The sequence below is a fragment of the Aplidium turbinatum genome, chromosome 4, assembly GCF_918807975.1.
Source record: "Aplidium turbinatum chromosome 4, kaAplTurb1.1, whole genome shotgun sequence".
NCBI lineage: Eukaryota > Metazoa > Chordata > Ascidiacea > Aplousobranchia > Polyclinidae > Aplidium > Aplidium turbinatum.
In genome coordinates, this window is record NC_137475.1 from 28,980,789 (window position 1) to 29,119,498 (window position 138,710).

The 138,710-nt window shown below is 38.9% G+C and overlaps 2 protein-coding genes and 2 pseudogenes across 2 annotated transcripts; 2 read left to right on the forward strand and 2 right to left on the reverse strand.

The window, feature by feature from the left end:
- The first annotated feature begins 11,719 nt into the window (after positions 1-11,719).
- LOC145769747 (U6 spliceosomal RNA) lies at positions 11,720-11,817 on the forward strand (annotated as a pseudogene).
- Positions 11,818-18,068: 6,251 nt separating this feature from the next.
- LOC145769040 (transmembrane emp24 domain-containing protein 7 pseudogene) lies at positions 18,069-22,154 on the reverse strand (annotated as a pseudogene).
- Positions 22,155-52,734: 30,580 nt separating this feature from the next.
- On the forward strand, positions 52,735-106,978 carry LOC145768616 (activin receptor type-2B-like). Its single transcript, XM_082580154.1, has 12 exons — positions 52,735-52,910; positions 82,670-82,818; positions 94,327-94,454; positions 96,075-96,232; positions 96,673-96,849; positions 98,695-98,841; positions 99,606-99,718; positions 99,821-99,974; positions 100,500-100,638; positions 101,395-101,528; positions 102,146-102,361; positions 102,543-106,978. The coding sequence occupies exons 1-12, from the start codon at positions 52,794-52,796 to the stop codon at positions 102,699-102,701; spliced, it is 1,791 nt and encodes a 596-aa protein (XP_082436280.1). The 5' UTR covers positions 52,735-52,793; the 3' UTR covers positions 102,702-106,978.
- Positions 106,979-120,195: 13,217 nt separating this feature from the next.
- On the reverse strand, positions 120,196-123,847 carry LOC145769041 (uncharacterized). The gene is made up of 3 exons (XM_082580639.1): positions 122,372-123,847; positions 121,219-121,443; positions 120,196-120,336 (listed from the first exon to the last, which is right to left on the reverse strand). The coding sequence occupies exons 1-3, from the start codon at positions 123,845-123,847 to the stop codon at positions 120,196-120,198; spliced, it is 1,842 nt and encodes a 613-aa protein (XP_082436765.1).
- Between the last annotated feature and the right edge of the window lie 14,863 nt (positions 123,848-138,710).

Sequence of the window (138,710 nt, forward strand, 5' to 3'; positions counted from 1 at the left end):
AGTTTGTCAGCTACCTAGGCTGTACAGTGTACACTCCACTGTTGGACTTCGTGCTGGCCAAGTCTGGCTTTGGCGAAATTACACTGGAGTAGCATATTAGGGGTTTTTCTTCAAAGCACCAGACTCATGTGCTTTTACTTTCTAAGCAGCAGAAGTGTATAGTCACTGGTTAATCCATGGCTATTTGCTAAAATAATTGCCATGGCTATTGGCTAAAATATATTGACAGAATTGTAAACAAAAATTAATTGTCAAAATAGTGAACATGTTCACTATCACTATTAGCAAAATAGTTTACAGTGAACATTTTCTTAAAATAGTGATTTGTTCACTAAAATAGTGAACATCTGGCAACCCTAGCGCCGCATTCGCGCCAAGATCGACGTCATGCTACCGTCACCAGCCCACTTCGCACAAAGTAAGCAAGTCAACAGGCAAGGAAATGCGGAAGCACTTCAGAGCGTGGAAAGACCTAAGTTCGAAGTGGGAACCCCCTGTTATGCGCTGTATTGCGGACCCCGACAGACACAAGACCCTAAGTGGGTCCCAGCTGTGGTAACGAAAGTGTTCGGTAGCCGCAGTGTAAACGTGCGGGTATTACCCCACGGTCCGATGTGGAAAAGGCACATCGAACAGCTACAACCACGTTTTGACCATCCAGCAGATGAAGCAGATGTGGAAACATCCAATCCGGTCCAACAACCACCAAGAACGTTTTCAAGAAGACGTAAGCCAAAAAGAATGTTTGAATGTTAACTCTTTCACGAGTTTTCAGAGTAGAAGGGAGGTGTTGTGTATCGCTACGCGTCATTGCTTTTAGTTTCGACACATGGTCTGCGGAAAGTTGCATGGATGCTTAAGTATTCAATGAGGCGTAAACTCTCGTGCTAAGACGTGTTTGTATCTTTATGCAGTGATTGAAGAGTAGTTCGTGAAGTACAGTGCGTTGTTATTGTGTTGTCTAACTTATAAGCGTTTCGTTCAATATACAAAAACCTATATCTTATCGAAGTACCTCCTGACTTAATAACGAGGCAGAAGTAAGAATACAATACTAATGATAGTAGTTGATCGCTTTTTTCGGAATAAATTTACATTTGGTTCCTGAATTTCATGTTGTCTAGTCCTAATAATGTAATGATGACATCATAAAAGATGCAATCATGACGAAACTACTTTTGGAAATTGTGAAATGGTTATAGTATCCGGTACTCCAACTAAAACTAAAAGCAAACGACCAAAATATTTTAAAAAATCCAAAAAAATTGCTGACGTCATAATGACGCCATCAATCAAATTATTTTGTGTTTGTTTTGTCTCACTTATTTGTGTGTGCTTTTTAAGTAAAAATATGCAAAAATCAAACATGTAATTGCATAAAAATGCCATAAAAAGAGCTGAAACGTGATTTCTGGGGAAATCCCCGATTTGGAGGTGATCACGTGACCCAAAAAGTTGCGGCACCCATTAAAATCAAAGTTGGGTTGACCAACTGCAAAAATATGCAAAAAAACAACGTGTAACACGTTTAGCCTAAAGATTCCCCTAAGGGCCTGAACTACTACAGTGGCTTCCAATTAGGCTAACTGTCTGGCGTATTACATAAACCGGTAAGCTCAATGTAGCTGAGCAATATGAGCGTAGGTAACGGTAAAGGTGTGGCCAACAGGAGGAGTTCCTTGAACTCGTTTAAAAATAAACAACTGCAGTATGGTAATTATCTACGCAACTTCCTTCACAAGGAGGCAGAACTAAAACGTCAAGACCAAGATGTGACGCAGCTTGACAGTGCGTGCTATGACTGAGGAGCTCGTTCAGATCATGTTATTAGAATTTGAAAGTCGTTTTACTGACTGCATCCATCGGGCCTGTAGTCAGCTATAGGCTATGTGTTAGCCTATCCATTTAGGCCAGTGACGTTCGGTAGCTTAAACCGTTGGGAAAGCAACTTGGAAATATGCTGCAGCAAGGTAGTAGGCACGAAGGGCGTAACCGTCGGGCGAAGCCCGAAGGCAACACTTCCAGAGGGGGGTCTGGGGGGCTTCCCCCAGAAATTTTTGAAAAACATTTCCAATTTGGTGCGCTCTGAGAGCATTTCCAAAACAAATCAAAAATAAAAATATGTCAAATTGTGCTTCGCCTATGTCGTGATCATACATCCCTTTAATGTTTAGAAGTCATGAACAATCTTAATTTTAACGTTGCAGGACCAAATTCCTGTGTTAGACATGGAATAATAGTTGTCTAAATGTTTAATTCGTCATGAATGTTCATTCTCAGATATTCAGTTAAGCCTACATTACAAAAACTAACACCTAGGCCAAAACATTACAACCGCAAGCAATTTGTACAAAAAGCTGAATAAGTTTGTCTCCTGCGTATAGAAGCTTAACAAACTAAATATTGCATCCGCACCTGAACGTTCATTGGCGAAGTAACGTTATATCAACGCTGTAAAAAGGGCAAAGGCATGACTATGAAAGCTAGTACAGTAGGCTAAAGTACATGGCGAGGAGACATCAAAAAACAGCAACAAGCTTTTTGGCATTATGATGCTGTGCGTGCACCGTGACGAGATACCATTCTGACGAGTTACGCTAGTCGCTCTAGCGAATGTACGCATTGACGTCACTGGGAAAGCACAACTAACCTACCATAACCATAACACATCTGATTGGCTAAGCAGCTGGTGACGTTTTGCAAAACGGGTGAGGATTGGTTAAAACGAAGGCGTTTTTTGACATTTTTGAATCTGGGAAAGCAAGTTTGATAGTTGCTTACCTGGAGCCTCAGTGATTGTTTCTGACAGAAGCGTTTGCGTCAATTGGCATTTATAGGCAAGCCATGCGGTTTGGTGAGGACTTAGACTACTCACAAGCGTTACGAGTAATTCTAGTCACGAATACAGTAATTTTCAAGTTAAAATAGACGTGATAAAAATAATAAGTTAAACCTAGAATTCAGTCATTATATTTTGCATAGTTTTTGCTAAGGTAAGCACTGCTTTCCTTGCTTCCCTCACCGATCGTCACTGATTTAGGCCTAGTAAGCTCCAAGTAGCATATTGGTTTAGGTCAGTGGTTCCCAACCTGGAGTTCGCGGACCCCTTGGGGGTCCGTGAGAAAGCATTTGGGGGTCCGTGATTACCTTGATGAATTTTGAAAAAAAAAAGAAAAGCGATCTTTTTACTTTAATTTTTCTGTTTAAATGCAAATGTGTCAAGTACACCGTACTTTTAAAGCGCTCTGTCAAGAAGTAGGGTCAGATTTCGAAGTAGGCTACTTTTGTATCATTTTGAGGTGCGTTTGTTATCTACAGAAGAAGTTTTAAAGCGACTGCAGCAGCTAAAAAATGAGGTATCAACTCTTTTGAAAGCGAATAGAAGTCCCCTCTCAAAATTATTTAAGAGTAAAAGTTTTCTATACGGCATGGCCTACTTAGCCGATTTTTGGGTCATATTAAAAATGTTAATCATGGCATTGCATGGCATAATCAAGGACCAGGTGTGACAATAATTGAGGCACCTGAAAAACTGAAGGCGTTTTTAGCCAAGTTGCCGGTTTGAAAACGCAGATTGGAAGCAGGTAATTACGCTAACTTTCCAATGTTAGAAGATCTTATTTTGATGGATGAAACTCAAAGAGAATGCCTACTCTTTTGATCTCTATGAGAAAAAAATTTTGCGCACACTTGGAAACCCCGCAAATCTCATTTCGACGTTATTTTAATTTAGAACACCTGCCGAACGAAGTGGAAACATGGATTCGAAATCCTTTTCTTTTTGACTTGAACAACATCAGCGATGACGATCTCAGTAAAGATGACCTAATTAATCTAAGATTAAAAGAGTTATTACGCATTGAATTTCATTCAAGAACTGTGGAAGAATTTTGATGCTCACAACTGCAAACCTACCATTCTTGGCAAAGCAAGCGATTATTGTTTTGTTACCATTCATAACCACTTAACCTTTGCGAGGGAGGATTCTCAGCTCCTGTTACAATAAAAACTAAACATCGAAATCGCCTGGACGTTGAAAATGACATGCGTGTTGCATTGTCAAAAACTCAAGCACAGTTCAGTCGTTTAGTTCAGGAAAGGCAACAACAGCCGTCTCATTAAATTTGCTTACGTTGAAAAAGTTTCGGCATGACACTTTGGGTCACCTTAATATTCAAATACTGCTAACATTTCTTGAACAATTCATTCATTTTCTTATTTGAGCAACTGTTTAACCTGATATTTGCCGCAGGAGTCATAGCGGCAATACAATATAACACAGTACAGTAGTTGAGGCAAAATTTAGGTAGGGGTCCGCAGAATTAATAATTTGTCTAAAGGGGTCCGTGACAACCAAAAGGTTGGGAACCACTGGTTTAGGTGATAATGATGCTAAAATCAAACCACGCTTCGACATGGAAAAAAAATTTCCCTCTTGAAGCTGAGCTTCTGATTTTGAAAAATTACATTGAGATGAAAGCCAGATCAGCATTCTATCAACTTAGAGAGCATGTGGTGATAGCCTATGATATTCTGAAAACTACTGGTGGCAGGGCCGGATTAAGGCGGGAGCTGACGGGGCTGCAGTCCCAGGCCCACCAAAAAAAATAGGCCCACTGTCACCGATAACCTTAACTAAAAGCAACTGACATGCTTAATTATTATCAGAATCGAAAGAATAAAGGACGAAAATTATAGAACTAATGCTAACTGTGTAAACCAGTGATTCTTAACCAGGGAGCACCGGAGACGTCAGCTATAATTTTTAAGGGGGGGGGGGGGAGGGCGAGACCTAGCGTGCTCTACAACTTTATCTCTGGTTTTAACTCACGCAGACATCTCACTTACAAAGTAATGCAGACTACTTATAGGCATATGCCAGGGTTGGAAGTCAAGTAACGACTATAGTTGTCACTATTCGATAGCGTTATTCGTTGCTTTCTGAATATCGAATGCTTATACCCACTGCTTTTAAAAGTAAGCTAAATATCGAATGCGCGTTATTCATTGCTTTTTTTATTCAAGCAACGGAATCATTATTCATTTTTCACTAATCGATATTTAGGAGAACTGCTGAATCATTTTTTGTTGTTCAATTACTTCGTCGTCAAAACGAATTTTCGAGATTTTCCCTTCAGGTTTTCAAACTTTAAAGGATTAAGAAAAATTTTGCGGCAACACAGTTCAGAAAAACCATGCCAGTGAGAGTCGTTAACAGTGTTGCCAACCTTGTGGTTTTCCCGCAAGTTTGGGCTTGTTTTTTTTAAGTTTGCGTATTTTTTTGAGTTTGCGGGTTGCTTGTTTTTGGGCTTGTTTTTTGGCCAGTCAAACTTTTTTTAACTTGTTTTTGACACTGAAATTGCGAGGTTTTTACTGTAGTCAACATTGTATCTCTTCTTTTCAAGATAATTATTGCTTGGAATGGCGTAAATAAATGTCATTCTTGAAATAAACGTGATGTATGGACTGCTAAGGTTGTATTGAAAATTTTGAACTCTGCGTGCTTTGTGCTAATTGGTATTGGTTGCAAATTATTGGGCTTGTTTTTTTTTGCTTTTGAGTTTGCTTATCTGTGCTGTTAGTAGTTATTTATTATTTTTAGTAATTGCTATAACGCATTGCTTTTTTTAAGTATCGATAGCGGAAAGTCATTGCTTTTTTGGGCACTATCGTATAGTGAAAGAGTCATGGCTTTTTGAGTAATGACTTCAACCTTGGCATATGCTAATGACAATGACGAACAATCACAGACTAAAGAAGCAGCCAAGGGATCTATCTTGCAAATCTTGCAAATGAAGCTTGAAATCGCTATTTTAATTGATATATGGTCGTGCAGCCATAGCCTAATAAATGGAACGGTTTCATAAAACTTGTCGGGCGCTGCAGGATAGCAAAATCACTTTGAATAAAACAACAAATTTTCTTCAGGGTTGACATGACTTTGTTCAAACATTAATTAAGATCCCAATTTCAAGAATTCGAAGAAAGGGTAGAGTATTAAGTGGCTGTCATCATTATATTAAAGAAATTTCAAGAAAGAAGAGAAAAAAAGTGTGCTTGGATAGCGAAGGTGGGTCTGAAGACACATCACTTGATCCATCGAGCAGATTCAGAGTAGATTCATATTTGCCAATCATTGACCAAGTTATTTTGTGTAGGAAATCACGAATTGCAGTAGCCTACACGATCGTCTTCAAATAAGATTTTCGTTTCTGGCGGAATTAAACACCATGTCTATTGTCTAACTTTAAAATTGAAGAGAGTGCTAAAACATTGCTTCACTATTATTCAGATGATCTAGAAGAATCACTGCCTGAAGAGATAATTCATTTTTCTGCACTGCTAAAACAACACCATTTTAACAGCGAATGCACCAAAGAAACTCAAATGTTCAGATTCATTAATGAAAATGAGTTGATGTAGGCTATGCATTTCCTAACGTATCTGTTGTACTAAGAATGTATCTTTGTCTGATGATTTCTAATTATTCAGGCGAGCGCTCATTTTCAATGCTTAAAAAGAGTAAAAAATCAACTGCATCCATGGGCCAGAAAAGGTTGCATTCTTTAGCTCTACTCTGCATTGAAAACAAAATTTTGGAAAAAATAGACACCGATGATGTTGTTGAACAGCTTTGCTTTGTCTATTCCAAATCCAGAAAACATGTCATTTGAATGTGTTCAATAAGTAAATAGCCTACCTACTGTAGGCTACTTCGGGTAGCCTAAGTAATTTTTTTTATTTCATTTTAATTGTGGTTGGTACACGAGGGAAATGAAATATAGGCCTCAGATTACCCTTAGCCGGTCGTTTGGTCGACAGACATTTGGTCGACAGGACGTTTGGTCGACAGACATTTGGTCGACAAGACATTTGGTCGACAGGATATTTGGTCGACAAGATATTTGGTCGGCAGGATAGTTGGGTTAGGGTTAGGGTTAGAGTTAGGTTTAGAGTTAGGGTTAGAGTTAAAGTTAGGGTTAGGTAACCCTGGATTAGGGTTAGAGTTAGGGTTAGTTAACCCTAACTCTAACCCTAAAATGAATCGTTCTGTCGACCAAATGTCCAGTCGACCAAATGTCCTGTCGACCTAACGTCCTGTCGACCAAATGTCTGTCGACCAAATGTCTTGTCGACCAAATGTCTGTCGACCAAATGTCCTGTCGACCAAACGTCCTGTCGACCAAATTTCTGTCGACCAAATGTCTTGTCGACCAAATGTCTGTCGACCTAATGACTGTCGACCAAACGTTTGTCGACCAAATGACCGGGTAGCCTACCCAGATTACCATATAGCCCCAGGTCCATCAAAACCTTAATCCGGCCCTGACTGGTGGAGCGTGGAGGGAAAGTAGCCTATTTCAATCTCAGAGATGTTGTTTTTGTTTTTACCAGTCGCTCCAACCAGTTATTTTGTGTTTATCAATATCTTGGACTGGATCGTCGTGCCATTGTTTGTCTAGTAGCCTACGGTACTTTTTTCAACATAACGTGCCGATTTAATTAATTTTTTCTTTTGGTCAAACGCGTAAAACATAATGCAACGTTACAATATCTTGGACTGGATCGTCGTGCCATTGTTTGTCTAGTAGCCTACTTTTTTCAACATAATGTGCCGATTTAATTACTTTTTTCTTTTGGTCTAACGCGTAAAATATAATGCAATGTTACTGTTAGGCTAATGCTGTATCAACCTACATCTTAAAATTATCGCTCTATCCACGTAACTTCACATCAAAGCACGCTTGATATTTGTAAGACATGACTTCCCTGGGTAAAACCGAATTTCCGTAAGATGATGTTGTTTTTGCTTGTTTGTTACCGTACCTTTCTGATACCATTAATATGGACAACCTTGTCTGATACAAATAAATAATAAATTGGTGTTGTTATTGCTTCGTATCCTCAAATTGTAACAATTTTGTGCGTCGTGCAAGGCCTGGTGCGTTGCAATTGAAATGGCTTCGCCCGTGGTAGAATTTTTTTGTAGGGTTTCTTTGCCTGCCTTGCCCTTCTTTGCTATGAGCTAAACGTATGTCCTGTCAGTGGATCAGTGGCGTGGATTGGTGGCTCAGATGGATCAGGTGGATCAGTGGCAGTGGCGGATTCAGAACGTAATTTATGGGTGGGCCTAGGAAATATCTTGGTGGGCCTTCACCAATAATGCCACGGTGGGCCAACATACAAAAACTTTGTGTTACCAAATATCTCTTACAAATGCTGTGAAATAGTGATGCCACAGACAATTCAGTGCCACTTGGTTGTTCTGGTGTTAAACATTAATATTTTTTTTTCAAGAATCTGATTTTGGGGGGGCCCACTGTCAATCTGGGTGGGCCTGTACCAATCAAGCCCACCCGGTAGATCCGACCCTGATCAAGATGTGTTCCCCTCACGATCATCGGCACTCTTGATCAGACTTAGACAACTAGATAATTCTAGTTGTCTAATTCGATGAATTAGAGCAAAAACGATCAAGATCAAAGTGCTATACTGTCATTCTATCGCTTAAGTAGGGAAGTCATTAAAAACTCGATTAACTCATCAATTCACTACATCACAATGTCTGTTATGAGTATGACGTAAATGGTTTTGGTCTAGAACTGCCCATGGTCTAGAATTGCCCATGAGTTGCCATATTAGCGTTTTTATCCAAATAGAAAAAGATAGCCTATGTGACGACTGCCTCAAACTAATTCTAATCTAATTTAAATTCTACTCTAGTTTGCGAAAACTAGGCTAGATCTAATTTTAAGTCTAGTCTAATTTGTAAAAACTCGAATAGCTGTTATATTAGTTCTAATTTAATTTCAAAAAGCTAAAAAAATTCTAGTTGTCCAAGTCTGCTCTTGATAACGCGCCATGGCCGAACTTCATAGAACGTAGATAGGCCTATTTATACACATCTTGAATAAGCTATAGCCTATCAGCTAAAAGCTGTATGGGCGGATAAAGCTACAGCCTGGATACGCCTTGTTTTTTTGTTTGTAGCCTAATTTCTTTTTACTTTACTTTTTTTGCAAATTTTTCTGAAGGTGTTGCAACCATGCCAATTTTCTTTTAACTTGATTAGCGTAGGCTACTTATTTCGGTTTCAAGCAAGATGTAACGTTCTCGTTTTGTCCCTTTAACTTTTTCTGGACCTTTGCTATGTTGACGTGTATCGTTTAGTGTTTTCGTTGTGATGGTTAGTAAGCTGATATTACACAATGGCATTTCAAAGAGCTTATATCCAATTTGTCACAGAAGGTGTTGCACTTTTGTCTGTGAAATCCCCTCCGTCGAAAATACTATTGCTGATGACCGGATTCCTGATTCTTCTGGCATCTGAAGATAGTTAAGTTAACACGACAGCAAATGATTACAAAATCGCTGACATCTTTTAAAAATAATAGCCGTTTTTCCAGAGTCCTAAAAAACTATTCCATTATGAGTGCTCGTAAAACCTGCGATTAATTTCAAACCAGGTTTTGAAAGCTGTCTGCTAGTTGGCTATTGTACGGTGTTGATTTGTGATGGCTATACGACACATTCACAAATATTTTTAACACTTTCCTTACATCCATGTAAAAAAATTAATAGTTAATCTATGTGCAATGTGCGTAACTCCAAACCTACCGTACTGCAAAAATAAATCGTTGCATGGATAGCCTAGTTACAGCTTGTGTAAATGCAAATAAAACGCATTTTATCCATGATGCAGCTACAATGGTGTATTGAAATAAATAGTGTTTTAGTTAGTGCAGCTACAATGGTGTATTGAAATAAATAGTGTTTTAGTTAGTGCAGCTACAATGGTGTATTGAAATAAATAGTAGCTTGTGTAAATGCAAATAAAGTGCATTTTATCCATGATGCAGCTACAATGGTGTATTGAAATAAATAGTATTTTAGTTAGTCCGTTTTTAGATCTTAATTAACGGTTATTGTGTTCTATTTCAATCTTATTTCTTTTAAATAACTTTATAATTTTGTAACCATTTGTTACTAAAAAAAAGTTACGGCATTATTTTTACCTAAAAGGGCTGCTTGATTTGCCACATTTAGCAAATTTTTGCAATTGTTAATGTCTGACTCAAATTTTCTAAACATCAGATTTGTTTCAATTTTTGTTAACTCCTAATAAGCTTAATAGCTTACCGGTACTATAAAAGCTTTTTGTTGCATTAAGGAAGTACTAAAAAATGATAAAAAGTACCGGTAAGTTAAGTAGCCTAACGTTCTGTCAGACTATTAGCAAGTGGCTAACAGTGTGACTGAAACTTTTTGGGTCAAATTGTCTTCGTTTTTACTAACTTAATCATTGTGATGTTGAAACTTATTGTGTTACCTGGGAAAGGGAATAAAAAAATATTATCATATGATTTTTGAAATTTTCATTGAGTGACTAAAAGTTGGAAAAATCTGAAAAAGCGTTGTAGAATGTAACAAATCAGTTTGTTAAGTGGCTATGGATAAAGAAACTGCATAATATTCATTGGTGAAATCGGACCGAATCGGACAAATAAATTGTCTGCTTTTGTCGTCTGTTTTTTTTTTACTGTAAATTTTGCTGCATAGACCAATATTTAAGCCTATCCAAAAAGATGTAAAAAAATTCTCAAATTTAAAATTCTACTTGTATTTTATTTTCTAACGAAACTTGTCCTCTTTTTAGGCGATGAAAATATGGTAGGCCTACGTAAACCACTAATAAATCATTTACTTTTACTGCAATGTGTAAAGTGTGCCTGCTCTTTCTCACAAATAGTTTTTTCGCAGGTTTACATTAAGTAGGCTAGGAATTGTCTGAATCGTCTGATGATCATTGATCAAGGGATTTACGCAGTTAGTTTCGGTCCGGTTTCGGTCCACTGTAACACGAAAGCGCATGCTCTCTTCTAAACTAAATTGACATTTGCAACTTTGTGCTGCGGCTACAACATTCAAATCACCAGACATTTGCGTGTGCCGCAGCACACAGTTTGGGAAACCATGCTCTACGGCAGGGGTCACCAACCTTTTTTGCATGCGGGCCACTTTGGCACTAAGGAGAGCTGTGGCGGGCCGCACTAATAAAATATTAGGTAAGTTGACTTTTATGCTAGAAAAGAACGCATTTCGTACCCAGTATCCAGCGTTACATGTTGTTCATATTTATGTTAGAATACCGCAGCAACAAACTTAACAACGCTATTGCCATTTTAACAATGCTAACAATTAATCGAACAATGCTGCTGCCAGGCTAAGCTCCTTTTACAACACTTTTGACTTTTTAACAATGCCTAATAAACGAGGCCACTTGTTTTGCGCACTTACAGCGAGGCGAGCGGCTTTATCCGAATATTCATCGCCAAGCAAGAGTGGTGTTGTCACTTCGCTTCACAAAAGATATCTTGCAATTAACAATTTCAGTAGCCTACAAGGAAATGTTTGACACATCGCAATAGAGGCAACAATAGTGACCTGCAAACATATCAGCGAAAAATAGGTTCCAATAACAGGGAAAAAAAACCAGGCACCATGAAACAAACGCTTGTGGAAATCATCGAAAAATCGTAATTCTATCGTAATTCATGAACAGTCTTCCCTCTAAAAAAGCAATGAGTTGGTTTTTCATCCTTTTTGTGAGAGTCTATAAAACCGTCTTTCTTTTATTATAGACAACTGTCACTTGCGGTGCTTATCAGCGTGGCAAGAATTTGTTGATTAACAACATTTTGTAGTACTTGCTTCGGCAGTAGGCCTACATATACTAAAATTGGAACGATACAGAGAAGATTAGCATGGCTCCTGCGCAAGGATGACACGCAAAATCGTGAAGCGTTCCATATTTCTTTAAAAAAAAACAAAAAACATTTTGCAGTACTAAGCTAAATATTTTCATAATACAATCAGAAAAAGTCTTTAAATTTATATATAATATTTTGCCAATTTATTATAAATGGAGTTGGCACACCGACCTATTTTGCCTACAAAAACTTGCATAAAGAGAACACTGCTTGTGAAACACAATAACGGTGAAACGCACACTAGTGTTTACATGACATTTGCAAACTTAAATTAAGCCACCCCATGCTCACAGACAATTTCGAAATTCGAAAACAGACGTTTTAATCAACCACTGGGACAGTGTGGTTAGACATCGCATTGGAATAACTTTAAGCAACCCCCACCTAGAACTGTAATCTGACTGGTCGGTGGTGAAATCATATGCAAAGCGAAAATATGCTTCCGGAAAGTATTGTTTGCCTTTGTGCTCTTTAACTCCTCAATAAAAGTATTTTTGGTTATACCTGTACGCTGATACCTTCCGCGGGCCGCAGCGATACAGCGTGGCGGGCCGCATGCGGCCCGCGGGCCGCCAGTTGGTGACCCCTGCTCTACGGTTTACTCCCAGTTAGTACGATCGATCAATGGATGTTTTTGCATCGATCTCGAGACGGCATCGATCATATTCAAAAGTTACTCTATTTGCTGTTCTCTGCGGAGAATATTTAGAGCCATAAATTTGTTATGGCAGTTTACGTCATCATGTTTAAAGATGAGCGAAAGCTGGATTTCCGGAATAACCGGAGCCGAAGTTCGGCTGTTTTCAACCGGAGCAGCAGTGGCGGCACGTGCCATGGGGCTGCAGCCAGGCCCGTAGCCAGACATTTCCAAGGGGGGGTTTCCAAATCCAAAAATATGGACCTTTTGAAAACACTTTCTTCTTGGCGTGTCCACAAGCAAGTAATCAAAAACATAACAAGCGGCAGTACATAATATACAGGGTGGGCCAAAAGTAGACTTTCAGTTATGAAAAGTAGGGTTTGGATCTAAACGTAAATTTTGTTTTCATGTGGGTACTTTTAAATTTCAAGAATGCTCGTTATATCTTACACAGAAACTGTTTAATCTCTTAAGTGCTCAAAATGTCCTCCACCAACATTGTAACATTCTTCACACCTGTCCAAAACACTCTGACACACAGTGCGGCACAAATTGCGATCTTCATCAATGTCTTTGAATGCGTCATTAATGTAATCTTTTAATTCATTTATTGTTTTTGGGTTCTTCTCATACACCTTGTTCTTTACAACACCTCTTCTCTACCTCTTCTTCCAAGCCAACGCTGTGGAAAGACTTCGTTAAGATAATCTCTTACTCTTAAGGCATAATGTGGAGGTACCCCATCTTGCTGAAAGAAGAGTTCAGAAAAGTTAGGTTTGGAGTGGAGTTGTGGCACTAGCCTACCACCTTACGAAGCATTTCCAAATAATTTTCTCCATTCACACTTCCATTAAAAAAAAAGGTCCTACAACACCTTCGCTAGATAATGCGCCCCAAACTGTAACACCAGGCTGGTTAAGTTGGGTCTTTATGGTTAAATTAGGCTTTTCATCAGCCCAGTACACACAGTTATGCCTGTTCACATGACCAGATAATTTGAAGCAAGCTTCATCTGACCAGATAATTTTGTCCAACATTTCAACTTGTTTTCCAACAAATTGGTTACGCATCATTTCACAAAACTGCAGTCAGCGATCTGGGTCGTCCTCCAAAAGACCGTGTAGCCTACCAGTCGTGGTCAGTAGGGCTTAAATTTCATGATATGCAATAAGCGTCGCAATGATTACAATGTTGCTGGAGGACATTTTGAGCACTTGAGAGATTAAACAGTTTATGTATAAGATATAGCGAGCAGTCTAGAAATTTAAAAGTACCCACATGAAAACAATAAATTTACTTTTGAACCCAAACCCTACTTTTTATAACCGTAAGCCTACTTTTGACCCACCAACAAACAAAACAAACTTCAAACTGTCAATTATAAAAAAATAAAATAAATACTGGTACAAACAATTTTCACATTAATAATAGCCCATCTACAGTGGAACCGACAGGGGTGCCGGAAGCGGGGGGCAGATGCCCTTTTAAGGTCATGTAAGCTTCTGCACAATTTGCAATATAACAATTTGCGCCACTGGTGGTCCACCTGGAATGTTTGGTGGTCCAAAGAGATTTTTATTGGTTCACTAGTGGACATCAATTGCAATGGTCTATGGAATCTTTTTCTTAAAGAAATGGTCAATGGGAGAAAATACATGTAAGCTTCAGCGAATTTCACTGTATTTAAGCTTAAAGTATCTCACACTATCCACCAAACCAATAGGCTACACGTCCACAATTCCGTTGCCTCTTCTCACGTCAACTATTCTTTATCACGAGAACTGTAGTCATATTTATAAGATTTTATCAATAGAATTATCCAGAAGGGAATGCAAGAATGATTAACTATTACGTAAACTCTGTAACCGAGAAAATACGAGTTAAACAACTTACGTCACATTCGGTAGCGCAACACAAGGCATTATGACGCAGCATTGCAGAAATGATCAAATTTTAAGACTTTACTATTGTACATCAATCATTTTCAATCCTTTTATTTTTCGCCATTAACGCGTCCAGGACGAAAATGTTTTCAATCTTCCATTTATCTTCCAGAAACCTCTTATTTAGAACTATCTGGAAGGTTTTAGCTGATCCTGTGATCGTATGTACGTACACTGCACCTTCTCCAAAATGTGGACCTTTTCTGCTCAAGGGGGGGTTCCCGGGAACCCTGAGAACCCCCCCTGGCTACGGGCCTGGCTGCAGCCCCACCTAAACGAAGGAGAAGAGGAGAAATATTTTTTCCAATGTGTTTGTATGACGGAATATTTAAAGTTTCGTTTGGCAACACGGAGTTTGGGAAAACTCCTTTGCAGCCGTTTGCAGCCCGAGATTCTGGATTTCAGGCGATCTGATTGGCTAAAAATTATCCTTGAAGCTCCACCTCTTTTGGTATTTCACAGCAATTTTTCAATCTGTTCAATTTTTCAATCCCACCGAACCGAATAACTTTACAGACTTTTTTAAGTTAGTTTTTATTTCGCTGAGTAGCGGTGAGCCATGAATGTAGAAGTGTTAGCTCTGGAGTTAGGGTATTTAACAAGTTATAGGAAATGCTAGTCCAGCCTAGGGCATCTCAAAATCACTTGAGCCTTGTATGCAACCCCTAGGATAGTCAAGACTAAGCTCAATACTAGTAAAGTTTGTCTCATAAGCAATACCGTGAGTTTTTTTAAAATGTAGCTTAGGCTAATAGTGTTAGGAATAAAGATTTTGCCTACCTAAAATAAAAGTGAACTAAACCTTGCATCAACTGCAGGTCCTGTTTTTTCATCATATTTTTAACTCCGCACTCTGGTTTTAAAAATGAGCAGACTACTGCCAGAGTTGACTCCAGATTTGTCATAGATCTATGCATCCCTGATGATGTACGGTACTGTTAGTTCGAGGTACTTGTTGCTAGCAGTGGTGGAGTTAACTACTGTGATGCACTCAGCGTTTGTAAGTTGGTGCCTTTTTTAGGGCTATGAAAAAGCCTTGTATACTTTTTTAAACTTTTAAGAATTCTAGAATCTATATGTACAATAGCAAATTTGTGTTGGAAAACAGTTGAAAACATTTTTTGCAGCTTAGCCTACTATCTCCAAATGTTGCTTTTCAAAATTGTACCTTGCAGTATTAGCCTACACAGCCAGAATTTTGATAATTTTTTTTACAAACTTGGAAGCTCCCTCTCCCTAGACAGTGCAGTAAATGCATGCTGCCTAAACTTCACATAAATAACTTGTTCACTGTGTATGATATATATAAAAAGTGATATCTGAATAAGTATTTTTCTCAGCTGCTTGATCATCTTACCAACTTTATGCTGTAATAATGCAACAGCCGTTTCTAGCACTAGTTGCTACGTTCATCTGATGAAATTGAAAGTAAAATTAACAACAAACAAGATGGTTTATTGCTTCACTGACGTTTCGCGCACCATCTTGTTTGTTGTTAATTTTACTTTCAATTTCATCAAATGAACGTAGCAACTAGTGCTAGAAACGATAATTGTCCTGATGAACACCCAAACTTTTCAGTATTCAATGCAACAGCCTGGTGCTGGTAGGCTGTAAAATTCAGCACATCTTGGTTACAAATTCAATGCGCTGCTGTTACACCATGCTGCTAACAATAATTGTACAATTGCATAAATGCATAGGCTAGCAATAATTGTAACTTTAAATTTACCATATTCATGACTGCACAAGTAGTTTTTCTTGTATAGAAATATATAATACTTAAGGTTTTAATGCAATATGTAAAATGGATAATTCAATCACAACACTGAAACAAATTAGATTCCAATGTCTTCTGTTGCAAGAAAAAATTGCCATCAAGTCGAAAGGACGACCCACTCCAAACCTGCACATTGCTCAAAAATGTGCCAGTCGACACAACCCATACACAAGGCGATTCATTTTTTTTTTTTTTTTGCAGAAAAGAAACTGTTTTATTCTGCAACAAAATGTGAGAACCAAACATAATACAAATTGCGAGAAGTCGATCAGCAGCGGAACACATCTTAAACAGTGTGCTTTCAGACAGACAAGTTTCAGGCTAAATAAGTAGTGCATGTTATTAAATAGAGAACAGTCCAACAATAATATTAAGAGCGCACTGTCGTATCCTGTGTCTAAGAAACTACGTAGCCTTAAAAAATAGAAATGTCTTTACAAGTAAACTGTAAGAAAATTAGCACTGCTGTTGAGACTGAAAATGCAGATTAGGTTGCAAAAAAAAACAACAAAAAACTGTAAAATGTATTTGGCTCAGAAGTTTTTCCACAAAGCCAAGCCAATGTTGTTAAACATTACCAAGATTTAAAAGGCCCAGAAAAGAAATGATTTTCCAGCACATATCCAAGTATTGCATCTAAAAATCAAAATGAAATGGGTGTGTAGGGGAAAGTGGTGTAAAATGGACCCTCGTGTAAAATGGACCCACGCTGATTTGAAACTAGTAGCGGTAGGTGATGTTACGAATATCACATGACATGGAAGAGGTTGGCAAGACAACGTGGTAGCACTTGCAGTTGTGTTTGATCTCGTTTCTTTTGTGGCCTAGTTACAGGTTCATGCGTTATTTCGATATAATCGGAGGCCTGAGGCAGGTAGGAAACTAATTTAAACGTTTCGAGACAACTACAACATACACAGATACTGTACCATGACAGTATTAGACTGTCAGTTTGAGATGTTAGTGACGACCCTGAAAGAAATTTTAGTTTAGGGTCGTGTAAAATGGACCCCAATAAAATTGTGTAATTTGGACCCAGGGGTCCAAATTACACGTGGAGGCAAAAAACACAAACTATTTTCTTGGGGAATTAAACTTTAGATACGTTAGCAAATGACCCTTTAGTAGAGTATAAACCTGACCTAGGGATTGAATTACATCTGTGTCACCTTGCTAAATGATAGAAAAGTCTTGAGAGGTATATTTTAGCCTCTACGTTTAGCGTTTTGTTGACATAGGCTATACTGATTGTAATATACGTTGCACTCTTAATTTTGTGTGGGAATTTGTTCTTACCAGTGTCTCGTATTTTGCTTTACGAGCTTTTTATGACGTCGTAATTGGTCGCCTTTAAATAGGCTTCCTTCCACAAAATAAATATTTTAACATATTAAGCTGATGTCGACAAACATGGCAGTAAAATGAGGATTTTGGCAGAAGTTAAAGCCAATGAAGATAGTAGTGATTTGGATGAAGCTTGCCTTCTGATGGCAAGAAGGGGTGACTGAAAGAGGCAACGATATTTAGTGCAATAATATAAAATACAAAGAAGCTCTTAGCCTTAGAGTATATAAAATATAGATGGGGCCATTTTTTAAATTTGATGCGGTTTGATTATTTGTTTCACCAAACTTAAAAAGATTTTATATAAGTCACTCTGTACAATAGATCAAAGCAACAGTGCAGAAAAAAAAAACGTCAGTACAAAAAAACTAATTTTGTTATAAACCACTTCACTAACACATAAAGCACCGTTTTAATTACTGAAACATAATTTTGACTTTACTAGTTACAAAGAGTTGCTTGGAACATCTAAGTTTTTTAGCCTTTACTTCTATACCTGGCACCACGACTACTGGAAGTGGTTACCAGGACAGGAAATGTCATCATTCAGTTAGTACTTCAACTTGAAAATAAATAATGATGCCTTGGTGTCATGAAAGCAAAGTAATGAAACTACGGCATCTAGATATCAGCTCGATGCAAGTGGTGATGCTTATTGGTGAAAAACTCCGTAGAACATAGACTTGACCAGCCATAACTGCCACCATGATTATAAGTTGTGCCATGGACCAGATCTGAACATTCAATCCAAGACCCTGAGCGAAACGCCTTCCTTGAGCTTCACAAAGTTTAAAGTGTTGTTGATGATCCAACACATCCTTGAGACGGTTATGAATAAAAACACAGGCCACTTCCATCAAAGACAATTCTGCATTATCATGATTCATTCTTTCCAACAGTGGTTCTTCATCACCAACGGTTAAATCAAAATATATAGCTTTATGGGATATTGTGGAAAACTCGTTGCTGAAACAGAACTTGATAGTGCCAGTTTTTTTAGCATCCCATTGAAATGCATCATATGATTTTCTTTTTCCTGCATATAATTCTGAACCATCGTTATCCTCAATAATACAATCGACGTCATATTTTCCACCAGTAACAACCTGATATTCCAAGGTCACTCGAACATGTTTCTTCAGTTCTTCATAAAAACATTGCTTAGTTTTATCTTCAAGTTCAAAAGTAAACTGTACACCCGATACGGGTATATTGCATAAGCAAAACAAAACCAATGTTTCTTTAAGTTGTGGATAAGCGTTAGCTCAGTGGATAAGCGCCCGGCTCAAAACCACTCGGCGCTGGTTCGACTCTCGGGGTGTGCGCTTGAGCAACGCATTTCAGGACTGCTCTCCATTCAGCGGCAACTAGTGAATGGAATAATTCCCAGGAAACAACACTTCAACAATCGAAAAACTTCACTCTGCCAATCTCGGTAACCGGCCCTGCGTCAAGGCGATTCAAAAGAGAAGTTTATGTGAAGTATGATTGGCTTTGTGGATGCAGTGAATTAAATGCATTGTTTTGTTTCCCATGTTTGCTGTTTGGAAAAAAAGATGATGAGTCGTGGACAAAAATTGGTATTACAGACTTGAGACATTTGCATGAGAAAGCTTTAAGACATGAAAAATCAGGCTCACATATGAGTAATGCCCTCAGTTTATCAATCCTAGGGAGAATAAACATTGCAGCTCAAATTGATAGTGGTTACCAGCTTACCATAGCAAAGCACAATGCTGAGGTATCAAGGAACCGTGCAGCAATGTCAAAAATCATAGACTGTGTGAAATTTTGTGGGAAGCACGAGTTGCCCTGAAGAGGTCATGATGAATCTTCAGATTCCAAAAATCCTGGTGTATTCCTTGGATTAATTGAATTTGCATGCAACCTTGACTCAAGTTTTAAGGCCCACTTCAATTCAAGTAAGGTGTTCAAAGGAATTTCAAAAACCGTTCAAAATGATGTCTTGGAGTGTATTTTAGAAATCTGCAAAAACAGAATTAAGGAAGAAATTTCAAAATCTGATTTTCTTGCAGTTATGTGCGATGAAACAACTGATGTGTCTGGTAAGATCCAAATGGTAATTGTGTTAGGCTATGAAGTAAAAAATAACCCAGTTGAAAGGTTCTGGGGATTTTATAATCCTGTAAATCAAACTGCAAGTGCTTTGTCATCTATTTTGTTGCAAGAACTAGGCTTTTTACTTGGTAATAAGGTTGATAAACTGGTGGCACAAACTTATGATGGTGCTGCAGCTCTAAGTGGTTCCAGAAATGGTGTGCAGGCATTAATAAGACAAGATTTCCCAAACGCTCATTTCATCCACTGTTATGCACATCAATCAAATTTGATATTACAGCAAGCTACAACACAAAACTCAAGTGTCAGAATATTTTTTAATAGTCTCTCTGGAATTCCAGCCTTCTTTTCAAATTCTCCCCAAAGATTGGCTGCATTAGAGCAGAAGCGTATTCAAGAAGTAAAAGCGTAACCAAGAAGCGTATTCCTCGGCCATCCATAACTCGTTGGAACTTCAAAAGCCGCACTGTAAATGCTGTTGCTGAAATGAAGGATGCTCTTTTGGAATGTTGTTCTAATTTGGAGCAAAGTCACTCATCAACAGTGTTGTACGTTGACGCCGTCAAATTGACGGCGTCAACTTTTTGTTGACGCTGAGGCTAGCGCCGTCAATTTATTTTTCAGTTGACGGAAGTGATAGCGCCGTCAACTATTTTGCCGATTTTAAGCGTCAAGCGCTAAGCGTCATTTTTTGTTTTCATGGAAAATCTCGTTTCACAGTAAGAGTTTCACAATGTATTCTGGCCAGCGCGACTCATCCGAATTACCAGTTTTTGCGTTGGTTGGAATGGCTCCCTGGAATACATGCGGAAGAAGTTCGCCAAATGGTGATCACCCATGTATTGAGAACGAGGGATCAGAGACAGAAAGCGAAAAATCCATGAATGGCATCGCGGACGTTGAATATACTTTATTTCAAGAGCTCTATGCCCCTGAAAAGAGCGATGTTGGTGCAGTGGACCTCGTTAAAAGATTTATACATGCTAAACTATCACAGCACACTTGGAACAGTGATAAATTTCCGACTAAACGTTTTCAACTTGTTTTTGAAATACGACACACCAATACCAACCAGCGCTGGTGTGGAACGCATGTTTTCACTTGGAAAGGACAATATGCGCAGGGGCGCCGGAACCGGGGGTGGAGCAAGAGGAGCGGATGCCCCCCTGCCCTCAAATTTGTGTGGATGGGGAGGGAAGAGGGGGCAATGGTGCCCTTTTAAGGTCATGTAAGCTACTGCACACTTTGCAATATAACAATTTATGCTATTCGCTTTTAGCCTAATTATAACGTTCTATTTTTGCCTCAAAATAATATGCACGACACAAAATTCTCCATCACAGTAAGTTATATTACATGATTATGAAATAGCATGATGCCTTTCCGTGCCATTGTTCTTTGTATAGCGAATACTTGTATCATTACTCGATAATGAGCTGATAGATGAGCATTATCGCTATATCTTATCTTAAAACTTAAAAAAAAGAATTGGCCTTTCAGCAACAAAAGTGCCTTTATTTCATACTCCTGCCCCTCCAGTCAAAAATCGTTTCGGCGCCCCTGAATATGCGTCCCAAACGCAGCAGATGGTCAGACAAACGTTTTGAAATGCTTGTTTTTTTCTGCAAGGAAATAACTAATAGGCTGAGCAGCTAATTACAATACAGTCTCAAAACATAATACCTGCTCTTTATTTATAGCTATTGTTAGCCTGAACTTGGTTGAAATATTTGCGTTTTATGAGACGTTGGCAAAAAATAGCGCTAGAAATTAGCGCTGACGCTGACGCCGTCAATTTCTTTAAGAGCTTACGCAGTCCTTTACGCCGTAAAGTTTTTAGGCAATTCACGCTGACGCTGACGCCGTCAAATTATTTCAATGACGCGTACAACACTGCTCATCATCTACTGGCAATGCAGCAGCTGGTATAAAAAAAATGCTGAATAATCCAGACTTCTCATTTTGGCTAAACATTTTTTCAAAAGTAGTGCCTCATGTCGACATTTTGTTTGCACAACTGCAATCTCGAACAATGGAGGCAATGACGTCAAGAAAGTCACTGAGTAGGTTTGTTCAAGCAATACAAAAAATTAGATCAGATATCGATAAAGATTTTACCATGCCAGCTGCAAGCAGAGGTAGACTTAAGGAAAACAGGTTATCAGAAGCTAAAGAAGTCTGTGAAATGTTATTTTATTTCAATGCCAGGAAAGATTTAAATGTGCAAACCACTTGGAAGCTAGTAAGTTACTTTGCTTAAACAACGCTTCAGAATATGTTAGCAATTTTCCAACTTCTGCATTAGACAGTTGTGTTGCTGCATACCCAATGTTGGAGAAAGAAAAGCTTAGAACTGAACTTACTGTGCTGTATTCCAGAGAGGACATGCATGCCGTGACTGGTTTGGTGCAGCTGTTGTCATTAGTAAATCTCGAAGGTCTGCAGTCAACGTTTTCTGAAGTTATTAAGCTTCTTAAAATACTGATTACTACCCCGATGACAACTGCCGAACCAGAGCGATGCTTTTCTACGCTGAAGAGAATCAAAAGCTTTCTCCGTAATACCATGGCAACAGAAAGGCTTTCTGCTCTAGCCATTTTGTCAATCGAAAACAACATGATTTGTGGAGATAGAGATTTCAACGAAAAGGTCATTGAGCGCTTTGCTAGAGGAAAGGAGAGAAGGATGGAATTTTTGTTCAAATGAGAGCAATTTGGTGTTACATTTTTAAGATGAAAAAGTTCGTACAGTGATTTTATTGTTGGTATTTGAAGTAGCCTAAATAGGCTACCCCTCTACCAATTGAAGGTATTGACTTTTTTACAAAAGGTAGTCAGAAGAATTGACTGCACAATCTGGATTGTTTGAATCAATGTTATTGAATATGTGTACTTTGTGTATTATTATCCTATTAACCTATGCTCAATTAGTAGCCTACGGTACCAGCTGTGCAGTACAGGTTGCGGGCAAAGTCCTTGGACAAAAATTAAGTTTTAATTTACTACGTCTGGCCACAGCGGTAAACCACAATCTCTTCGTGGGAAAATTTTAACATAAAGTTCCCGGATCCGTTCGTCTGTATATAATGACCGAAGAAACACACACTTGAACTTCTTTTCAAACAGTGTATTTCTGTAAAATTAGCCCGAGGCTATCGAAAACGAGGGGGTGCAACCCCGTACACCACTTAAACTTGTCACTACAAACCAGACTAATTGGATAAAAGACGGAAAATTTGTCCAGCTAGCAAGCACCAAATAAACCAGTTAAATGTGCGACCGACTTCCAACAAACAACTTCAAGAATGAATCAGAAAAATTTGTAATAACTCAAGGGCACGTCAGCAGTTAGTGTGACGCAATAATGAAAGACAATTATGAAGTCATTCAAACATTTGTTCCAGAGGCTGATGCAATATTTCCTGTTTAAACAGGTTTCAAACTGAAACAGGTTTAAACAGGTTTGACACAAGTCTATGAACGACGGTGCAATTTTAGCACATTTTCTAGCAACTTCCATGACGTAATATTCAGTAGACTTGAACGGTTTTTATATGACGTTTAATTAGGTGAACAATTGTCTGGAACATATCGGCCCCTATAGTTATGACAGTCTGACATGGCATAACTAAAAAAGAATTGACGACAATTGTGAGCCAATGAATAAAAACACATGATACACAAATTGTTTGAATCACTCACGTTTAAGTTAATACGTAACTACAAAGGGCATGCGAATGAACAACAATACGAATAATACACGACGATACAAGAATTGGTACCATAGGTACATGCTAAATGACGCTATATACAATAGTTGCGACAATAACCGACTATTCTGGGCTCAGACAAGTGTCGGCCACCGCAGACAAAACCAGGCTCAAACCCTAACACTTAGGTGTTCTTTACGGGGGCGAGGCACGAAGTATCTACCTTGTCCGCCCCGATAGCTCAGTGGTTACGCGCCGGGCTCAAGATCACACGGCGCTGGTTCGACTCTCGGGGTGTGCGTTTGAGCAACGCATTTCAGGACTGCTCTCCATTTAGCGGTACCTAGTGAATGGAATAATTTCTCGGCAACAAGACTTCAACAATCGGAAAAACTTCACTCTGCCAATCTCGGTAACCGGCCCTGCGTCAAGTGCCTCTACAAGTATGCGAACAAGTACCAGGAATAACCTACCAAGGCTTTGTCAGTCCGAGGATAAAGATTCAAAACCAAACCAAACCAAACCATCTCTCAACACGTAGTCTACTTTCACTTTCCCCGTACTCTCATCATAGTTGCAGACGGCAACTTTGGCTCTACGAACCACAGGCTTCCCTTTCCTAATTTGTGGAACTACCTCATGCACCCTCCCAAGTTGATACTTCCCACGTTTACCAATGTCTTGGAGAGAACCTACCACTACAAGTTGACCAGGCTCCAAATTCTCGGCCATTTTTAGCCATTTTTTCCGGCCCTGAAGACCTGGCAAGTAAAAATCGATCCATTTACTCCAAAACTGCTGAGAAAGTGACAAATTGAACCGATAATCCCTTCTTAGTTGGTCACGATCATGTGGTTGCCCAACAGCACAGTATGGGTCTAAGTATGGGGTCAAAAGTGAGGCAGGGGTGATGAAAGTAAAATCCCTAGGGTCGTCACTCAAAGGTACCAAAGGGCGTTCGTTCACGATCCGAACGGCACTACTGGTGTACGTAAGCAGTTCAATAAAATTGGGCTTACGTATTGAAGAGTCCAAAATGTAGAAAAAGTATTTGGTCACATCAGCCATGAAACCAAATCTTTCAAGCCGAAATCTAGCCAAGACATCTACCAGAGGGTTTAACAAGTCAGGACCCGAAAACATTACATCATTAACACAAGTTCCTCGAAATTCAGACTTGCCATCGTAAACAATGCGCTTTTTTAATTGTGACGTCACAAAGTATGGTAAATACCACTCAGAACCCTTCACATTTCCTGCTTCACCAGCACGCTCAATATAACCATTAGATTTAAGATCTTTCATGGTGTCAGTAAGGAAATCATGAAGTTCAGGTTGTTTTAAAGCCTTCTTTCTTAAAGCAGCAGCTCTATCTGACGCCAACACAAAATTGTTAGGTAGATCAATATCTTCCTTCAACGGAACAGGTATCTCAAATCGACCATCTTTCAACTCAATATTCGGTTCGACAAGTTCTCTAGCCAAAATATCATTGCGAGACAATTCACAGGTTTCATTTTGCAAAGTCAAATCCTGAATGACTTTATTCAGGTCTGCTATTTCCATATCACGAGACTCAATTTTACGCTGAAAGCCAGAGATGACATCCGACTCTGAAGACGTCTGCACTCTGCACACTTTAGCAACGCTTTCAACTAAGGGTGACTTACCACCACAAGCCAACCAACCGAGAGGAGTGAGTAAATCATGCGGTTCACTACGATTTTCACCAACACGTTCTTCTTTTGCCCACATCAAATAAGCGTTGTCATTGCCAATCAGTACATCTACAGTACTACAATCATTCAAATGAAACATATTAACGTCATGAAAATGACGGAAACTACTTAAATCTTGTTTATGGGGTAAAGTTTTAACATCGTCAGCCCAAGCTGGGTTAACCACCGAGGTTATATCACAAAACAGTTCATCAGTCTCTAACGACTGGATGTTGAGTTTAACAAGGTCAGCACAAGTAGGTTTCTGACCAGCCAGAGTATCCATTTTGAACGACGCTTTATCATACGGTTTAAGGCCAAGTTCGCACACCAAGTCACTCGAAACAAAAGTCAACTGCGAACCAGGATCATGCTGACAATACACCAACTTCGATTTGCCAGTCATTGGATTCAAAACACGAGCAGCAGTAACGCGGTTAAAGGCTGCTTTAACATTTCCAATCTTAACATTACGCACCGGAACTCTGGCACAAGCATCATCTTTGCCAACCGAATCCAGAGAATCACGTGACGTCACATAAAAATCATGCAGAAGAAAAAAGTGTTTCCTATCGTTGTTAGGTCCACATTGACGACAGTTGTTTGCATGATTACAGTCCCTAACCATATGCTGGCGCAAACAATTCAAGCATTTGCCAGCTTTCACAATGACATCTCTCCGATCTTTAGGTGTCAAGCGCAAAAATTCTTTACAATTAGACAAAAAATGATATTTAACTTGACCACGTGACGAACAACAAATGCATGCCGGTAGGTTTTTACGTCTGGCTTCACCACCGCGCGGTGCGCCAACAGCAGTCGAGTAGGCCTACTGCAAACTTCCTGACATGACATTATCATGGGGTTTTACAGACGTCTGCCTAACCGGACATGAAGGCAATTTTCCTTTGCCAAACTTATTAAAATGCTGCGACTCACCAGAATCGCCCATTAGCATAATGCTAAAATCAGTCGACTTGCGCGTTTCCTCCCGTACTACAAAATCAAACAAACTCTGAAAAGTAGGTTTCTCAGTGCTACCATACTGATCACCTAAAAAGTCAAGATAACGCTGCTTAGCGTCAAACGGGAGTCGCTTAGCCAAATCCAAAACAAAACGTCCTTCCAATTTGTCGCGCTGACCATAAGCTTGCGCGTAAAGTAAACACTGCGACAATTCATCTTTAAACTCTTTCAAATCACTGGAAGAGATTGAATTCAATTTGCTACCATAGCGATACTTTCTAATTTCTGGTTCGGCAAAAAGACCTCCACAAACCCCAAAACGCTGGGACAAGCGAGCTAACGACATTTCTATCCTGTCTTCCTCTGACAAGCCAGGGGTGTCCGAAACCAAATTAGCAATCGTTTGTGCAGCTGTTCTAACACAAGCTGCTTGCAACAAAGTCAAACAAGTTCCTTTAAAGGGCGAAGCTGCCATCAAGGCCGTAACACGATTTTTAAAGAAGATAAATGGCATATTATTACCATCGTAACCAATCAAGACCGCCTTATCGAAGAACGTCCTACTATTTTGGTATTCAAAAAAGCAATCCTGCTGTTGAGAACTCGATTTAGCGGGAGAAGACAAGCTATATCCCTTAATGGGCTGAGTGGGCTCAGTCACATGCATAGCCCGATCGCGATCCTCACACACGTTAAAATCAGGAGACACGATACGCCTCTCACAACCACCCAAATTACGTGTAGCTGGGCGATCAAAAACTAGCGGCGCAGAAAACTGTGAAGGGGGCAAAGCATTACTGCTATCAGCGGCCCCGTGACCTGTACGCTCTGGGGGAGGAGTTCGGTTGTAATTTGCAGATCTTGGCTCTACAGCCTTCGGAAGACCCTTAGCCGCGGCCCCGAGGCCTCCTGAAACAGCTGGAAAACATGTGGATTGTACAGGTCCACTTACGGATTGAACAGGCGTCTGGAAAAGGTTATGTAAATTAAACTGCGATTGATGTTCACTTCTGGAATGCCTAGAAGATCCCTTCCTAGAGCTACGCCGGGAGCCCAACTCAGAACGATATTCAGCTAAAACTACCTCTTTACGTTGTTCGGCCCTCAACTGAGCGTCTTTGAGTGCGAACTCAGCAGCTCTCGCTTCGGCCTCAGCTCTCGCGATAGCCTCAGCTCGTATGGCCTCAGCAGCTCTCGCGGCAGCCTCAGCTCGTATGGCCTCAGCTCTCGCGATGGCCTCAGCAGCTCTTGCTTCGGCCTCAGCTTGTATCTGGAGCTCCTCTCGTCTTAACTGTAGGTTAATTTGTGCAACTATCCGTGACGAGCTCTCAGACATCCTAGTGCTTACATTTGAGGCGCTATCCTCAGGATGTATGTCAGCATCCAACCTATCTGAGAACTCACTTTCTTTTTGTTCGAAGTTATTTTTTAACGAGTTAAATTCGGGATCTACCCTATCACGAAGTTCTGCCAAGATTGCAGAGTTAACAATTTTACTCAAAAGAGCATGGAAATGCCTTAATTCCTCTTCTAAAGTAGATAAGTTAGATCGAAAAATTAACAGTTCCTGCTTATCACTCAAAGAACCTAGGGCTACAGAAAGCTTCCCAATTTGAGTCAAAATATCCCGTCTAAGATGCCGGGCCTCTCGAACTGACTTAGCCTCATCGTTACTGGGTCCCTCCCCAGAATGGCCTGCCCGACCGCAAAGAACATCATCAGGCTTAAACTCAGTCGAGTCGACGGCGGTCGAGTCCCTGTCGCCACCGAGTGTAGACATATTAAAATGTTGGGGCTAAATTTAACAATTAAAAAGTTAAATTACACAAACACACAAATTTAAGTTATAAAAAACTTAACTGTAAAGACCGTAAAAAATACAAAAAAGAATTTAAATGCACGATACCGTAGCTGTACGGGTATGAAGTCCTAAAGTCCACAAAACTTGCTTGAATTCTTCCACTTGAATCTACAAGCACAGATGGATTGTCTTTAATCTTCTTTCTTGCCAATGATTGTCAAAGTTATTTTTCTTCAGTACCAAACTGAGAAGAAATGTCTTTAATTTTCTTTGCTTCTGTAAGAGTGTAGACTACCAACCAACAAAATCTTCTTTTATTATTTCTTGTGCTTCCAAGTAGTTCTTCTGCACTAGCTGACAACAAACACGTCTTTTATTATTTATGGTCACAGCGGTAAACCATACTCTCTTCGTGGGAAAATTTTAACATAAAGTTCTCGGATCCGTTCGTCTGTATATAATGACCGAAGAAACACACACTTGAACTTCTTTTCAAACAGTGTATTTCTGTAAAATTAGCCCGAGGCTATCGAAAACGAGGGGGTGCAACCCCGTACACCACTTAAACTTGTCACTACAAACCAGACTAATTGGATAAAAGACGGAAAATTTGTCCAGCTAGCAAGCACCAAATAAACCAGTTAAATGTGCGACCGACTTCCAACAAACAACTTCAAGAATGAATCAGAAAAATTTGTAATAACTCAAGGGCACGTCAGCAGTTAGTGTGACGCAATAATGAAAGACAATTATGAAGTCATTCAAACATTTGTTCCAGAGGCTGATGCAATATTTCCTGTTTAAACAGGTTTCAAACTGAAACAGGTTTAAACAGGTTTGACACAAGTCTATGAACGACGGTGCAATTTTAGCACATTTTCTTATGGTGGTGCAATTTACTATTAAAATCTTGCGACCCAAGCAAATTGTCGTAATATTTTAAAAGCCATACAAGATTGTGTTGCAAACAAACAGCACTACAAAAGCAGTAACTTTTTCCGAAAATAATATGTTTATCAAATCACTAATGAGATAGCTGTGCTGGCTTGCTATCATTGAGTTTTTGAAATCGAGGCGTTATTTTGCTTAGGTATAGCCGCATGTCGGCTTTAACTTCCAGCCGGTTTCGCTGTTCAGTTTTCAATACACACATGGCGCTAAATCCAATCTTACAAAGCCAAGTTGTTGCAAATGGAATCTGTTTTTGAATCCCTAATGGTGAAACTGTGGGATACACTTTGTACATGGAAGCCCAAAAGTGGATGTTTGCAGAATCTTTGGGGTATTTGTCTTTGAAGGACGCAAAAGAAACACGGTTTGCTACTTCTGTCGTTATGTCCATAAACTGTTCTGCAACATGGATGGAAAGTTGAGGCAGATCTTTTCAAACAAATGGATCAATTATCCAATCATTTTAGTTATTAAGTGTAAGAGATTCTCCAATCTCCATAGTAGTTTGGCAAACTGTTCCAGGTGTCTAATTATGGTTGGCTTAATATCAACTTCATTGCCACAGATATATTGCGTTAGCTGAGTAAATATATCGTACTCATCTCTGGTGACATAACTTTTCCAGAATATGAGTTTTTTGTGGTAAGCAGGAACTTTTGCGGCGCCATCAATCACCATAAAACCGTTGCCTTGCATATATAAATTTAGAGAATTCAGAGAGTCAAATATATCGGCAAGGTAAGCAACTTTTGCCTTGAAATTTTCTTGCAAAAACTCCTCGGCTAATCCTACACAGTTCTGTTGCCTCAGGAAGATAGCAATCTCCTCTCGCAAATTACAAACTCGCTTCAGGACACGACCTCGTGACAACTATCGCACTTCTGTGTGCAACAGCAATGCTTGATAATAATCAGAATCCACAAAGACGAAAGCAAATACCGATTTAGTGGACTTGTTTTGATGAAGTTTACACACTTCACATCATTCAACACTTCGTGCAGCTCTTAAGACAGCTTTTTTGCAGCAAAGGTCTCTCTGTAGAGAAAGCAATAAGTCCATACAGCACTTGGGGCTTTGTCTTTGATGCGTTTTACCACACCAGACTATGCGTGGTCCAACGTGTGGAAAACTTTATCATAGTTTGTCCGACATAGCGTTCGTGACATATAGTGCACGTTACAATATATATCCCGTAACTTTGTCAAGTTAATTTATGTTTGAGACTGAAATTTTTGTTGGGTTTACATTTAATAATAATAATAAGTTAATAACAATAATAAAAGCGAAAATTGTTAAAACTTCTTGCACTACGATCATGCTACAAAGCTTTCCGATGTCTCGATATGAACCGCTTCATGACTTGTGGTTATATTTTCCAGTTTTGTGATCGATCTCTTCACGTTTTAATTTTTTTTATTGTTATTTTTTTTCGCCCAAGATACAATATGCCTGAAAAACAAGCGACCCAACAAAATTATCAGGCGACCCAACTTTGGGTCGCGACCCATGAGTTGGGAACCACTGGCCTACTTGACCAGCACAAATTCAATACCGAAGCAGGTAGTGGGCTGGTAAGATTCTGTACTGGTAAGACTACTCATTGCAGTTTTAGGAATTGTAACTTGGCCAAATCCAAAATGATGTCAGTTGCTAATCAGCTCTCGGCATATAGCAGCAGTGAAAAATGTTGCACATGAGTCTTCCCATTATTGTGCTATGCTACGCCGTAACTGCGTAGGATAACATTGTAATTTTGAACTAATTTTGGAGATAGTTTGTAACTGTTTTGCCAAAAACGAACTCAAACGGCTCTACGCACCAAAACATGAAGCACCAGCAATGATGGCTAGAAAGCTTCGAAAAGTTACGAGTGCCAGCTCCAACAAAACTGCCGCTTAAACCTCTAGGTTTTCGTATTCGATTTGTTATTATGTGTTTTTAAATTTCTAAAAAGTGATTTTTCATCCTTATTTGACTTTTGAATTATTGTGTTTGTAATAGTTTGATCGTGTAAAAGAAAATTTAGTCAACCAATATTGCTTCCAGTCTATGTAATGCCAGTATTCGTGTTTCTAGAATGTTTTAAACAGAAACTGCAAAAAGTTCTGCATCAGATATACGCTTAAAAACAGCTGCATCGCTGTTTGGCGTTAGCCCTACTGTTGTTAAGCGGTCAAACGGAGTTAAGCGGTCAAACGGAGTTTCGCATCCCGGTTTGTTTAGGTATCCCTGGGTATACTTTCTGAGCATATTATATCCTCGACCTAATCATCTTATTTATATATATGTCCAGACTTTTCCAACGCTCATTCTATGTTGATTTGTAACAGTAGATATTTAGTGAGCTCTTAAACTGACGACATCCGAAGTGGCTCACTGTGACCTTTGTGCATTTGCAATTTGTGTATTATTTTGTTGTTTTGTTTTGGATATCGACAGCTTTATCTGACGCAAATAAATAATAATTCCTCCAAACGCATTGAAATACATCAACTTTTCAACAAAGTTTGAATGCATTTTTTCAAAATTTGGGGTAAGAGCATGCTCAGAACGCACCAAATTTAATGTGATTTTTCAAAATTTTCTGGGGGGTGACCCCCCCCAGACCCCCCCGCAAAGTCGTTCGCCTTCGGCGAACTCAGCAACGGGCTTCGCTCGTCGGCCTATTTATTGCAGCCCCACTGCTCACGAACACCACCAGCCAGGCCCGTAACTAGGGGGGGCGCAGGGGGGCGAAGCCCCCCCTGCAAAAACGTTGGCACCCCCTAGAAAAAATTATGTTAATTTGCTTTATCGCTGACTTTTCAGTTTTATACTCAATTTTTGGTGTTGTTTAATTGTAAAAATTGTGTGTTTTTGGTGTGGTAGAATCAGAGTAGAATGTTGTTTCTAAAACAAAGTTTTCATAATTTTAAACGAAACTGCATTAAAAGAGCGAGTTTTGCCAATACCAAACATTCAAATATCTCAGCCAGGAATTAGCAACAAGAAAACATAGAGACTTAGCTTTATTACTGAAAAATGGCCTAGAAAACATGATCTTATCCTTTTGCTATACCACCGGACAGCACCATTTTACAGGAATATTCATACCCACATTTTTGTTGAAATTGCTCTCAGAATGCACCAAATTTAAAGTAATTTTTTCAAAAATTTCTGGGGGTCGCCCCCCAGACCCCCCGCTGCTGGGGGTCGCCTTTGGGTATCGCCGTCGGGCTTCGGCCGCCGGCCGTCAAAAAAAAACCTTTCAAAATTCCTGGCTACGCCACTGACTGTTTGTCTGTTTCTATGATAAATTATTCTAATATAAACGTTGTATTAAGCCTACGATGAATGTTCTTGCGTAGATATACCCACATTGTGTACAAACGTCGTTTTCGTACATGATGCGGAAGGTAAAAGTTGGGCCCCCTCTAGAATACTTTTTGCCCCCCTTGCTGCTCCAAGCTAGTTACGGGCCTGCCACCAGCCGCCACTAGGAACAGGAGTCTGAATTTTCGTCCGAAATCTGGAGCCAGGGCGGATATACTGATTAATTCGCTTTAGGGCGGAATTCAGAAACCAGACTTAAGGCGGCTTAAGTCTGTCTGGACAAAAGTCTGCGTTAAGCGTCGATTTTGCGATTCAGAAAGCAGACTTACGTTTTAGCAAGGCTTATACTCGGCTTAAAAGCCGAAAGATATAAGCCACCTGCGGAGGTGGTTTAAGCCTCTGTTGAAGGAAAAAGTGTTTGACTAATATTGGAGGTATTGAAAGTAGTAGGTTTGTTACAGCATTTTTTTTTTTAAATAGACCGTCTGGTGCAAAAGCCACGAGACTTTTTTGATAGTTTTTAATCTGAAGCAGGTGTGCCTGTTATCTTAGCTTGGTTGTAGGCAGAGTTTCGGTCTGACAGTTGGCTTGATTGTTGAATAACTAGACTTCTTTCAGACGCTGACAATAGTAGGTTACTAGTGTTATTGCTGGTGGTGTAAATTTTAAAATTCCTATTTTGTGTTGTTGAATAACCAGACGCTGACAAGCAGTTTAGTAATACTGCTTGTAACATCACTTTTGCAAACATACAATTGTGATTGGTCATACTTTTTCCTTTGTCTGCAATGCCAGGAAAAAACAAAGCTATTAACTATCTTACATTTGACAGTTTTCAGACTAAAGGGAGTCTATGCGCCCGCCCTTTTAGTCATAAACTGGCAACAGTATTCCTACAATTGTACTATTTTTAACTTTCAAGGCATCAAAAATAACCTGAGTTATCTGATTCTTTTAAATTGATGAATTATTGCAAACGAAAACCATGTGCGTATTGGCATAACGTTGTCTTAACGTTGTTTCAGTGCTTAATAAGTATTACTTGCTTGTGAAGGGAATTTTTGTGCCAGATCTGTTGCGTCATGGATTACAACGGTGGAAAATTCTGTTGCGTCATGGATTACTACGTTAACGAACGACTTACTGATGCAACTACAACGTTTTTATTTCAACGTCACAAAAAACGACTTTTTTCTAGTTGTAGGTTTAAATAGCACAACATTGCATTATTTGTTGATTTAGCATGAATATAGCTCAGCTATACGCAAACACTTCTTCGCGTCAGTTAACTATCGCTAAGATATGAACTACTGCTTTAAATTCAGTGAGCAACTTGATGAGCGAGTTTACTCATGTTTACTGCGCTTTTAGATAAACATAGTTTATACGAATTCCCGTAACCCTTTAATGTAAATTGCATTGTCATTTCTTATTTCAATAAAAATACCAAGAGGATTTAATTACAACGATTCTGAACGCCAACTGCTTATTGACCTCATCAAAGACTTTCCACTGGTGAAAAATAAATAAAAAAATGATAAAAAAGCCTTTCCAAAATAATCAAGCGAAGATTGATTTAACTAAAGTTTTTAACGCGAACAGCTCTACTGAAAGGACCACCCAGAGAGCAAAATCCGTTGTATTTACATTGATTCAACGTCTGCAGGCGTTGAATCAATGTAAAAATGACGAATCTTGCTGTCTGGACACAGATCAGCTGAAAAAATTAGGGTTAGTTAGTCCATCTGAAACATGGCGTTATTGACACAGGTTTTAATTTGATACTTAGGTCACAGTATATTATTGCATATAATTGTATTTTCGTTTTCTCACAAATTTGCAAACCATTGCTTTTAGGCAACTCTTCGATGAAGAGTATGCAAATATTCACATTGAAAGGCCTGTTCGCGATCATGCAGATCCTTTTAATCAACTTAGCGACAAGCAGTTTTATCAACGTTTCCGTCTTAGCAAAACCGCAACTATGGAACTCTTTGAATTGTTTAAAAATGACGAAACGTTGACAGCCCGATCGCATGCAATACCGCCCATACTGCAGCTATTGATAAGCCTTCGATTTTTTGCAACTGGCCATTTCCAGAGAAGCGATGGCGACTTGGCCGGGGTTAGTCAAAGTTCTGTTTGCAGAATTGTAGCGCGTATTTTTCGGTGCATACCCATTGTCACCCAATAGGATTCCATCAATTTTCCCATTCTCAAATTTATCTCGAATGATGCTGTTGTCAAAAATCCACGCATCATGTGTCAATCCTGGCTATGATTGTGCAAGCAAAGTCAAAACTTTCCTATTTAGGCATCAAACATAACTTGCGTGACCTGATTCTTTCAAATTTATGAATTATTCTAAACGAAAGCCATGTGCATATTGGCATAACGTTGTTTTACGTTGTTTCATTGTTAAATGAGTATTCCTTGCTTGTGAATGAACTTTTTGTGCTAGATCTGTTGCGTCATGGATTACTTGGCATCTACGTTAGTTAACGAACGACTTACTGATGCAACTATAACGTATTTCAACATCATCAAAAAGTGCTTTTTTCTAGTTGTGAGTTTAAAGCACAACATTGCCTTATTTGGTGCTTCAACAGGAATGTAGCTCAGCTTTACAGCCTTCAGTTTCACGCTTCATTACCTCAACCAAAGAGTTGCTATAGCAATTTCTCTTTCGCGCGAAAACAAGGAGGCTTAATATGGTCTTATATAAGTCGCGCGTAAGTCGAGTTTCTGCATCGCAAATAAGCTTCTCGTATAAGCCTGGCCTATATAAGTCTGACTTACACATAACACTGACTTATTTTGAGACGCAAATCTAAATTCCGCCCTAAGTGTTGTCAACCGCACCGCGCGGGCACTGCGCAGCAAAATCTGAGGATATAAACAAAATTGTAAAAAAACTTGTTTTAAAAATCACATAGTATTCATCTGGCAACACTATTAAATTTTGTTGTCTCATCTGGCAACGCTGCTATTTTTGTCATTTCCAGTGCTCTCACTTTTAGGGATTTAGTTCTTGCTTCTTGGAAGTTGGAACTTTTAGCCTCTTTTAGGGACACATCTAGGGATTTTGATGATCTAGGGATTTTTGGGGATTTTTCGCAATTTCTTGCAGATCGTATTGTATAATTTGCTAATCAGTAAATTCTGTTTTGTTTCATTTTATGTGATATGAATGTGATTTTTGAAATCATGTCACCATCACTTGTTTCCTTGTGGTCAGTGGCCTGTTTGTTTCTTTTTTCGCCACTATACACCAGATACGGTAAGGTTTGCTTTTAGACTAGTGGCCCAGGGTTGACCAGCAGCACCATTATACCAGGCGTTTATTAAATTGCCTTATCGCGAGTGAACTTTAATGCCACAAAGTGCATCAATGTTGTGACGCAAGGAACTGATTTATTTTCGCCAAGAAACTGATATGTACGTTAATAAAGACAAAATTCAGCATCCTGCCGGATGAAACTACGGATGTTAAACATCCGCAAAACAACTGGGCATTGTTGTAGTCTTTTGTGATGTCGAAGGTACCCAGTACTGTATGTTGGTTTGGTTCGTTTTGAATCTTTATCCACGGACTGACAAAGCCTTGATTGGTTATTCCTGGTAGTTTCGCATACTGGTACTTGTAGAGGCTCTTGACACAGTTACCGAGATTAGCAGAGTGAAGTTTTCCGATTGTTGAAGTGTTGTTACCGGGGAATTATTCCATTCACTAGGTGCCGCTGAATGGAAAGCAGTCTTGAAATACATTGCTCAAGCGCACACCCCGAGAGTCGAATAAGCACCAGGTGATCTTGAGCCCTGCGCGTAACCACTGAGCTAACGGGGCGGACAATGTGTATTAAAACCCAGTTCCTTGACCTTGGAGAAGTTAATAACAGCACAGCAAAAGGCATATACAGTAGTGCAATCAAGCAGTCACTGAATGACAAAGGCATACCAATGTGCAACATTGTCGGATACACATCTGACACCGGTCCCACAAATTACCCATAAGCCCCATAAGTCGCGTCGAATTACCCATAAGCCCCATAAGTTGCGTTGAATTACCCATAAGCTCCATAAGTCGCGTCGAATTACCCATAAGCACCATAAGTCGCGTCGAATTACCCATAAGCCCCAAAAGTCGCGTCGAATTACAGTAGAATTTGCCTATAACGGCACCTCTAGGGGATTTGCAAAAACTGACGTTATAGCCGAATTGACGTTATAGACGAACTACCGCAAACTATTCCACAACTGTCTTTTGATTAAAGAAAGAGGTTTATAATCCAGTCAGGGTTACTGTGTACCACCAAACTGACAAAAGGCACGCAGAAAATACAGTAAACAAAGAAATTGTTTACAAAAAAAAAATCTACAGCGTATAAGGTACAGGAAATTTGCGCAATAGCCTACAGCTCGTTACATTGGCTACAGTAGTAGAGAAGTTCATTGTTTATAATAATAATAATAATAATGGTGTTGCAAGCACAGCAGTGCTTTTTCACCTTCATAACTTACGTAGCAATATTAAATAAATAAAAAATAAAAAAACGAAATAGAATACCAACAAGGAAGTCATAAACAAGAGACAAAACACCAAGAAAAACGAGTCAATACTACCTAGATGATACATATATATTAGGGTGGCTCTTATTTGGCAAAAAATGAAAAAAATTTGAATTTTGTGTGGGACACCCTTTTAAAAGGTGAGGTTGTCAGAAAAAATAACTCCTGCAAAAAATTTTTGAATTTGAAATTGATTTAGAGGTGGCCCTCCCCCCCTAAAGTTTTGCTCCCTCCTCCAAAATACCAAATCTGCATATCTCAAAAACTGCTTGAGCTAGAGATACGGTTTTTGTGTCAAAAGATGCAGAAAGCATGATTTCCTATATGCTATGTGAACAGTGATTGCGTCTATCTTGAGTAGAAAAGCAGTTATTTAGAAAAAACCTGTTTTCGGTATTCTAGCACAAAACAGTGCTAAACAAGTATTGTGGCCCAAGCTATTCAATAAACAAAGTTCATAAACTAACCGGTAAAACTGGTAAAGCAATAAACGAAATAAGTATTCCTAAACTTTTATGCATTCATGCATAGCTAAAATGCCCGTTTTGTATCATATTCCTTGGAGAAACTCCTGAGCGTGGAATCCGCTTTCAAGCTTCAGGTGCTATGCATCGCACTTGTTGGATGGCAAAGGCGATTTATGCAAAAAGCTTGGTGTGCATTTATGGTATCTGTCCGAAGAAATGGTTGGACTAGCCTTGTTTGACTCTCGATTGTCTGTGGAAAGTAAAAAGCTAATGGTGGCAACCATGTTAGATGAAACAGGAGAACGTCCACCAAGGAGACCAAGCATCAAAGTAGATGCGTTTCTTAGCAATAAGGGTCTAGAACAGTATTGCACCTCTAATTCAAAATGGCTTCTTCAGCTGTTGGGTGAAGATGAAGCAATAATTATACTTTCAAAGGATCCTGCTCATTGGACTGAAGATGGTGCATTTATTCAAGCTTTACACATGGCAAAGGGACTTTCAGTAGTCAATGACAGAGCAGAGAGAGGAGTTGCTCTAAGTCTAATCCAGGATTTTAACAAAATCTTAACTGAAGATGAGTACCAACTTCAGTTTCTTTTGCAAGTTGTTACTGAACACAGAAAACTGTTTCCAAATTCCAACAAGAACAATATTGTCTATTCTTCTTCGTTTAAACCTTCTTTGTTACTCCAGGGGTCAAGGGCTCTGTCTTTTACCACTCTTGGGCAGTGGCGATGCGGTTTAGATGCTTGAGCAGGTGTCGAGCAGCAATCCTTTAATTCGTCCATTGATTCGTCATCCAGTTCAAGCAGACCACGCACACCATTTGGCGCAGTTACAGATGGTGTGGTCTGTGGTTTGTTCCTCTTTGCCACACTCACAGATTGCGGATGGAGCCATCCCCAATTTGTGCATGTTGGTGCGAAATAGTCTGACTCCAGTAGGCTAGCCCAGTACGCAGGCGGTTGATCCGCACCCAGGCCTTCCTTGGCAAATTATGCATTCCGGTTGGATGGGGGCTGGTGTCGGAGATACAACTTTAGAGTCTTGAGGAGTTCTTCTTCCACTCTGAGCTCCATTTGTTGTTCTCCCAGGTAGCCGCGCTGATGGATTGGTCTTCAGCGGTTTTCATCAGAAGTTGTGCGTCACATACAAATGGGTGTCTCGATTTCAGTTGCCGAGGATGCTCGATTGCTCGCTCACAGACTCGTAGAGATTTGAGTGGAGCAAGTGGTTGGGGTTCGTAGTGCGGCGAGAAAGAGACAGGATGGCTTCTTCGCGACGAAACTCAGCTGGTTGGTTGCCTGCAAGGACAGGGAAATTGTCCAATGGTGTAGGTCGCAGACATCCTGTCACGATGCGCAAGGCAATATGTGAAATATTGTCGATAATATCGCTTCTTCCAGTATGATACTGACCAGAATTACATTTTGATATGAATATCGTTACCAGTGTTCCCCCTAAGGTGCAAAAATTAAGACAAAAAAACGAAATTTTGTAGACGGTTTCGTGGTCACAAAAAAGGTTGTAAAATCAAGATTTGGTCAAAGGCGTTTTTTCTAAATAACTGCTTTTCTACTCAAGATAGATGCATTCAATGTTCAGAAAGCAGATAGAAAACCATGTTTTCTGCATCTTTTAACACAAAAACTGTATCTCTAGCTCAATTGGTTTTCGAGATACGCAGATTTGGTATTTCGAGGGAGGGCACAGAACTTTAGGGGGGGAGGGCCACCTCTAAATCAACTTCAAATTAAAAAAAAATTTGCAAGAGTTATTTTTTCTGACAACCTCACCATTTGAAAGGGTGTCCCAAGCAAAATTCAAAAACTCAATTTTAAGAGCCACCCTAATATATATCTTATTTAAGGCACAGCATAACACTAAAATCAAACAAAAACACCTGGGGCTGGAGACACCATATAAGATAGAATATAACTGTCAGTAGAGATAGGTATACAATACATCATACAATAATGGGCTACATACGTTATATACTGTACAAGTTACAAGATGTACTGAATGTCAACATTAGTGGAGGCGGCCAGTACTTGCAAAATATGGCTACCCAATTGGGTCAAATTTAACTTCTCTATTTCGCCAGTGGTGATCCAGTCTTGCTTTGAAGCTGTTTAAACTAGGTGCTGTGACAATTTGCTCGGGTAACTTATTCCATTCATTTACGATCCGATTCGGAAAAAAATTTCTTCGCTTTGTTGTTTTGTACTGACTTTTAATTTACAGTAAATTTGTGACCTCGAGTGTTGTGGACACCTTCATGTAAGAAAAAAATTTCTTTTTCATTAACATCATAAAAATTTTGAAGGTACTTGAAAGTTTGAATCATGTCATTTCGGAGTCTTCTAAATGTTAGTGTTGGTAGGTCTAGTCTTTTTAGTCTTTCATCGTAAGGCAGGTCATGGAGACATGGGACAAGTTTTGTTGCTCGGCGCTGCACACTTTCTAAAGATACAATGTTGTATTTGAGGTATGGGTGCCAAATGGTGTTGTTGTATTCTAGTTTGGGTCGTATTAATGTTTTGAACAGGATAAGAAACATCTTTATATCGAGAAATGTAAATGATCTCTTGATTAATCCAACAAGCCTGTTTGCACCAGATACTACCGATTGAATGTGTGTGTTGAAGGTTAAATTGTTGTCAAAAATCACTCCAAGGTCTTTTTCATTCTCAATGCATTTGAGGACTGTAGATGTTCCACTGGTATTTTTAAATTTATAATCAAAGCTGGGTGTGTGCTTCCCAATAGACATTGTGGTGCACTTTTTTGGATGAAATTTCGATTTCCATTTCTTTCCCCATGCAACAAGTTTATCTAAATCGCATTGCAAGGACAGGCAGTCATTTAAGGACTTAACATTTTTATAGATTTTTGTGTCATCTGCAAACATCTTCACAGTGGTTTTCATGTCATTTGGCAGATCATTAATGTAGCACAGAAATAAAATGGGTCCGAGAATACTCCCTTGGGGAACACCACTCTTTACTGGAGTCCAAGTGGAGAATGCACCTTTAATTGTGACTCTTTGTTGTCTCTCTTCCAGGAAGTTTTCAATCCAATCCAGGAGTGATGCTTCTACACCATATGCTTTCAGTTTTGCTACTAAAAAAAACTATTTATTAGCAAAAAAACGCATTGATCTTAAGCTGTTTCGGATTTGACACAGCTGTAGAGCTGCTTTTTACACGTGATAGTTTTTCACGCGGGGAAAAAAAGTTAATTAAGTTAATTAGTTTATACAGTACTGCACGTACAACTGTTGCTTTGAGTTGTTTAGAGGTCAGCTGTAGAGCTGCTTTTTACATGTGATAGTTTTTCACGCGGAAAAAAAGTTAATTAAAGTCCCTGCTGCGAACGACGTAGCAAAATAAAGGGAAGACATTGTGCAAGCAGCAGCGCTAACTGGATTAAAAGACTGACCGTTCGTGGTGAAGGTGATGACTTAAAGTGACCTTATAAACGAACAAAAGACGTCTGGGGACCAATAAAGGGTGCTGTTACATGCGAATTGACGTTATAGGCGATGCTGTTGTAGCTGAACTACAATGTACGTAAAAGATAGGAATTCTGCCGGGACCGAGCGAAATGTGATGTAATAGGCGAATTGATGTTATAAACGAAGCCGTTATAGGCGAATTCTACTGTACCTAAAAGTATCGTCGAATTACCCATAAGCCTGTAGTGTAGAGTGTAGTCTATAGCCGTCTAGAAGCCTAGTAGTCGGCTGCATAGCCGAGTGGTGAGGAGCACTGGCTGGGCGTTCCAAAATATAGTTCGACACCGCTCAAGAGCAGGACACTTGAAGGCATGCCTAAAGGTGGACACGAAGATTGGCTTCCTTGCCTTCCCGTCCGCTTATGTGTAATCTGCAGGTTGCTGCAGCAGATGGAGTGTTTTGTCCGATAAAACACTTTAACATTGGACAATTTTCCCTATGAACCAGGTGACTGCAGCATAGCAATCGTTCTCGCACTCAGCTAGAGACTTAATTCTTGCTTTGAACTTGATAATTAAAGAAAAAAAGAATAATGGCAATGGTGGGAATCAAACCCTTGTCACCAAATTCAATAGCCCATTGGCTGAACCACTCCGCCACGCAAGCGCTCGTGAAATCTTCGCTTGATTTGGTTTATTTCGGTAATTTTTCAAGAACGCTCACAACATTATCAGTTTAGTTTGTTTTTATTTCTGACCATCACAACGAAAAAACAATATACGACAAACTTAGCAGAGATCTATAAAAGGTGGAAGCGACAAAACGCGGACGTTATAACGTGCATGATACCAAAGCAGGACAATCAGTTTAAAATGACACGGTCGCAACAGCAACCTGCAGATTACAATACGCTGACATGAAGGCGTAAGTAATTCGACGAGACTTATGGGGCTTATGGGTAATTCGACGCGACTTATGGGTAATTCGACTCGCGTCGAATTACCCATAAGCAACGTGGAATTACTTACGCCTTCATTAGGGTGCGGCTGATGCCCCGTAAAATTTAAAACTTGATTGTAGCAACCCTAACTTTTTTTTGGAAGTGAGGCTTGGTCTACAAAGCTTAAATATGAAGTTTCAGCAAAATTGAATAAGGTCTAGGGGGTCCAGATTGCAATCAAACTTTTATAGGATTATCGATTTTCCCAAATTTCAATTTTGACATTAAATTGAGTGATTTATGTTTAAAAAAAAATTTGAGTGATTTTTGTACGTTCATTGCTCATGAGATACCAGCTAATTTTTGTAAATTATTTCAAATTATAGTTTGTATGCTGTGAACAGCAGCTTAGGTTTTACTTAGAACCAGTGTGTCAATTTAGAGGTAATTTTGCATACTTCGCGCAATGGAATTTCTGAAATTTTGCAGATTTATGGCAAACGTTCTAAGTTTAGGCAAAATCTGTGAAGCATACTTTGCAAAAAAATTCAAAAATGGTGTCTTCGGATTGCAAATTCTTTGAATGAATACCCTGTTCAGAACATACCATATATAACTGACACTTCAAAATCAGTGTTTTATACTTTTAATGCCATTTACCACAGCGCTGTGTAGGCTTTAACCATAATAAATTTAATATAAGCACTCCTTTGTTGCTTTTGAGTTGAACTTTAGATATTACGAAGTGGCATTCTAACATTTGTGTTTCAGTACTCTTTGATACATAATTGCATATCATTTCACCACAGGTTTTCACCTTAAAAAGAATTACTTCACCCACAGGGTCTGCTACTATTCGATGAGTCCGATTCGGTGAGTCTGATTCGGTGAGTTCCTAACCTCTAACCCTTAACCCTAACCCCTAACCCTAAAATGGCAATGATAATTAGGCTTCAGTACCCGATAATTTTTAAAAAAAATTGAAAAAATCTCCCGGTAAGGGATTGGACTCACCGAAACGGGCCATTCCGTCACCCACATGGTGCCTACACGCAGCCTAAAGTAAGGAGCGAACTATATCTTCTTGAAGTTGTATACAAGCACCAGTTTTAATGGGTCTGCTACTATTCGGCGAGTCCGATTCGGCGAGTCCGATTCGACTAGTCCGATTCGGCGAGTTCCCTATTCGGCGAGAGCCTTTTTCGGCGAGTGCCCTATTCGGCGAGTTTTTGAAATTTGTGAAAGGAAATTATCGGATACCGTAGCCTAATTACAATTGCCGTTTTTACATCGTTTTAACGTCGCTAAACGTTGAAATCGTGCAGAAAGGAATAAAAATAAAATGTTTAAACTATTAAATTACAATTCGTCATGTCAGTTTAGTTGTTTTTATTTCTGACCATCATATGAAAAACAATACACGTCAACATAGCAAAGGGGTAGAAAAAGGTAGAAGCGACAAAACACGAACGTTGAAACGTGCTTGTGACCGAAGTAAGTTATTGAGTTGAAAGAAACATACGCACCGACTTCCGGGGGGCGGCGCCCCCCGTAAATTTATGGTTGAAGGGCAACAAAAATGGTGATGACAAGTGGTGTTTCAAAGATAAAACACTTCGTGAAAGAGATTTAGATAATTTAAACGGACTTAAAGAATGCGGAAAGCAAGAAAAGCCTACGTTGCTCTTGCCCGCAAAACAGCAGCTGATCGCATGGCTTTCTCATACGGTATGGAAGTTTCAAAGTAGATGGTAGAGTAACTTGCACTGCTGGAATAGTCACGTAACTATTCACTGCAATATTAAGTAAACCAGCTAAATTAGACGCGCTATTTTCAACGAGGTCTTCCCGCTGTGAGACAATTATGATTCAACAGAACGCATTGTTTTCTTCGCAATGTGTGAGAATTAAATCGAAAACCGATAAAAGAAAAGGTGTTTAATGGTCTTGGTCGCAGATATTGCCTGCATTAACGACGTCTCTTACCGCTATTATCACCTAGCTAACCTGACATCATTGTTTTATGCGACCGCTAAGGTTTGACATCGACTTCAACGATCATGGAATGTTACGTTATAATAAGAACGATTATATCCTACACGCAAAAATAAAAAAATTGATCTCCTCTTTCTGTTTTGTCTCGTGAGCTTTGCATATTGCTCAACAAGTGCATAAAGTTTAGAATTGACAAGAAATCATTGAATTTGAAAATTAAGTTTAAATCACTGCAAATAAACGTATTCAAAAGTTTTACTTAGGCCGACGCGATTTCACACTCCGTAATCTACGTCGACAATGATTTTTAGTGCGTTCATTTTGAAAATTGCCGAGCTGGAGACAACAGCTTGTCCCGTGTTAGTTGAACTTGTCTTTTTGAGGTGAAAATCACGTGGGAACATCTCGACCTTTACTCGAGTATAGCCTACTGTATTCAATAAAAGACTATAAAGACTTTCGATAAAAAACAGAAGAGAAAACACTTCGCCGTTGTCAACGCTTTGAAAGTAATTAGCGAAACGAGGTTAATAAAACTGATAGCGGGTTTTCACTCTGCTTGAGATCATGATTTTTGCGTTTTATTTCGATAACTTCACTGTCTTGATCGTTGTTATTCACTCGCACGAAAAGGAAATGAATCGGCTTGTTTTCCAACAGTTCCAATTATGAGCTAACAATTTCAAAAATTTTACGACTAGGCGTACTGCATGCGTAAAACTAATCCTTTCAAGCAGCGCTTCTAATAAATACGGTTTGGGACCTATTTGTTAATATAAACAAGACACTAAGCTTAATTAAAGACTATTTTAATTGAGTAAAATAGCGTTATGGTTATGACGTCATCACCTTTCTCGCCCCCCAAGGTTTTTTGAAAAGTCGGCGCCTATGGAAAGAAATTTGGCACGGTCGCAACACCTTCAGAAAAATTTAAGATATGAAGGGAAAATAAAATAAAGAAAATGTTACAAAAAAAAATAAAATAAATTTTGTTTATGTCTATAAGTTAGTACTTTTGAATAGTTAAAATGATTAGTTTGGATCAACAAATGTGTGGCCTACAGCTTGGATTGAAAGGAAATTATCGGGTACCGTAGCCTAGTTATCTCGACCAGCAAAAATTTGTTCCAAGAACACAGTTCATTTTTACATTGTAGTAACAGAATGAAAAGGCTAACCAAATGTGTGGCCTATCGTGTTAACGTCGCTAAACGTTGAAATCGTGTAGAAAAGGGAGCTTTTGCTGACTAGGATACTTTGAAACTGAGAAACATTCACAGAAGCCTTTCGATTTGTTCCAAGAACCCAGTTAGCCTAACAGTTCATTTTTACATTGTAGTAACAGAATAAAAAGGCTAACCAAATGTGTGGCTTACTGTAGGCCGCCTACAGCTTGGATTGAAAGGAAATTATCGGGTGCCGTAGCCCAGTTATCCCGACCAGCAAAAATTCACAGAAGCCTTTCGAATTGTTCCAAGAACCCATTTAGCATAACATTTCATTTGTACATTGATTCAACGTCTGAATACATTATCTTAAAAATGCAACGTATCGTAGGGCTTCTGTGAATGTTTTTCAGTTTCAACGTATCCTAGTCAGCAAAGTTCTCTTTTCTACACGATTTCAACGTTTAGCGACGTTAAAACGATAGGCCACACATTTGGTTAGCCTTTTTATTCTGTTACTACAATGTAAAAATGAACTGTTAGGCTAACTGGGTTCTAGGAACAAATTTTTGCTAGTCGGGATAACTAGGCTACGGTACCCGATAATTTCCTTTCAATCTAAGCTGTGGGTCACACATTTGTTGATCCAAACTAATCATTTTAACTATTCAAAAGTACTAACTTATAGACATAAACATGATGTTTTTTGTAACATTGTTTGGTTTATTTTCCCTTCATATCTTAAATTTTTCTGAAGGTGTTGCGACCGTGCCAAATTTCTTTCAACTCAATAACTTACTTCGGTCACAAGCACGTTTTAACTTCGCGTTTTGTCGCTTCTACCTTTTTCTCGACCTTTGCTATGTTGACGTGTATTGGTTTTGATATGATGGTCAAAAATAAAAACAACTGAACTGACATGACGAATTTTAATTTAATAGTTCAAACATTTTATTTTTATTCCTTTCTGCACGATTTCAACGTTTAGCGACGTCAAAACGATGTAAAAACGGCAATTGTAGTTAGGCTACGGTACCCGATAATTTCATTTTAAAAATTTCAAAAACTCGCCGAATAGGGCACTCGCCGAAAAAGGCTCTCGCCGAATAGGGAACTCGCCGAATCGGACTAGTCGAATCGGACTCGCCGAATCGGACTCGCCGAAACGGGCCATTCCGAGTTTTAATGCCCTGTATTACAGCTTGTTGTGTCAAAAACAAGAGATGTAACAAAATCTTTGCAATGCCAATCTTCAAGCAACTCCATAATAACTTTGGACACAAGTGCTCCAGCTGTTTCTGTTGAATGGATTGGAATTATTGGAACACCCAACAATTTAATGCCACCGATGCCAGATATCAAAACTCGGAGCCTTTCATCTTGCTTCTACTTGCTGGTTAGTCTCCAGAAGCTTTCCATCCCAATGTACAGCACCAACAGCAGGTGGTGACCATGCGGAGAGAATTTTTTATGAGATATGTTGCGCTGTTTCAACTCTGTATCTGTGTGACTAAGATGGATGGAGATTTAGCTTCAAAGCATCTCCAGAACAGGCTTGAACCATTGAATGGAGAGTAAGAGATAAGGCAGTTGGAGTAATGCTGTTTCTGATTGCTGCAGAGACTAATCCTGGAGATTTCATTATGTCATGAGGAATGAACATGGCTGTTCCTGTTTTTGATCTTCTTTCATGAGAGCGTTTTTCCTCCATCTTACAAATCATTGAATATGTACATGGCTTGTTGTCCACGTCATCCTCAGCTTCTAAATCAATAGCATTATTTATGTCATTAACTCGGGTCTCCTCCTTTGCTACTCGTCTATCTTGTTGTTGTGGCCTGGTACTGATCTTTTTAACTTTTGCTTCTGACACTTTATCTTTTCCAGCCATACTTGCTTCCCGGTTGCCTTATATACTGATAAGGAATAGCATGTCTTCTTCATTGCTATTTTTTTCATTACATTGCGTGGCCAGAAAGGAAAGGTTTTGCTAAGCTTTTTCTGAAATTCCTGTATATTTTTAGTGGTTTGCCTTTGTCTCTCTTAATCTTCATTTGAAATTCTTGCTTGTAAAAAGAAATTATTTTTTCTGACATTTTTTGCTTTGCAACTGTACAGTAGAAATGTTAGCTCACAAGTAAAACGTAAAAACTTGCTCAACTGCACTGTAATTACCTGCCTTCCTGATAAAATTGTTTGAATTAATTTGAAAATCATTTGCTTGTAGGTTGGTAACTTGCTACGTTTGATACCTTGATCTGCTTTTGTGGTAACCGTAGCGAGTAGAACATACCGAGGGTCATGTTGTGCATAAGAAGACATAGCCTAGCAAACTTTTTTTTCGATTAAATAGCCTACCAACTGAATACAAACTACACGTATTGATTCTGGACTGCATTCTGCAATTGATAAATACGATTCTATGCATGTTTCACCACATAGCATACTAAATGTCTAAGGTAATTCACCATTCCTAAGTTGTCACAATTAAAATGGTTAGGAGCCTTGTCTTGATATAAAAGTGCTCTGTAACGACTCCTCACATTTAACCTTATTCTGAACCTTGGAACAATGCCTTAGAAATGATCTGCACTTACTAGACTGAAACTGGAGGTATTTGACTGAGCTAAACAGTGGAAGTCATTTTGAAGGTATTATGACATCACATAGGCATGTTTTCACTGTTAGCGATTCTCAAGGTAAAGCTGACAATAGTGACCAGGAAGATTTCAGTCACTCACATTTAATAAAAGTTGTGTATTGTACTGGCTAATACACAGACTATGTTGTTCTACTGCTTAATACTTGCATTCTCCAGCAATTACATATCAAGTATATTTTGCAATAGGTTGTCACATTACTTATCAAAATAGTGTTTGGCTGTCTGCTTGCAAAACCTTACTTGTTAAAAAATAGTATGGAACATAATAATAGCCTACTGTGTGAAACATTGCAACTGTGGACTGTGGAGCCTAGATGACCTGAAATACAGAATTTACCATGATAAATAAAGGACTGTAGCACTGTAAAACTACACGATATTGGCAATTAAGTACCAAATTTCTCAATTTTCAATTCAAATCTGGACCCCCTAAACATTTATAGATTGGTCTTAAACTTCATAAATATTGTTTTTGTACCAAGTGTCACCTATAAAAAAAAGTTAGGGTGTTTTGCTTCAGGTCGGGGCATCAGCCGCACCCTAGCCTTCATGTCAGCTTATATGTAGCCTAATCTGCAAGTCGCTGTTGCGGCGATCGTGTCATTTTAAACTGATTGTCCTACAATTTTTTTGTAATAAACGTTCACAGCAATTGCCGAGGCAATTTCGACTTTTGCCGAAGTAAAAATATGCTAATTTCGAAGACTGCATATTTGAAAAGACATAAAAAATTGGGCTGTAGGCTACTGAAATTAAAAATTGACCACAAAAATGCAGCAGCCTAACGATTGAGTCACTTCGGGTCAAAATTTAGTTAAAACTTTAAAAAAAAAAGAACACTTCCGGGTAGTATCGAACTCATTCCCTCTGGAACACCAGCCCAAGGACTATCGTACGCGCCACTAACCGAGTTAAATATGATTGTTGAATTTAGAAGTTATATAGGGCCTTTTTTCTTTTCTCATCTTTTGCTTTGAAATAGAAAAAAGTGCATGTATAATGACGTCATGGCCAGTCAAATAGTGTTTCAGATTCAAAGACCGGAGCCGGTCAAATAACCACTGCCAATTAAAAATTGACTACAAAGATGCAGCAGACTAACTATTGAATCACTTAGGGTCAAAATTTAGTTTAAAAAAAAAACGCTTCTGGTAGTATCGAACTCATACCCTTGGGGATACCAGCCCGAGAAAGATCGCACGCGCCGCTGATTCGGTTGAATAAAACTATTGAATTTAGAAGTTATATAGGCACTTTTTTCTTCTCCTCTCGTCTTTTGCTTTCAAAGAGAAAAAGAAAAAAATATGTCATGACCGGTCAAATAGTGTTTCAGATTAAAAGACCGGAGCCGGTCAAATAGCTACTGCCTAAAAGTAAAAGAAACCCAACCTCAGGTAAAAGCCCGTTTCGATGTGGCCCAGGAGAGCAGGTGTTGAGCTCTTTCTATGGTCAGACTGCACATCATACAGTAGCCTACGACGATTGAGGTTTGAGATCCAGTTTAAGTTATTGATTCTTGTCCTGGTGGGTGATGGAATGGATGAGCTGGTAGATGATAATGCCCTGATGCTGATGGTGTTGATGAAGCTCTCATCCCCTTTTGCGACGTGTCGTGTTGATTATGTGTTGGGTGAAAGGTTCAGTTTTTGGTAATATTATTCCATTCAAAGGCAAAGCTTTCATTATTTTTTGCAGGTAATCACTAATCAGGTTGACTAAAGACTTTCTCAGGGATATCTAAAGAAGGGGATACGAAGGCTTTTATTACGTCTGACAATAGAAGGGCTTTTGTTTATCGTAAATAATTTGTGTTTGTCGTAAAATGACAATTGGTACCGATGGTAGTTTAATAAATCTTGTTATGATAACTTGCATTGCGCTATTAGAATCAGGCCGGGATATTCACAGCATGCTCATTGCTCATGGTTGCTTGTTAATTTAACTACCCATATACTTGCTTTACATCTGTCCTACTGCAAAGGCTTTGTTAAAAAAACAGCTTACTGGTAACTTTTCAACTGTCTTTGTAAACAAGTATTCCTATGATCTACGTAACATTTTCTAACTGTCTTCTGTAGCTCATGGTACTAGCTGCACTACAAAACTTTGTACGATTTTAAAAAGAACCACATGTTTAAAACACTACAAACTACCGCCCTGGTAGTGTCATGAGAATAAGGCAATTGCTGCAAGCCTTCATATCTCCTTCTCTAGATATCCCTGGACTTTCTAAGGGTACTAGGCTATTACAGGTTAGTGGTGCAAGAATATCCATGTGACTAATGAAAAAAGTGATTCTTAATCTTATGTGTAGTGTAGTGATGTTTCAGATGACAGCAATATTAGTGTGAAATGTGATAGGCTACCTGTATAAGGTGTTCAAAGATAAAAAGCATATCATGTGCAATTGTGCATTTATCAGAATAAAAGGAGTTACAGAGAAAAATTTCAGCAAGTCTTCTTAAAGTACAGGAAATGAGATGAGCTCTCAGGGGCAGATAATAAGGGATGCAACCTATTTCGTCCCCTGAATACTTCGTCCCCCAAAGCCGAGAGACGAAGTATTCTGGGGACAAAATAGGTTGAATCCTTAAAGGTTAAGGTTAGAAATAGAAACAGATCTAACCCTGACGTCATTGCATAGCACGAACAATTGTTATGAGAATATAATTTCCAGCGCATTCTAGCGCGCATCTAGAAAATGTTAATACTGATAGTGTATCCCTAAGCTTCCGTTTAAGCAGGAAAGCTTTCGATTTTTACGATGCTTCAACAATTGATGACATTGAATCAGCGTAACAAAGTTGAATTTTTCGCTAAGAATGGCTGGGAGTATCAGTACTTCTACACTAATTATGAGCGACTTATATAGTTCAAGTCTTAGTACTGATTTCGTACCCTGTACTGATTTCGTACCCTTAGTACTGATTTCTTAGTACTGATTTCGTACTCTGAAAAGATCAAGAGAAAAAAATAGAACAAAGTCGCTAATCGGAGTCAACTCAATGCTTCTGTATTTTTTCTCTCGATATTTTCAAAGAAATAAAATTTGAAATGTTTGCAGCAACTCCGAATAGCGACTTTGGCTCTGTTGTATTTTTTTCTTGATTTTTTTCACAGAAAATGTTTGAAATGTTAGCGACAACCCCGATCAGCGACTTCATTTCTGTTGTATTTTCTTGATCTTTTTAGAGGACAAAGTGTTCAGGGGACACATTAAGTTACTGCTAGATGTTTTCGAATCATAGTGAAGAGTAGATACTTGTATGGTGTGAAGTTGAAACTTTGTAAGATTTCAGTACGCTACCGCAGGAGAAAGTATACAAATGTAAAATCCCTCAGTGAAATTCACATACCAGTAGTGATTTTTTATGGGTGCAACCTATTTCGTACCCTGAAAAGATCGGAGAAAAAAGAGAACAAAGCCAAAGTTGCTGGTTGGAGTTGCAGGAAACATTTCACCTCAATACTGCAATTGTATTATTACCACTAAATCCAATTAAATTAATTATTGGAGTTGATTGCAGTGTGTGTAATTTGCTAATGTGAACTGATAGCCTATTCTTTGAGCTTTTTTTTGTTAACTATTAGCATTTAGCACTTACAAGTCGCTGTCTTGCTAATCGGAGTTTTCACAAAGATTTCAAAAAGCCGAAGTCACTGGTCAGAGTTGCCGCAAATATTTCAAAACTAACCAAACTTCACTTTCTTCTTCTCAATGCTAGACTGCAGTTTTATTATTGTTGTTTGGCTTATTATGTTTTCCTTCTTTCGCTATTCGAAAATGCGTTGTTTCAATAAAAACCTGAATCATGGGCCATATTGCGTGACAGCCCCTATGAATGACTTTTGCTCATTGTGAAGTAGTCTACCGTAATAGGAAAGAAGCAAGACAGTGGGGCGCAATTGTATTGGAATTTTCTAGCTGTAGTAGCATTGGTAACACAACATTGACAGTGTTTTATAGCTAAGCTATAGGCTACTTAACAGTTTACCGATTTTTCTTGCATATATAATATATATATTATTTTAAAACTCTTAGGATCATTTCATTAGCCTACCAGTCAATACCTAAATCGAATTAAAATTGTAGGAATGTAGCCCCTCCATTACAAATGATCATGAGCTGCTACATTGCAATGATCTATTCACTTTCAACTAACATTTCTAGACAAAATTACAAAGAAAAAAATCACACTTGTTTTGTGGTGGCCCATACAAATTCAATGATTAAATCAAGCGGAAAATTTTAAAATGTTTGCGGAAACTCCAATCAGCGACTTTGGCTTTGTTCTGTTTTTTCTTTCGATCTTTTCAGGGTACGAAGTGTTCAACAGGCCTTAAAACTCGTCTTTTTTTCCGGCAGCCATCGTGGCCTACCGGGAGCTCCTTCTCGGCGGCCAAATCTGCGCGCTTGGAGGCCAAAATACAAATAACGATAGCATAAGTAAATAGAATTAAACTTGCTACAATGCTAAAATGATCATTTAGTGTTGTTGAAATCTGGGCGACGTCCTGCAATAGAATCGTTGTACCACGTTATAACTGCTTTATCGGGATTGTAATCCGGTATTGCGGGACCATCTAACGACACTAAATTGTTTCAGCTGCTCAGTAAATTGTTTCAACTGCATTACCGAATACCGCCTTTCATAAAACCTGACCATTTATACCGTTATGATGTCACAATTGAGGGTGTGAAGTCACTAACCCATAGCGGGAACATTTCTCAACTATGAAGACACGTGTTTTCTCCTCGGATGTCAACTAGTCTAGTTCTCCTTGTTAACAAGGATTCAATGTCCGCCAACATTGCATCGACATAAAAACGACAATATTGCCAGCCGATGTAAATTAGCACTTTGGATTAACACTTTGTTAAAATAAAACGTGAGTACTGCTCTAGTATAATCATGCAAAAAAATCGCAAACCTGCGACTTGTGGTTTCACGTCACGGTAATTAACGCTATTACTCCCGCACAATGGATGTGAATGCGAGTCGCGCGTTGGCCTAATGCGCTCACTGCGTTACAACTGGTGATCGCAACTGGATATATTCCATATATACAATAGCAAATGTTCCCGCACAATACAACAGCGGTGATTATGACGCGCTGACCTAATTCTGCGTCACTCTTTGATACCACATATTTTTGTCAGTTAATCCACGCTCATTCTGTTGCGAAATTAAATAATTGGCTAGAAGAAACCGGCGGCCAAACTTGGCCGACTGAGAAGGTAGCACCGGTGGCCATTCAAGCACTACTTAGCGGCCATGGCCGCCGGCTGCTTTAAGGCTTGTTCAAGGTACAAAATAGGTTGCATCCATTTTTTATTACCTTGACCTGGAATACATTTAAACTGGCCACTATTGTTTCTAATCTGAAGATGTAACATGTGCATTAAATTTCTACTGATGTTTTTTCAGCATGTTTGTTTTAAAAGCAGTGAAGTAGTCTGTATTGCCATTGCTATAGAACATTGAAGAAAGCGTACTCATTTTATTACTGTGGACCAGTATGTTTTTGAAAGTACTTGTTGTTTTTGGATTACTTGTTCATAGCTGCATTGCTTTACGTTGTGAGCATTACTCTGAAACGTCGAGCCCAGGAGAGGAGACTCGTTGTAATTCAACAGTGAGTATTATATAAAGTTATAAGTATAACTCCCTAGTGTTCTAATAGTTATCTTCACAATGTGGTCATATATTCTAAGCATGTCATGTCTTTGCATTTTCAATATCACTTACTGTTATGTATAACTCTTTATGCAAGATACAATATTGCAGTTGCAGTTTTCCAGCTGTTGCTTCTAGCTGATCAAATTATTACTTATTTGTCTGCTGAAAACATAATGATTGAATGAATTCAAAACTAGCTTGAATTTTGAAAACATTCTATTTTACTGAAATTTATGACTCAGTGAGTCAGTGATTTATTTTCTTGCCATCGTCATGTACAATATATAGTATACCCACAACATAGTTTACACACTGTGGATGTGGCCGCATATGGAGGCTATTATTATAACTTGTAGTTTTGTGTTTGTCACATACATACTACAGACAAAACCAGTTAACTTCCATTAATATAAAGTTTTAATGGCATGGTTATTGAGATACCAGTTGCCAAAAAAGTTAGGTACCACGGCCTCAGACACTATGAAGCTCATGAGCACGATGTTTTTCAACAAAGTATGGCATAATGATGTACTTTTTGTCTGAGTTTGTTGCATGTCCTTCTGGATGAGTTGTTTATCTGCCTGTCTAAATTAAAACAGCTGTTGTATGCCGGAATTAACTGTTTCGGTGAGTCCGATTCGGTGAGTTCCCTATTCAGTGAGATCCTTTTTCGGTGAGAGCCCTATTCGGTGATTTTTTTTAAAATTATTGGGTACCGTAGCCTAATTATCGTAGCCGTTATAGGGTTAGGGGGGTTAAGGGTGAGGGGGGTTAAGGTTATGGGTACGGGTTAGGGTCTTATTTCAATGTTTAGCGACGTTAAAACGATGTAAAAGCGGCAATCATAATTAGGCTACGGTACCCAATAATTTTCAAAAAAAAAATTCAAAAAAATCACCGAATAGGGCTCTCACCGAAAAGGCTCTCACCGAATCGGACTCACCAAATAGTAGCAGACCCGTTGTATGCATGTTTGAGTTCTGGCAGTAGCCTGCAGTTTGATTTTGCATTCAGATCATTGTGGTGCACAGTCACGAGACCCGAGTTTAATATCAACTACAAATAATTTGCCAAACAGCCCCAGTTGGATCTAGATTTTTTCAGGTTTTTCATGACTAATCAGTAATCATTGACATTGTGTATCTTTGGTTAATTAGCAGTACCGTATTGTATTCACATCATGCACTACTGCACTGGTTACCACATAAGCTGTATTCGAGCACTCATTGCTCTCAATCTCATTGGTTGCATGTTTATTTCAGCAAACCATGCGTGGCCAACATATAACAATAATTAATTAATTATGTCAAATAAAGTTGAGTGCTTTTTTATGGTGTGATTAAATAATTCTCAATTTGCTAGTAAACACGATGTTGCTGCCAATACTTCACCTCATCCAGTTGGAGTTTCAACATGGGGTTCCCAACTTCCCACACTCAAGAATGTTGTTGTTTGTTAGTGATTGAAATTGTAAAAAAATGCTGTGAAACAATTATAGACATGATTTGTGGGTTTTGAGCGACTGACAGCACCAATGCATCTGGTTCAGTTGGTAATGTCTTAGACTAGATACAGTTAAGCTAGCCTATAAACGGTACACGACATCTGGGCAATAGGCCTACCCAACGAGCCAAGTGGGTGACGAGCCAAGTGAGCGGTGGTAGCGAAAGTTTAGCCGTTTGGAATGGTGGTGACATATATAATAACAGTGAAACAACGACGTTGCTACGGGGTCAATTTAAGAAGTTATAAAGTCATTATTTTCTGTTTTAGATTATAAAATATGACTTGTCATTTTTACTTTAAAATACAAAGATTCAATTCAATTTTAGTTTTCATTGCTGGCGCGAACAACGAACATGTAGAGAACGATAAAGTAAACACACGAATTTTACACCAACAAAAGGTAAAGATGACAAAACCAAAAGGTTTGAAATATGCATCAATAAAACAATGTTTGAAAAACATAATCTTAAAAATGCACAGCCACCAAACCTAGAAAAGAAAGCGAAAAAAAGAAAACTTTTATTTCGTCGATTGTTGAATAGATCTACCGTACTCTACCGTAACACGTGCAAGAGCAACAAGGGCGATTTAACACAAAAGAAATTCAAAAAGTGACAAGTTTCCCGAAGTTTTTACTTTGAGAGTCTCGCATTCAAAAACTTGGTTATGATGTCATAAAAGACTCAGAAAAATAAAAATTGCAGGAAACCGGCTCAGTGTGACCATACGGATTCAGAAAAAAGTCAATAAAAATATAGATATAATTAAATATAATAAAATACAGACATACTATTTTTGTTCAAATAAACTTTGTTCAATCCATTTCACTTTCCTAAGGTTTTACAAAAGTTACAAGTGAAATAATTTTCTGGCGATTTAAATGCAATTATATTTTTACCAAAAAGGTAGTGATAAAAATACAAGAAAAATTGTGGTCAAAAGCAAATTAAGGAGAAAGATTATGTATATTATATAGTTGCAACAATATGTATAAAACAGTGCTTTTCAACCTTTTTGAGAACCATCCGCACATTTTTTTTTTGCAAAAATTTCATCCGCACAAACCAACCGAAAATTATTACGCAAAAAGAAAACAAAGAGACTTGACACTTTTTTATTCAAATGTCCAACAAGTAGGCTACCGGTTTATCAATGACTCGGTTGCTGCTGAATATTTCTGGCAATTTCAGACCAGTTAGGCACAACTTCTTGCTCCAAAGCTCCCCGCATTAGGCCATCAAGTGTCTCATCAAGAAGACAACTCCTTTTTCTCGTTTTAATGTCAACTAGTGCACAAAAGCCCTTTTCGGCCAAGCAAGTTGTGGGGTTTTGTACAAGATCTTCTAGTGCTTGGATGGCCAGGTCTTTATAAGAACTTGTAGCGCCAGAGAGCTCTGTCGTCTCTGACGTCACACGTACACGTCACTAGAATCTTCCAGAAGACTCCGCCTTGAGCGCATAACTGCACGTCTCGGGAATTCAATTCAGCAATCGGGAATTCAACTTCTGTAATCAACGTCACTATGCCGAATTCCTACCTTGGTTCATCGTTATGTAGAATTGCAGTCGTGTTGCGTTGTGTGATCATATGTAAAACTCGCAATCTCACACTAGTACCTTCTTAAAGAAGTTAAGCTCATGATTTTAAATCAATCAGTCGTTTGTTAAGTTCTTGCAATATGTAAAATCAGTTCTTGCTATAAAATCAATCAGTCGTTTGCTATGTGAAATTTAGTCTTTTGTAGAGTTCTGCAACATGTAAAAATCAGAGTGTGTTGAGTTTTTGCTATGTGGAATCAATAGTTTGTTGAGTTTTTGTTCAATATGAAAAGTTGGTTCTTTCAATATGGAAATCAGTTGAATGCAATATCAAAAGTCAGAACTTAAAACCAGTATCAAGGAATCAGTCGGTAATTCTAAAGCAATATATCAGTTTCGTTGTTGCTACTGTTTTCTATTTTTGGCACTGCCAGGATGACGTGAGCAAGCTCGGAGTCAGATCGTCAGGAGTTAGTAAACAATACAGCAGCGTAATCGACCTCGTGTCCTATCATTCCTTGCCGACTTTGCCCAGGAATGTTGCCATCTCACTGATGGCTGTGTATGGGTGGATATGCTGAAAGCAGCGTCCGCTACAAACTATCCAGAACTCCTATCCAAAATGCAGCGTGTTTTCCGCGATTGAAAAATGAATAGACGGTATTGTTATTAATAGGGCAACCAAAAGTCAATAAAGTCAAAATTTTTCTGCCTTGTTCAAAGTTTATAAAACGTCCATAAACTAAATTTCAGGCTGACACGAAGAGAGGTTTCAAAGTTATTAAGTAAAAAAAAAGTCAAATTTCATGGTTAGGTCAAAATTTTCTTTTAACGTAGTTTTTCTTCCCTCTATAGATATTTTATTAAAGCTATACAGATATTAAATTTTTGTTGCAATTTCTGTTGCTATTCTGACGTAATAATCTATTTATTGCAATTTCTGAGGTAATAATCTTGTTTCTCCCACTTCTGACGATTGAATATTAAGTAGGCTAGACATGAAAGGCAGGTAACGTGGTCTTTGTTTTTGGTTAGGTGAATACTCAAACCATTATACATATAGTATTGAGTTTTAGCTTAGCATCCCATCGCGTAATACTGTAGAACCCTCTTAGTAATTTCGGGATATTTAAAGACTCTCCATATTTATCTTTTGCAGTTTTTCGAGTGACTTTCATTACCTGTTCATTAGCTGTTATGTAGTTGAGTCTTCCACATTTTTCTTTTATTTCATGAGAAAAAGAAGATATCCTTACCTAACGGTTTGATTTCTACTAACTTAATATGCTTTGTATTTTGCATTTGGGTTGCAAACGCAGAAAGTTATTGGTCAAAATTAAGGTCAAAATTTGTAAATTATAAAGTCAAAATTTCAAGTTTTTAGGTCAAAAAATTGGTTGCCCTAGTTATTAATATCAATTCAATATGATTTCAGTGATTGTCACAATCAAGGTGCAAATGCCTCGCGATGGCTTGCTTTGTATCTTCAACGAATGTGCTATTTTCATTATGGAATTCTGGTGCGTTGTGTTATTATCGGTTATGACCTGAAGTAACCTCTGATTGAGAAATTTGTATTATGTAACGTATTTCTAGAATCATCTGTAAGCATGCAAATCTAGAAGGTTCTGTTGTTTTTCATGATTTCTGAGCGTCGTTTGTCATGACGTCATAAGGTTGTTTATCAGTAAATGTCCGATTGCGAAATCGTTATTATGTAAGAATCTTCTTGCGAACGTGACCTTCTAGAGACTTCTGTTGTTTACCTTTTAAATGCTACGTGACCGAACGATGGTTCTTTATGATGTAACCTTCTCGAAGTTACTGGACTGAACAGCCAACTATAAATAGTGGTGTAGTTTGTATTCTGAGATGATTCTGAGATGATTCTGAGATGCTGAGATTATGATGATGATTATTATGGTGTTTATTATGAGTTGATTATGAGAGTTGTGCTATGAGTTGTGGATGGGTAGTTGATGCAGAAATTAGAGTTATTTGAGAAGCCGTTCGTTAAAGTTCTTCAAGAAGTCAGATTATCATTTCACTAGTAGAATTATTCGACATTTAATTGACTTCTTTTCGGTTGACCCATTAAACTACGTCATTGAATCTTTCCAAGTCTTTTTCCTGGTAAGAGATAGAAAGAAATTGTGACATTCTGGGGGCTCGTCCGGAATAAACCGAAAAGATTTAACCGAAAAACCGAAGAATACCAAAGATTTATTGAAAGAATAATAAATTAACAACAAGCTGTCAAGATGGCGGATACTGTCAAACATGAGATGATTGAAGACTTAGGGAGCATGGCTGAACGAATGGGGCTGACTGGTAATGAGAAGTCTCAGTTTGTGATGGAAGAGTATCACAAGATAATGGACCAAAAAGCTCAGCGAGAAGCTGATGAAAGAGAAGATAGAAGAGCTGCTCGTGAAATAAGGAAAGCACAACTTGAAGCTGAAGCAGAGGAGAAGCGGGCGCAGCGCGAAGCAGAGGAGAAGCGGGCGCAGCGCGAAGCAGAGGAGAAGCGGGCGCAGCGCGAAGCTGAAGCTGAAGAGAAACAAGCTCAACGAGAAGCTGAAGAGAAACAAGCGCAGCGCGAAGCAGAAGCTGAAGAAAGAAGAGCGCAATATGAATTGGAAAAGTTAAAACTTGAATTAGAAAGACAAAAGCTGGACATTGGTGAGCGATCTAATTCTACTAATGATAATGCTCGAGATGTTATTGTGGCGCAAGTTAGACGCCCAGATTTGCCATCATTTGTTGAAGAAAAAGATGAGTTGGATAGTTATTTGTTAAGATTTGAAAGATATGCTACAATAGCCAAATTGGAGAAGTCGACGTGGGCTACCCAGCTAAGCATGTTATTATCGGGACAAGCTCTTGATGTATATTCAAGACTTTCGCAAGAAGAAGCCATGAACTACGACAGATTGAAGTTAGCTCTGTTAAAGCGATACAATTTTACCGAGCATGGATACCGCCAAAGATTCCGTGAGGCAAAGCCTGAACGACACGAAAGTCCAGGTCAATTTATTGAACGTTTAAGAAACCTTTTGTTAAAATGGTTTGAACTTTCGGGGGCCGAACAATCATTGGACGGATTGGCAAACCTTATAGTTAAGGAACAATTCACAGATTCATGTTCAAAAGATCTGTCAGTTTATTTAATGGAAAGAAGTCCGAAGAATCTAGAAGAAATAGCCAGTGTGGCAGAACAGTACTTAGTTGCTCATGATGAGAAGTTGTCGACTGAAGAAACGTTGTCATGCGATAATGACGAGGAGCAAACAAATAATTTTAAAGGAGGTGCGGTTCCAAGAGAAGTACGTTGTTTTAATTGTAATGGCTTAGGTCATAAGTCTGTTAACTGCCGGAAGAAGACTAACAGAAATCATCAGGAATCGAGGAAGTGGTGCAATCGTTGCAATAGGCAAGGACACGAAGCGAAGGAATGCAAGGACAAGTCGTTATCTCTTTCCAATCAGTCTGGAAAAGATAAAGACACGGACGTTTATCGATGCGGTTGTGCGTTAATGATTCCTAAACCAGCGCTTGACGAGGAGAGACCGGATGAAGATGTTTGCGAAGAAATAAAAGCTGAAGATTACCTGCCAGTAGTAGATGGAAAAGTTGGAAACAAAAAGGTAAAAGTTTTACGTGATTCTGGTTCTACTGGTATAATAGTGAGGAGAGATTTGGTTAAAGACAGTCAGTTAACGGGAAAAATTGGCCATGTGATAAAGATTAATAACACTTCAATCCAAGGACCGTTAGCGATGATATCTATCGAAACTCCGTATTGTAGTGGGACTGTGAAAGCGTTATGTTTACAAAACTCTTTAGTTGATCTGATAATCGGAAATGTTTTTGAGAGAGATTCTGAAGTTACTTGTTATTCTTGTGGCAAGAATGGTCACTTTGCTCGAGATTGTTCTGCAGATAATCAGCAACGATCTCACGATGACGGATATTACGAGCGCGAAGAACCGAGGAGAAGAGGCAGGCGACGACCATTTGGAGTTTGCTATAGATGCGGTCGACGCGGACACTTCGCCAGGGAGTGCGTTGCTGACGGCGGACATTCGGAAAATAGACGTTGCCGTGACAACCACTGCTACCGAAGTGGGGAGATTGGACACATAGCCAGGAGCTGCCCTTTTGATGAAAAGGCTTGTTATAATTGTCATAAAGAAGGTCATCTCGCCAAGGACTGTCCGGAGAGGAGATGTTTCCGATGTAGGAAGATGGGTCATCTCGCTCGCCGATGCACTGAAGATGTTGAGGACGTTGGAGACTTTCGCCGAAAACGTGACTATTGTTTTGAGAAAAGCTATCGTTGGTAGATCATGCAACGATAGACTTATGAGAACTGATTATTGAGTAATTAATTGTTTTATGGTGTGTTTTGTATTGATTGTGTTGTTATATTGTTTGCAACAATATTCTAAGGGGGGGCGTATGTCACAATCAAGGTGCAAATGCCTCGCGATGGCTTGCTTTGTATCTTCAACGAATGTGCTATTTTCATTATGGAATTCTGGTGCGTTGTGTTATTATCGGTTATGACCTGAAGTAACCTCTGATTGAGAAATTTGTATTATGTAACGTATTTCTAGAATCATCTGTAAGCATGCAAATCTAGAAGGTTCTGTTGTTTTTCATGATTTCTGAGCGTCGTTTGTCATGACGTCATAAGGTTGTTTATCAGTAAATGTCCGATTGCGAAATCGTTATTATGTAAGAATCTTCTTGCGAACGTGACCTTCTAGAGACTTCTGTTGTTTACCTTTTAAATGCTACGTGACCGAACGATGGTTCTTTATGATGTAACCTTCTCGAAGTTACTGGACTGAACAGCCAACTATAAATAGTGGTGTAGTTTGTATTCTGAGATGATTCTGAGATGCTGAGATTATGATGATGATTATTATGGTGTTTATTATGAGTTGATTATGAGAGTTGTGCTATGAGTTGTGGATGGGTAGTTGATGCAGAAATTAGAGTTATTTGAGAAGCCGTTCGTTAAAGTTCTTCAAGAAGTCAGATTATCATTTCACTAGTAGAATTATTCGACATTTAATTGACTTCTTTTCGGTTGACCCATTAAACTACGTCATTGAATCTTTCCAAGTCTTTTTCCTGGTAAGAGATAGAAAGAAATCGTGACAGTGATTATAATACAATGTAATACAGTAGCGTATCCAATTAATTAGCGACGACCTTCTAAAGTACACGTTAATTCGAACAGAAATAAGAATTTATGAAAAGTCTCAGTCATTTTAGAAAGATTTGACCTCTGGGTCATACTCTCAATCGGTTTTGAGAGTATGACCCAGAGGTCCCGGAGGCTCCTGTTCACCGAAGGGGTTCAAAACCCACAGCTTTGTTTTTATGCTTCTGCCTGATGGTTTGGAAAATAAGGTTCAAAACTATCAAGCAGAGTGGGCACGAGAGCTCGCCACCTTCATGATACGATGCTCCAACTTGTGTTCTGTTTTATAGCTTGTGTGTGCATTAGAACAATAAGATAGGTTCTGCAAGCAAAAAAATCACAGTAAATAAGTTTATTTGAATTATTCCACGTCAGAAAAAGTAAAAAATATGCACAATTTTCATCCGCACTCATCCGCACCACTTTTGTCATCCGCACTGCAATTTTTTTCATCCGCACAAGTGCGTACCATCCCACAGGTTGAAAAGCACTGGTATAAAACATTAAAGCTACAGAAGTAAAGTAGTTTTGATGATACGAATTTAATTGAATCCTAGTAACTTCATAAATGCAGTTCAAACAGCTCCTGTAGACATTGAAATTTGATAATTTGTGGAAGGGAGGCAATGAGAGTTCTTACGCTGATTTTCACGAAGCATTGGAAGCAAAATTATCATTATTTTTTGTAGTCTAGTAATAGCACTTGCTGTTTGATGTTAATTTGCATTGTGACATCATCTTGACATATTATTTTGCAACACATACTAGAGCATTCGGATTAAAAAATATCAGTTGACTTTAAAACAATGAAAATTATTAATACTACAAAAAGTGTTCAATGCCAAGCAAAAAGGCAAAGCAGAGCGAATTAAATCAAATATAGGTATTACTATCTGAAGCCTTTACAAATTGTTTCACCTTACGGATCATCAGAAGGTCTGAAAAAACATGCAACCAGTAAAGAATCGATAATTCTGAAAAGATATTAAATATTACAACTGTAATTTAATCTGCCAAAAAAAAACCTCTAAACCTGTACTTCCTGAGAAGATATTAAATATTACAACTGTAATTTAATCTGCAAAAAAAAACTCTAAACCTAAATTCCTGAAAAGATATTAAATATTATAACCGTAATCCAATCTGCAGAAAAAAACTTCAGAATTACTAAGGACAACCTCCATCCGCCACGACAAAGTTTCTATCAATTTGTCCCGATAGAAACCAAGCAACATGATGGCAACATCTATGACATCACAAAGAAGCAAAATGCTTGTGTGATGATCGGCGCAACCTGTAGTAATCTGAACAAAATGAATAAAAATTGTTTTTAAACCTGTAAAAATTAAATGAGATTTATAACCTGTAAAAATCAAATGAAATTTAATTTTTTTCAAAATTATAACCTGTGAAAATCCCAAGGAATTGTGATGATGTAACCTGTATAGTGACCTGAACAAATGAAATGAAATCTGTTTAGAAACCTGTAAAAATTAAATGAGATTTATAGCCTGTAAAAATCAAATGAAATTTTTTTAAAAACCTGTGAAAATCAAAAGGAATTTATTTTATTTTGAAGTACTTGAGTTTAAATTTGTTTCTATGACGACATTTGCCGACCAGTTCCGAACGCTTGTTCAAAAGGTGGCCACTATCAGCCTTCAGAATGGCCAGCTTTTCAGCCAAACATAGGCCACAATTGTTACGACCACCACCACTATAAGGTCGAGCACAGCTGTGGATGGACCAAGTTATTTTAGGATCAACACCCTTGTCCTTAAGGTCCCAAACTGCCTTGGATAGTTCGGTGCTGTTTCGTTTAGACCTATCCATGAAGGTACATTTATGGTTGGAAAAACGTTTTTTAAAAGTAGTTTCGCAACAACCAATGTAATTAAGAACCTTCGGGCTGTTATCAATGGTAGCTTTGTAAACAACGGCCTTCTGCAAGCATTGCCCATTCAAAGGACAATCTGGCCTCACTCTACAATTGCAACCAGGCTGCGATGGTACATTATCAGCCTGCAATATTGCTTTATTGTGGGAGGATATTACGCTTGCAACATTCGGAGTACAACTGTAGCTCAGCTTAATAGTATTACGGTTGAATATTTTGTACGATCTATGATGGGGTGGAAAGTGTATGGAAACAAGTTTGAAAAATTCCTTACCAATATTGCTATCAACCTGCAAGCTGAAAGGAGGGTTAAACCATAAAATTTTCCGGCTCCTTTTCCTAGATGTTTGTAAGTTATTAGCAGGGTTGTAGCAAACTCTCTCCGCAAAACCACTTTTCAAAAGGGCATCATTATAAACAGATGCGGTCTTATCAAATTCATTTTGGCCAAATGATGTGGCGGACAATCGCTTTGAAATCATAGTCGGGATTTGTCTCTTAATGTTGGGTAGGTGATTGGACTGGGCATGGATGTAAATTGGATCATTATTGGGTTTTCTATAAGGCCAGAATTTACCAGATAGCAAATTCAAAGTGACGTCAAGAAAATCAGTTTCAATTAGACCAGTATCCACAGTAATATTTAAGCCATGTTGTTTAAATAATTGAATGACATTCTTTCTCAAACGATCAATCTTAGGGCCGGATAAATTATGCAAAATAGCCAGACCATCATCACGATATAAGCCAAGCATATCTCTGTCAACAATAGCAGAAAGTTCGTTCAAAAGAAACAAGCCGACCAACTCACAAATCTCAGCACCATCAAATGAGCCCATTGTAACATCAAACAAACCATCTTTCTTAGCCCAAGTTTCACCACCATCAAAAAGCAACGATTTCCTAGCATGGAAAATTGTTTGTATGATACAATCATCCAAATCCATAAATGGTTTGGCAAACTCAATTGCTTTACACAAAAGTTCCTCCGTAATGGATAGATAAAAATCAACAATGTCAAATTTCATAAAGGTGCATTGACGTTTAGATGGAATAGCCTTAAACCAGGATAACACAGAGTCTGTGTTTTTCCATTGATTCAGTCGTGATGCATCATGGATGGTTACGTTAATAGAGTCCAAGTATTGTTTACTTATACGGCCAATCTGGGACTTGGAAGGGTTAATCAACCTGCATTTAGGGTTCGATGTAAAATTTGGTTTATGATCTTTTAGCGTAATAAACGCTGGGTTGCTTGATACTTTTTCAACCCGATCATCAACCTTTAACGCCTTGGCAATCTTTTTAGCCTCAGTATTGATCGTGTCACTGATAGCAGGATTCACCTTTTTGTATTTTGCCGATACATTATCATTATGCAATTTTTTATAATAATGGGTTTTAACTTTGTATAAGTTAGTAGTTTTATCTGCTGATATCAACAGATCCGTAGAGTTAATAATATTCTTAATGTCATTAGTTAGTTTTTTCTGAAAAGAATTGTAAATGGGTTTGAACTTAATATTACGTACCATCTTGTATAAACCATTCTCAAATGGTATCAAAGCACCATGCTGTGGAGGTGTTCTTTCAGTCGTAAAGCCAAAGTTATTAACACGACTGAATCAATGGAAAAACACAGACTCTGTGTTATCCTGGTTTAAGGCTATTCTATCTAAACGTCAATGCACCTTTATGAAATTTGACATTGTTGATTTTTATCTATCCATTACGGAGGAACTTTTGTGTAAAGCAATTGAGTTTGCCAAACCATTTATGGATTTGGATGATTGTATCATACAAACAATTTTCCATGCTAGGAAATCGTTGCTTTTTGATGGTGGTGAAACTTGGGCTAAGAAACATGGTTTGTTTGATGTTACAATGGGCTCATTTGATGGTGCTGAGATTTGTGAGTTGGTCGGCTTGTTTCTTTTGAACGAACTTTCTGCTATTGTTGACAGAGATATGCTTGGCTTATATCGTGATGATGGTCTGGCTATTTTGCATAATTTATCCGGCCCTAAGATTGATCGTTTGAGAAAGAATGTCATTCAATTATTTAAACAACATGGCTTAAATATTACTGTGGATACTGGTCTAATTGAAACTGATTTTCTTGACGTCACTTTGAATTTGCTATCTGGTAAATTCTGGCCTTATAGAAAACCCAATAATGATCCAATTTACATCCATGCCCAGTCCAATCACCTACCCAACATTAAGAGACAAATCCCGACTATGATTTCAAAGCGATTGTCCGCCACATCATTTGGCCAAAATGAATTTGATAAGACCGCATCTGTTTATAATGATGCCCTTTTGAAAAGTGGTTTTGCGGAGAGAGTTTGCTACAACCCTGCTAATAACTTACAAACATCTAGGAAAAGGAGCCGGAAAATTTTATGGTTTAACCCTCCTTTCAGCTTGCAGGTTGATAGCAATATTGGTAAGGAATTTTTCAAACTTGTTTCCATACACTTTCCACCCCATCATAGATCGTACAAAATATTCAACCGTAATACTATTAAGCTGAGCTACAGTTGTACTCCGAATGTTGCAAGCGTAATATCCTCCCACAATAAAGCAATATTGCAGGCTGATAATGTACCATCGCAGCCTGGTTGCAATTGTAGAGTGAGGCCAGATTGTCCTTTGAATGGGCAATGCTTGCAGAAGGCCGTTGTTTACAAAGCTACCATTGATAACAGCCCGAAGGTTCTTAATTACATTGGTTGTTGCGAAACTACTTTTAAAAAACGTTTTTCTAACCATAAATGTACCTTCATGGATAGGTCTAAACGAAACAGCACCGAACTATCCAAGGCAGTTTGGGACCTTAAGGACAAGGGTGTTGATCCTAAAATAACTTGGTCCATCCACAGCTGTGCTCGACCTTATAGTGGTGGTGGTCGTAACAATTGTGGCCTATGTTTGGCTGAAAAGCTGGCCATTCTGAAGGCTGATAGTGGCCACCTTTTGAACAAGCGTTCGGAACTGGTCGGCAAATGTCGTCATAGAAACAAATTTAAACTCAAGTACTTCAAAATAAAATAAATTCCTTTTGATTTTCACAGGTTTTTAAAAAAATTTCATTTGATTTTTACAGGCTATAAATCTCATTTAATTTTTACAGGTTTCTAAACAGATTTCATTTCATTTGTTCAGGTCACTACAGGTTACATCATCACAATTCCTTGGGATTTCACAGGTTATAATTTTGAAAAAAATTAAATTTCATTTGATTTTTACAGGTTATAAATCTCATTTAATTTTTACAGGTTTAAAAACAATTTTTATTCATTTTGTTCAGATTACTACAGGTTGCGCCGATCATCACACAAGCATTTTGCTTCTTTGTGATGTCATAGATGTTGCCATCATGTTGCTTGGTTTCTATCGGGACAAATTGATTGAAACTTTGTCATGGCGGATGAAGGTTGTCCTTAGTAATTCTGAAGTTTTTTTCTGCAGATTGGATTACGGTTGTAATATTTAATATCTTTTCAGGAATTCAGGTTAAGAGTTTTTTTTTGCAGATTAAATTACAGTTGTAATATTTAATATCTTCTCAGGAAGTACAGGTTTAGAGGTTTTTTTGGCAGATTAAATTACAGTTGTAATATTTAATATCTTTTCAAAATTATCGATTCTTTACTGGTTGCATGTTTTTTCAGACCTTCAGTTGACTTTAAGTGCCCAAGTTAAAATTATGACTTATGCCTCTTGAGAAGGGGTCTGCTACTATTCGGCTAGTTCCTTATTCGGCTACAGTCCAATTCGGCTAGTCCGATTCGGTTAGTTCCCTATTCAGCTACCGTACTGTCTTTTTTGATGGACGATCTGCGAACATATGCAAGCATTTAAATGGTCAACTTCAATGACAACTAAGACGTGCAACACTGAAACCCAGGTTTATTCTAAACTGCCACTTAGGTTTTAACTTTATATCTTTTATGTCAAACGCTATTTGGCAACTGTCTTTTTTTCGTTGACACGTTTTCGCTGAGACTTTATCTCATTAACCTCTATTGTTAATCATGAAAAATGTTGTTTTGATGTAAAACACTTAATTTGAACGAACCCAGACAACAAAATTCGTCATTTTTACATTGATTCAACGTCCGCAGATGTTGAATCAATGTAAAAATGACAGATTTTGCCGTCTGGGAAGGCACTCAAAGGAAAACACTGGATAAAATGCAAGAATGCAAAAGAAACGATATTATGGAATAAAATACAAAATTCTTTAAATAAACAAAAGAATCGGACATACATCTCTATTATTATTTTTAATGTAAAATTTCCTTTTGTAGTCCCTTTGTCTGGAACAAATCCAAACTGTGCTGTTGAAATTTCCGATTTTAGTTTTGGTCTCAATCTCATCATCATGATTCGGAGTAAGATTTTTGTTAGATGATTCACAAGGCTAATTGTTCTGTGGAGTGAGCATTCTGTTGCTCTGGTTTTCTTTGGTAAAGTTATGAATATGGAACGTACCATATCACTAGGGATGTTTCCGGTGTCATAAATATGATTTAAGATCTCAGTGGTTAGGTCCATAGGCGTCGAAATAGGGTGGGCAGGGTGGGCGACGCCCACCCTGCCGTGAAACGAGGGTGGGCAAAATATGTTTCGCCCACCCTGTTTTCATGCCACTTATGAAGTGTTCGTTACAATTATTTCCGTTTTTCTTAAACGCTGGACTATCCAATAAGGCGATGTGAAAATCAAAAAATTTAAAAAAATCAAAAATCGAATTATCACACAGGGTGACTATTGCTATGTAGAGTATTTCAGTAAAATTTCACGCAAAAATATTCAGTAACCTTAAACATGTAGTCGATTTTGTCTTTGGCATTTGTTGCCAGCACAGAGTTGCCAGGTACAAATTTTTTGAAGAAAAAACTTTGTTTATCTTTTTTAAATTGTAAAAATTTCCAACTTTAACAACCACAACAACAATTACATATGATGCGACTGCTAGTTGCCCTTTTAGGTAAAGGCTGGCGGTGTACGGTAAGATGTTAAACAATTACCTGGCAACCCTATTTTTGCTTGGTCAGCAAAAACTGATAATATTAAAGCCTTTTTCACTTCTATGGCAAGAGTAGGAATGCACTGTGCATAAGATGACACTTTGGTTTTGTTGTAATAATATGTATTACATAATCACACAACGCACTGCATTAATATTCGATTGTTTTCGCCGATTTACATTTGTTTTTGACAGATATAGTAACTGCAACTCTCCAATGGTAGCTTACACATCAACCAACCAACTTTATATGTGCTTGTAAAACGTGCACAAACGAATGAAGAATAAAGACAATGAACAAGAAACAATGGTGAATATCAAAACATTGTACTGCAGCCAATGAAAGAAAGTCAGATTTCGTGTCTGCTTTCGGCAAGACCCTACGCGAAGCAATTCTCGCCCGAATGAAACCATCCCGTCGTTGATGGCCAGCAACACTTCCACAGTCGGTAGTGACTTCCCAAATGATACGCTGCACAGCCTGAGTATGGGCAGGAAAATGAGGGCATTCAAACTTTGTGTTTATCAAACCCTTTAGTTCATCTATGGTCGAGTCAAGTGTGAAGTAAGGATAGACTCAGTAAGCGTGACATGGTCCCAATCAAAGAAAACAGTGAGTTGGCATCCAAATTTAATTTTGGTTGGGTAAAAGTGCGGACAGAAACATCACAAGAGTTACTGCCTTTGCGAATATTTTCTAACATGTTCACAGAAAAAGATCGCAGAGCAGGATCATCACTGGATACCGGGGCATTGTCACATTCAGATGTACCAGGTGCAGCTGGTTCGAAAGGAGAGTCAATTTCTTCATCAATTGCTGCAGAAAACTGCTGTTTTTTTCCAGTTCTCTTCCTCTATCACTTGTGACTTCTTTGCTGCAGCGAAATCATCTCCTCGCTGTTGTTTGAGGCTCTTGAAAAACAACTTTTTGTGTGAATGATAAATGTAAAGAACACAAAATAATCCATGTAAGTCAGTTCAGTTTGTTTTTATTTCTGACTATCACAACGAAAAACAATATATGCCAAACATAACAAATAATACTCTTTCGGACAAATGGCAGCAAAAATCAGTGATAGTCAAGAAAATTCTTCTCGCCATAGCACGACTAACTTTAGTGAAAGCACAAGCTGCATGCCTTTACAGACATAGAAATCAGAACATCTGAATCACTTTCCCACGAGGAAATGCTTTAGGAAAGCGAAAAATCCTTAAACCACCTACTATCTAGAGTTGGTTGCACTTAGGGATGGGCAATTCAGAATACCGAATCCAGAAGGATTCGGATCCTAAACTATCCGAATCCAAAACGGCAATAAAACCGGGTAATAAGATTCGGTTTTAAAGGTATACATAAGTCTTGTGCGAGCTGTCAGCTGGAAACAGTGAACTGAAAAAAAGTGTGGTTTACTCCCTTTTTTCTTTGCACTGACACCATCCGCAGTTCCGCACTTTCAAAAACATTGTGCACGCGTTGTGCGCGCACGGCTCATGCAACTCTACGTCACTCGCTCGCACGAGCAACCAAAGAAACTAAGCGCGCAATTTTCTTCACGCTTTGTACACAATATGCACAAACGTGCAATGCTTTTTTTCAATCCACGTGCGTATGCGACTCTGCGATAGTTTGACTAGTGGGTGTAACAACATTGAGCAGATGCCCCTTGCTAAAGGAGTTGGCTCTGAAACACCTCAGCATCTTTCGAGCGATTCTTTTCGATTGCGGCTTGACGGAAACTAAGCTGCGCTCCCGTTCAGCGTTGCCAGATGGGGAAATAGAATATCAAATTAAAAAATTCTGGTGAAATTTAGAGGTCTTTCTTGCCAAGCTTTTTGACCTTGGAACCAGATAACTTTTTGGTGAAATCTGGTGAAATTTTTCCTACTCAATTTTTTTCAAGAAAGTTTTTTCAATTTTTTTAAACTTTTTAGCAAATAATCCCTGCTCGTATAAAAAACGTTTTGCAAGAGGTCTGCATATGGATGATGGCAGTGTCTTAAGTCTTAAAAACTATTTGTATTTATGCGAAATTGCTTTATTTAGGGTCAGGGCCATAGCCAGACCGCAGAGCAAGGGGGGGGGAATTTTTTTTAGGGGGGGCCGACAATTTTTTTTGGGCAAAATCATTATAATTGCTGTTGATCGAGAATGTTGCTCGATGATGTTGCTATAGCTGTTGCTCGAGAATGTTGGGATTTTGCCAGGGGGGGGGGCGGAAATTTTTCCGGGCGGGGGGCGATGCCCCCCCTGGCCCTCGGCTGGCTATGGGCTTGTTTAGGGTGTTTTAAATATCTGGTGAAATTTTAGTTACTTTTTGTTGCCAAGCGGCTTCCATCATCTGGCAACACTGCTCCCATTTGGCTGGAAGTCATTTAGAATGCCTTAATGTGTTGCATTGCAACAAACATTTACTTGAAGTTGATAGGATTCAGTATTCTGGATTCGATTCTGGATTCGGTTTAGTATTCCGGAATAATTCTAGAATAGTGAATTATTCTGAATTGCCCATCCCTAGTTGCACTACATCTGCAATGGTGAAGTGGGGTTGTAGGATTGGCAGTAACTCATTCTCCTTCTCATATGGCTCCATTCAACAAATGTTGTTAGAAGAGCCATGTCAATGACAACAACTGACCAACCCCAGTACACAACATATTATATGGGACATGTCTATGCATGACCCATTGACCCTGTTATCAAAGAATATACTTATAAAAGCCTTACATTTCATAGAAAATTACTAGACAAAAAAGTTTGAAAAGATACCGTATATATGTAAGAACTTACCTTTTGTTAACTGTCTTTTGAAGCGTTTTTGTTGTCCTTTTGTCAAGAGGCCCAATTTGGTATAACGGTGCTTCTACTCCACGATAACGTTGAAAGAGGAGAAACCTCAATTGTTTTAGGAATGCGATCTTCATTTGAAAAGAGAATAGTTAGCTTTTTTTCCAGCTTCCTGAAAAATTAATTCCTTATGAGTGCTCTGTCTCTGCAAACGTGCAATTAATTATTTCAACACATTAAGGTTTTGAAAAGTGTCTGCTAGTTGGTTATTGTAGCCTACGTGTACTGTTCATTCATGCAAGCTATATGTTAGTATTTTTAACAACTACCCTTCATACGAATATATACGAGTTGGTCTATGTTTTATGTCACTACCAAGCTTAATTAAAACCGGTCAGAGAAAAAGTTGCAGTAATAAAGTACTTGAGTATCACCTTTAACAAAGTACAGAATGCAAGAACATATCGTAGTGTTGGTAAATCAGCAGTGGGACGCTCCTTGGAGGGTCCAATGACAGAAGAGCTTTCCATGCTTCTTATTCGCTTTTTAGAACTTTTAGGCATGATTTAACAGTTAACAATGCTACCCACAACAAGGTCAGCTTTATGAACTAAAGATAATATGTGAAGAGATTAATGTATTTTTTGAAAAATAAACATAGCCCACTTACAGTACACAGAACTAAGAATTTAAGTGCTGAAAACTTAGTTGTCTGAGCCTTCCGTAATACTATGAACTTTATTAGTGTCATTCTCAAAGCTACATATAAAAAATGCAGAACCACAAACAGCAACTTCACCTGAATAAGCAGTTCTTATTCCAGAAGACCTGATAATTACAGACACTGCCTCTTAGGCCTACTTTACACAATTTGGAAAACCTAGCCTAAACTAACTTTGAACCGAAGCCTGAATGATTATTTAACAACCAAGCATAAAATCATAGCAAACATTTCGGCTGAACACAACTTCTTATCTGAATTTTGCAGCCTTATCTTCAATAATAATCAGCAATTCAGCATCTCAAGGCTCAAGCTATAAATCTCTCAGCAGCAGACAGCAATTGCTCGCGCACGCGTGTGTGCGACACACAACGCGTTTTCCCTAACTAGCCATTCAGAGCACGCTATCTGGATCACGTGGATTGATGCGTTGTGATAGCATTTTTTGTGGAATCACCTTGCAAGAATTAGAAAATACTAACCTTAAAACGCTTACATGTTTACGGATACTGGATTTTATTGCATAAAACTTCACAAAAATACTCTACACAACAGTAGTCACCCTGTGTGATAATTCGATTTTGTCCATTCAAATTTCACATCGCCTTACTATCCAACCAACTGCAGCGCAACTTCTTGTTTTACGCTATGTCTCTCGCTAGGTATCCGACAGAACAAAGCAATTCCGTACCAACGCTGCGTGGAAAAACGGCGGTACGCACTGCATTGTTGTTACTACGGCAACTGCCACAGCTGGCAATTCCTGGTGAGAGAAAGCCACGTTTAATCTTTTCTCCAAATTTGCGTCGGCAAGTTGATCTTTTCTCCGAATGGTCTCACTTTCGTTACGTCACAATCAAACTTCAGTTCCCGGTCAGCGTAAGGGAATGTGAATATGACATCATAATGAACATAACAATAAAATAACCGATACAAACTAAAGACGTACTGAAACAATCGCTTTTACAAATGCGGCAAATCCGAAGGCGCCACTTTAAAGATAACAGGTCACGAGTCACGCGCTTTTTAGGTTGCAAAGGAAAACATAAAAGAAGTTTGTTTAGTTTAGCAGCGCTCATAAGATCGCAAGATGCAAGAAAGAAAACATCCAACCTATTAAAGCTTAATTGCTGCAGCGACGCTAAACGCAGTCTTTGTGAGAAAGACTAACCAAACTTTTCGAAATTAGCGTCGGCAATTGCCGAGGTGATTGTAAGGACAACAAGATTACAAGAAAAAACTAATCTTCTTAGACTACACCAGACTAGAATGTTGATTCAATCTTACTATTGCTGGATGTTTTATTTGGGTTACTTCCTACTTCGCCGGCGCTTAGACACGTGCCCAGCTGGGAGAATCTTTTATAAAAATGTCACCCTATAATTCAGGCCTCGAAACTGAAGGCGGCCATCGCCGCGATTAACCTACAAAAACCGACATTTTGTCCGCCGGGTCTCGCCCTTCCGCCGGCCGCATTTGTCCGCCGTGAAGTTCCGAGAAAATTTTACACAAGCGGCCTTGTAAATAAAGTAGCAGTACTTTGCCACTTATAATCACAAAGGACTAGAAAAGAGTTAAAACACTCGATAAATCACAATACACCCTGTATCATATATGCTTGAATTGTTAACATTATTGAGTGATCAAGCAGCTGATGTCTGACGATAAGCTGGATGCAAGTGACATCACAATACACTTTATTAATGCGATAAATTCAGTCTTCGAAATTAGCGTCGGCAAATGGCGCATTAGCGTCGGCAATAAAAATGCCGAGGCCACACGAGCGCTTGTAACGTTAGGGTTAAACATTCCTCCCAGTCGTTATGGCACAGCATAGATTTGTTCCCTAGTCAACACCCTGATGGATCTTTATTAAAAAGAAAGAGGCCTGTGGAGTGGTATCAAAGCCCGAAAGCCGCAAAACGTGGACGCTTCATTGCGAACGGCAAAGACGGTATAGATTTACAGCCAAGCGATGAGCCTCTTGATGTGTCTGATTCCAGTGATGACACGACAACCTCGTGCTCCGATACAGCATCTGATGATTCCGATTCTGACAGCTAGTTCTTTATCAAACAGACTTTGTGTTGTTCGCAGTATCCCAATTGTGCCGAAATTATGTTAGTGTATACGTAAATCGAGGCAATCTTCTCGCAGGGAGCTATTAATTTGTTACCTGTACCTGGTTGAGCAATTGACGTTATTTTATGATAATTCAACGTTGCTAGATGTCGAATTAATGTAAAACAAACGTAACTTTCTTATTGGGCATTGTTGTTACGCAATATAACCGAGCGGAAAAATTAAATCGATTTGTGCTGACTCGAACGTTGAATCAACCCAAAATTAGCTTACTTTTCCCCGTGAGTTATTTAACGTGAATTACCGCAACAGCGTGCCACGTGCGTATCTTGTAGCTCGCTTTATCGCTACTTTTGGCATTATTACATCACAACAAATCAAACAGTGCGGTCGCGATAGACTACTCTAGTATATTTTTCGCTTCTGCCGAAGTATAAATGTGCTAATTTCGAAGACTGTATGTTGATGCGTGTCGAAGTTCCGATGGCCGCCATGTGCTTGTGATTGGCCGCCGAACAGCTTGCTTCAGTCGGACACGTTTGGCCGCCGGAAAAAAAGTTGTTTCAAGGCCTGCTATTTGCATTGATTTAACTCCAGTGGACGTCAAATTATTGTAAGCATCTACTCCTTGTTGCGCCTCGCTTTCCGTTATCTCGTCCAGCTGATACAGCATCTGATAATACCGATTCTGACTAGTTTATCAAACAGACTTTGTGTTGCTCGCAGTGTCCCAATTGTGCTGAAATTATGTTGGCTTATAAGCTTACGTAAATCGAGGCGATCTTCTCGCAGGGAGCTATTAATATGTTACCTGTACCTGGTTGAGTAATTAACGTTATTTTATGATAATTCAACATCGCTAGATGTCGAATTAATGTAAAACAAACGTAAATTTCTAATTGGGCATTGTTGTTACGCAATATAACCAGCCGGAAAAATTAAATCGATTTGTGCTGATTCGAACGTTGAATCAACCCAAAATTAACTTACTTTCACCTCCCGGTGAGTTTTTTAACGTGAATTACCGTAACAGCGTGCATATCGCGTTGCTCGCTTTATCACTACTTTTGGTATTATTACATCACAACAAATCAAACAATGCGTTCGTAATAGACTACTCTAGTATATTTTTCGCTTCTCGTTTTACATGTTTTAGTGCAATCTTTTCCTAATAAATATTCACAGTAATTGCCGAGGCAATTTCAAATTTTGCCGTTTGGCCTCGGCAACGTTTTTGCCGAAGTAAAAATATGCTCATTTCGCAGACTGAACCATTGCGAATTTGCAAACATACACATTCAATGAAATCTGTTTGAAAACTCTCGCCCACCCAGAATTATTCTCTTCTAAGAAAAAATCGACGCCTATGGTTAGGTCTAAACCCCACTCATCTAAAGCTTCGATAATTTCAACTATAAAAGAAACGATATTGTGGAATAAAATACAAAATACAATCCAAAACTATAGCCGAATAGGAAACTAGCCGAATCGGACTGTAGCCGAATAGGGAACTAGCCGAATCAGGCCATTCCGCTTGAGAAGTCCCATATATAATCTGTGGTGGATCCTGTTCATTAAAGTTTTATTGGTACTTTCACATACAACATTGTAAACGTCAGTTAATAGCAAGTCTCTGTGAGACATTGGATTTTCCGTGCACATACGATTTATAGCGTTTAGAACAGTGCTTGAGTGCTTCCCAACCTTTTTCAGTTCGCAACCCACTTTCAATGCAAGTTTTATTGTGCGACCCACAATGAGATATGGCATCTTTACTGCTGGTGTACGTATTGAAACAGTTAATGCGTCACACTCACAACACATCTAATTGTTACATATTTGTTGCATAATTGTTACGTAATGATAATGTAATAATTTCCCGATTTAATAGAAAACAGGGTGCACAATTCATGAAAATGGAAATTCAACAAATGAAGTGAAAATAAGACAAAGCAGGACATTAAGGCGCGAACAAAACGGCGCAGAAAAAACGGCGCAGAGACAAAATGGCGCAGAGGCAAAACGGCGTAGACAAAACGGCGCCAAAGTCAACGTAACAATTTTTTTTTCTTTTGAAAATACTTAACTCAAGCGCTAGGCCTATTATAGTTGATCAATAATAGTTTTGATTCAAACGCGTTGCTCACTTCAAGTTCATTTGGAAAGCACGAAATAACATTATTGTAAAGAGAAACTACCGTGCAATAATATCTAATTTGTGATAATTAAATGAGTTCAATAACACTCAATGACATTCTTAATTCAAATGCGTTGCTCCTTATATTCGAAGTCAAGTTCATTCGGGAAGTAAAGACCACATTTGGTCGGGGAGCAATTTGAAACAGCGTACATTTGTTTGCAATAAGTTCAAAGATTATGTCGCGTCATTTTCAAGACAAAACACGGCGCTATTAATATTCCCGCATCACACTTTGCTTTCTGTCTCTCACACAAACAACCGTGACGGCTTATCAACTGCCAAGAAACTATTTATTCTGTAATTATCCAGCTGGCAAAAGTGCGACCACAGTGCTTAGACGTGAAAATTGTTTGTTTTGAAAGGTACGAAGATCGGAAACAACTGTTTGCTTGAGATGTAGGCAGATTTGGCTACAAGCCGCAAAAATATATTCTTACACAGCTAACAATTCCATTGTTTTTGCATTGATGTTGATTCAACGTCTGGCAACGTTGAATCAAAGATATAATGGCGGATATTGTTACCTGGATAATTGCTTTGTAGTACAGAATTAGCGCACGTGACAGTTCAGAGAGATGGGTGTCAAAGATAGGATGCAAATCAATATCACAGTTGGACGGAATCTATGGCAAACCAGACGGGTTTTATTTTTACTTTTCGAGCTGGGTACAAATTGCAACGGTTTGCCGATGATTAGCGAAATCAGGAATTGTTTATTTACCACGTTTCTGCAGTAATTGTGAATGGGCGTAATTGTTGAGAAGGTGTCTGTGCTGACTAGACAGCAACGCAGATTACAACTGATTCTTCATACAACTGTTTACAATTCTGGTTAAACTTTAAAGAGTTTACTATTCTGTGTTACATTAACACTATGATGTATGTTCCAGCCAGCAAAACTGGTCCTTTTTACATTGATTTATCGTCAGCAACATTGAAACAATGTAAAAAATACCATTTTTGCTGACTGGGAGAGCATGTACGATCAAAGCATTTTTCTGCAAACTGCGGCAATCGGACTAGTTTTCATCTCACCGACCTCTGTGATGTCACAACGTGAACTTTGACTGTTGAAGTTTTTGATTCAAGCGTGCTATTTTTAGCTCCTTACCAGCTGTATAGTTTTATGAATGGAATGTGGCCTACGAAAATAGTGGTATGGTAGAAAAACACGGTTCACACTCATTGTTTGTTTTGAAATCGCCAAGGTTTTTTTTTTCAAGTCTTTCGCGCTGTCTGGTAAAATAATTAATTTGCAATGTTCTTCAACTGAACGAAACTGCACAAATGAAATTACGCACTGCATTTCACAACAGTAGGCTACTTTTTTTCAGCAATTTAAAAAAAATTTTCCAAAGTTTTCTGGTTTAAACTTTTGGGCATGCTTTCCAACACTTCCCTCTAGCCAAAATAATTTGTCCGTGTCCATTCCTTGGAAGGCCAGTCGCGGACGGATGACATCAAAAGCATTTAAACTTCTTTGAGGAGCAATGCATTTGAATTAAGAATGTCATTGAGTGTTATTGAACTCATTTAATTGTCACAAATTAGATATTATTGCACGGTAGTTTCTCTTTACATTAATGTTATTTCGTGCTTCCTAAATGAACTTGAAGTGAGCAACGCGTTTGAATCAAAACTATTATTGATCAACTATAGCGCTTGAGTTAAGTATTTTTAAAAGAAAAAAAATTGTTACGTTGACTTTGGCGCTGTTTTGTCTGCGCCGTTTTGCCTCTGCGCCATTTTGTCTCTGCGCCGTTTTGTTCGCGCCTTAATGTCGTGGACCGAAAATAAGAGTAGCGATGATGAAGGCGCAGTACTGTTCAAGACCAAACTGCGGCTTGTGAGATCCATAGTAATGTCGGTTTTTTTAGTAAATTTTAATATTCAGTAACATTTAGAAATACTTCGCGACCCACCTGAAATAGCTTCACGACCCACCGGTTGGGAAGCACTGGTCTAGAACACTAATTGCGCGCTGTTTTTTTTTCTTTTTTTTTTGGACATTTATCGGTCATTGACCGATTTCTTAGCAAAATGTCCGAAAAAAATATAGTCAATTTGGTCAAAAAGTCCGAAAAACTATATAGTCAATTCGGCCGGGTGTTGCATGGTTGAATTTCGCTGATGAACGCTGAAGAAACGTTTGTATGTTCTAACTTTTGGGTCATTCCATGCCAAATGAGCAAATTTTTTGGAAAAATTACACCACATGTTATAGATTTTGGAAAAATTTGACATATATACTTGTAGATGTCAAAGAAATATTAAGAATGCAAAAAAGAATTTTGAAAATTTTTAAACATTGGTGGAGTTATGGTAATTAGAAAAATCACCATTTTTGCCTGTTCCGCTTCAGTGATTTGTCCAATTTCTTGTCATATTTCCAATTTCTTAACTACGATCATACAATATGGCTGAAAATTGCTAGACCGACATTTTAAGACCCAAGGAATCCAAAAATATATAATACATTAAAAAGTTGTCAGAGAAATGCTTGATATGATTATAGAGGTTTCAATTTAATACATGCATTTTTCAGAGGCCAAACTTTGGGGGCCTGTAAAAAAATGGGTATAAAAATTAAGAACTGAAATTCACATGTTTTATACTTATACCAATACTCTTTCATGTCAAATAAAAAATATGAATTAATTTTGATAACTACTATGATAAAAGCTAAGTTTTCTGACTTGCAAATTTTGTACCTTTTACACTCATTGTTCAAGATTTTTGTCTATGACATCACAATTTACATTATTGCTTGTTAATGACATCACAATTGACATATTGTTTATCATGACAATTGTTATGTAGCTCATGAATGAATTGAATACTGATACCATGCACTTAGGTTGAGGTGAGTTCCCTATTTGGTGAGTTCCCTATTCGGTGAGAGCCCGTTTCGGTGAGTCCGATTCGGTGATTTTTTGAAATTTTTTTTTTAAATTATTGGGTACTGTAGCCTAATTATCATTGCCGTTTATGGTTAGAGTTTAGAGGTGAGAGTTAAGGTCTTATTTCAACGTTAAAACGATGTAAAAGCGGCAATGATAATTAGACTATGGTGCCCAATAAATTTTTAAAAAATTTCAAAAAATCACCGAATCGGACTCACCGAATAGTAGCAGACCCGTGAAACTCAGCGTGAGAACTCTCATTTCCTCCATTCCACAAATTTATCAAGTTTCAATGTCTACAGGGGCTGTTTGAACTGCATTTAAATACGAAGTTACTAGGGTTTAATCTTTTTATTTTAAAGTAAAAAAGAAAAGCCATATTTTATGATCTAAAACAGAAAATATGACTTTATCACTTCTTAAATTGACCCCGTAGCAATGTCTTTGTTTCACTGTTATCGGTTTGACAACTTTCTGCACCACCAAAAAAGATATGACTTTAATGGCTTTAACTTGCATCATCAGCATCGGTATTGCAACTGACAAGTTTCGATAACGGTTACAGGCCTCGAAATTTGTACTTTCTTCCGGCGGTCAAGCATGTCCTACCGGATTGGCCTTTTCAGCGGACATTTAATATCTCAACCGGACATATTTTTTACATGTAGATTTTGCACAAAATCACACTACAGTATTGTGTAGTCGTGTTTGTAGAAGAAGATTTTCTACAACAGAGTAACTCTGCAATGGTTGATGGCTTAATTAACCGACCCTGAAGTATAGGCTACTGGAGCAGATTGCTTGCAAATAAATCAGTGCGTTAATGACAGTCGTGTAATGACGCAATAAACACAATTGAAAACAACAATCCAAATTTCCTTATTACAAAAGCTACTACGATCACTTATTCCGTGGTTTTCGCGTTATAGAATCGTTGTGCCAAGCGATTACTGCCGGCGCAGGGTTGTAAATCTCCACGTAAGGACCGTCCAGACAAATGCGCATTAGTGATTCAATAGTGTTAGACCACAATAGTGTTAGTGTTAACTATCTAACACAATAGTGTTAGTCTAACACCCTCCCTTCTGTGCAGAAATTCTATTTCTATCAGTATCAGCGTGAATAAGGTCGCCACATTCGCTTAACACTTCCACTGCCGGCGTTTTGAAAAAATAGGAGAAGTTTTCCTCCTCCTCCTGTTACCATGGTATTGAAAAAATATGTTGCCAAACTGTTGAAACGCACTTTGTAATTTTGGAGCAAATCGGTGTTGCAATTGATCATCGAAATGACCATTGCCTTTACAAGCGCGCCAGTCAGCAAAACAGTTTTTTTTGCATTGAATCAACCTGTTTAGACGTGAAATCACTGAAAAGAAAAACAATAGGCCAACTGAGTGATCCAACGTATTCAGACATTGAATCAATGTAGGCTAAATCCAAACTGCTAGGCTAATTCGGTTCTTTGAACAAATTGAATGGCTTTGGTAAATGTTTCTCAGTTGCAACCTATACGTAGTCAGCAAAAGTTACCTTTTCACACGATTTCAACATCTGGCGACGTCGAAACGATGTAAAAATGACAAGTTTTGCTAGCCGGTAGCTAGGCTACTGTACCGAAGTTTAACTTAACCAGTTAGGTGGTTGCCAACATATTTCCTTTCGATGAAACCTATAGGCTACCACGTTTGGTTAGCCTTTACAATACATTCAAAAGTTTTGTTGACATCATAGCATGGTCATGGCCTATATTCATAAGAAAATGTTTGCTTGGATTTTTTTAGCGACTAGGTTTAGGTAGCCTACAGGACTTTTAGCTAGTACCGGTAAGCAGTTTAGTGACCCTAAATGAATAGGTAAATTAGTCAAAACCTTAAAAAATAATAGAATATTTCAATTACCTTGCTAGATAAAAAGTAAGCTCTTTTACATGACCTATGTGCATTGATCAATACACTTTTCTGACTAGTAGCCTGACTTTATACTAGTAGCCTGGCGTAATAGCTCCGGCATCAAACCTAAAAGTTATTGCTGAATTTCAAGCTTTTTCACACTGATTGGCGTTTTGATTTCTATTTAATTTTTTAAGATTTGACAGGGAAATGAGTTAAAAACGTTTTTGTTAGTTTAAAATTGAAGCAACCTGTCAGGCCCCAGGATTGGCAACACAGCAAGCCCTTTTGGGGCATTATGATGTCATGGGGTGATCAATTACATCACAAATGACAGGATATCCTGTCATTTGGCAGTGAAAGTAGCACGTGCGGAACCCAGCTGAGACTTGCTTCTCTGTGACGTTTCTTTTTAACAAACGATCAATGTAACGCAATGATCCTTATTGTTAAAATTAGAATACATATCCTGCCGAAAAGTTCAGAAAACTTTGTTTCAAGGCAACATTGCAAGGCGTTGAAATAATGTAAAAATGGCTACTTTTGCTATCAGCTTGTTAACCATGCCACTCTTATGTGATCTTTAAAGCAATTGCCTGTAGGCTACTATTATTGTTGCAGCTCCGTATTTGTTCGCGTTAAACAAACAATTGTAACAATTCAATTTTAAAATATATTTTTGCTGCATTAGCTCTATTTTTGTCAAGAATTTTGCGGCGGTCATTTATGACCGACCAATGAGTCGGCTTCGGCAGACATTCAAGGTCATTCCGGAGGTCATGACCGCCGGAATTTCGAGGCCTGCGGTTAGGGAGCGTTCATAACTGACTTAAACCACTCTTTGGCCATTTGTTGGCCATTTGTAACTAAGTTTAATTGAGTAGTTGCTCTCAAGCTTATGTCGGAATGGCCCGTTTCGGTGAGTCCGATTCGGTGAGTTCGATCCCTTAACGGGGGATTTTTTCAAAATTTTTTTTTAATTTTCGGGTACCGTAACCTAATTATCATTGCCGTTTTAGGATTAGGGGTTAGGGTTAGAAGTTAGGAACTCACCGAATCGGACTGACCGAATAGTAGCAGACCCGGTCAAATAGGCACACACACTGTGGCGTCAGGGTATTTCGGTGAGAAACACTGTGGCACCCGGTCATTTATATGCTATTCCTAGTAAAGTCTGCATTGTGGTTTCTAGGTGGATTATTTTGTTATTTGCAGTGTTTCATTGTGCATTTTCCGTATTTATTAATTGTTTGATAAAAATCTTCATCCTTACACTCCGTGTACCTTTTCAAACAAAAGAGCAAGTGGGTTCTTTGCTGTACTTGCATATAGTCAATATTCAGGCGCTGCACATTAAAATTTTTACCACCCACTTGAACAACATAAAACAACATAAAAAAAACAAAAAACAACATATTTTTCTGTTCAATATAGCATTTTGTGTGAAAAGCATTGCCGGTTTAAGCAGCTTCGCTCACAGAAGCCATAGCATTTTTTGTGTGAAAAACATTGCCCTAGTTGCTCTACCTGCCAAGCTGATATAATCTGCACACTTTACTAGGACTAGCACCTAAATATCCTTATGCCACAGTGTGCGCACCTATTTGACCGGCGCCTAACTGTCTGCACCTAAAAGATATGCTTCCGCATTTAGACTACCACTGCTGTATAAAAAAAACACCTAGTTGAATTCCATACAACAAATTCAGTTGAAAACCCTCACCAAACATGACATCATCTGAAATTTTCTTGCTTTCGAGTAATTTAGCCATAAGTAACCACTAGCCATAACCATCATCTCTGAGGCTATGGTTAGTTGGTTACTTGTCATGTATAAAATATTGCATTTTGTTTTCATTCAATTTTGCACAAAAACTTACTGGTAGACACCAGTTATACCAAAAACTTGCTCAATAATTTTAACAATTTTTTTTAAAGGTTGATGAAGTATGTAATACCACAATCGACTGCCAGCCAGATGGACTACACAAGCATATCCATTGCTTCTCTTTGTGGAACAATGTGTCTGGTGTAATTAAAGTCGTAAAGAAAGGCTGTTGGAACCAACATACGCCATGTATTGGGAGGTAGAACCGTAGATATTAGACCGCTTCAAAAACAGCCCAAAAAAATTTTTTTTCGGAAACTTTCAAGTCTTACCCCCCCCCCCCAAAAGTTTCCATTTACTATAAAAACACCTTGTGTGAAATATTTTTTTTAAATATTAATGTTTAGGGGTTCCCCTGCCCCCCCGAAATTTAAATGTTTTTTACAAAAAATGTCAAATTTCAGATAGCTGTATTTCATAAACTTTTCATGCAAACATATGCAAACATGCAAACATATAAGTGTTGGGGTTTATTTTCATCAGCATGGTGAGCACTATAGGTAGAGCAAGTTAAACAAGGCAAAATTTGTATTAAAAATATTTTCGATTATTAAATTTTTTCGTTTATCGTAATATGGAAAAAGTTGAGTTTAAATAATTGAATTTTACAAATACCTATGTGAAATTAGTAACTTAACAGGATTCAGCTCCTTCAACAGTATGATATACACACAAGGTCATAATGGGTACCCCACCCCAAAAGTGGGTATTATCTGTTTAGAACAGGAGTTGCATGGTGACCAACCACTCATTGTTGCCCAGTTAAGGTGTTTTTAACTGGCTGGGAAAAGTCCTTGCGGTGACGAGAAGCAACTTGCAAAAGATACTGTAGCTGATCTTCATCCTTTGTCAAGTGCCCAGAAAAGCTTTGCACAAGGGCAACGCCTCTTTCTGCATGGTCATTTTTGACAACAAGTGACTTGCAGAAAGCTCTGGCAGTCTGGTAATTTTCATTTCCTTTCCACTGTGTTGCTGGCAGCTGAAGAAAAGAATCTGGAATCTTCAGTTTAGTTTTTGGAACAGTGATCGTGTATTAGAAGTAGCAAAAGTTTGCAATGTTTTGCTGTCTTATGCCACACGTGCATGATGGTTAGCACCCGAGACTCGAAACCGGGTTTCTCGAGATGATAGAGCTCCAAGAAATAGCAATGCTAACTCCATAACCTCCCGATAATCATTATGGGTTGCGATTTCATGGTCAATGCTTTGTTGAGGAACTCTACTAGCTCTTCCCTAACGTCCTTTACATTGGGCTTTTTTTCGGTCATTGACCAATTTTTTAGCAAAATGTCCGAAAAAAATATAGTCAATTCGGTCAAAATGTCCAAAAAAATATATAGTCAATTGACTATATATGACCAAAAAAAACCGAAATAAATAAAATTGACCGAATTTTTTTGAAGTCATTTTGGACAAATGACCAAAAAGACTCAACAAAAAAAACAACTCAGCCTTCCTAGGGTGTTACATTTTTTTACAACTTAGGGCAAAATCATTTATTTGATGGGTTTTTGCACAAAAACTAGTTAGCACAAAAAATAAATTTAAAATATTTATATTTTGAGGTTTCACGCTCTATGGGTTCTTCTTCGTCGTATGAGCTGTTCTTCCGGACTATATGTTTGGACATGATGTCATCAGCCACTTGACAGTCTCGTCATCCAGGGCCTTCAGTCCAAGCGTTCCATGTGATGGTTGATGGATTGGGCAGTCATGGACGACATGATCTACTGTCTGGTCTGTGGCGCCACACTCGCATCCCGGTGAGGGAGCCAGGCCCATCTGCACATGTCTGAACGAAAGCGACCGATGCCGGTTCGTAGGCGGTTAAGCCAGACCCATGCAAGTCTTGCGAGGGACATTCCCGGAGGGTGGAGATCGACGTCGGGTGGGAAATCACGGAGTCGGGAGGTGTTGTTTTGCCACTCCATGTTCCATGTGTAGTTCGTCCAGTGTGCCGCACTTATTCCAAGATCTTCAACGTTGTTCAGAAGCTGTCGTGCGGCGGGCACAAATGGGCGTCTTGATTTCAGTCGCTGCTGCCCTCCAGGTAGGCGCTGGAGTGTACTGTGGAGGAGGTGGTCGGGGTCCAGTGCGCGACAAGCAAGGGAAATCATGGCTCCTTTACGGCGAAGCTCAGCAGGTTGGATGCCTGCAAGGATGGGAAGGCAGTCCGTTGGAGTGGGACGCAGGCATCCAGTCACAGGGCGTAGTGCGTCATTGATAGCGGTGTCAATGTGGCGGGTGTGAGAGCTGCGGCACCACACTGGTGTGCAATACTCGGCGGTAGAATGGACGAGGGCCAAGGTAGCTGTGCGAAGGGTTTTCGCATCAGCTCCCCAGCCGGAACCCGCCAGCCGCCTCAAAAGTGTAACGCGCGCAGCCGCACAGATAGTTTTTTGCGCAGTGACTCCAGGTGTCGTCGGTACGTGAGTGACCTGTCCAGGGTTACGCCGAGGTAGGTGGGTTCGGCGCAGTAGGGGAGGTGTTCGTCATCGGTGGTAATGTTGATCTCACGTTTTGCTTCCTTGTTGTTTAGATGGAAGGCCGCCGACACTGTCTTTGCCTTGCTGAGCTGTAGCTTCCATTTCTAGAGATATGTTGCTATAGTTGACATGTCCTGGCTTAGGTTCCTCCCCATTGACTGCCAATCTCCAGCTGGATGCAGGAGAGCCAGATCGTCTGCGTACACATACTTCCTGGAGATGGTGTCAGGCAGGTCATAGATGTAAGTGTTAAAGAGGAGGGGAGCCAGGACAGAGCCCTGTGGGACGCCGTTCCTGTGTCGACGTAGTCTACTTCGTCGGCCGCTACCGGTGGAAAGGGTAAAGCTGCGGTTTTGCACAAGTTCCAAAATCATATGGACCATGTGCCTGTCAGGAAGGAGACAGAGTAGTTTGCAGGTAAGGCCGCTGTGCCATACAGTGTCGTAGGCAGTCGTGAGATCGACAAACACGGCGCCAGCCTTATTTTTTGCCGAGAAGCTGTCCTCGATGTCTTGGGTCATCAGAGTAACCTGGTCTACGATTGATCTTCCGTGGCGAAAGCCGGCTTGTTCTCAAGGGAGCTGAGGGTCTATTATTATCGGTTCGACACGGGCGTAGATTAGTCTCTCGAGTATCTTGAAGGGGATACAGAGCAGAGAGATGGGACGGTAGCTGTTCGAATCCCTTGGGGGCTTCTTCGGCTTTGGGACTGCAACCACTAAGGCTCTTCTCCAGATTCTTGGGATGCGCAGGTGACGCAAGCAGCAGGAAAGGAAGTCTTTTAACCAGGACCTCATAGTGGGGGCAGCTTGGAATATTAGTTCCTGGCATAGGTGGTCAAGGCCCGGGGATTTGCCTGGCTTTAGGTGCTGGAGAGCGGAGGCAAATTCTTCTGGGGTAAACTCACCAGAGATGTTGCCCTCGACAGGTGTTGGGACCTTCCAGAGGTTTGTCATTTCCTTGAGGACGGACTTGTCTGATTCACGGTCTCTCGTTCTGTGCACTCCACTTTTCACAAATTGTGAAGCGATGGCATTTGCTGAAATGGGGCATTGGCGACGAAAGGCACGTGATCTGCCAGTGAGGTTGTTGAGTGTACTCCATGCTGTGCGGCTGGAGTGCGTGAAGTCAATTGAGTCTATGGCTTCTGTCCAGCGCTTCTTCCTCTTTGAATCCAATCTTGCCAGAAGGGCTGTTGCTGAGTTGGTGGTGGCGGTGCCCTGGGGGGAATGGAGGAAGTCGCGGTAGACCCTGTCGCACTCCACATCCCAGCAAGGTATGTAGTTTTTCCGTCGACCCCGCGGATGGAGTTTTTTGCCGCAGATATGATTGCATCACAGAAGTCCTGGTAAGCTTCATCCACTTTGATGGTGTGTGGAGATGGGAGGTACTGCGTAGCTTCGTTTGTGAGGAAGCTGTAGTATTCCCAATCGACCTTTCTGAAGTTCCATCGCTTGACAGGTTTGCTCGGAATAGGTGTGGCGAGCAAGGGGGCCGTGATTAGCGAGGGTCGGTGTTGAGACCTTGGGAACTTCTCTAGCACACGTCTGTCCGGCTGGCGATCATTGGAGTCATCACTTGCGAAAGCCAGGTCTGGGTTCGTGCCAGTGTTCCAACGACCAGAGTGGAAGCTCGCTGCGTCTTAGGATCGTATAAGAGGGCAAAGTTGTTGTTTGTTGCCCAAGCGGCCAGACTTTCTCCGTCGTTGTTGATGGAGTTGTAGCCCCAGTCAGCGTGGTGGCAGTTAAAATCGCCAGCGTAGAGGCTGGGGTTGGGGAACACTGGGATGGCTGTTGAAGTTATCTGCGAAGGTAGGGGCTTGTAGACACTGACGATGTTGTAGCCTGCTACATCTACACAAAGCCACTCGATCTCCGATTGAGCTTGGGATTGGTCAACCAAGGACCAGCTCAGCCGGTAATGGACAAACGTGGCGAGGCCGTGTTTCCTGCTGCAGGTTGCGCCTGCGAGTGTGAAGTGGGTTATTACCAACTTATCCACAGATGTACAGTGAGTCTCCTGGAGGAGGATGATGAGGGCTTGATGCTTGGTGGCCAGGTGCTCGATGATGTTGAGCTTGCTAGCCGTGATGCCCTCAGTGTTCAGCTGCAGTACGGTGGGTCGTCGGTACTTTTCGACAGTGCGAGCACTGCCGTGCCCTGAAAAGGGCATTTTCCTACCCACCCTGCGCTGAACAGTCTCGTAGCTCTTGTTTGACAAGCTTCGTTTCGCATACGTATTTTGTATAATTTCGTATGTTACTGACGGGGGGACCACGTGAAGGTGCTTGTCTTCCTCCCCTATGTGCTCTATGGGTAATATTGGTAATATTGCTCTATGTGTAATATTGGATAAAATCTAAAAAATTCAAAAAAATGCAGGATTTTTATGCCTGCTATTTCTTGGATTTATTCATGTGTATTAACTTTTTTTCAGGAAGTAGGCTCTAAAAACATTAGTTTATGAAATCAAGTTGTTGTGTATTTATCTGGCAACCTAGAACATGAAATGATATCTTCACGTGTCACTAGAAATCGGACTAAAATCTTGGATTGCATTGGTTATCCAACTGAGTTACCGCAGCTTCAACTTCCTATTAATGGTGATGTAGCAAGAGCTTTCTTTTGGTTAAGAAATAAAATAATGCTTGATCAAAATACTGAAAAAATTCCTACATTTGTTGAAGTAAAGACATTGTTAGTACAAAATATCATTCAGTTGTGGGAAAAGCTAGTCTGTCACATGTTAACATTGATCGTGTAACTCAAATGACGAAAGAACTTTTTGATCAGGTGAAAAAACTTCAAGCTCAGCCATTATCTCGTCTAAACTCCCCAGCATAGCCTATTTAATGAAAGTAGCTGCATTTCAGAGTAAACTTGAGAACTTATTTGATGTGAGTTCCTGTAAGTGCAAAATAACAATTGAGCAGCAATGGCACAAGACAACAGTATGCAAATGTGATTTTGAAAGGCGCATTCCAGTGCTAGAAGCAAGGTTTTTAATTGATCAGAGAAATAGGAGAATACAAGTGATTGGTGGTTTAGATATTCAGGAAACTGAAGCTAATATGAGAAGAATTAGCAAATACAGCTGTAGAAACACGGAATGGCCCGTTTTGGTGAGTCTGATCCCTTAACGGGGGATTTTTTCAATTTTTTTTTTTAAATTATCGGGTACCGTAGCCTAATTATCATTGCCGTTTTAGGATTAGCGGTTAGGGTTAGAGGTTAGGAACTCACCGTATCGGACTCACCAAATAGTAGCAGACCCGTAGAAACAATAGACCAGAACCATGTAGAATTCTTTATGGACAAACAATACAGGCAAGCAGTTCAGCAATTGATGAAACTGAGTCGAATAGTGACGATAATTATGAAATGGAAAGTGCAGAAATCCAAGTTGAAGAAGATGAGGCTGAGCCATCTAAGCATACAAAAAGGTTAAGTGTTGTTAGCACAGATAACTGTATTATGGCGGATAAAAAACTGGCTTCAAACCGTTTATCATCATCACTAGGCTATTGAACTCAGCTGCTGAAATATTTGGACATCCAGAAGCAAAACGATCCCATGTTACAGTTTATCGGCATAAGTTGGCACTGAGGAACACGTTGCTTGGTGAAGTAGAAGAAAAAATGATTAATGCTGTATACCATCAGCTATGCTTTGATGGAAAGCGAATATTCAACAGAGAAAGACTAGTATCTAGTATGTTTGGCCAATTTCACTGATGAAGAAATCTTCATAGCTCTTAAAACTTTTAGAAGAAATGAGAGCGTTACCTGGGAAGCTTGCTTTTTGGCAATAAAGGAGTTGATCCAACCCAGCTTTTTCAAGAAGATTCTATGTGTTATGACAGATACAACATCTCTTAACACAGGACACAGGCGTGGAATATGTGCAAGAATTTCACAGCATGTTAATACAGAGTATGAGCATGATGTGCTGTTATTGGAATGCTTATTTCACATAGTCGAATTGTTTTTGGGAGATGTTATTGCAGCATAGATTGGTTTGTAACTTTATTTCGAAGATTTCAAAACATCATCTTCTAGCTAATAATTTGACCACCCCTAATTTAAAACCAACTACAAAAAGTCAACAGATTTTATCTGAATTTTTGGATGCTGAGTCCACTAAACCTGCTTGCAAGAAATCAATTCGAGATGATCAAGCAGTTTTACTAGCATTGGCTTGCAGTACATTCAGACAAGTTCCAAGTTCTTTCCAAAAATATTTATTTTACAAGCAGGAGACAGTGGGACATGCAAGATGGCTAACAACTGCAAATGGGTATTTGTGCATTTTATCATTTTGTCCATTTCAGTTGAGTTCCTCGCAACATGTTGTTCTGAACCAAATTTCCCAATTTATTGTTGATGTTTACACTCCAATGTTTTGTTCCATTTTAAAAGACCCAGTGCGGTTGAAGGACCAGCCTTAATGCTTCTGGCAAGAGATTTAATGCGAGCATCGGATGCTGATATTGTTAAATATGCGAAATCTTGCTTCATTTGCCATTCGGTTCTTTGGCTTTCTCCTAAAAATGTTGCCATCTCTTGCCATTCAACAAAACCACCACTCACTTTAAATCAAATTAAAGACATATCAGTGCCAGCTGTTGATACAAGAAAACTTGTATGGTCAGCTAGACCCCTCAAAGCTTTCTTTGATATCACCAGTAAATGTTCTCCTTGTATTTCATTGGGTGACGGAGGAATATGGCAAAGTTTCAAAAATAACCAAATGCCAAATGAAAGACCAATTGGGAATGTTAAGAAATGCTTGGAGGAAAAGAAAATCAAGGATAGCAATGATGACATGAGTGATGAAAAACTGAAAAAGATTGATACAGCGATCAGAGGATATGTTACTTGCATGGGGTCTGCTACTATTCGGTGAGTCCGATTCGGTTAGTCCGATTCGGTGGGTTCCTAACCTCTAACCCTAAACCCCAACCCCTAACCCTAAAACGGCAATGATAATTAGGCTACTGCACCCGATAATTTAAAAAAAAAATTGAAAAAATCCCCCGTTAAGGGATCGGACTCACCGAAACCGGCCATTCCGACTTGCATGACCACCAGTCTCGAATATCTGTAGGACACTTGATTTTTTTGTAATAGTTCGTATATTTAAAATATACAGATACACTAGTGAATTGTGGACTATGAGAGTTTGATATTATTTAGTAATACAGTGCATGTAGTTAAGGGCGTTGGCAGGAGGGGGCAAGGGGGAGCCTTGGCCCCCCTGGAATTTGAATAATCAATATGATTGTGAAACGCACTATTTCAATAAGAAATGCCCCAAATTTTCCACTTAGCCATGACCAGAGGTGTAAAGTAACGAAAGTAATTCTACTTATGTAGCTTACTCAAGTGGCGCCCCCCTATAAAAAATGTCAAAATTACAAAAAAAAAATACAAAAACGCCCCCCCCCCCCTAAAACAAATTCTGCCGATGTCCTTGCATGTATTAGCCCATGTCTATGTTTCTTACCAGGACAGATTCAATAACATTACTCATACTGTTACTGTGTTGTTCATATGATAAAATCGCCAATATCGGGTGAATCGTTAATGCAAGTGTGGAACCTTAAAATATTATTTTAAGTGAAAAATATTTTAACATAATTTGTTTGAGTGCATTTCCCACCAAACAAACACTATATTGTAGTTGGTTTGAAAAAATGTAACACCCTAAGTTTACACTATTATCTGCAACATCATCCATAGAAGCATCTTCCCACTTTTCTTGATCTATGAAATTCCACTTCACTTTAAAACGTTTGAAGAGCTGGATCTCTGGTGCAGAAGATGATGTCATTACTTCTTTAAATGCTGCACGAGCAATAAGTTCCAGTATGTGATGTCGACACGCAAAGTATAACAAATCTTTACCAAGCATTTGTTCGATATTTACACAAGCACGATTTATGCGGCCATTGTTGGAGCTTGTAGTGTCAAATCAAATGGCCTCAACATTTTCGCTCACATTCCATTCCTCAAGTGCATCAACTACTGCCTGACTTTGAGCTTTGCCTGTTCCGGATGGAAGCTTTGGTACCGACAGTAATTGTGATTCTTCGTCAAAAGATACAAGAATGGGAAGACGATCAACATTATTGTCCCCAGTTAAATCTGGAAGGAGTTTTCTGTCCCAGTGTACTGTTAGAGGTGAATTGGAGGAAAAGTTCTTTAAAACTTCATTTGAAAACGTCTCCCTATGTTTACGCCTATTGCGCCGTATGCTGGATGCACTCAAGGGGAACTCCTGAATATTGCAACCAAGGCTCTTTGTGGTTTCACTAACCATAAACATAGCAGCTCGATCAGACACATTTGCACGGTCAAGGCTTGCTGACAGATCCGCTGATATTATCTCTTTCTTCCTTCTTTTATAGGGTACCCGAGAAGATGGACCATCTTCATCATCGGAGACTGATTTTTCAGCAGTTGAACTGCTGCCCTCTAGAATAGCACAATTAGCTGCATCATATGGACTATTGGTCTTGGACTTTTATAGAGTTATTTAATATTTCTGTGTTTGTGATAGTGGCCACAAAATATAGACTAATAATTAAGAAATTATCAAAAATAACCATTTCTTAAAAAATTGTGATAAAATTTATAAGATTGGATATTGAAAAAGTAGATATTTGATCTGTTACTCTGTTCTAACCAACAGTTCTCACCATGCTGATGAAAATGAACCCCAACACTTATTATGTTTGCTTGAAAAGTTTTTGAGATACAGCCATCTGAAATTTGACATTTTTCGTTCAAAAAGCCAAAATTTCGGGGGGGTAGGGGAACCCCTTAACATTAATATTTTTAAAAATTATTTCACACAAGGTGTTTTTGTAGTAAATGGAAACTTTTTGGGGGGTAAGACTTAAAAATTTCAAAAGTTGTTTTTTTGAAGCGGTCTAGACTAGATATGTTGTATTTTGTATAATTAAATTTATATTTGTTGTTTCCAAACTGTTGCACACATTTGTTTGCAGTAAAAGTAGTCCTGGGCATGACTTTCAACTGCATCCGACGACAAATTTTTCTGAATTAAGGAAAGTGGAATAACTTTAAACTGTCATGTACTCTCAGGCCACCATTGGGCAAGGTGTAGTACCTGATAGCCTCCTTACCTGGGTACCGGTAACGGTGTGGTACGGTAGCAGGGTGTCAGTATTCAAAGCTGTGGATAAATGTGAGTTGGCAAGAAGCTGTACGACTGTACATCAACGGTGCCTGAAAATGACGACAACCGGATGAATCCATTAGGATCAACGTTGCAATTAACCAAACACAGCACTGCTAAGTGCGTTAGTTCTGTGGGCTGATGTGTCTTATTAGCCTCTTTATATTGTCATGAGTAAACAAGTCGAATAATCCAGATTAATCAATGAAATTTGCAAAAAGTAGTAGTAGTAGTCCAGTTTTAATCTGGTGATAGTCCCCGTTACCGAGGGTTGTCAGATTCACCTCCAATCGCCTTCACACCCAGCCTCCACATAGATTTGTCTTACGCCTCCTCTCTTGTCAAGCCCACCTTGCTGCTTTCCTCCTCAACTTGCCTTTCTGCGTTTTCTTGGGTATTCCTTGTTTTCTATCTTCAACCTTTTTCAAAACATGCCCATACCACCTCACTCCATAATTATGCTTTTGCCATCTTATCAACCTTCTCATTCAACCCAAGTAAGTTCATAAGTTCTTCAGTATTCCTTTTGTCAATCAGCTTCACACCACACATTGCTCTCTCAGTTCTTCTTAAAATCGCCAATTCGTTTTCTCGTAAGCACCATGTCTCACTTCCGTACAGCATTGCAGATCTCACACAACTAGTATAAATTCTTCAATTCTTATAACAGAGTTTGCCATCACTCTTCTTCCACATACGTTACATGGGTCAATTTTGCTCATTGTGATTTCTCCTTGCGTTCCACTTATTACAACCTTTGTCTTTTTGATGTTGACACGCATTCCTTTACATTGAAGCGACTCCTTCCAATTCTCAAATTTTGCTCTCAGATATTCTACTGTGAACATAAAACTATAAACTACGAACGTTTTCGGCCATACTCAAGTTAGCCCTTCTCAAGTAACAAAAATAACTGATTTTACAATTACATCTACATTGAAAATAACTGATCTACACAATGAACTGAAAAACGAAATGCACAGGAATGAAACTGCAAAGCAGAGGAGAAAGACATATTTGTCAATTGCAGAAGTTTGAAACAAAACGTATTTATCATACTTTTGCACATGAAGCAAGTAGCTTTTCTTGACAGTTTAGCATTGGTTGGGGGAAAAAATCTTTTTGCAGATTTGAGATATGGGGCATTGAAATGAAGCACCCCGAAACTTTTGTTCAATAAAATAAAGTGTTTTCCTTTGCTTTTTTCACTAATGTAATAACATATTTGAATTCCTTGCCCCCAAAACTATAAGAATACATATTTTTATTATTTCTGTATCTTAAAAAATAAGAATTATAAGCTATTTTTGTTTTTGTGATGCGAAAACAGCGCCTCTAGTGGCAAAATGTAACTGTCGATATCTTGAAAACCGCTTGATGGATTTTGACAGCGTAAATGCCAATCTTCATCTTTTCCCAGTAGCTCTAACATATTAAAAAATGAAGAAATTCTGAGAGGATGGGTTACAAAATTTTAAAATTTTGACTGTATTATAATAATAGAATGACCCCCTAACCTTAACCCCTAGCCCAGTGGTTCCCAAATTTTTTTAGTTTGTGGCACACTAAAATAATTATAAAACGCTTGCGGCACACTTACGTAAATTTTGAAGCTATTTTCTGGAAATTAGAATGAAAATCGACTTCCTGAGATTTTTTCATCTCAAACACATTATTTCAATAAAGTTGTGGGAAAAAAATTAATACATGTTTAATAGAAAACTATGCTGGTTAATACAGAAAATCTCTGAGTAAAACTAACAATCGGAAAAAGTGACATTTTATCAAAAGTAAGGACACTTCAGTTTTTTTTTCTTGCTATTTTAGTGATTAGTTTGAAGTAACAGAACACAATACATAAATAATTTTCCGCAACTAAAAATTTTGCGAAATTTTGTTACATGGTGTAATTTAAAAAAAAAATTCAAAAAATCACCGAATTGGACTCACCGAAACGGGCCATTCCGCTTGCAATGTGGTCTTTTGTTCACGGCTATGTATTTATGTTGCTGTTTCTAGAGATTACTGCTCCACCAATGTATGGAAGAATGAAAATATGTTTTGCTGTTGTGAAAAGGAATTCTGCAATGCCAACATGAATTTTGAGCCAACATCTGATGACTCCAACACAAGTCCTGCCACTAATGGTACATCGGTTGTTATGACATTGCTTGTTAGTTTTGTTTTGAAAGCATTTTTCTATCAGAAACATTTTATATGCGGTACCGTACCATATTTGGAACCACATTTTAATTGGTTTTCATGAAATCGAAAAGGGCAATTTGTTTTGAATATTCTATGGTATATATATACGGTAATATAATTACCGTAAAAATTAGAAAATAAAAGTTGAAACATGCTCAATCATCATCATCATCATCCAAAGTCCTTTTTGTTCCCACTAGTGGGGGTGGCCGATTTTTTCCTTGCAGTGATTGCCTTCACTCCTATTCTCCATCTCATTCTGTCTATTGCATCTTCTTTTAGTCTGACTTTGTCTGCCTCATTCTTCACTCGTTCTTTTTGGATGTTCCGGTTTACTCTTCCCATCTACCTTCAAAGTCCGGAATGGCCCGTTTCGGTGAGTCCGATTCGGTGAGTCCGATTCGGTGAGTCCGATCCCTTAACCGGGGATTTTTTCAATTTTTTTTTTTTAATTATTGGGTACTGTAGCCTAATTATCATTGCCGTTTTAGGGTTAGGGGTTTGGGGTTAGGAACTCACCGAATCAGACTCACCGAATCGGACTCACCGAATAGTAGCAGACCCTTCAAAGTCAATGCCTTTCAAAGAAAACTTTCTCCTTATTACATGTCCATACCATCTAACTCCATTTGCCCTTGCAAGCTGTTCAATAGTCTCCCTCATCTCTAGCATATCCAATTATACACCACTTTTTCAGTCTTTTTTCCCTTCTGGTTTTTACCCCACACATTATTCTCACCATTGTCCCTTTTGTTCATCTCAGAATTGCAAGTTCATTCTTAGTACGCAACTACGCATGTCTCGCTGCCATACAATATTGTAGGGAACAGGACATTCTGTCGTGGCCTATCTGTCGCTGGACAACTGACCACGCCCACCCTGTCACAAGGACATCTCATCACTAGACGGACTTGACACAAATTACATATCATACTAATCCGATTAACGCTTCCTTATCATGGCTTGTTTGACTCGAACCTTGGACATCTGTTGATCTATTTTAGGAGAAAGCAATAGAGTAATCTTAACTTTTAAATCCAGTATATATAATACTGGTTAATTGCTGATGTTTTTAATATTGTACTGTACTATTGATGAAAAATGTTTAATATGATGAAAAATATAAGCCGCCTCCGAATCTAAACCGCACAGATAAGGCTGCGACAGGATGTCATGTACCCAATATTACAGGCCGCACAGAACTCTATAGTCTGACTACAGTCGCACTGACTCTACAGTCTAACAGTATCACTGCATTTTTCAACATCAATTTGTCTTTGTTTTTCAACGTTTGATGATGTTAAAACCTATCTGGGAACTCTGGGAACTTCGGCAGAATGTTACAAATCAGGCCGTATCTCTAGATAGCCATGCTAATCATGCTATGTGGCATTTTGACTGCGTCTTTAAGATTTCTACGCTAATTTGAACCTCTTGAAATTCTCAAGATTTTGATGAACTATTTGCATAGTTTGAGGCCACCAAGGAGTGCAAACATTGTTTCATTTGAAATTGTATTGTTTTTATAACAGCCTGTTAACATCACCATTTTATTATCTCAGTGGAGCCAGAGGTTCATCCGCATGAACCGGACGTGACTTTGCTTGTTCTAGCTGGCACTCTTGTCCCATTTAGTGTCCTTTGTGTGATTATCGCGGTTGTCGTATGGTGCTATCGTAGAAGAAAGCAACCATGCAATGATTTGGATGCAAACAATGCGGTAAATTTAGTTTTGTTTCATACACATATCGTTCTTTCATTTTCTAGTCATAGTATGACAATAACTCTTTTATAACTTTATATCACAGACAGTGGTTTCACTGTTTTGGTAAGAAAATACAGAGCACAACACTTTGGCGTCCAGGTCATCAGTATAAACAACTTATTATATATTCATCAATGAAATGCAAGCTGAGCTTTGTAAACGAAGTACCTGCATACAGACAAAACTAGATTATTTGCGGACCAGCAAAAAACTAACTAGGATCTGTGCTGGTTTGCGGACCGGTGGTGTCACACTGTCACATGATCAACCTATTCAAGAAGAATCGTTTCTCATACTATACCCTTGGTTCAGATTGGTTTTATACTGCACATACTGGTACAAATGACGTTACGTCAACCGAAAGTATCAAATTAGTAAGTCTATTTTTTTAAAAGGAAACGCCTGGATCTGGCGTAACAACGTCTACTCTCGCCACTTCTCTGATGCCACCTGGTCAGACTGAGTTGAAATTTCCTCAACTTATTGTGTTGAAAGCTCGTGGGAGATTTGGCTGCGTATGGAAAGCTCAGCTTCATGACAGCTTCGTGGCAGTTAAAATTTTCTACTTACAGGTACAATCACTATTTTTCAGACTTGTCGTTTACAATTTATTTGACGCAATGTACTTTCTCATCAATCATTACTGTCATTTCCTTCTAACTAGAATATTTTTTTTACACTCTGAAAAGCATCATTTTCAAATGTGTCAATCATCTACTTAAGATGCTTAAAAGTTTAACCCATTGTTTCCTTTTTTCTATTTTGTTTTCTGTTGTTTAAACCCGTTTCGAAGACTCCGATTTGGAGACAAATGAGGAAATGACAATTTACTCTGGCACACTATTTTTTGAATCGGTCAACGTAAGATTATTGTAAAAACTTAATTTTATTTTGGTGTGAAGCATTACGCTCGGACAGCAACTCTCAATGGATTGCTTTCTAAAAAATAAAATACTGCCACTCTGACCATCCTAAGTTTGGACAACGTCTGCGGACGTTATGTCAATGCAAAAATACTGACTTTTCTGGTTGGGCTGCTTAGATTTCCACATCAGCGTGATGTTGCTACTTAGGCTACGTTTACATGACGTTTCATTGCGCCCGAAATGAAAGATTTCCATTTCGGTTCGTTTGGCGGACGCGTAATCTGTTTACACGTGGCGACCGAAGTGAGATTCATGGCGGTCTGGATTTCACATCGGTAGTTTTGACAGAAATGAAACCGATATCAAGTGGTTGCGGCTATGTAAACACGCCGCAATGAGATCCTAGCAATGAAATTAGCCCTAGTAGTTTGATTATAGTCAGTTAACTGGTAATGTAATAATCTGTAGTGTAACACGTAAAAAGAACTTGAATATAAGTTAACATAAATAAAATAGTTCTGTTTTTGAAGTCATAATAATAGAACTTTTCCACTGGTTTAGAATGTTGGTTGCGCTTTGGAACCAGCCATCTGCATGATATAGCCTACATTTTCAACTAGGACTAGTCTAGAATGTTGGCTGTTTTTTAGACTGAGCACAAAGACTTATTGTCAATGTCATCTGTAATCATTTGAGACATGCATTGGACTGGTGCTCTAATAAAGAGCAAATAATTAGTCAATAAATTAAGCTAGTCCATTCTTGAAGAACAAAACACAAGTAAATTATTGGCTCTGAACTTGTGATGTCAGTCTATTGACCCAAAAGAATTTTGAAAATACTTGTGATATTTCAGTAGTGGTTAATGTACCCTTCCCCTTTGGAATTTCACGTTTTATTGTAGAATCTATTGTGTTGTTTTTTTGTAGAAGAACCAGCTTTATTTTCAGCGTACCCAGTAGCCTAGTTACAGGCGCGAAAATCACTCATGCGTAGAGGCTGTATTTCTTTCGCCCGAAACCAAAAGCCGCCGCAATGAGATGGCATGTGAACAAAACTTTTTTCACGCCGCTTTGAGATTTCATTTCGGTCATTTTCATTTCGCCTATCATGTAAACGTAGCCTTAGAAAAATAAACAATTAGGCTATATCGTCCTTGACTACGCAATGCTTTATTAATCTTTTGGTGTCAAATGTTATTGTATCATGGTATTACTTCATGGTGATATGGTGATAGTATTCATGGTGATACTGTAGTATTATCTGCCAAATTTTACGGACACTGCAAAATTTCCGATGTCATAGATATTGATACATCGGTACATCTCTATCATTTGCGCTTGGATTTATTGTCTCTTCCAGATTTCAATTCAATCTGTTTATCAAAACAAAAAACCACCGCTCAAAACAATTAAAATAGAACAAGACTAGAGTAGGCTAACGAATGAATTTCTTCGTAAAATAAATTTAAAATTAGAAATAATTCTTGATATGATGCTTTGTAAATACAAATTGTTACAATCATTATAACAAGAGTTTTGTCAATGATAGGACAAGCAATCTTGGCAAAATGAGCAAGATATTTTCAACACACCGTTAGTCAGTGAGCACCCCAACATCCTTCGCTACATTGCTGCCACTATGCGCGGAGTGAGCGTGGAGGCGGAACTGTGGCTGATCACTGAGTTTCACGAACATGTGAGTGGAAAAAAATTTTGTGCACAAAATCGGCAGTATGTGTATTTTATTTTGTCAACTTTATGTCTTACACTAATCGTAATTTCTTAATTTTTAATGCAAATAAAGAACTGAAATGTAGCAAATGTTTTAACGACAACTACTTTTTGACTTAGAAGCCACATTGGTTTTAAAAAAGTAAGCTTAATTGGTGTCGTGACCAAAAGCTCACAGTCTTCCGTAAAACCTTCATTGAATCTAGTTAACGTGTCAGGCGTGAAAGCAGCCGATGAAGGTGATCAGCTTCAGCGGGTGTTAGTTCTGGAAATGTAGATGCTAATTGAAAAAAAAAGATTTATATATATCAGTTAGAATAAGTTTTCGCTAAATTAGTATTTAAGTTACAAATTTTGGTTTAGTCAATGTCTTGTGTAAAGTCAATGCACCCATAGTCAATATATAGTAGCCTATATAAAGCAATGGTTCCATCGGGAGTCCTAAGTTTCAAGGACGTGTACGGTACGAGTGCATTGGCTTTATAGAATGTATTTTTATTACGCTCTCCCTGCATTTTGCTCTGAGTCTGTTATTTGAAATCATGCCTAGTGATGACCGGACCAATAATTGTTGTAACTTTTTAAATCCATGGTTGTACAATTTCCTGAAGTCGCAACCGACACATCGGCTGGTCTTTTCAGATCATTTTGATGTCAGTCGACCGAAAACGACATCAAAAATTGTTGTCCGTTTGAAAAAGTTTTAAACAATTACGGTAATGCTTTCAGGGTTCTTTGGCTGATTACTTAAAAGTGAACACTCCTTTCATCTCTGACTCTCTCCGCATATTGGAAACTATGGCATCTGGACTTGCTTTTCTTCACGAGGATATTGCATGCAGGTAACATCTGATGCTTTGTTGTGATATTCACACAGCAAATCGATGTTTTAACTTATTACGATAATTTTTTATGTATTGAGTGTGAACGGTGTCATTTTACAGGTCTGCAAAAAGTGGGTACAAGCCTGCCATCGCTCACCGCGACTTCAAAAGTAAGAATGTTTTAATCACGGATCAGAAAACAGCAGTTATTGCTGATTTTGGACTTGCAATCAAATTCATTCCAGGTGAAAGTACTGGAGACAGTCATGGCCAAGTGAGTGTTTTCCACACATTTTTTGGCTGAGAGTTGTCTTTTTCAAATGAATAACTTTCATCTACATTGAAGCGATGTGAAACTTATGTAACTTTTGTTTGCTGAATTGTGCTAGTCGACAGTTTGATCGAAAAACGTAACTGACGCAATAGTTACAAACATTTTGTAGACAAAACCTTGTGTTTCCTGCATCACTGTAGGGCATCACGGTTGTTCTTTCTTTTTGTTATTGTCATAGTTTTGCCAACGTATGAAAAACTTAGATATGAAAATTTTCAATTTGATTTCAAACTTCTCACATCTCAACATCAGTTTTACGAATGCATTTAACCAGTAACTCAATGTGATAGTAAAGGTGACCAACACCATACTGCATACATCCACCTTTTCTGAGGCCATTACTGCAAAACATTCCATTCACAACTGGTCACGTCAACTGCAATGGTCAACTGCACGTCAACTGCAAACACTAGGTCATTTGCAATGGTCATCGCAAGCAATAGCTTTTAATATTATTGTCGCCAGGTTGGCACAAGACGATACATGGCTCCAGAGGTATTGGAAGGTGCTATCAATTTCCAACGCGACGCTTTCCTTCGAATTGACATGTATGCATTTGCTTTGGTGGCGTGGGAGGTTGTGACGAGATGCGTTGATGTTCCTGGTAAGTAGCATTAGCGGTTTTTCGAAATAGTCCCTTTGAAATGACATTAGCCACTCTCAACCTATATGGTGTAAGGGTAAGCTTAGAAAAACAATCATAAGCAGAACATATTGACTACTATTTAAGTTTAAAGGCAAGCCTGGTTATTAAGCATAAATTTGCTTGTTACCTTGCGGTGCATTCTTGTTGGGCAAGGTGATGTACTCATTTGAAATGTGCTCTAATAATAATCACCTCAATTTAAAATTAGTTTAATAGCAGCTGCTACCTTATTGAAGTAACAATGCCGTATTGCGTTGAACAAAAATGTAAAGAATGCACAATGAAAACTTCACGTTTGTTTCTTCACCATTGTGTACAATATTTATGTTCAGTCCTCTTGAAACTAAACGTTACTTGTGGTACTAGCGTTACTTGTTTGGTTTAAAAGGAAACATCAAATGCAGTAATGTGTCCATTTACCTGCATTGGATCGTGCAGAAGGTTTTTAATTAACTTTCCGATCGATCTTAGCACGACGCTTTGAAAAATCGAATTTTATAAGTTTCAATTTTTATTACTGTGTCGTCATCCAAAGCATAATAAATGTAAATATGATGTAAACAATCTTTTCTAAGCTATTTGTTTCTGAAAGGTTCATTTATCATAAGGCCTACCAAGCACATTGCATTTAAAAATTCTTTTATTGAATTAACTTGCTAAAGGTTTAGTTTACAAAAGCAGCTGATTGTTGTTTATGGCTTGCCTCATGTTTAGGGGGACATGCTGCAGTGTATTTACTCCCATACGAGCTGGAAGTTGGCCAGCATCCCAACTTAGAGGAGATGCAGGAATGCGTGGTGGATAAGAAAATCCGACCTCTGATTAAGCGCGAATGGAAACAGCATGAAGTGAGATACTTGTCAAATGTTATGTGAACAATTCGCCTATAATATCATTAGTTATCAACCCATGAAAAAATAACGTGTGAAGTGTCGTTGTTCGTAGAAATTACTTCTTTCAAGCAACATATGTTTTTTGCAAATATGTTTTGGTTTCAGACCATGGCCTACGCTTTCAACGCATCCGATATGAAGTTAACCTTGCAGCTGTGTGCTCGTATGAGTCATTCGCTTGTCTTGAGTTATTTTCACTTAATTTCTGCACACAATCTGCCATTGTGCTTTTAACTCCGACACCAAATTAAAGTTAACTTGCTGATGATTTTGCAGACAAGGGTCCATGCAAAATTATTACCAGATACATTCCTTAAGTTCTACGCAGCCCCCAAGCACTACTAAATATCTTGACTTGACTGGTTCTGCACTGCTACCAGATTTTGATCACTTGCAAAATGAGAATCGAAAGTTTTTCAGATGTTATGAACTTTTTTTAATAAAAGATTTGGATTTCGGCACCGATGTGTAGATCTCATACAAAATAATCTAAACTGACTCAGCTGTTTAGAGCGACACATAAACCAGAGTCATTCTACTGACAGTTTGCGTTAGATATAGTATTTTTTCAGGTGTTTGGTATCGTGTGTGAGACCATTGAAGAATGCTGGGACCACGATGCAGAAGCTAGACTCTCCGCTGGCTGTGCGGAGGAACGTATTCACAATCTCGTTCAAAGAGTCATTTCTCCTCCAACCGAACTTCCGATTCGTGCGAACTGCTTGACTCCTGACATCCTCACAAATGTTACTCCCGTAAATCCTCCTTCGTCTAACACAGAGATTCAGGTATTATTTTGTTTAACACTGACTGTTTCGACCTAGCGTATTTGCAAAGATTAATCCATAAAAATAACATGACATCATTTTTTAAATCAAATCCCCGAAACTTGCCCAAAAACGCTTTTAAGTTTATTCTTTATGAAGCTCATTGAAAACTGTTGCATAATATTTCTGTTTGTTGCTTTAGAATCAAATCAACAACTTAAAGAACGAAGTCAGATATAGTGCTTTGCCTGAAAGCGAAGAAGCCAGCTTGCTTCCTGAAGAACATCTTCCCGAGAACCAAATGTCTAGCCGATCCTCTTCAATGCTTTTACCTTTGAATGGGGGAGAGATAAATGTTTGAATTGTCAGCCGTGGTTTTAACTGGTTGCCACTTAACTTTGGTATCTTTTTCAACACTGATTTGCAAAGGGCCTTTGCGTATGTTTGACTAGAATAGTGTTGTTCAACTGTTTTTGTCCTGATACAGTGGTATCACTTGAAGCGTCGCTAATGCTAAGCTGGCATATGCAGTGTACAATATTCACTTATTTTGTTGCAAAATATGACATAATCAGAAGTGAAGTTATATTTTGCTTAATTAATAGGCGCTCGGGATAACAGAGGTATTCACTGCTCGCAAACAAAATATTCGATCATTCTAGATTTTTTTTTATTTAGCTTTCGGAATCAACTAGAACACAGTTGGTCTTGCATGCATTTCTTGTAACATAATCAATTAATCATCTTGTAACATCAACTTCAAAACCAGAGATGTGGAAGCGGAAAAAAGCTATGCCTCTTGCACTCCACCTAAATGTGGCTGATTCACATCGATAGCGTAGACAGAATGACGGCTTCTTTCTTTCGGTAACTTTGTAAACTGTCATCAACGCTATGGTTTTTATACATAAAAAGTATTTGGTTTGAAGAATAAAATAAAACAACTGCTTCCACATCCCTAATCCATTCACCATTTATTTCCTGAGCTACAACTTGGTTGCTCCATCACTTGAGAAAGGACAATTTTATCCCGTGTAATGTTTCCTTTCAAGTGACTCATCATGAGGTGGTTGTAAATAGTCTTCCATCTATCTAAAGCTTCATCTGTTTCTTTCAACTCGCTCTGCATAAATCATCATTATGTGGTGATACATACATTAAATGTTTTTAAAATGTGAATGTAGATATTGTAATGCATCGACAGTTGTACACTGGTGGAACAAGTGGCTTCTCCCAATCACCACCAAAAAGGAATGTGGCTCAAATAGATTTTAGTTACCAAAAATGTTTTCTTGTCTCCACCAAAGTCATTTTGACCATTACCTTGAACAACCAGAAAATGTTATGAAAGATTTTTTTAGTTTATAATGATACACAACTTTCCGTTTTTATTGACTTGATGTTTTATTATTTTGCTCTTTAGTGGGCGACTGACACGTTTGTTTATTTTTTGCTTTTACGCGTTTTCAGCAGTTTAAAATACTTTAGTGGTGACCCTGTTTATTGAAAACGCTTATCGGCATTTCCACTACAAGAAAGAGGTCACGGAAAGCATTAACTTGCATACAAATGCCACCGTTTGCCTTCGCAGCTTCAGTCAACAGAAGCTGAGCCTGGCTGCCAATCGCAAGTCTCGTTTGGAGAACATTCTGCATTTCATTAGGAACTTTTCTGTTTATTGTACAAAACGTGCCATTTCAATGTGCCGTGCTATTATTTGACAGTGCTAGTTTTTTTCCCGCTCAACCGCTGTAGTTTGCGTGCTTTTGGTCCTATCTTGTATTTTTGGATGCTTTGACTCATATCACCATCTTGTTGGTGCATTTCGGTGCAAAACTATTAGTTTCATTACACATATAGCAGGTTTTTCAAAAACGTAACTTTGTTTCTAAATTTAAAACCGTGACATGGAAACCTATGTGCAGTGTACAAAGGCCATGCTAACGTGCAATCTTCAAAAATGTCTGAGACTGAACGGCTACACTGGATCATCATCATTCAAATTTGGTTTTGTCCCCACTAGTAGGGTTGGCCGATTCTTTCCTGGCAGCGATTGCCTTCACTTCTATTCTCCATCTCGTTCTGTCCATCGCATCTTTTTTCTTTAGTCCGACTTTGTCTGCCTCATTCTTCGTCTGTTCCTTCCATGTTCTTTTTGGATGTCCCCGTTTCCTCTTTTCATCTACCTCCAAAGTCAATGCCTTTTGAAGAAAACTTCCTTCTTCCCTTCTTAGTACATGTCCATACCATCTTATCCTGTTTGCTTTAGCAAGTTGCAGTGATCTGAGATTTCATGATTGCACTTGGTAATTTAGTTTCTTAATTAAAATTACATCAGTCTCCAGCCATCATTATAGGTTCGCACGTTGGCAAGGCCTGTGTAATTGTGTATATGGGTCGCTTTGAGTCATGTTGAGCAAGGAAAGATCCACTGAACAGTTTCTATTAAATTCTTGGTGTTAATTGCATGCGTTTCTATTTCGTGTGGTCTTTTATGCACGTTAGCCAGTAAATCCTCTGTTTCAGTGCTAGGTTGCGAAAGAAAGCATGCCTAGGATTTGTTATGTACTACGTGTAGCCAAATAATCATTGATGTCTCAAAAATGTTGTGAATTTTACAGAAAGGCGAGTACTGCACTTTCACTTGTACAGGAATAATCTGAAATATTGATTGTACAGTATAAGGAACTTTGACCGAGTACTACTTTGATACGTCACCTCATTGTGACGTTGATAAAGTAAAATTGACAACATCCACGATAGCCGCCCTGTAAAACTTGTTTTCACCTCATAACTCTGCCATTGTTTAGCTGCTATTTGTACGTGAACCAAATTCATCGTCTGAGCGACTTTTAACAAAATATTGATCCGCTGAATCACTTCAGATAGATTACAAAGTTTCTATTCGTACGAAATCAGAAATCAATCAATTGTAATCACATCAATGATGTTTTTTTTTATATGTTATGTTGATTTCATATTTTTAACATTTTTTATGATCACACATGTAGTTCGGTGTTCCTAGATCATTGAGAATACCGAATTCTTTTCTGCGTTGTAATCCAAACTGATTTCGGTTACACAATATTATATGTAGGCCGAAGCAGATGTGGGCATCCGCTGCTGTAAAAGTAATGCGCTATCGCTACTCGGGCTAAAGTAACGCGCGCTCCCGCTACTTTATCTTAATTTAAACTGACAGAGAAAGCATTTTGTGACGTCAAAATGACCTTGAAAACAATTAATATCATTCTTTTATACTGCCATTTCAACATCGTTATGGAAAACACGTTTTAGGTGAAATTTATTGTTCACCATCTTTCCACACATCTTTCAAAACACGAGCATTTCAAAATGCGAATCGCTGAGTCCTGCCCGCTTTGGCTTCAGCATGTCTTTTCCAACAGAGAAAAATCTCTCCACCGCGGCTTTGGAATAAATGGTGTGTTTGTGTTGTATTTAATAAAGAGACATTATAAATCGGCGCTAGGAAAGCTCAAGGACTTGCTTCTGTCTGAAAAAAGGCCTTCAGAATTAACTTTTTTACCGTACCGATGTTTGATACGATGGCACCAACACACCAAAAAACTTCATCGTCGGAGTCGTGACTGGTGTTGGTGTCACTCTTGTCGGTAGCAACGTGGCTTGATGTTTCCCTCAACAGTCGAACGATTTCTGCTTTGATTTTTTCGCATTGTTTCCATAAAAAATCTCCAAAAATGAGAATTTTTTTTCACTTTAAATTGGAAAGTAGCGGGAGTGCGACTGAAAAAAATGTAGCGCCTCTCCGCCACATTAAAAAAAAGTAGCGCTGCTACCAAAACAGAGGCACGCTTCTGCCCACCTCTGTATGTTAGTGCAAAAAGTTGTTTTGTGTGTAGGCTACATTTGCAGGACAACTTACTGTAAAATAAGTATGGCTCATTGTTTCTATTGTCTCAATGAATTTCGTACGTATTGGAATATATGAACTTACCATCGCTCAACCAAATCATAGATTTAACGATAAACTGGATTTCCTGAATGGTTTTCACTTATCAGTCAATAAATATTACGTTATTGTAGGCGAATATATGATGGCTAATAGGCCTACAGTTCATACAGTGTTTATTTGGAGTTTGTTAAATAGGCCTACTTTTAAGCAGCCTACTTTTTTTTAAGTAAAACAGTAAATGCATTAATGAAACAACAACGATTAATAAAAGTGTATAATGGCTTAAAAGTTTTACATTCAGCCTGTACGTGCGAACCAGGTGGTTAAAATTATCAAAAATACATCAACGAACCCATTAACGTGACTGGCTATGTAGGGTAGGTTTCATGGCGGCATGGAAATGCACATGATATGCAGCGTATAGGCCACCATCAAAAAAGCTATATGGGAAATTTTTTCGTTTATATATTTTTGTTCAGTACGGTTATGTATTCAAGCATCACATCACTGGTTATATCTCTGTATAAAACAACGTTCTTATGGAATTTGATCTTAGGCTACGTGTCGCATGCGTGCGTAGTTTTCTAATGTGTCACGCATTTGATAGTTTCCAGAATTTAAAATTAATAAAGTGTTGAAATATCTTGGTGTAGTTTTTATGGCATTGGCATTTTCTTAGTTGTTAAATAAACGCCACGACTGCATGCGGTGTTTGCTTTTAGACATCTTACTGCAGCGAAAGGCCACATCCCACTAAAATGCTGCGAGAAAGTAGACTACAGAAAGCGAAACTTATTTAGTCTGGTGTGAGAATAGTAGGCTAGACTACAACAAGTAGACCTAATCAAAACAAAAAGATTAGCACCATGAACAACTACGGTGTAACTTATTCCTTTAACAGACAGCAGCGAAAGACTACATCAAAAGTTACCGTATGCGATATTGAATTGACCAAAAATGCAAAATTAGAAAGTCGTTTTTTTTTAATTTGCTTGCTAAATTGCACACCTTTGAGGCTTTGAAGACTTTATTTTAAACTAGGTTGAAGAAGAAGTTCTTTTATTTTTGTATCATCAGCACATGTGAAGAAAACAATACAAGATTACAATAAGTTGTTTGCTGTTTTTTGGAAACGTGTTTACTTTTCAAAGCATATGGTAGGCTACTGTTTTGCCTGAGCGGATGTTGCAAAAATAAGGTAAGTTTCCAGCAGGTTCATGCAATGCATAGGCTACAAAGAAAAGTTGGCACTATTTACAGTTTTTGATCTTCAAAATATGGTTTAGGCTACAGCCTTCAACAATATGTCAATTAAGCTTGATACCTTTTGCTTTTCAGTGAATGAGATAAGCCACTGTATAGCTTCATAATTTTGTGACGATTTCTTGGTCTTTCATATATGCTTGCTGGCCGTGCCTTATTATGTTCGTTGATAACCTAGGCAACATATAAGGCTTGGAATTAGATCTTTGAATGCATGTCTTAAATGCTTACGTTTTTTCACTTTTCCTTTTTTTAGTTCTGTTGCTTTATTTATTTCCACAATATCGTGTCTTCTGCATTCCGATAAAGAAAAATAAATTGAATTGAATTTTGATGCAAAGACATAGGCTAAGCATGAATGTTTAGTTTTTCTAGCCTTGCCATCCTTCAGTTGCCACCCATAGTGACCTATGAGCACAGGCAGTAGCGTTGACATTAGGGCCCATGAGGTACTTTTGGACCCGGCCCTGGGATAATTTTAGGGGTCAAGAACTTCTTCAAGGGAACATAAAGAAATCACAGCGTAATCTTTGAATACACAGCGTTTTTAAAATAAATATCTTGACTTGGGGCCCAATATGGATTTCATTGGTACCGGTCCCAAAATATCCTCTCAACGACCTGTGGAGTTGTGCACTGGCTTTGTAAACGTACCGTGTAGGAAAGCTTTGAGAATCCAAACGAGTAAAGCGTGATTATCAGAGGCGTAGCAAGGAAATGTGCCGCCCGGGGCGGATTCAGATTTTGCCGCCCCTTCAAGAAAAAGCATGTGAAAATAAATTTTTTTTAATTGACTTAAAGTGGAATGATTGTATGTTTTGAACCAGTAGCGTAGCCAGTAATTTTGGAAGGGGGGGGGGTTAAGGGCCGGCGGGCGAAGCCCGACGGCGTCCTCGCCAAAGACGACACCCAGCGGCGGGGGTCTGGGGGGCCTCCCCCAGAAAATTTTGATTTTGATTTTTTTAAATTTTGAAAAATTACTTTGGATTTGGTGCATTCTGAGAGCAGTTTCAACAAAAATGTGGGTATAAATCCCCTAGTATAAATATTCCTGTAAAATGGTGCTGTCCGGTGGCATAGCAAAAGGATAAGATCATGTTTTCTTGGGAATTTTTCGGTAACTTAATAAAGCTAAGTCTCTATGTTTTCTTGTTGCTAATTCCTGGCTGAGATATTTGAATGTTTGGTATTGGCAAAACTCGCTCTTTTAATGGAGTTTCGTTGAAAATTAGGCAAACTTTGTTTTAGAGACATAGAAACTGAAAGCATCATTCTCAATATCGTGACGTCACATGCGTGCCAAAGGGGGGGTTGTAACACCCAAACCCCTCCTCCTCCTTGGCTACGCCACTGTTTTGAACGTTGCCATTCTGTTTGCTTTTATTTTCCGTGTACTTTTGCATTATCAACAAAAAAACAAAACGTCCTGTCTGAAAGTGCCGCCCCCCAGACGTGCCGCCCGGGGCGGTCCGCCCCCCTCCCCCCTAGCTACGCCACTGGTGATTATTAAATCTCAAATCACTGCTAAATTTCTGATTTTAAATTGCTGGATTCTTATGTTTCCTTTTTCTAGAAATGTTTATGATCTCCTGATAACAGCAGAACCTCTGCTGGCGTAGCTATGCTTCGATGACACAGAGGTAACGTAATAAGTCTCAAAGAATTTCTTTATTTGTGAGTTCGAATTTAGAACACTAATTTTTGAAAGACCGTTTTTTAGAATGAATAGAGTTTTGAATTTGGAAATAAGAATTATATGTTATCTTATATATCTTACTATGGCAAAACTTGTGTGTGTGTGTGTGTGTGTGTGTGTGTGTGTGTGTGTGTGTGTGTGTGTGTGTGTGTGTGTGTGTGTGTGTGGAAGGCCTGCCATTTTGATTTTGTCGCAAATTGATTTTTAATGCATCTTTATCTTTATTAGCATCTTTAAAGCACTTCTTAGAACAATTTTAATAACATATTGATCGCAATTTTAAAATTATAGTTGATTTGTTAATTACTGCTGAGTGGGCCTTAAAAAAGCACCATTGTCTTAATAAGGCCAGCCTTCTAAACTCAATTTTTTGAGCTATAAATTGCGGAGAAAAAAAACAATACACAATATCAAAACAGTGAAAAATCCAGAAAACAATTTACTGTATTTAGGTTATGACATGACCTACATTGAAACCAACAAACTCATTTCAGTAAAGTAGGCTTTAATAAACTTAAAACGTGAATATCCTGCAATTGAAAACTAGCTTTAAAGAATGTTAACAGAAAGTATTAAATGACAAACTAAAACAAGACTCTACTTAAACTGCCGATTGCACTGCTACACTGTTAACTGAAAACTAGAGACTAATAATAATAATGTTATGGTTTTATTTATTGTCGCTCTCTACAACAGCTAGGGTCTTTTAGCGACAGGGCTCATTTTTAATTTATATCAGGTTTACGATGTTATCACATTATTACCCGACTTATTCTCACTGCGCTATGCAGGATAGAACACAATCGGTACCGTGTTTAAAGTCTTCGGTTTGACCCGACCTGGAATCGATCTCAGATCTACCAGCACCAGAGCCGAAGGCGAAACCACTCGGCCACTGAGCTGGTGAAAACTAGAGAATGAACCAACACAAAAGAAACCAAGAGAAGCCAAGCCAGGCAATCGGCAAACCCACACTGCGCTGTCGGCAAGAGAGATGTGGTGCGTGACGACACGCACCACACCACATTCTCCCCCGCCAAATAAATTTCGAAAAGGACCAGACAAGATGTTGACTCAGAAGCAGTGTTGTACGCGTCATTGAAATAATTTGACGGCGTCAGCTCGAATTGCCTAAAAACTTTACGGCGTAAAGGACTGCGTAAGCTCTTAAAGAAATTGACGGCGTGAGCGTCAGCGCTAATTTCTAGCGCTATTTTTTGCCAGCGTCTCATAAAACGGAAATATTTCAACCAAGTTCAGGCTAACAATAGCTATAAATAAAGAGCAGGTAGGCCTATTATGTTTTGAGACTGTACTGTAATTAACTGCTCAGCCTATTAGTTATTTCCTTGCAGAAAAACAAGCATTTCAAAACGTTTGTCTGACAATCTGCTGCGTTTAGGACGCATATTCAGGGGCGTCGGAGCGATTTTTGACTGGATGAGCATTGTACATTGACCTTAAACTACATCTACCACAACGCATGTCGATTACAGTCAAATCAGGATTGGCTCGTCTATTAGCCTACGTTATAGCTCGTGTATTATCGCCTGGACGTTGAAGATGACATGCGTGTTGCATTGTTAAAAACTCAACCACAGTTCAGTCGTTTAGTTCAGGAAAGGCAACAACAGCCCTCTCATTAAATTTGCTTACGTTGAAAAAGTTTCGGCATGGCACTTTGGGTCACCTTAATATTCAAATACTGCTAACATTTCTTGAACAATTCATTCATTTTTTTATTTGAGCAACTGTTTAACCTGATATTTGCTGCAGGAGTCATAACGGCAATGCAATATGACACAGTACAGTAGTTGAGTAGCATAATTACAATAGTCAATAGTATGTTAATTGAGTTTCAGGCCAAATTTAGGTAGGGGTCCGCAGAATTAATATTTTGTCTAAAGGGGTCCGTGACAACAAAAAGGTTGGGAACCACTGCTTTAGATGAAATACTCACGTTTTGATTCGAACTTGGGCATTTCTTGTCGTGATTCAATGCGTGAGCGTATAAATCCATCTCGCGAATTAACCCCGCACACCGCTGCTGAAGCTTCCGTCACCAACTTGACGCACCTTTCCACCACCAGTGTGTGACACGGAAATTGAGGAAATAAAAGTTCTGGAGTGTCCTTAGCTGTCGTAGTTCTTTGTATCCATGTTTCTTGTTAAAGGAGTCTCGGTAAGATTGAGAGCCTGCCAGTCAACCATATCGTAGGATTCGTTGGCGTCTAACTTTAAGGGCGGAATGCAGAATCGTCGCATTGTTCTCTATTCGCGATGGCTTGATCGAGCTTTCTGAATTTACTTGAGTCCAAGCTCACGGACTATCACTACCAATCGAAAATGTAAGGTGGCAAATAAGAATCACGCCCTTGCAGTGAGGCAGGAATTCAGCTGGCTCTGGAACGCCCCAAGCGCAGATGCCCATTTGTCAGCCCCCTTCAGCACCAGAGAACTTGCATCTGCCATTAAACAAGTTAAAAATGGGAAAGTACCAAGGGCCCAATAATATCCCTCCAGAATTCTTAAGGCACTGTGGTCCCAAATGTTTGGCACGGTTGAAAAGCTTCTATTCTGCCTGCCTGACCCTCCAGACCATACCTAAAATCTGGCGAAAAGCAACTGTAGTGGCACTACTTAAACCAAACAATCCAGCTGATGATCCCAAGAGCTATCGTCCAATATCACTATTCTGCGTCCCATATAAGATCCTGGTACGGCTCCTGCTAGACTCGAGCCAGTTGTTGATCCCCAGCTACCAAAAGAAAAACTGGATTTCAGCACGGACGCTGTACGACTCATCAAGCAGTGATGCTGACCGAGAATATAGAGAAAAGTTTCCAGAAGGGCAACAAAGCAGGAGTAATCTTGCTAGACCTCACCGCTGCCTATGATACTGTGTGGCACCAAGGGCTAACCCTAAAGCTCGTCCGCATGATCCCAGACAAAAAGGTAGTGCGATTTCTCGCCAACATTCTGGAAAATCGGACCTTTTTGCTGAAGACAAGTGATGGGCAGTGCAGCCGGCCCAGTCGTTTAGGAAACGGTGTTCCGCAAGGATCATGCTTATCACCTCTACTATATTTAACATTTACATCAGTGACATGCCAGAGACTACGTCACGCCAGTACGGCTATGCTGATGATCTGGCACTACTCCATTCTGAATAGTACTGGCATGTGGTAGAGGAAGCAATTACACATGACATGGCCAAAATCGCAGACTACCTGAAGCTTTGAATGCTTAAACTGAGCCTGGCAAAAATCTCTGTCACACCTTTTCACCTTTGCAACATTTAATCTACACACCAATTGTCAGTCTTAACGGAAACCCACTCCCACACAACCCATGCCCCACCGACCTAGGAGTGAATCTCGACCGACAATTAATCTACAAATACCATGCTGAAGCCTTCCATGCTAAGCTATCAGCACGCAACAACTTGCTGAGATGCTTAGCTGGAACATCCTGGGGTTCTAGTACATCTGCACTCCATACCGTACAAGTGCTCTTGCTCTTGTTTACAGCACCTCCGAACATGCTTCCCCCACTTGGAGCCGCAGCGCACACACTAGCAAAATTGACACTGCCCTCAACACCACCATGAGAATAATCACTGGTTGCCTGCTTCCAACTCCTACCGACTTTTACCGGTGCTATCCGGCATCGCCCCAGGTAGACTGCGTAGGGAAAATCACGTACGCAGTCTAGTTTTACAAGCTATGTCAAGAGATGACCATTGACCACCTCCTCAACTAGATTGTCCTAAATTCGCACCCTCAAAAGCCCCAGGGCTTGAAATCTCGACACCCCTTTTCCCGACATGCTGCAGCTATCTGTAAATCCAACTTCCACATTACCGAACTTTGGAACAGTGAATGGAGAGAAGTTGCGAGACCAACCCAATTCACAGTCCCTCCCAATACCAACACTCCACCCGGAGCAGAACTACCTCGGAAGGAATGAATGAAGCTCAATCGCTTGCTGACTGGAGTGGGCCGTTTCAACAGCAACATGTTTCAATGAGGCCTCACCGACTCACCATCTTGTGCATGTGCCTCAGAATCTCAGACTGCATAACACATTATCTACCAACGTCCTGTATATCGACCCCAAGACAGGTCTCATGCAAATACACGATACTGTTCTCCAGAGAAATAGATACTTCGCACACTCAGAAAACATTACGTTGGCCATGATCACAGATGAGAGGCAAATAATCCGTGAGCTTGGACAAGTGAATTCAGAAAGCTCGATCAAGCCATCGCGAATAGAGAACAATGCGATGATTCTGCATTCCACCCTTAAAGTTTGACGCCAACGAATCCTACGATATGGTACGATACGATATGGTTGACTGGCAGGCTCTCGGTCTCACCGAGCCTCCTGTAACAAGAAACATGGGGACAAAAAATTACGAGACATGATTGCAGCTAAGGACACTCCAGAACTTTTATTTCCTCGATTTCCGTGTCACACGCTGGTGGTGGAAAGGTGCGTCAAGTTGGTGACAGAAGCTTCAGCAGCGGTGTGCGAGGTTAATTCGCGAGATGGATTTATACGCTCACGCATTGAATCACGACAAGAAATGCCCAAGTTCGAATCGAAACGTGACTATTTCATCTAAAGCGAGGAAGTTTGATGCATATTATCATGTCCATTGCATTGCAATAAATCTCTATGCTAACGTCAAATTCAAACACAATGCATGTATTTTTACGTTTTCAGTCGATAAGTAATGGCCTGGTTGCAGATCAAAAATTTGTTCGATCGAAATATACTTTTAACACAGTGTTCTATATACCCAATGGAAAGTTTTAGCTATCCAAGCTAAGCAAAATGAGAAAAAAAGTTTTACACCCCCCTAAATTGATCCACCCTAATGTAGAAGGAAATAGTAAATTTTCAAGTGGCTGGTGGCAGATCAAGATGTCGTCAGATTACATTCTAATTTTGCACAACTGTTTTTGATAGTAATTGGCAAGTTTTCCAACCCCAAGCTAAGCAAAATGAGGAAAAAAGTGTTTTCACTCCACCCTAATGAGCAGGAGTATGAAAAAAAGGGCACTTTTGTTGCTGAAAGGCCAATTTTTTTTTGTACGTTTTAAGATAAGATATAGCGATAATACTCATCTATCAGCTCATTATCGAGTAATGATACAAGTGTCCGCTATACATAGATAGTCCGCCCCGATAGCTAAGTGGTTACGCGCCGGGCTCAAGATCACACGGCGCTGGTTCGACTCTCGGGGTGTGCGTTTGAGCAACGCATTTCAGGACTGCTCTCCATTCAGCGGCACCTAGTGAATGGAATAATTTCTCGGCAACAAGACTTCAACAATCGGAAAACCTCACTCTGCCAATCTCGGTAACCGGCCCTGCGTCAAGTGCCTCTACAAGTATGCGAACAAGTACCAGGAATAACCTATCAAGGCTTTGTCAGTCCGAGGATAAAGATTCAAAACCAAACCAAACCAACAATGGCACGGAAGGGCATCATGCTATTTTATAATGATGTAGGTAATATAACTTACTGTGATGGAGAATTTTGTGTCGTGAATATTATTTTGAGGCAAAAATAGAAAATTATAATTAGCCTAGGCTAAAAGCGAATAGCATAAATTTTTATATTGCAAAGTGTGCAGTAGCTTACATGACCTTAAAAGGGCACCATTGCCCCTCTTCCCTCCCCATCCACAGAAATTTGAGGGCAAGGGGGCATCCGCTCCCCCTGCTCCCCCCCGCTTCCGGCGCCCGTGCGCATATTGTCATTTCCAAGTGAAAACATGCGTTCCACAGCAGCGCTAGTTGGTATTGGTGTGTTGTATTTCAAAAACAAGTTGAAAACGTTTAGTCGGAAAGGTATCACTGTTCCAAGCGTGCTGTGATAGTTTAGCGTGCTGTGATAGTTTAGCATGTATAAATCTTTTAACGAGGTCCACTGCACCAACATCGCTCTTTTCAGGGGCATAGAGCTCTTGAAATAAAGTATATTCAACGTCCGCAACGCCATTCATGGATTTTTCGCTTTCTGTCTCTGATCCCTCGTTCTCAATACATGGGTGATCACCATTTGGCGAACTTCTTCCGCATGTATTCCAGGGAGCCATTCCAACCAACGCAAAAGCTGGTAATTCGGATGAGTCGCGCTGGCCAGAATACATTGTGAAACTCTTATTGTGAAACGAGATTTTCCATGAAAACAAAAAATGACGCTAAGCGCTTGACGCTTAAAATCGGCAAAATAGTTAACGGCGCTATCACTTCCTTCAACTGAAAAATAAATTGACGGCGCTAGTCTCAGCGTCAACAAAAAGTTGACGGCGTCAACGTACAACACTGCTCAGAAGCCATATTTTCTGGTGACTTTCGAATTTTAGTAGAACGTCTCAAGATAGGTGTACTGTTGTCAGTAAACCCTTCATTAGTTGATGTGATCGGTTTTAAGACACATGTCGACAAACTCTAAACATTCCAAAACAAAGCAATAAAAATAGTCGCGGGAGGTCGATGGTCGGATCACGTGACTCCATATTTCAAACAACTAAATGTTCTTAAAATAAAAGATTTGTTCAAACTCGAAACTTCAAAATTAATGCACAAATATGAAAACAATTCACTACCATGTACTTTTTCTAATTATTTTAAAAAAGCAAAAAATATTCATTCTCGTAATACCAGAAATGCAATTGACAAGGATAATTTTTATGTTCCTCAATATTCATCTTCAAAACTTCGACGTAGTTTCAAGTATACAGGAGTGGAAATTTGGAATTCAATCCCATTGGAAATAAGAAAAAAATCGCCTAACTCATTTAAAAAAATTTATAAAAACTTACTACTATGATTTTACCAATGATAATGGCCTCAGGAGTATGTAGAACTTTTATTAGATGATGTATTTTGTGTTCATTCAAGCAATTATACCGTAAATTTATGTTTTAGATTCTTTTGCCTCGCTTCATTGATGTTTAATTTGTTATTTTTTCTTTTGTTGAGGGTGGCTGCTCGACTAGAAGACCTTCCAGGTCACTTCGCAGCCACCCGTTGCAGTATCCACACATAATACATTCTACGTTATCGTTTGTTTTATCCGACTTTGTTGAATATGTGTGTTTATACTCGCAACAAATAAAATGTCAATTAATCAATCAATCAATCAATCGGGTTTGTAATATCACAAGTAAGCCTACTGTCTTCGCGAACGTCAGTAGTTAAATTCGAAGGAGCGTCTGTTAACGGCGTGTTATAATCGTTTGTTAGTAAGTTATGGATTTCAGGTTCATCCGGCACATTTAAGGTAAGATCCGTCGTTGTAGAAAGGCGTTCTTCTGCATCAACCTCAGTTTGAGGAGAGGGTGCCAAATCCGAAGTCGAAACAGTCGCCTCTCTTCCACTTTGATATCGTACACGAGCATAAGTAGGATTCGCATTGAGTAATATTACTGGATCACAGACAGGTTCACCTTTATTACGCACAAAGCGTCGCAATAAAACTGTTTTACCGGAGTCCAAAAGCCACGAAGGCATTGCCATGCCATACATGGCTCGTCGTGCAAATGAGAATAACCTCTCGTGGGGTGTTTGATTAGTCGCGACACATAGCGATGACCTAATAGAATGCAAAGCCTGTGAAAGGACTTTCTCCCAATCGTCCCCCAGAACATGGTGCGTTCTCAAAAGAAGTTTTATTGTTTTCCATACCGTTTGGTTTGTCCTTTCGCACTGTCCATTTCCTTGAGGATGGTAAGGTGATGAGCAACTAGTAGCTATTCCACGCGTAGAAAGAAAATCTTTGATCTCTCGGCTAGTGAAAGCAGTTCCTCGATCGCTGTGGATGTAAGCAGGGAAACCAAACAGGCAAAAGAAGTTAGTTAAACAATCAATGACGGACTCGGAAGACATTCTTTTGCATGGAAACACAAATGGGTAGCGACTAGCCTATATTCATCTACAATCACTAACAAATAGGGCTTCAAACCTTTAACAGGACCCTTGAAATCAACAGATAGTCGTTCCCATGGGTGCGTAGCTTTGATAAGTGTTCCTTTTGGTGGTTTGTAAAAACGTGGTTTGAGTTCAGCACAAGTTTGGCATTGATTGCAAATTGCTTTAGTCTCTTCGCTGGTGTAGGCTATGGCAAGTTGCGGGATCGAATAAAGTGATACAATCTGACATATCCTGGATGTCCAAGTGATTCATGTAAGGAAAGCAAGTCTTTGCCAGGGCTCAGAGTTGCAGACACTCTTGATAGTGCATCAGGGGCTATGTTTTCTTTTCCAGGTTTGTGACGGATTTCGTAATGAAACTGGCTTAGCTCTAGACGCCACAACAAAATTTTGTTATTTTTGATCTTCCCACGGTTGCGTCTATCAAACATATACGAGATCGATTGCTGATCGGTGACAAGTGAAAAGGTGCGACCCTTTAAAAAATGGGCCCATTTTCGAACGGCTTCAATGATTGCTGTAGCTTCTTTTTCGATAGCCGGATACTTCTGTTCGCAGTTACTCAGGGTGCGGGACATAAAAGCGACAGGGCAACCGCCTTGGGAGAGGATTGCGGCTATAGCGTAGTCAGAAGCGTCACTTTCGATGTCGAAACTTAGGTCATCACGAATAGTTCCCAGACTAGCAGCCGCCAATTCTTCCTTTAGTGTTTTAAAAGAATTCAAAGCATTTTCGTCCAAAGGTATAACAGCCTTTAAGAGTGGATCAGCCTTCAATGAAAATCTTTCAATCCATTCGTCATAGTATGCAAACATACCACAAATTCTTTTCAATTCTTTCAGAGTTTTTGGGGGAGGCATTTCCAACAGTGGTCGAAGTCGTTCAGCGTCTGGTTTCTTTTGGTTGTGCGAGATTTGGTAGCCAAGTAGATTGATTTTAGATTGTCTAATGTTGGATTTGTCTTTATTAAAAGTAAATCCACTCTTCTCTGCAGCATCAAGCAAGGCATTCAAGTTTTCATCATGTTCTTGTACAGTTTCCCCTGTAACGGTCAGATCATCTAAATAGGCGTAAACTTTCTTCAGATTGTATCTTTTGATGAAGTCATGCATAACTCTCTGAAAGGCAGCAACTCCATTTGTGTTATAGTCGTCATTTTATTTACGTTGAATATATGTAACTCGTGACCAGCTTCACTACATAATTACATTCAGCGTTTTCTGGTACAGACGCTGGAATTGATTACCACCGCACGACGCGTGTAATCAATTAAGCGTTCTGTACCACGTTCCTTAGTTGATTGTTTTGCGTTTCTTTCTTGATATATATTGAGTTGTTAAGTCAGTAAGTAACAAGAGGTGAATGGAACCAGCTCAGTGGCCGAGTGGTTTCGCCTTCGGCTCTGGTGCTGGTAGATCTAAGATCGATTCCAGGTCGGGTCAAACCGAAGACTTTAAAAACGGTACCGATTGTGTTCTATCCTGCATAGCGCAGTGAGAATGAGTCGGGTAATAATGTGATAACATCGTAAACCTGATATAAATTAAAAATGAGCCCTGTCGCTAAAAGACCTTAGCTGTTGTAGAGCGACAATAAATCAAACCATAACATTATTATTATTAAGAGGTGAATGGAACCAGCTCAGTGGCCGAGTGGTTTCGCCTTCGGCTCTGGTGCTGGTAGATCTAAGATCGATTCCAGGTCGGGTCAAACCGAAGACTTTAAAAACGGTACCGATTGTGTTCTATCCTGCATAGCGCAGTGAGAATGAGTCGGGTAATAATGTGATAACGTCGTAAACCTGATACAAATTAAAAATGAGCCCTGTCGCTAAAAGACCTTAGCTGTTGTAGAGCGACAATAAATAAAACCATAACATTATTGTTATTATTAAGAGGTAAATGGTTTTCTCACTTGGTTGGCTATCGCTACAATTATTACACTGGTCAACAAAAAATTTGTTGCATTTTCAAATTCACTTGATTTTGGGTAATTTTGGGGTGCTGAATCCGAATATGACGTTTTTTTTTTGATCTAGAAGCTCTAGATTTTTTGCAAATTTTGATTTTTTTCCTTTTTTTGAGTAAAAACTGAATATTTTTCAAAACAATTGTGTTTTGAGGAATAGGAAAAAAAACATCTTTTACGACTGAAATAACTGCTTAACTGTTTTGTCTATAGCTTAGATCTATACTTACTGATAGAAATGCACCAAAATATTGGAAAAAACATTACAAAATCATTCGAAAAGCGTCGTGAACAAAATTTCAAAAACTATATAGGCTATATACATAACAATTAAACGAATCATTTTCACAACTACAGTAGTAACCATAGCACTGCCTGCAGACCTATTGCAATTACAAGCATAAATAAGCTCCTTTAAAAGTTTGATGTTGTGAGAAAAGTTTACTGGCTCAAAATAGAAAGCGAAATCCACACTACATGCTGGGCAAAAATTGGCATTTGAGGCTCTTGTGTCAGGAATATCTAGAGAAGGGGATATGAAGGCTCGCAGCGATTGCCTTATTCTCATGACACTACCAGGGCGGTAGTTTGTAGTGCTTTAAACATGTGGTTCTTTTTTAAATCGTAGAAAGTTTTGTAGTGCAGCTGGTACAATGAGCTACAGAAGACAGTTAGCAAATGTTACGTAGAGCATATTTAAAGAATACTTGTTTACAAACACAGCTGAAAAGTTACCAGTAAGCTGTTTTTTTAAACAAAGCCTTTGCAGCAGGCCGGATGTAACGCAAGTATATGGGTAGTTGAATTAACAAGCAACCATGAGCATGCTGTGAATATCCAGGCCTGATTCTAATAGCGCAATGCAAGTTATCATAACAAGATTTATTAAACTACTATCGGTGCCAATTGTCATTTTACGATAAACACAGATTATTTACGATAAACAAAAGCCCTTCTATTGTCAGGCGTAATAAAAGCCTTCGTATCCCCTTCTTTAGATATACCTGTCTTGCGTTTGTAAGCTTTTTGGGGGCAGTCTCGTTTAATGCCCCAGCAGTAAACCCAGCTCTGCCATCATGTGTCGATTCCATCGGCCTTGGTAACGTTCTTCTACTTTCATAAGATCCTGGTGGAACCGCTCTCCTTGTTCGTCACTGACAGCTCCAAGGTTTTCTCCAGATGACTGAATAAGAAATGAACTTTAATGCTCATTCTGCATCTTAAGTCGCAAAAAGCAAAGAGCATTTCGCTCACAAGAACCTCGTAATTATGAGCCTTTTTGTTTCCAAGAAAGTTTTTAGTGACATCCACAAAGGACAACCATGCTGCTCTCTGGTTTTCGTCTTATCGGTGAACTGTTGGTTTCGCACAAGGCTTCGAATTTGTGGTCCATTGAAGACACCAGCTTTAATCTTTTTGTATGAAATGGAGGGATATGTATGAACAATATATTGGAAGCAGTCGCTAGCAAGGATTAAAGCTTTCACAAACTGTTTCATCAACCCTAACTTGATGTGAAGAGGTAGGGGAAACAATTTTGTCTCTACTTACAATCGGATCGTTTAACATGTTTGGCATGCCGGCTTCAAGTGTTTCACGTATGGGCCAATCCTTTTGGGTCCAATGCTTGATTGTCATCAGCTCTGCTGTCCCACATGCAAAGATAACATGGAAACTTTATGTATCCTTTTTGCTGACCAAGTAAGAAACCAACCATTTTCAGGTCAACACATAATATCCAATTGTGCTGATGAAATTTCAGCAATTCAATAACTAGCTTAATATCATCATATGATTCTTTTAAGACAGTTGAATGACCAACTGGAACTCGTCCATATGCATTACCATTGCGCAAAAGAGCACACTTCAGGCTTCGCCTGGAACTGTCTAGAAATAAGCGCCATTCACTTGAATCATATGAAGAAACTCCTAGTTGGACCAGAAGGCCTGGAATATCATTGCAGTAAATTAACTACTTTTCCTCTGAAAAAAAAAGACGTAGCCTAAACATTTCATCTCGTTTCCTGAAAAACGAAACCTTTGTGGAACGGTCCAATAGGCCTACGTGTTTTTCACTAAGCCTTGATGCTAAAAGCTCAGCAGCTTGCTTGGACAAGTCCAAGTCTTGTACCAAGTCATTTAGTTCTGACTGGTTAAATTTCTGAATGGTTTCAGAACTAGAGCCTTCTGAGTCTGCACCTGCTTCCTTAGTATACTCGCATTCCATACTACCTTGGTAAATCTCAAGAGTCTGTTTCTTCATCATCGGAGGATGCAAAACCATTGAATACTGGAGGTGGAAACGTTTCAGAGTGGAGGGCAGGTTGAATAGCGGAAGGAATATTTGAATAAGAAATGTTTTGTCTGTTTTTCCTGCCAATGCCCTTGGTGCTAATCAAACAAAAATAGCAATCAGTGCAGTGGTCCTTCGGTTCACGCCACATCATAGGGACACCAAAAGAAAGTCCGTTACGTGTTTTCTTTGTCCAGTCTCTAAGCATTTCTTCGCAATTATGGCAGACAATATGTGGAGCCCATTTTATCTCTTGATCTCCCAGAGGAACTTGAAAATAAGCTTTGTAGGCCTGCTTCACGAATAAATCGTAGGTTAACTGTAAATTGACTGTAAATGGAGTTTAACGGCCGTGGTAACTAGAACTAAATATGTTTCTCGGCAGCCGATTTGTAGCAAGAATTGACAGCGATAGACACGTGTTTCGCCCATGAAGCTGGGCTCATCAGTATCGCACCGTATTCTGCCACAAATTTATTCGACCACCGCTTTACCAGTCAGTTTAACTCTTATCTTTGTGGAAACAAAGAAAGAGCCAACAAAACCAGCAGGCGCCAGGGCAGAGGACATTGTGAAGAAAGGGGCGTTCTTCCCGGCTATCAGCACAAGGCTGAGCACTCACTAGTACAGCGAGCAGCTGCGATTCGCCAACCATAACGGTGTAGCTTCCACGCTAGCCATTCAGACCATCCAATCAACAATATGTTTCTCGGCAGCCGATTTGTAGCAAGAATTGACAGCGATAGACACGTGTTTCGCCCATGAGCCGGGAAGAACGCCCCTTTCTTCACAATGTCCTCTGCCCGGCTAAAACTCATTCAGAATCGATCAAAAAATCTCTTGCAACAAGGAATTTTTTTTTTTTTGTTGACCAGTGTTATTGTTTATTTTATATTAAACGTCTGGAAATACAACAATTTGTTACACCAAAAGGCAGTCTTTTGTATTGATACAAATGGCCGAGAGCTTCGAATGCTGTAAATGGTCTTTCTTCTTGCAAGAGGGAGACTTGGTGGTAAGCGGATCGCAGATCAAGAGAACTGTAGATTTTATCTTTTGCAACCTTGTTGACAATGTCTTCCATTCGCAGAAAAGGATACGCATCCAAAAGTGTAAAACGGTTGACGGTCTGTGAATAATCGATCACAAAGCTGCATTTATGTTGATTCCGGACAACAAGCACCTGCGATCTCCACGGAGATCTTGAAGGTTCAATTATGTCTTCGGCTAATAGTCTTTCCACCTCCTTTTCAATATATGCGACGTCATCTTTTGAATAAGAACGGGAAGGGGCTGCAACAGGTTTATAATTAGGTTGCATGTATTGGAAAAGACTTGGTGGATCCACGCGAGCTGAGGTAAGTGCTACGAGCTTCGGTGTTGCTGCGGAAATTACAAGCGGTTTTTCGGGGCCACAAAACTGAAAGGTGACTTTCTCGTGTTTTTGAAAGAAATTTTGGCCTAAAATCACATCTGCACAAGAGTTTGGAATGACATCGAAACAAATCTTTGGATAACTTCTATCGAGGAGTTCAAGATGCAAACAAGCGCAGCCATCGGTCTTGACCAAGTGATGGGTCGACGCCATGGTCACAGTGTGAGGTTGTTTCGTAAGGTTTATCCTCAGCTTGTTTACCAATTTTCTATCAATAAAGTTATTCGAGGCACCTGAATCCAGCAAGGCTTTAACTGGATGTCCATTTACCAAAGTGTCCACCACTGTGCGATGTAGGCAGTTAGGAGCTCCAGCAAAATATAACGGGCCTCTGTGCCAGGAAAGCGTTGACGAGTAATTAAGAGAATCCGCGTTAGCAACTGGGTTTTCTGCAGCAGAAGCCAAAGATACTGATGAACTTTTACTGCAACAGACCTTGGAAAAATGCCTTAGTTTTCCACAATTGTAGCATTTCTGTTTGTGTGCTGGACAGGACCAACGGTCATGGAGTGGTCCGTTACAAAAGTAACATGATTTTCTGGTTTGTAGCTTGGACTTGGAAGTGGCTGCAGAAACGTCGTGATCCTTGTGCTCTGGACGCATGTTGTTACCTTCTCGCGCATAATTTGTCGTTGAGGCTATCGAAGTGTTTGCAGCTCTCCCCATGATGCAAGATTGTTGTTGTGCTCTTTCTATACTGTCGCTCAGTTCCGAAGCACGTTGAAGGTCTATGTTATTCTCTTCCAAAAGACGTTGGCGGATGACAGGAGACTGTAAGCCATTTATGAAAGAATCCCGAATAAGCTGCTCTTTATACGTTTGGGCAGAAACGTCGTCAAAAGTGCAGTCCTTAGAGAGTAGTTTCAGCGCTCTAAGGTATTCCAAGACTGTTTCTCCACTGGCTTGCTTTCGGCTGATTAGTAAATGCCTGGCGTAGACATTGTTCTTCTTCTTATGTCTGTCCATCTTTCTGATTATTGCTTGAATAAGTTTATTAAATTGACATGACCTACATTGAAACCAACAAACTCATTTCAGTAAAGTAGGCTTTAATAAACTTAAAACGTGAATATCCTGCAATTGAAAACTAGCTTTAAAGAATTTTAACAGAAAGTATTAAATGACAAATTAAAACAAGACTCTACTTAAACTGCCGATTGCACTGCTACACTGTTAACTGAAAACTAGAGAATGAACCAACACGAAAGAAACCAAGCCAGGCAATCGGCAAACCCACACTGCGCTGTCGGCAAGAGAGATGTGGTGCGTGACGACACGCGCTACACCACAGGCTACATAGTTTATTACAAAAAGAAATGTTAGACGTCACGTAGTGAGTTCAAGTTCTTTTCCCATCAATCGTAAGTTCGTGCAACAAGTTTTTTTTTCAATTACAAGTTCAAGTGAATTTATTCAAAGAAATTATTTTTCAGCAATAAAATATTTACATATCACAATCAAGGCATACAAAATCTTCATCATCTTTTGTTAAACCACTACAGCCTTCATGCGCGGTACCATATTTTGAAACTTTCACATTGCCTCATATCGGAGACTGTATTTTCTAAACATGGTTTGGTTTGGAATCTTTATCCTCGGACTGACAATAAGCCTTAATAGGTTATTTCTGGTAGTTTCGCATACTTGTAGTGTAGATGCTCTTGACGCAGGGCCGGTTACCGAGATTGACAGAGTGAAGTTTTCCGATTGTTGAAGTGTTGTTGCCCGGGAATTATTCCATTCACTAGGTGCCGCTGAATGGAGAGCAGTCCTGAAATGCGTTGCTCAAGCGCACACCCCCAGAGTCGAACCAGCGCCGCGTGATCTTGAGCTGGGCGCGTAACCACTGAGCTAACGGGGCGAACATACTGCGTAATAGGCCTACTGATCTCCTATTACTTGGGCATCTTTACATATTTAGGCTACTGCTTTTCTCTTTCGTTTTGCCTTTTCTTCCCTTTTCCATTAGAGTCAAACAGAGACTTCGATACAGTTGTTGCTCGATAATTGTTACGAACAATCGTTCACCAAATGAAACGTCACATAAAACCGTTATAGTCTGTTTCACCTGTGTCCTACGTCATGGAAATTGCTAAAAAATGAGCCAAGATTGCAACATATTTTGTAAGACCTGTAAAACATTGCACCTGTAGCATAATATTCCACAAACCGTTTCAACACCTGTGAAATTGCATAACAATGCATATGGACTATTACGTCACTGAAGCTGGTTACGTGCGTTTTTTTTGTTTTTTTTTAATCTTTATCCTCGGACTGGGAAAGCTTCTTGCAGAGCTGAATCCTGGCAGTTTCTCATACGGTACTTGTAGAGGCTTTGAATCACTGACGCAGGCCCGGTCACCGAGATTGACAGAGTGAAGTTTCCGATTGTTGAAGTCTTGTTGCCGGTGAACTATTCCATCCATTAGATGCCGCTGAATGGAGAGCAGTCCTTAACGTGCGTTGCTCAAGCACACACCCCGAGAGTCGAACCAGCGCCGCTTGATCTTGAAGCTTCTTCGTTCCAGAAGTGACGCGCTAACCAATTGAGCTATCGGGGCGGATTGAAATATCTCAAGTCAGTTTCGTCATTTAGAATTGTCGTTTTGAAAAGTTGGTCGAATATTTAACTGTTTGCTTGGTGCTTACCAACTAGACGAAATTTCCGTCTTTATATTTTATGGTCACAGCGGTAAACCATAATATCTTCGTGGAAAAGTTGTAACATAAAATTTCCGGATCCGTTCGTCTGTATGCGATGACCCCGAAAAACAATAGCCTACTCTTCTAAAACGTCTTTTTCAAAAATTGTATTTCAGCAAAAAATAGCCACCGGCTGTCAAAAATTAGTGCAACGCGTATGCACTACGCAGTAGAAAACTTGTCACCACAATACAAATTAGGCCTACTGAGATAAAGACGGAAATTTCGTCTAGTTGGTAAGCACCAAGCAAACAGTTAAATATTCGACCAACTTTTCAAAACGACAATTTTAAATGACGAAACCAGGGAGTCGAACCGAACCCGAACCGGATTTTTGTAAACCGGTTTTGGTGCGATTTTGTCTGAACCTTAACCGGAACTGAACCGAAAATTTGAGTTAGCTTAAACCCTAACCGAACCCGAACCGGTTGAAAAAAGCGGTTCACTCCAGCATTACGTCATTGTTCGCATTGTGGTAAGTGAAGTTGTACGTAGCATGTTGTTATCTTGGAGGCCACATTGTACGGATGAATTATAGCCTATTCCGTAACACACGATCCACTATCATCGATGCTTTGGAGAGGAAAGTTTGAGGTAAGCAACTTCTGTTCTGTGACATCATAGACAATATAGTTTGATTGTAACTTGTGCAACAAACAACAAAGGCAAGTTAATTGAGCAAAGCAGTGTTGAGATCGGTGTTGCCAACCTTGCGGTTTTCACGCCCCGTTGGCCCAGCTAGAAGTTTCACGTGTATTACACGTAGATTCTACGTACCTTGGGTCGTGTATTATACGTTAATTTTCACGTATAATACACGCATATGTGTAGACACTATTTCACGTGCATTACACGTATATTTGGTGGTGGATTTTACGTGTTTTACGCCCGCATTACACCTAATTTCCTCGTATCTGACAACACTAATACACGTGGTTTCCACGTAGGGGAGACTCGGGTAAGTTGGCCCAGCAAAATGAAAAATTGAATTTTTGAGCTGATAACAAAACATATGTTAAAGCGAATGCTATTGAAGAGTAGAGAATTCATCACTCTAAAAGTGGACATATTCTTGCATCAAACAAACATTCTTAGGTATATAATTTTTCAAGTTTTCCGAAAAAAATAAAATGGACCATCTTGCCTTCATGTGCGGGTAATTTGGCCCACCATGGAAGGTAAGTTGGCCACGTGGAAAACATGTCCATCTACGGTATATTAAACAGTGGAAAAGTTCTCTTTCTCCCAATTTTATTTTCTTTCTAATTATTTCTTGGTTTTATAGAGGCATAGCCTACATACCGTACATAATTTATTCTATGTATGCATTCATGTATGGTTTATAATATAATCTACTATTAGGCTATAATCAGTTCAGTTGTTTTTTTATTTCTGACCATCATATTAAAACAATACAGGTCAACATAGCAAAGGTCAAGAAAAAGGTAGAAGCGACAATGCTGTATTTTACCTCAGTAAACTTTTTTTACATGAGTAGCCTACACCAAATAAGCTTTCGAAAATCACAAAGGTTGTATCAAACATCATGTAGTTGGAACGGCATGCCTTTATTCCTAACGATCTGGTCACCTTAACGGTACTGATAGATAGGACCTTGTTTGCAATAGGCTACAAACCCCATTTTTGCATGTGTACCAATATCGGAACATTTTTTAATGTATCTCCGAAACGAGGTACGTTTTAGACCGTCGCTTGAGAAGTGGTTGATACACATTTCCGCGATTGGTTTTCTTGATTAGGCTACTTAGCCTACTATTATTACCATATGGGTTAGGAATAATTTGTGGCATAAAAACGATGTTAGGAAGTGTATTATTGTTATTGATCGCTTAATGCTGATGTAAAGCCGCGATTTACTTACTTTGGATACTTGATGATAGGCTACTTCAATCTTGCAAAAATAAGTCATCGTATTAATTAGTCAATTATTATCATTCTATGTAATACCTCATGAAGGCAAGTTGGCCATGGTGGCCAACGTACCCACCCACGAAATGGGCCAACTTCCCTGCATGGCAACCACATTGCAAAAACTAAAATTTATGTCAAACTATCGAGCTTCTAACAACGGTTTCACAGTCAAAGTGAGCCTTAATAACCACTCTAGCGCTGCACTCACTAAATAATAACCTTTCTTATATAGTAAGAAAAAAATCACTCGACATCTAAAAAATTCTAAAATCCAAAAATTTCAAAAATCATAATTTTTCATACAAAAATCGTGCTCACATGTTTATACTGCTTGCTAGAGCCTCCCAACCTGGTGATAAGATAGTTTCAACAGCACTTTCTCAGTATGCGTACGATACGTAACAATGACTATTTTAGTTAAAAAATTATTTAGAGTGGGCCAACTTGCCTACTGGGCCAACTTACCTGAGTCTCCCCGTGGATTTTACGTGTTTTACACCCGCATTACACCTAATTTCCTCGTATCTGACACGTAGATTCTATGTACCTTGGGTCGTGTATTATACGTTAATTTTCACGTATAATACACGCATATGTGTAGACACTATTTCACGTGCATTACACGTATATTTGGTGGTGGATTTTACGTGTTTTACGCCCGCATTACACCTAATTTCCTCGTATCTGACACGTAGATTCTACGTTCCTTGGGTCGTGTATTGTACGTTAATTTTCACGTATAATACACGCATATGTGTAGACACTATTTCACGTGCATTACACGTATATTTAGTGGTGGATTTTACGTGTTTTACACCCGCATTACACCTAATTTCCTCGTATCTGACACGTAGATTCTACCTTCCTTGGGTCGTGTATTATACGTTAATTTTCACGTATAATACACGTATAAGTGTCGACACTATTTCACGTGAATTACACGTATATTTGGTGGTGGATTTTACGTGTTTTTACACCCACATTCTACCTAATTTCCGCGTACCGTATCTGAAATCAACACTTTAGCACATTTGTATTTATTTAACACATATTGTTATAAGAGGCTACTGTCCAATTGTGACCCTTCTAGCACTCATTCGGAGAGTTAACGCTTGTTTTGAACTTTATTTGGAATTAGAGAAGAAAAAGAGCAATAGCAGTGGTGGGAATCGAACCCGCGTCAATGAAAGCCAACCAGCTGACAAAACCCCTAAGCCAACCAGCTGACAAAAAATCCATCACTTAATTTGCTTTGTATCATCTTCTTTTCGCCATTTTTACGTCACTTAAACCAGAGCTTATGATTGGTTGGCGGTTTCATTCTGGTCATTTTTAGTGGCAGAATTTCGACTTGTTAAAGTGGCTACCGTACCAAACCTTAGTAAGTAATTGTTTCCCAGCTAGAAAGCTACGTATATTACACGTTGATTTTTGGTTGATTTTAGGTAGTATGGTATCTTAGGTAGAATTCAGGTGTTATTAAGGAGTTTGTGTACACCAACAAAAATTCACTTGTTTAAAAAACATTTTTTTAGAGACATATTTTAGCTATCATTTAGTATGACTAGTGTGTAAATATGATTCTAGAAGTTTTATCAGGGATTATTTTGTGAATATAACTCTTGCAAAAATAACACGTGTTTTCCACGTATATTACACGTGTTCAAAATCCTATGATTATTTGACTAATTTTTAAGGTATATAAGGTAAAATCACACCCAGAAGAGGGCATACAAAAGAGAAAAAATGTTTACCCGAGCAGAAGCATGTTTTACCAGAATTTTTTGTATGTTGATTATATGTTGTTTCCACGTGTATTGCACGTTTCCATCTGTTGAAAAGTAACACGTGTTTTCCACGTATATTAAACGTGTTGAAGTTCTTTCGTTCATTTGGGCAATTTTTAATCTGTGTTAGGTAAAACTACCTCCCAAGGACGGTATAAACAGAAAGAATTCTCCACTCAAGTGGATTGGTGTCAACCACGCTCCTCCGCATTTTTTAGGATATAAGTTAGATTATGTGTCTTTGTAGGTGTCTTTACACATTTTTATTACGTTATGTAAAAAGGAAACTTCATAACATTTTTTAGTCGCAAATTAATGTGATGTTTTAACGATAGTTCTTAGTGTAAATTTAAGTGGTCTCTTTAATTTAAGTGGTTTAAGTGGTCTGTTTTACTGATATTAAACAATTACTTACTAAGGTTTGGTACGGTAGCCACTTTAACAAGTCGAAATTCTGCCACTAAAAATGACTAGAATGAAACCGCCAACCAATCATAAGCTTTGGTTTAAGTGACGTAAAAATGGCGAAAAGAAGATGATAGAAAGCAAATTAAGTGATGGATTTTTTGTCAGCTGGTTGGCTTAAGGGTTAAGGTTAGGGCTAGAAAGTAGTCATTTCATTGACGCGGGTTCGATTCCCACCACTGCTATTGTTCTTTTTCTTCTCTAATTCCAAATAAAGTTCAAAACAAGCATTAACTCTCCGAATGAGTGCTAGAAGGGTCACAATTAGACAGTTCACAATCCTCTTATAACAATATGTGTTATACAAATGTGTTAAATAAATACAAATGTGTTAAATTGTTGATTTCAGATATGGTACGCGGAAATTAGGTAGAATGTGGATGTAAAAACACGTAAAATCCACCACCAAATATACGTGTAATACACGTGAATTAGTGTCGACACTTATACGTGTATTATACGTGAAAATTAACGTATAATACACGACCCAAGGAACGTAGAATCTACGTGTCAGATACGAGGAAATTAGGTGTAATGCGGGTGTAAAACACGTAAAATCCACCACCAAATATACGTGTAATACACGTGAAATAGTGTCGACACTTATATGTGTATTATACGTGAAAATTAACGTATAATACACGACCCAAGGAACGTAGAATCTACGTGTCAGATACGAGGAAATTAGGTGTAATGCGGGTGTAAAACACGTAAAATCCACCACCAAATATACGTGTAATACACGTGAAATAGTGTCTACACATGTGCGTGTATTATACGTGAAAATTAACGTATAATACACGACCCAAGGAACGTAGAATCTACGTGTCAGATACGAGGAAATTAGGTGTAATGCGGGTGTAAAACACGTAAAATCCACCACCAAATATACGTGTAATACACGTGAAATAGTGTCGACACATATGCGTGTATTATACGTGAAAATTAACGTATCATACACGACCCAAGGTACATAGAATCTACGTGTCAGATACGAGGAAATTAGGTGTAATGCGGGTGTAAAACACGTAAAATCCACCACCAAATATACGTGGAAAACACGTGTATTAGTGTTGTCAGATACGAGGAAATTAGGTGTAATGCGGGCGTAAAACACGTAAAATCCACCACCAAATATACGTGTAATACACGTGAAATAGTGTCGACACATATGCGTGTATTATACGTGAAAATTAACGTATAATACACGACCCAAGGTACGTAGAATCTACGTGTAATACACGTGAAATTTCTAGCTGGGTTAATATCAGTAAGCGAGACCACTTAAATTTACACTAAGAACTATCGTTAAAACATCACATTAATTTGCGACTAAAAAATGTCATGAAGTTTCCTTTTTACATAACGTAATAAAAACGTGTAAAAATACCTACAAAAACACATAATCTAACTTATATCCTAAAAAATGCGGAGGAGCGTGGTTGACACCAATCCACTTGAGTGGAGAATTCTTTCTGTTTATACCGTCCTTGGGAGGTAGTTTTACCTAACACAGATTAAAAATTGCCCAAATGAACGAAAGAACTTCAACACGTTTAATATACGTGGAAAACACGTGTTACTTTTCAACAGATGGAAACGTGCAATACACGTGGAAACAACATATAATCAACATACAAAAAATTCCGGTAAAACATGCTTCTGCTCGGGTAAACATTTTTTCTCTTTTGTATGCCCTCTTCTGGGTGTAATTTTACCTTATATACCTTAAAAATTAGTCAAATAATCATAGGAATTTGAACACGTGTAATATACGTGGAAAACACGTTTTATTTTTGCAAGAGTTATATTCAAAAAAGAATCCCTGATAAAACTTCTAGAATCATATTTACACACTAGTCATACTAAATGATAGCTAAAATATGTCTCTAAAAAAATGTTTTTTAAACAAGTGAATTTGTGTTGGTGTACACAAACTCCTTAATAACACCTGAATTCTACCTAAGATACCATACTACCTAAAATCAACCAAAAATCAACGTGTAATATACGTAGCTTTCTAGCTGGGGGGCTAGTTAGTAGTTGGGCAATAGTAGGCCTAGGCCTAATTTTATCGGACCCGAACCGGAACTTATAAATCCGGTTTTAAGTTTCTTCGAACCCGAACCGGAACTGAAGCAAATTTTGAAACAATCTTTGAACCAGAACCGGACCCGAACCGGAAAAATCAAACGGTTCGACTCCCTGGACGAAACTGACTTGAGATATTTCAAAGGCACGTAACCAGCTTCTGTGACGTAATTGTCAGTGACGTGCGGTGAGGTTCCTATGGTGAGACACTAATTTTTTTAAGTCACTTTTACAATAAAATGTTTTAACAACAAAAACGGTATCATACTAATCAAAAAAATTAACAGCACGCTTTCACATTTATTTAAAATAAAATCCATGCGCCTATCCTTTTGGACTAAAACATCTGTGACTTTGTTGTAGAGACCCTTCTTTAGTCCAAACATTATCACTAGATATTGAAAACAAAAGACAGAGAAAGCAGAAAAGGCGATTTTTAAAGCATAGCCACACAGCCACTTCTTTTTTGAGTACCAATCTCTTTGAAAGTTGCAAGTTATTTTTTTTTGTTCAGTCGTCTGATGCAAACCTTATAAATTTGGAACTGGTCTTCCTTTATCTATGACTTCAACTTTGGATTGAAAGTTAGTTTTTAAAAATCTCTCAGATTTGATACTAAATCTTCCTCCATTTTAGTTAAACTTTATAAGAAACAATCCTTTTCACTGCAAGAAGTCATGTACCACGTACTATGCGGGCATTCCAGCTTGACAAAAAAGGTTTCATAGCTGTGACGTCACATTTGAGGCATGCCTCAAATCGTAGCTAAATCATTCATGATGATTTCTGGGCGGCTTTGCAAAAGAAAAAGGCCCGCAGAATGCAGTGTATGGAACTTTTCTGCTCTGAAGTGAGGCACAGCTTGGCGCTGCCTCTCCTCGCGTATTTCAACGATTTTGACCACGTGAACGCTCGATATGAATATCGCCACAAAAACAGAAAAAAATTCAAGCACAGTTTGGGTGTAGAAAATTTTGGGGAAAGGGAGCACGACTACAGCAATTCACACAAATTAAAGCACTTAAAAACGTACAATATTTAGTTATTTACTACTTTTTAACCAATAATATTTATTCTGTGATACCGGTAACCATTTCTTTGATATAACTATTGCTTTGCCAGATGTTGGCAGGTGAGGCACTGCCTCACCTGACTGCACGTCCCTGGTAATAGTCCATATGCATTGTTATACAATTTCACAGTTGTTGAAACGGTTTGTGCAATGTGATGCTACAGGTGCAATGTTTTGCAGGTCTTACAAAATATGTTGCAATTTTGGCTCAATTTTTAGCAATTTCCATGACGTAAGACGCCAGCTAGGTTAAGTAGACCATAACGGTTTTATGTGACGTTTGATTTGGTGAACAATTGTCCGGAACATTAGTGAATGCTCCTTTTTCTTTGCTCCGGCTTCTTGCTTAGGGTATTTGCTAACGGTGTAGGCTAGCCATACTGCTATGAAATGGTGTTGACATGGGGGGCTATGTTGAGATCCCATGACTTGTTGGTATTCGTGGGGACATCTTATGACTTGATGACGGTTGTGAAGACATCTCATGACTTGTTGGTGGCTGTGAAAACATGTCAAGATTTGGTGATGGCAGCTGAGATTGTTCACCGACTGTGTGGTCAATGTTTGTGATAGTCTATCACTTGAAGCAAAAGCATGGTCAGGAATAGCCTTGTCATCAAATGGAAAAATTTCACATTTTTGAAAGCCATTCTGAATATTAGATATCGTATTGTCATTGTCATGGCTTTGCACCAAATATGTGAAAACATTTTAACAAATAATTCTTTAGTGAGTGACCTATCTGGTCGCAGTCTCTAAAAATTGAGAACTTCTTCATCCCAGTATAGTGCTCAAATAGGCTCTAAATACTGACACATCCAGGGGTTGAAGCTCGTGAGTTGTGTTAGATGGAAGAAAAAACAATAGGCTACTACTTCGTAATTGTCTGCCTCATTTCATCCTCAGTAAGGAAGTAGTTTATGAACTACCCTGTCCTTCTCCTAACAGCCCTTACAAGCCCACAATTGAATACCAAGGCTACCTGCCCTAATAAGGCTCATGGCTGATTTTGATGGGCCTTGTTAGGGCAACTCTTCACAATCAGTTTAACGTAAACTAAGGTAGGCTACCTAAATACACTATCCAAAAAAGATCAATATGTCAATAGCCTACATGTTGAAACTTTAGAGACCCTTTAGCATATCCTGAAACTCTAACAAAGGTAGAAAACAAACACCACTTGTAGAAACACGGATAGATCAAGTACGGTACTGAACAAAATTTTATTCCTGCAAGATAACTTTCAGACATTTACAACTACGCTCTGCTGGCATGTGTTTTTTTCTAGGAAACCAAATTACTTTTCTGTTTATTCACATGATTATCCCAGCCAATCAGATTACAACAGCTGTTCCTTGCTTGCTTTGGTTTTCCAGATATGAAAGGGTGGGACTTATTTAGACACCGGCCTTATTTGGGAATTAAGAGTAGCCTATGCATTATATAGCCTAAAGCATTTTCAAAATAAAAGAAAAAGGCAAGTGATTATAGGTAGGCTAATTTAAAATTTGCAAATTCCAACAATATGTTTGCGATTGTAGAACAACAAAGGTGAACTCATGTTAAGATTTCGTCATAGAGGTGAACTGCGGAGATATTGAACAGTTGTTACTTCACCGCAACTTGAAACTGACGCTATTTCTTAAAAGTTATTGTTGATGAAATCATCGAATTGACGTAATAATCTAAAGTTTTGCTAAAATGGAGAAAATACAGTAGAAACCGATCAATCGCTATTGGACAGAATCACTGGTAAAAGGCTGCGGTTGGGTCATGGGCATAAAACGATTTATCAATTATTTTTGTTCACAACAAGTGAGTTTTTCAAGAAACGCAATTATAAGAGAAAAAAAAATTGTGACAAGGGTGAAAACAATGAATATTCATCACGGGTCCCTACACTTGCCGATCTGCACACTTGACAATCCGACGAAAAGTTGGCTCCAAGTAAGTGGCGTATCCTGGTTGGTTGAGCAAGGGAAGCAATAAAACTCGTGGGGGATCAGAGCGTGCTAAAGGCACGTGTTTTCTAGGGGGGTTCGAGGGCATGCCCCCCCCGGGAAATTTTTTGCAAAATTACACTCAAATAATGGATTATAGTGCTTTCTGGAAACACTTTTAGGGTAATATTTGTATAAAATTTATAAGCAGATAAACAGCTATTAACTTATTAATGGTAGCTCTTGCACACGAACGGGCAAAAAATACGGCTAAAATTGGAAAACACCAAAAACTCAGCTGCAGTTAGGCCTACCTACTGCTGTAGTAAGCCAGAATTCATTTCAGTCAAGTTTAACCTAGACCTCACATATCCTGTCTTATACCAAAGTTTATCCAGCCAGGATAGCAGTGTAAAGTCAACATTTGGCTCAAACTTTTGCTTACTAGGCCGATATTATAACCATAACAGCGCTTTAATTTTTTTCATTTTTAGCCCACGAGGCAATATTCAACAGAACAGAGTTGCCAGACTATGATATGGTCTAAATGCTAAAATAATACAAAAATAGGCCAAAACAAAGAAAATATTAGACAAAAAGGCCAAATGGATATATTTACCTGTTTCTATAAAAAATAATAAAATGTACAATTGTACATACATTTTATGACTTGTAGTTGATTTCAATAAATTGTAGCAAAAATAATTCTGCAAGAATAGCCCGAAAAATAGCAAGTATAAAAGGACTGTAGTGGATGAGTTTTAATCCGCCCCATTACGAGTATTCAATCAATCAATCAATCAATCAATGTTTTATTTGTCAGTAACAGGAACATAGGTACATGTTTGAAATATGCAATATACACAGTACAAAAGTTACACAAGTTCCCATACCGACAGGGAGACAACGAGACGACCGTACGGTCTACTAGTCAATTGCCACCCTACGGAAATTACGATTTTGCCATTTAAAATAAGCTTACAAGAAAAAAATAATAATTGAAAAATAATAATTGAAACGTTCCCGCGCTTCAACAACAGCATACGCACAAAAAAAAAACATATTGATGAAGCATAGAATATATAAACATACAAACAAGCATAGAACATACAAGTAGAACTCGGTTAATCCGGATTCGGTTAATCCGGATCTTCGCCTAATCCGGATGAAGCTGGAAGTACAAATGAGTCAGGTTTGATAGAACGTCATCGGTTAATCCGGATCTTCGCCTAATCCGGATGGAATCGCCAGTCAAATCGAATCCGGATTAACCGAGTTCTACTGTTATATTGAACAGTGGTGAACAACTGAACATGGTTTCATCTGGTAGAGTTACAATATTTGAGAAATATTGATTACATTATGCATTTTGAAGAATTAATTTAAAAAAAACCTAATTTGAGGAATTTAGCCAATCTGGTAACCCTGCGACAGGGAAGCGATTGAAAAGTTGCTTCCATGGATTAGTTAAAAGAAACGTAACTCGCGTAAACTTTGCTCTGCTTTTTTTCCTTAGTCGCTCACTTGTTCCTTAGTATAGCAAAAACGAGAGCAAGGGAAGCGATACGAATCTTCGCTTCCGTAAGCTTCCAACTTTTTTAAAATTAAAACCGAGCTGCAATCACACGGTGACATGAGTTAGAAACCGTTCTAATTTGTATTCAGGTAAAGAAATTACGAAACCGTTTTACTGAAAAATACAATTTTCTCTTTTTTCAATTTTGACAGGGGAAGCAATGCTTCCCTTGCTTCCATTGAAGATACGCCCCTGCTCCAAGTCCTTCCATTCGGCTTACCGCAAACTTTCTGCTTCATATAGTCTGGGAGCCTACGACAGAAGATTTCACCCCATAAGGTACAAAAGGTTTGATCCCTTGAAGTTACTGGGGTCCACCATGTCACTCACAAAACGTATGGAAGATTGACCGCACCGGGTGGATCTGGACCCTAGAGCCCCCTAAAAAGCCCAAAAAGGGGGTTAATTTCACCCCATAAGGTACATAGACCAAACTTGGTGAAAACGAAGTTCTATGTCAAGACAACACAAAAATATCAAATCTAACAATATTTTCGGGTGGAAAGGTGATGTAAGACCCTCCTCAAAGTGGCCCCCCAGGGGGTTAATTTCACCCCATAAGGTACATGGACCAAACTTGGTCAAAACGAAGTCTTATGTCAGGACATCACAAAAATATCAAATCTAACAATGTTTTCGGGTGGAAAGGTGATGTAAGATGCCTTCAAAGTGACTTCCCTTAATGTGACCCCCTCGGAAGGTTTATCTCACCCCATAAGGTACATGGACCAAACTTGGTCAAAATGAAGTCTTATGTCAGGACATCACAAAAATATCAAATCTAACAATATTTTCGGGTGGAAAGGTGATGTAAGATGACTTCAAAGTGACTTCCCTTAATGTGACCCCCTCGGAAGGTGTATTTCACCCCATAAAGTACATGGACCAAACTTGGTCAAAACGAAGTTTTATGTCAGGACATCACAAAAATATTAAATCTAACAATAGTTTCGGGAGGAAAGATGATGTAAGACTCCCCCAAAGTTACCCCCAGGGGATTAATTGCACCCCATAAGGTAGGCTACATGGACTAAAGTAGGTTAAATCGAAGTCTTATTTCACGTCATAACAAAAATATCAAATCTAACAATATTTTCGGGTGGAAAGATGATGTAAGATGTCATCAAAGTAACCCCCAGAAGGTTTATTTCACCATAGAGTACATGGACCAAACGTGGTCAAAACGAAGTCTTATGTCAGGACATCACAAAGTATCAAATCTAACAATACTCTCAATTGGGAAGGTGATAAAAGACCTACCCAAAAGTGAATCTCCTCCTATAGTTTAATTCACTTCATCCCTTACTCGAACCAACCTTGGTGTAACGGAAGTGCTATGCCAGGACAGTACGATTGGATTAAATTTAAAAATATTTTTATATAGGTTTTGGTGAAATACATTCATAAGCTGTCCCATGAAGCATGAAATGGAACTATAGCCTACTTTACAAAAAGTTTTTGTATAAATCATATTCAGTCAATCGAAAAAAGGCAACAGGACATGACAATACATGGCTTTGTAACACCAAAAACAGAAAGTACATAAGAAGCATATAGGCTACAGTAGCCAGAAAATTGATCCAAGATCTTGATACGACCACTAAATGTGGACTTAATCGAACAACTGACTATCCAAATCAAAACGTTTCGAAATGAATCATTTGGAACGTTAATTCAGGCAGTAATGAACATTTTCCAGCTGCTACAATAAATAACCCAATAAACCCAATGTAGTAAATTTTTGTTTAATGACATTTGCTTCATGTCTCCAATCAGTTATTGTAACTGTTCATTCATAAACAGAGATTGTTTGTGTAAATGTAAACGGTCGTTTCTTTATTCTTTATTGTCACTGCTGTCGCTTTCACTTTCTTCATCTTATTCTTCAGATTCATACAATTCTCATGTTATATACAGAGATAAAGCAAGCTGTCTGCGATGTACAAGCCCCAAGCAATGTGGTTATCCGCACGTCTGACACTGACTGTCTTGTAATTGGCCTAGGTTGCTATGGAACTTTTGATCCTTCATTAAAGATATGGATAGAAGCTGGCTTGCAAAGCAATAACACGCAGCGGTACATCAACATCAACCAGCTGCATAGGCCTACCGCACTTGGAGTGACGATTTGCAAGTGTTCACCTGCATATCATGCCTTTACAGATGCTGATTACACCTCGTCATTTAGCAGGAAAGGGAAAGTGCGGCCGCTGAAATTACTCCAAGGAAACCACGAAGCGCAGGCAGCTTTTAGCCAACTCGG

What these genes read in the sequence shown, in the direction of transcription:
- LOC145769041 (XM_082580639.1), bottom strand. Translation starts at nt 123,847, where the DNA reads ATGGACAGACATAAGAAGAAGAACAATGTCTACGCCAGGCATTTACTA. An exon ending in ACAAAAGACTGCCTTTTGGT is followed by an intron (nt 121,444 to 122,371) that starts GTAACAAATTGT and finishes TTCCACCTCCAG; the next exon opens with TATTCAATGGTTTTGCATCC. An exon ending in CAAGGCTTAGTGAAAAACAC is followed by an intron (nt 120,337 to 121,218) that starts GTAGGCCTATTG and finishes TTTCTTATTCAG; the next exon opens with TCATCTGGAGAAAACCTTGG.
- LOC145768616 (XM_082580154.1), top strand. Translation starts at nt 52,794, where the DNA reads ATGTTTTTGAAAGTACTTGTTGTTTTTGGATTACTTGTTCATAGCTGC. An exon ending in AGACTCGTTGTAATTCAACA is followed by an intron (nt 52,911 to 82,669) that starts GTGAGTATTATA and finishes TTTTTTTTAAAG; the next exon opens with GTTGATGAAGTATGTAATAC. An exon ending in CACAAGTCCTGCCACTAATG is followed by an intron (nt 94,455 to 96,074) that starts GTACATCGGTTG and finishes TTATTATCTCAG; the next exon opens with TGGAGCCAGAGGTTCATCCG.